Raw genomic sequence first — 144,179 nt, 5'->3', positions numbered from 1 at the left:
CTTGGGTTAGGACTTTGGGTCTCATTCTGTGTTAAGTAAAGCATGGAAAGAGCCGGTTCAGCTGGAAGAAATTCCATGAAAAAAAAATAATTTACATGAAGTTTTATGGATAGAAATTACTTAGAGACTGAGAAATTACTGAAAGACTACTTTAAGTTTCCTTTTTTCCAGATAGGAAGAGCCCAAGTATAAGGTCTAGTTAAGCCCTCACAGAAACCATTTATCATTTCTCAGTTGAGAATGTGAGATGATTTAATGATTTGGGGAGGATTTTTTTTTTTTTCCCAGCTTCATGAGAAATTATTTCTTCAAGGAAATGAGAAAGCTTGTGATTTGGAAGTCAGTGGCTTTCTCCAACATCTACTTAACTGCAGGGAATTTTAAAGAAAAAAGTAAAACAAAATATGCAAGCACTGCTGTGCTTTGGAAATGGCTTGTACAAAGCAGCTCAGATTTCTCACTCAAGATTCCCTCCTGGGTGCTGCCTTGAAATGTGCAAGTAGTGAAGCATTGTGAGAAGTCAAGTTAGATATTACATATAATATTTACTTACTAGATTAATTCAGTAGAGCCATAACTTTTTTATATTATGACAATAAACTGGAGAAAGAATAAGACAAGGTCAGAGTCAAATATATAAAAAAATACTGCTTAAGGAAAGGTGAAATAAAAGCAGCAAGCAGCAGAGTAAAAGATCAGTATTTAAAGATAGGACAAAATAGTGCATTTACAGGAGTGACATGGTAGAATCAGGCATAGATGTATCTGATGTACTTTTTTTTAAATCATAAAATATTGGTTAAAAATATTTTTTAGTACTGTGATCTATTGTTGCAATTACAAAGATCACTATGAAAAGTTTAAAAAGCTGAATTACAGCTGTCACCCCCTTTTCCAGGTGAAACCCAGAACTCTCTTTCTGTTGATTTTATTCTTTAAAAAAAACCCAAACTTTTTATTCCCAAAGGAAATCCTTAAAAACTACAAGAGGAAATCCCCTGTCTTGGTTTTGTATAAGTTTGATTAGGAAGTTATAGAATAATTTTAATATGGTATCACTTGTTTGTGATCAATATCTAGCCTACTAAGATAAGACACAATTTTATCTTGTTGGAAATAATGTGAAAAAAATAAGGTAAACCAAATATTTAATTTATACTTTAAAAAAATTAAAATTTTGAGCAACACTCCATATAACCTCTTCATGCTCTTTAATTTTCGTAAGATTTGTAAGTAAAGGCAGGAAGAATAGAGGGTAATAGTTGAAGAAGAAAATATTTTATTGAAGTGGAAGAACTCATGATGACATCAGTTGTAGCGGAGCTAAGGTATAAATCATTGTTTGATTTTTAGACAGCTGAAGAGAAAAAATTTCAGATCATACAAATAGATTATTCTTTTCGGCAAGCCAGAGAGTGACAAGTGCATTTTAATTCGTTTTTTTTTTTTTTTTAAATCAAACGTCAGTAAATGTCACTAATTCAGGTAAATACAGTAAATACATAAATTGAGAAATGTCACCAATTTTAGATTTCTTTATTTTACTTTTTATGGAAGATGGAGATTAAAAAAGAACCCAAGAATATCAGCATACAGTACATGAAAGTTTTATTTCTTCTTCCTTTTTCTTTGCTAACAGATATTTCAAGACTCTTCTTCCTACAACTCCATGTTCAAAACCTTTTTTTTTTTTTTTAAAGATCTTGTGCTTTTAGTTGTTTCTTTAATTTCTGAACAAAGAGCTGTTTGAATTTCGTGATGGCTTGGTGGTAAGATGTTCAAGGGTTTTATAATGCTGGTTTGTTTTCTTAGGACATAACAAGCCCTTTCAGGCTTGCAATCATGAACATCTTGAATGGCCAAAAGGCAATTAACTGCCTCAAGATAAGGTCTTTTTCACTAGCATTTGAGAATTTCGCAAATAGAGCTAATTAACTTTCATCTTACTGTCAGTTCACTTGAATCCAGGCACTAATTTAGGCTTTTAAAGTCGATTATTGTTCTTGTTGATTGCTTCTGACTAGACATACACCAGGAGTAAATTTGTCCTGGAAGTAATTACTGTTATGGTCACTAGATTTAGAGTCATTCACATGCATTTGGTAGGTACTTATGTTTGAGGTAGTGCTGTGGAAATTAGTTTCTACTAAAGGCTGGTATTGCTCAAAGTAAGCAAGTGTGATACAGTGCCTGTCAGGATGATCTGAAGGTGTGGAGCTCATGTGATTTTATGTAAGTTCCCTATGTGCATCTCACTTGCATTACTACCTGTAATGTAGTGGCACAGAGATTAGTAGAAAATACCTGTATGGGATATACTTTACAGCAGATCTAAAAATGAGAGAAAGAATATAAAGAACTGGCTTTTACAAAAGGGCATCTTTCATTTTAAGTATGGTTATGTTGTAGCAATCTTTATTCAATTGAATTAAAAGGTGAAATTAACATATTTTAACATGAACAAATTGGTGCCAAAATTATATAAATTGAGAAATGACAGTCTGAAAGCTAATAAATGTTTAGACTAAAAAAAATATGCATTATTAAACTGCTGATGTCAGCCAGGTGGTTCTTCACATCATTTACATGTGTTACACTTGCTGTGAAATGGCTAAAATAACAGCCATATTCTGCAAGCTGAACAAAACCCTCTGGTGAAGTATAGTGATTGCCATCTAGTGAGGGTCAGTGTGTGGGGAAAGAAAAGACCTAGTTTTCCTACTAAGGTTTGTCTTTGATCTGTTAAACATCATTGGGTGAAGTCCTTTAGTCCTTCAAACCATTATTTCTCTTTCCACAGTTTGCTAATATATTTGGTTTCTTCTTAGGTGTTTACACTGCTAAGGGCCATGGGGTGTATGAGGTATGGGAATTCATCACGGTTTACCTGGTTTATGTACAAATATGTGGAGTGCAGTAACAGCAGTAACAGTATTAGTGAATGTATTAAGCACTGTTCATTACATTTGGTGGTATATATAACAAAATGGACAATCCAGTCATCTGAATACTTCTATTCAGTCTAGCTGGAGTACTACATGTGCGAGTTTGCAGGATTATAGTTCAAGTCTGAAGAGCCAGTAAATCTGATTGCAAAATATAAAACAAACAGGCGGCCAGAATCCGCTATCCACATTACCTATGCACTATGTTACTAAAAGGTTATCAACAATTATTTGTGTTAGAAACAGCTTTTAAAATGTCTTGTTCCCCTTTTAGTGTTTAAGCCCTTCACTTATCCCTCGGACAAGTGCAGATAATTAATTAAAGCAAAGATCTCCCAGAGTCTTATGAAAGCACACTTGTCAGGCAGTCTTTAAAATTATTTTAATCTCCATTGTTTCACAGATTGTTTATGTTAATCTTCTCCTGCCCTTTTTACTGTTCCAGGCAATTTTGTGGCAGAATTGAAAGTGGAGGAGGCTGAGACAGACAGCATGAGGCATGACAGCCCTGCAAGCTCTCCTAGCCTGTGTATGGTTTTATGTGCTTCTAATTATCAATGTGTGGGAGTTTTGTCAAAGAAGCTGGGAGTGTGGTTCCTTTTGTTCTTCTGTGTCTGTTGTGGTTTATATTCTAAATGGGACACAAATGTGATTTATAATGCATGGCATGATGCAGTTAGGGAAAATTGGTCTTTTCCAGGCAACACAAACATGAGCAGGAGAAAAAGTGCACGTGAACAGCATGTTCCTCTCAGTGGAGAAGAAACACCCCTCTAAAACTCATAGAGGTGGAGGAGAGTAAACAACAAGTGAGAAGTCTTCAAAAAAGGGGGAATGCCAATGGCTTACTTCCACTGTCTCTAAAAATACATACCATGGAAAAGCAGAGCTGTGAGAGATCTAAGATAACAGTCTTTCAGCAGAATCACACTAAAGTGTGAAAAGCACCATGACAGCATGGAAAGTGCTGTAGATTCACCAGCAAACCATGCAACATAACACAATGTCTTTCTTACCTTTTGATGAGCCCAATGCTTAAAGCAATCCTGTAAAAAGATTCATATGTGGTCCTGTCCTGCTCCCCCAAAAATGTGGAAAAAATTGTTTCCAGGCTGGCAGTTACTTTTCATCCCATAAGACAGGAGGATACACTACTGTCGCAAGGATGAAAATGTCCCAGATAAATTGTGTGATGTGGGAAATGTGAAGCACAGGAGAAACATGCTTATTCCTGTGAAGAAAATCACTGCATAAACAGAGAGAGGTTCTCATGATTTATTTCTCCTTACGATAGGCTATTGATGAAGCACACTTCACATTTAATCTAAGTATGCAGAAATATATTTGAGGGCTTGTTTTTTTATACAGCTGCTGTTTCCTGATACATACTTTCTGAACAACTGAAAAAAAATCCAAGGAAAAGCTAATAGAACACACTTTTTTTTTTTCTTCTCTAATTAAATATAAGATTATTTTGCACTAAGGCACAGCATCTGTACTGAAAGCTTTCAGTGCAGAGGTGATCATCACAAACAAGTTTTTGGAATGGGCTAGCCTTCTACTTTTATGTATGATATAATGCATAGTGACTTTAAATTCCCTCAAAAAGACATAACTCAAGCTGCTTGTTTTACTACTGGTAATTAAAGTAATAGACAACGTATGAACCTGAAATGAAACACAGAGACAATTTGTGAAAAGAATAAATACATGGATATGTAATCCAAAAGACAAAGATAGGAAGTAAAGATTTAATTAAAAGCAGCTCTTACGAAGATCGCGCTTTGTAGCAAATGCCTGAACTCTGTAAAGCTCAGTCAGTGGGTGGCAGGTTGTTTACAGAAGCTTTTTTTTTTTTCTCTATTCAATGAAGTTGATCTTGAAATGGGTTAAAGAATATTCAGGGTGTCTGGATTCTCACTAGGTTAACTGTTTGGGAAGGACAAGACCGGACCTATGGATAACTCCTAGCCCTGGGAACACTAGAACCCCAGTTTCTAAATTCTTCTGCTTGGAGACAGGGAAAAAGAAAAAGAAGAAAAATGTGGTTCCAAATTAAAATGAATTTTTGTGTGTGGCAGTGCAAAGTAAATAAGCAATGCTAGAAGTATACATTGCCTGCAATCTGCATTATATTTGCATACAGAAAAATGCAGGGGAATAGTTTGGGGGTTAAAATAAGAGGAAATTACAAATCTATATGAGGGAAAGCAGAACTTTTCCTAGGCACTTTGGCATAGGGTTTGTGACCCTAAACAAAAACCTGCTCTTTAGTACCGGAAGTATCTGCAACTGTCTTCTAGAATTCTGCTCAGCTCCTTGTTTTGAGTTTTTCCTACCTCATTCCACAAACACACAACATAATGCTGTGCTATGACAAGAAAAATAAAAAAACCCCTTCTGCCTCAGGGTATGCATACTTTAATTGTATTGTATTGCTTCATTCCTGACATTTAGTCCACTTACTCAAATCGTTCACAAAGCATTTGATTTGTGTACATTAATGCCAAACACACTCTACTGGAAGTTTCCCCCATATTCTCCCCATTTAAGGTATTTACTGTTTATAGCTATGGAAATTCAGTATTTTGGCACATTTCAGTTCTGAGGTCTAATGATATTTAGATATTAAACTGACAGATTTAAAAGAACTGGCCTGTTACACGTAGGAATTTTTTGAGGAACTTTGTCTTGAAAACTTAGACTTGCCCTTGTCTGAGGTGGCAGCCAATGTACATGGAACATACAGCTTCTAAACTGAAAATTTAAAACCCTATAACGCCAGAAAGAATACTATATTAATTTGCCTTTCCTTTAAAAAATCCACTAACTCTACTAAAATTCTTTAATCTGAATGGAAACAGGAAGATCCTCTGTGAAATACACAATGGTTTATGCTATCTGTGGCCTTGTCTTGATCACCTATTCACCTGCAGAATTTGATTTTCAAATCAGCATGGAGTACCTGCAGTTGTATGTTTACTTCAGACTGTTTATGCTCAAGTCAATGACATAGTGGGATAACAAATTCCACCAACTCTGCAGATGCTCTATTTACTTTCTTGAACATTTGAACTGGGAATGGACATAATTTGCATTAGCAGAGATGTCACAAAACACAGTAAATTTACCTGTGGTTTCACTGGGAGTGAGTTTAGCCCACAGTTTTATGCTTTTTCTGAATGATGTAAGGAGAGTATTTTAGAGTGAATCTAAAGGTAGTATTCACAGCAATCTGGTTTTTTTTTGTGATACTGGTATCGCCTTGTCCCCAGATACTTCCCCTGTCCCACAGCCTGGCTCCAGAGCTCCTGCATGCTGTTGTGTTTTGCCTCCATTTCTGGCTTGTTCCATCTCCCAAGAAGCACCATCACCTTGCGTCCTTCTGAATTCCTGTGGAAACTGACTGTCCAGTCCTCCTGTCTTTGGCTAAGCCTCTATCCATCCTTGCACTGTTTGGTGACTCCAGAGAGGGAGGGCCTTACAGGGCCTGAGTCTGAGGCTGCTCATACAGACAGTGCTGTGCTTTGCTGCTCGAGGTCTCTGAATTCAGGTTTGCAGTGGCAGCCCCACAGCTCCTCAGGAAAGCTCCTTCAGGGAGCTCTGGGAAAGGGCCATCAATAGGATTATGTCTCTCCCTTCACCCTCACTGTGCCTCTGAGCTGCTATATATTCTTGGTTCCCCTGAACAATATGGCCTGTCCTGGAACGAACCCAGATCCATTGAAGACAAGAAGGAGCTGTGTCCAGTTGCTGTGAGGAGCACCTGTCCTGTTGTAAGCTGCTGTAGTACTCTAATCCTCAGAGTGGCTGGAGAAGGAAGGTTAATGTTGCACGAGCTTAGAGGGAAAAGAGACTTTCAGCCTTTATGGAAGCCAGTGCAGCCTGGAAACAGAGCCTTACTGCCTCTGTTGTTCTTGGATCTGCTCATTTTGACCTCCAAGGTACCATGCCAACAAGAAAGTAGAAGACTCTCTCTCTTGGAGCCTGCAAAGATAATTAAAGTTTGTTTGATTGAGTCACAATGACATTGCATTAAGCTTTTATCATTAACTCTGTATTATGGGGCTGAAATATCTTTCTCAAGCGCATGACACAGGTGGCTGATCCAGGTAATGGTCTAGAGGAAAGAGCTTAGTAGGGGCAAACCTGAGGGGTGGGTTGGGGCTTACAGGTTCTGGTATTTCAGGCTGGTAAAGAAGAGCCATCTGCCTGACCTGTTGCTCTTCACAAGACTTTCAGATTCACGTACTTATGCTTGTATGGTGCCCATAAAGATAAAGCAAAATTTGTGCTTTATTTGCTTCACTGATTAATAAACATGGCACAAAAGTATTAACTGAGGTCAGTGTGTGAAACTGCAGTCTACTATGTTGTTTTTGGAATATTTTTTTTTTGGCACACACTAGAAATGTTTGGTTTGTCCTCAGTCGGCCATCTGGTGCCTATACATTATCACCTTTTGGGAAAGTGCCTGATTTTCATCAGGACAGATTCTGTTTAGTTTGAGCTCTCTGAAGACTGAATTCCTGAAGCTTGAACTAGCTTAGGAGTTTTGTTTTTAGGGAAGAGAGGAGTCATTTTGAGACTGTACTGCAACATGTAAGGCAGTGTAATTACATTGAAATAAGAGAGGTTGTGCATTTAAATCCACCTTTAGACATTTATCCTTGTTGGAGTAGATGCGTGGTGTTTTTTAATGGATATTTACAATACAGATGAAAACTAATATGCAAGGTAAAGAAAATCAGAGACTCAACAAGCTCAGGGTGATTGCATAACAATTACGAAGCTAACATGCCCGTTTTTGGAAACACTCATCATGCTTTGATCCACCATTATGTTTATCTTGAAAACATATTGTTTATGTAGCAGATTATGTTGTTGGCTTCTGAGGTCACTGTCATATGGTAAAAAGTCCTGTTTGCTTTGAGCAGAAACATTAGGAAAAACTTGTAGGTCAGCCAGTATAAAGTGGAGAGTCAAACTATTACACACTTTCCTCGGAATAAATGACTAGTTACAGGTCAACACGTGCTTGAGGATTTCTGGCAGTTCGAGAAGGTCACCATCTGTTAAAGGAATTAAAAAAAACCAACATTGAAAATTAAATAAATGAGGTTAATCACCTTTTCTCAGAGGAGCTCAGTTTTCCCTCAGAGCCTTAGGGGTTAGATTTAAGACTGTAGAAGACCGTACAGTAGGGAGAACCTTGTACTTGCATGAAGTAAGCAGTAAGCATAAATCCTGAATTTAAGAACCCTAGCTGAAATAAAATTGGGCATGAAAAACATAAATATCTATTTGCCTTTTAAGCATTAGTAGGATTTAAGCAATTGAGGTGGGGATTGAGTGAGTGGCTGCGTGATTCTGAGTTACCAGCTAGGCTTAAAGCCATGGCGTATGACTGTAGAAGTTAATAACTAGACATCTAAACAGAGCTGCGATGTATCTGACCCCTAATAAAAGCCTAGATATGTATTTGTCTTCATATTATGCATCTAGAGACCCAAGAAGAAAAATGAATTATTTTTAATGAGTACTGTCCTTTGTGAGACTATAACATCATATTATAGGAACAAGGGTAATGATTTTAAACTAAAAGAGGGGAGATTCAGGCTGGGTGTTAGAATAACTTTTTACAAGAAGTGTGATACAATACTGGCACAGGTTGCCCAGAGAGATGGTGGCAGCACCATCCCTAGAGACATTCAAGGCCAGGCTGTACGTGCTTCTGGGCAACATGATCTAGTTTAAGATGTCTCTGCTCATTGCAGGGAGGTTGGACTAGATGACCTTTCAATGACTCTTCTAACCCAAACTATTCTATGATTCTACGATCTTTTGTGGAGCTGAATTTTCCTCTTCTAGACCTTTTTTGGTTTGCCCTGGCTTTCAGTTTCAGCTTCTGGTTTCAGATAAAATAACCCTCTTTAATTCCTTTCCCCAGAAATTAGAATCAGCATGTGCTTTACAGAGACTATTGTTATTTGTGATACGTATAATGAGAGTGCTGAGGGATGTAGACGGATTCATTGACCAGATAGATCATGGTTACAACACGATCGAAAGCTGTAGTGAGTACTAATGTGGGTATCCAGACTGAGCCTTCCTGCAGACATGCAGCTGTGCAGGTCTCTGGCTGCAGCGAATGCCTGAGCCTGGCACTTGTATTGGAGGGAGCCAGTGATACTGCTTGTGTTTGCTGTGGGCAAATAAATGACCTGCTCAGGCAGGTGGCTGAACTGAGGGAGGAGGTAGAAAGGTTGAGAGCCATTAGAGAGTGTGAAAGTGAAATAGATTGGTGGAACCACACCCTAAGGCAAGGGCAGAGGGAAGTGGTTCAACAAGATATGGATCCCCTTCCCTCCTACCATCAGACAGAAGGAGAGAGCTTAATGGACAAGGATAGATGGAGGGAGGTTCCTCCTCGGAGAGGTAAGCGAAAACCCTCACAATCCCTTCCTCCCTCCCAGTTGCCCTTGAATAATAGGTACGAGGTCTTGGAAATTCAGGGCCAGGTGAATGGAGATGGTGAGGCAAATCTATCTAGTGAGTCACCCAGGGCTAGTCACTCACCCACATGCCTCAGAACTTCCCCAACCAAGAAGAAAAGAAGAGTAATTGTGGTGGGTGACTCCCTTCTGAGGGGAACAGAAGGGCCCATTTGTCGACCGGATCCACCCCACAGGGAGGTCTGCTGCCTGCCTGGGGCTCGGATTAGAGATGTTAAAAAGAAGCTCTCTGAACTGGTGCAGCCGTCTGACTACTACCCACTGCTGGTTTTTCAGGTTGGCAGTGACGAAATTATTACGAGGAACGTAAGGGCGATGAAGAGAGACTACAGGGCCCTGGGACGGCTGGTTAAAGGGTCTGGAGCGCAAGTGGTATTTGCCTCCATACCTGTTGCAAGCGAGGGTGAAGGGATATATAAGAAGACTCTGCAGGTTAATGTATGGCTACGTGACTGGTGCCAAAAGCAGGGGTTTGGGTTTTTCAGTCACGGGCTGCTGTATGGGACACCTGGTTTGCTGGTGACAGGCGGGATACACCAGTCCCAGAGAAGAAAAAGGGTTTTGGGGCAGGAGTTAGCAGGGCTTATTGACAGGGCTTTAAACTAGTTATGAAGGGGGGAGGGGATTTAACAGGGCCTGTTGGGGACAAGCCCAAGAGGAACATGCTAGGGATTGAAGGATGGCGGGCTAAGGAGGACTATCAATCTCTTGTTTCACTTGTGGGAAAGGATAGCTCTTTAGACCCTGTCCCGCAGGGGAAAAAGAGTACTAGGACTGGCTCCCTGAAATGCCTGTACACCAATGCACGCAGCATGGGGAATAAACAGGAGGAGTTAGAAGTCTGTGTGCGGGCTAAAGGTTATGATCTAGTGGCGATTACAGAGACATGGTGGGACAGTTCACATGACTGGAATGTGGTCATGGATGGCTATGTCCTTTTTAGGAAAGATAGGTCAGCAAAGCGAGGTGGTGGAGTTGCTCTTTACGTGAGAGAGCAACTAGAATGTATTGAGTTCTGTCCGGGGTCGGATGAGGAGCAAGTGGAATGTCTGTGGGTACGAATCAAGGGGCTGACTGGCACAGGTGATGCAGTTGTGGGGGTCTATTACAGACCTCCTGATCAGGACGAAGGAGTTGATGAGGCTTTCTACAGGCAACTGGAAGTAGCCTCGCGACTACATGCCTTAGTCGTCGTGGGGGACTTTAACTACCCCGATATTTGCTGGAAGACTCACACAGCCAGTCATTCACAGTCTAGGAGGTTCCTCGAGTGCATTGATGATAATTTCTTAATGCAAATGGTGGACGTACCAACTAGGGGAGCAGCGCTGCTAGATTTAGTACTCGCCAACAAGGAGGGTTTGGTCGAAGTGGTGACGGTCAATGGCAGCCTTGGCTGCAGTGACCATGAGATGGTGGAGTTTAGGATCCTGTGTGGGAGGAATAGAATACCTAGCAAAGCCACAGTTCTGGATTTCCGAAGGGCCAACTTTGGCCTCTTCAGTCAACTGCTAAGGGAAGTCTCATGGGAAAGTGTACTAGGCGATAAAGGGGCTCAAGATAGTTGGTTAGCATTCAAGGACCGCTACTTCCAAGCTCAGGATCGGAGCGTCCCAATGAGTAGGAAGTCAAGTAAGGGATCTAGGAGACCGGCGTGGTTAAACAAGGAGCTGCTGGGCAAACTCAAGTGGAAAAGGAGAATCTATGGATTATGGAAGGAGGGGCTGGCCGCTTGGGAGGAATATAGGACAGTTGTTAGAGGATGTAGGGAGGCAATTAGGACAGCTAAGGCCTCCTTGGAACTCAATCTTGCTAGTCGGGTTAAAGACAATAGAAAGGGCTTCTTCAAATACATAGCAAATAAAACTAAAACAAGAGGCAATATAGGCCCACTGCTGAACGAAGTGGGTACCCTGGAGACAGAGGATATAAAGAAGGCAGAGGTGCTGAATGCCTTCTTTGCCTCTGTCTTTACTCCTGCAGACTCTCCCCGAGGGCCACGGATTTCTATAGCCCCAGAAGGAGTCAGGACAAAGGAGGAGTTTGCTTTGGTAGATGAGGATTGGGTTAGGGATCAGCTATGCAAACTGGACATCTGTAAATCGATGGGTCCGGATGGAATGCACCCACGGGTGCTGAGGGAGCTGGCGGAGGTCATTGCTAGGCCACTTTCCATCATCTTTGGTAAGTCGTGGGAAACGGGCGAGGTGCCTGAGGATTGGCGGATGGCAAAGGTCACACCAATCTATAAGAAGGGCAAGAAGGAGGACCCGGGTAATTATAGACCGGTCAGCCTTACCTCCATCCCTGGAAAGATGATGGAACAACTTATTCTTGACTCCATCACTAGGCATATCAAGGATGAGGGGGTCATTAAGAACAGCCAACATGGTTTTATGAGGGGGAAGTCATGTATGACCAACCTTATAGCCTTCTATGAGGAAGTGACTAGGTGGAGGGATGATGGTAGAGCGGTAGATGTAGTTTTTCTTGATTTCAGTAAGGCATTTGATACTGTCTCCCACAGCATCCTCATAGATAAGCTAAGGAAGTGTGGGCTTGACGATCAAGTCGTGAGGTGGATCAAGAACTGGTTGAAAGGAAGAAGGCAGAGAGTTGTGGTCAATGGCGCAGAATCTAGCTGGAGGTCTGTGACTAGTGGAGTTCCTCAGGGGTCGGTGCTGGGACCGGTGCTGTTTAATATTTTCATCAATGACCTGGATGAGGGAACTGAGTGCACCCTCAGCAAGTTTGCTGATGACACAAAACTGGGAGGAGTGGCTGACACACCAGAGGACTGTGCTGCCATTCAGCGAGACCTGGACAGGCTGGAGAGTTGGGCGGGGAGAAACTTGATGAAATTTAACAAGGGCAAGTGTAGAGTCTTGCATCTGGGGAAGAACAACCCCATGTACCAGTACAGGTTGGGGGTTGACCTGCTGGAAAGTAGTGAAGGGGAAAGGGACCTGGGGGTCCTGGTGGATAGGAGGATGACCATGAGCCAGCAATGTGCTCTTGTGGCCAAGAAGGCAAATGGCATCTTAGGGTGCATTAGAAAGGGAGTGGTTAGTAGGTCAAGAGAGGTTCTCCTCCCCCTCTACTCAGCCTTGGTGAGGCCGCATCTGGAATATTGTGTCCAGTTCTGGGCCCCTCTGTTCAAGAAGGACAGGGAATTGCTTGAAGGAGTCCAGCGCAGAGCCACAAAGATGATTAAGGGAATGGAACATCTCCCTTATGAGGAGAGGCTGAGGGAGCTGGGTCTCTTTAGCTTGGAGAAGAGGAGACTGAGGGGTGACCTCATCAATGTTTACAAATATGTAAAGGGTAGGTGTCAGGATGATGGAGCTAGGCTTTTTTCAGTGATATCCAGTGATAGGACAAGGGGCAATGGGTGTAAACTGGAACATAGGAAGTTCCACGTTAACATCAGGAAGAACTTCTTTACTGTAAGAGTGACAGAGCACTGGAACAGGTTGCCCAGGGGGGTTGTGGAGTCTCCTACACTGGAGATATTCAAGGCCCGCCTGGACAAGTTCCTGTGTGATGTACTGTAGGTTACCCTGCTCTTGCAGGGGGGTTGGACTAGATGATCTTTTCAGGTCCCTTCCAACCCTTGTGATTCTGTGATTCTGTGAGACCATAATCATAATATCTCTGAACATTACCTTCTTGCTTGCATCTGAGAAAGCAAAAATTATGAGCATGATAGTTTCTCTGAGTGGTTCAGCTGCAGATCTAAATAGTTGTTTCAGCTTTGTTAAGAGATTTATTGGCACATGGGTAAATTTCTTATAGAAATTGATTGAATGGAAGGTCCTTAAAGCTTTGGGAATACAGACAGTATTGACTGTCCAAACACAGTTATGTGATTTGAAGATTGCTTTTCTTATAAATACGGATCAGTTAAATAACCTTTGAAAAATTAAGTGAAATTGAAAGAAGTACCTGTTGAGGACTTCACAATGTATTTGTCTTAACACTAGTATAACAAAACCTCCATATCAGAACTTTATGGCTGCCTCTTGGGAAATAAATGCCTGTTATTATAGAAACTTCAGTATACAATTAATTAATTTCCTCAGAATTCTTATATGGATTTGTGAATTCTGTTCATAATTTCAGATTCTTACTTCAGTACCTTCCTGGACAAGCCATTTGTCCCAGTCGCTAATATGAATGTTTTATTCAGAAGTGATGGACAGCATCTTGGTGTGTGACTAGCTTCCAGAGAATTCTTCCTGCTCTGTCTGAAACATACTCTGTCCATTATCATATTGCTTGAGGAAGAGCAGAAAACAGTAAGAAGACCAAGAATCATCACAAAGCTATCATATGGCAGAAAAGAATGTGTTGCCGTTGAAAAAGCTGTTTATGAAAGTTCAGCGATTATTGACCAGCAAGTTGGCTGTCTATGGGAAATATCCATTTTCTCTGCAAATGAATGAAGTTGTGAGTGGAAAATGCTAGTGTTTCTGTTCAATTCTGTTCAATTCACTGCTCAATATTGGTAATGAGACGTTTACATTTACATTTACATTTACAAATGTTTACATTTACATTTACATGAGATGTTGGCAAAGGGATGTTTACATTTTGGTTTGAATCTCCCCTTGAACAAATTATATTCTTTCATTCTGCCCCCTTTTGGTGATTCATGATCACAAACTGTTTTCATTATTTGCTCTATATCCATTCATATAGTCTTCTTTAGGTGAATCCCTACCCATGCAACATCTGGCTGTGGATTCTTTGGACCTGTTCTTTTGGGTACTAAAGTGACATACCCCATTTGACTTCTTGGGTATCATGCTGTTGTCCATGAGCTTCTTTTGAATGCTTGCATTTTTCTACTAGTCGTATTTTTGCCTTTTTCCTTCTACCAGTACCTCCAGTGTTCCTAGCATTTGATTTTTTGTGACTAAAAGTTCTGGAACAATAGAAAAAAAGCCTATGGAAATTAGCATTTGTTCAGGTTCAGCCTTTCATTCCACAGTTCTCTTGCAGTGTAAAAACTGGAGCAAAAGTCATGTCCACTTTAATTTGCCTTGCTTACTGTATGATTTTCTCAGCTAGCCTGTTGGAATACAAGCAATAAAGACTTTAGTTATGGGTATGAAACAGCAATCATTTATAAACCTGCAAAATCCCTCAGAAGCCAATTGTAGTCTATTATCTCAAATTAGTTCTTTCCAACTAATAGGCTCTGTGAAAAGAAACCCTGAAGCTGTAGAAGTTCCAACAGCTGTTTTCCTGTCCTGGTTTTAATGATGACTATTATACATAACCCTGTGACTCACTGTCCAGACTTCCACAAACTCTGGTCCATGCAGACCTAATTTCTGTGTCCTGACATCTGTATCCTGATGCCCATAACCCCCTGATCCCATGAAATGAACTTACATCACTTCCAGTGCTGTCAGGGAGATTTCACAGTGTCAGAAGCAAGATTTGTTCCAGTAGAAGTATTCAATATTTCTTGAAACTCATTTTTCTTTTACCTGTGAACACCAACTAAGACCTATTTTGAGGCATTGTAACTAATGCTACTACTCAGAACATAATCAATAAAGTAATAGAAACAGCTTGAGAATGCAGCTGCTTTACGTTGTCTTTGGTAATTGAGTCACAAAGTCTGAATTGCTGCAGGGGAATAGATATGTGTTTTCAGCTGCATGTAGAGAGAAGCCTGAGAATCAATAGAAAATAATACATCCCCATATATAGTATCAATTACAAATTCTTGCTTATGACACACGTTGCAGGAACATTTTATTTAGAAGTCAGTTTATAATTTCAAGAAGCTGAACTGTGGAAATAACACCCCTGCCCCTGAATACCTTGTGCGTATTAGTGAAGTCCATTGTGTGGTGACTGTAAAACCCACGCAATGATTTTAAGGCACACCCTACTTTTCAGAAACTGACAGATCTTCTTCAAGCTTTGGCAGGATTTCAGGGAAGTTTGTGTCTGCCCATCACTTCCTGCACCACAAGACTGAAATGTGGTCAAATGTTTGTTTTTTTAATTTGCAACCTTCAGTTCTTTCTCACAGTATTGAAGTCTCTTTTATTAGAGTTAAGTTAGTCTCCACTCCAGAAAATGATAACTATTTTGCCCACAAGAAACTTTCAGATGACAGTTTATTTAAAACAGTTTTGTCTGTAGTCCAGAATACTTGATTCAACAACTGAACTTAGTAAATGGGAACACAATACCTCTCCACCCTCCCCCCTCTTTTGTGTCTGTTAATTCAAATTCTTGAAGTCTGTAGGAGATGATCTTTGTCACAAGTACTCAATGGGACAACTAGGAAAAATTGCCCTCCTAGACTTGCTATTTGTGGATAGAGGAGGACTCATAGGAGATGTGATGGTAGCTGGTCGCCTTGGCTACAGTGATGATGAAACGGTTGATTTTCAGTAATGTGAAGAAAGGGCAGCAGAGTTACTACCCTGGACTTCAGGACAGCAAAATTTAAGATATTCGGGGAGCTATCTAGCAGAGTACCCCTGGAATCTGCTTTCAAGTGCTTAGGAGTCCAGAGATGCTGGTTCAGTTTTTAAGAACCACTTTTTAGAAGAACAGGAGCCGTCAAGCCCATTGTATCCTAAGTTGAGCAAGTGGGGCAGAAGACCAGCTTGGCTGAACAGTGGAATCCTTGTGGAGATCAAGAGGAGAAGGAAATTGTGTGATCTCTGGAACACAGGTCAGGGCTTTGCAGGAAGGTTACGGGGCCGTGCTTCATATATTCGGGGAGAAGACATGAAAGGCCAGTGCTCAGTTAAAGTTGAGACTGGCCAGTGTTGTTTCAGTTAACATGGAGTGCTTTTTAATGTATGTTAACAGCAAGAGGAAGTCTAAAGAAAACACTGGACTGATACTTGTTGAAGGTGGTCATCTGACTAATAGGGATGAAGAAAAAGCAGAGGCATTCAATGCTTTTTTTTTGGTCCCAGTCTTTAATAATACTGATAAAGCTTAGGCTGCCTGGTCCTCTGAATCTGAGGATCGCAGGTGTGGGAACAGCCGCTTTCCGTTTGTGAACACTGAAGTTTTAAGGGATCAGCTGTGCCAGCTGGATGTGCAAAAGTCCATGGAGCCTGATGGGATTCATTCCAGAGTCCTGAGGGAGCTAGCAGATGTTATGGCAGGACCCGTATTGATCATGTACTTAATGTCTTGGGACTCTGAGGAGGTCCCTGCTGACTGAAAGCTAGCCAGTCTCATTCCAGTCTACAAAAAGGGCATGAGGGAAGACCTAGGGAGCTACAGACTGTTTAACCTCAGTTCCTGGAAAAACTGTGGACAGTACTACTAAAATGCATTTAAAGAACAATGCAACTGTCAGGCACAGTCAACACAGGTTTACAAAAGGAAAGTCATAGAATCACAGATTCACACACGGGTTTGGGTTGGAAGGGACCTTAAATATCATTTAGTTCCAACCCTCTTGCCATGGGCACAGACATCTACTAGACCAGCTTAAGTCCTGATTAACTAATTTGATATTCTTCTATGATAAAGTCACAGAGCTAGGTGAGGGGAAAGGTGGTGGATGTACTTTTTTTTTGGATTTTAGAGAAACTTTTGATACTGTCCCCCCTATCATCCTTCCGAGCAAATTGTCTAATAGGAGGGTTTGTGGTGCACAGGGCTCCATTCTAGGGCCAGTTCTGTTTAATATGTCTATTGATGCACAGGGCTCCATTCTAGGGCCAGTTCTGTTTAATATGTCTATTGATGATCTGGATATAGGAGTCAAATGCACCCTTAGAAAGTTTGCTGATGATACCAAATTGGGAGTTACAGTTGACTCTCTGAAGGACAGGAGGTCTTGCAGAGGGATCTAGATAGACTGCAGCATTGGGCAATCATTAACGGAATGAAATGTAACAAGTCCAGTCCTGGATTCTGCACGGAGAACAGAGTAATGCCAGGCACAAGATTGAAGTGGGAGAGGGGTGGCTGGAGAACAGACTTGCAGGTAGAGATCTGGGGGTGCTTGTTGGTAGCAGGCTCAATGTGAGCCAGCAGAGTGGCCTGGCAGCCAAGAGGGCAAACACACCCTGGGGTGCATCAGACACAGCATCACCAGCTGGTCAACAGAATTGATTCTGACACTCTATTCAGTGTTGGTACAGCCTCACCTGGGGCACTGCGGGCAGTGCTGGGTCCCACCGTTACAGGAGGATATGAAGGTCCTTGAATGTGTCCAGAGGAGGCAATAGAGCTGGTGACAGGGCTGGAAGAAACGTCCTGTGAAGAGCAGCTGAGGGCTCTGGGCTTGTCTAGTTTGGAGAGGAGGCTGAGGGGTGACCCCCTTGATCTCCTACAGCTTCCTGAGAAGGGGAACTGGAAAGGGAGGTGCTGAGCTCTGCTCCCTGGTACCCAGTGACAGTATGCGTGGGAATGGTTCAAAGCTATACCAGGGGAGGTTCAGACTGGGCATCAGGAAGCATTTCTTTACTGAGAGGGTGATCAAACTCCAGAACAGGCTTCCTGGAGAGGTGGTTGATGCCACAAGCCTGTCAGTTTAAGAGGCATATAGAAAATATCCTTAACAGCATGCTTTAACCTTTGGTCAGCCCTGAAGCAGTCAGATAGTTGGGCTAGATGATTGCTTTAGGTTCATTGTATCTGAAATAGTTTATGTTACCCTAGTCTATTCCAAATTACCCTGTAATTTTGCTCATAAAAATATGGAAGTTACATTATTTCAGACCATTTCCCTGCTGTCATTATGCTGGTTTTCATGAGGAAAGTGTGCTGAAGAGCAGTTCAGTTTGTGAGCCAGCAGTAATTCCACTGAAGCTATTAATTTTGTGTTGGTTCTGTTAATTTCTAAAGGAGAAATATCTCAGTCTTAAACACAGAGTAGAGAAGGCATTTCAACAAACATATACGACATTCTTACAAACAGATGTAAGCTAGAAACAGCATCTGCTGTAAACAAAAGACGTAAATGCGGAATCAAGGTGCAGTTTCTGTCTTACAACTACTGGTTCTGCAATTCAATAACCTTATCTTATTTTATATCCCTCTAGCAAGAAACAAATTATCCAGGAGAAGTCACTGGAAGCTTCAGAAAAGCTAACAAGAATTTGAGATGGACATGCTACTATCCCTTCCCAACATAAAGATTGTCCCTTGTCTTCAGTAATTCCTAAAAGAAATTGTCAGCTATTTAGATCATACCAAGCCTTTTTCCACAAAGGAATCTGTTATCTGTTGCCAGAGGCTGGTTTGTGGCAGCCTAATGGATTCACACATACAGATTTAGGGCAATGTTCAAGAATCACTTATTTATTTATAATGCCTGATTGTCTACTGGAAATTTTGCACATTAGTCAAGAATGTCTAGTTGTTAGCAAAGAAGTTAGAGCCTCAGATCAAGGTGATTTTATTCATTTGTCCACAGGTTGCGCCAATGTCATAAACTCAAGCTACAGGAAAAAAATCTAGCAGGTCCAGTCTCTAGTTCTGATTCAGCTCACATTTGCAGTCAGACATACATACACATGTGAGGAGAAAGTGCTCTGAAGAAATATCTAAGGTTTCTTGATCAAAAAGTGCCTTCTTAATGTTGTTGGGAATTAATACAAGCAGTAAATTTTTCTTGTATTCCTGACAGGCTATGTAAATATAAATAGGATTATACAGGCATCAGTTTGCTGATTTAAATAAAAGACATCTACTTGGTGCATCTCCAGATGAATTAAGGTAGGGTCTTCAGACCTTCTGGCATTTAATGTGGGATTCATCTTGCAGATTGAGACACCTGCCTTTAAGTGGTTACATATAGGTGTGTGCATATAAACTGTGTATTTACACTTGTATGACAACCAGTGGAGCTCTAGCTAACCTAAAACATACCCTAGCTGACTCTCAGCAATTCAAGATATCATACAGCTGATACTCTGGAAATACCTTCTTAATAGATTCCTCACTTCTTTTCCAATTTCAGTTCACATTCCAAACATTTTCCTAAGGCTCATCTCAGGCCATGAACCTAGACACAGTAAATATGCTATGGAAATGAAGGAACATATATGGAGGTTTTGATTTATTAAAGATTAGTGGTTCTTTCAGGCTTGCTTTCTTATTTCTTGTTCTTTCAAATTTTTATTTTTGACAGAATGCTAGTTTAAATCATGTAAACTTGAAACAACTAGATGGATATGTAAGTCCACAACTACTTTGGAGTAAGTCTTATTTTTCATGTATACTATCCATAATATTTTATCAGAGGTTGAATTTGCTCTTACACAGTGGAAAAGCTTTGCAGTACCAGTGAGAGTCGTTAGAAGCAGCAGATCTGTAAGCAGCTAAAGCTTTTACAGAAACTGCTATAGTATCCTTTCTTATTTGATTAAATGTAAAGTTAAATATGTTTGACTGGAGCATATATGCTTTGACTATAGTGCTTGAACCACATTGCAAAGGCAGAATTGAAACCATACGTTAATGGAATGCGGATATGGATGACAGGAAGGATGTTCTCATAAACAAAGCATTGGAAGCCATATCTCCCTCCTCCTCCTGCTTGTTTCCATCTGCTGATCAAGTACATACTATGAGTTAATCTGTGTGAGATACTGGAAATAAGTGTAAGAGTACAGTGGACCACAAGAAAGGTAACTGCTTAAGCACAGCAGCAGCGATGATGGTGAAATTATCAGCACAATTGTGAACTTGAACAAATGGGTCTCTTCTGTGTAAGTGTAACCCACTATTGTCAAGGTAAAAACTTTTTTGTGCCAATAGACATATTTTTCTGATGTTACATTTTGTTACTGGCAACAAGTACACAAGAAAGCATTCTGTGTCAAGCAGTTAATCTGTCTTCATATAGGTGGAAGAATAGCTGTATAACGTACATCTGATTGGTTCAAGACGAGCCTCATCTGGAACTAAGAAAATGCTTACTGTGAAATGAACTCTGAGAAAAAATGTTTTACTCCTGACAGTGCAAACAGATGCTTTTTCAAAATGTACTTACCTCCTATTATACACAAAGGCGTCTGGCATCTATTTTGCTGCAACTCTGTCATTACAGGCAATGGAATTATTTTGCATGAAAACTTTTATTCGTTTGAAAAGACTAAAGAGGCCTGGTACATACAAATACATTAAATATTATATAAGACTCTTCACCATTTTAGAAACTTTCCTTGAAAGATTTTTCATCTTTGTGGCCCATAACTGCTGATTGACTCTCTTATGAAATTGACAGTGCTTTAGACTCTTGTGGAGGAAGTCTTTTGAGGACCTTTAGCATAAAGTAATTGTATGAAATACCATTTTTCATGTTAAAGCAGAGGCAATCAATGAAATTTCCTCATGATATTTAGAGAAGCTTTATCTACCTTTTGCTGGTAGGTGAGTCCTAACCTTGAGAATAACTAATAGTTGGGCAGTGATCTGAGTTTGTGTGAACCTAACTGTAGTTGTAAGTCTGTTATCAGATGAAAATGGAAATGGTGGGACTGGAGGAACTGTAAGGATAAAGAACTGAGGCTTAGATTCAGTTGTTCCAGGTCAGAAGAATGTTTGACATTCTCAGGTGACCTCAGCTCTATATTAATCTCTTGGGAATGGGATGCTATAAAAAAATAAAGGTGGAATACAAACACTTCTTAAAAAAAAGATAATGATTAAGTAGTAGTTATTTCTAAAGAATTAGTTTAAATATTTGAAGGACATACTTATAAAAATGTTCTGACTAATGCATAAGCAGTGTGCCTCTCAAAATAACAAAATTTATGGAAGAGATAATTTTATTTGATTCTGCTTTTGGTTTTATGCAAGTGTATTCTGCTTTTCTCAAGGAAATTCTACTTTTTCTCCAGGCAGCTCTTAACAGAATTAATTTTTTTTTTTGATGTCAAAAACCAGATCGGTCCAGTGAGAATACTTGAGGGGAAAAACAAAATTAATAAATGAAGTCTTCTCTGTTTAACGAGCAAAGATCTTTGTGGAAAATTCTGACATCCTAGTCACACATATCAGGATGGGGGCATGTTTTAAGTAACTCTTTAGAAGGAAGAAGAAGAGTAATTTTGCCAAGAAATGCAGTACATCAAGAGAAATAACTTTGACAATGAGGTGGATTTGGCTAGAACTCTTCCAGATTCTTCCTTGATATCATGACCATTTCTCCTGCTTTCATATGCTGTCTGTTCTGCATTCAGTAAACTGAAAAAATTCCTAAAGGTAGAATTTTTATTCTCTTCTGTGAAAGTAAGCAAAACCAAGCAGTTATATTAATTCACAGCCTCAGCAGTTGCCCAGATAGAGGAAATATTTCCCAGAAATGTCTGTTGCATTAACACAAAAAAAAAAGTCATTATATGCACATCTTTCTGTGAACAAACATAACTGCTCAGTGCTACCATGTCAAGCAAAACTACATGAAATAACTCAAGCATTTTCTTCATTGAAAATAGCTGAGATTCCTGCCTGGGTACTTTGTGTAGAAGGAATCAGAGGTTGTGTCTTCTGTGTCTCCACCACCACTCCCCCCGCCCCCCCCAAAAAAAAAAAAAAAAGAAATAATAAAACACTAAAACCCCCATACAACTCAGGAGAAGTTGCATGGAACGGCTGGCACACAGCAAACTGGTGAAGTTTGCTTGCATGGGGAAACCAGAATCTGCTTAGTTTGTGGAGCAGAACAGTAGATACTCCTCTAGTGTCTTTAGTTCATCCTCAAAGCGCAAACAAGTTTTCAGCTGATTTGTAAACATGAATGCAGAAGACCCAGCTGTGGGAGGAAATGACTAATAAGCAATGCATGACAACTTGACTTACTGTTGACTTTTTGAGTGACCAGTTCAAATAGCCAGAGGATGTGTTAACTAAACCAACAATCCGATTCCAGTGGGTGGAGGTTATGACAACATTTGTCTTTCCAATCCCATGCCTGCTGACACAGACACAGGGCAGATTTTTGCTGTTCCTGAAGACTCTCTGACACATGGAGCAGCTCTGTATAGCTCATTTTATCTTTGAATTGTAAGAGGAAAAAGAGTAAGGGAGAGTAAGTGAGCTAAAAAAGTGAATAGTAAATAGCTCCAAAACTAGACAAATTTTACCTATTTCTTTTTAATTTAGAATAGATTGTACATTTTGGCACTCACCAAGCAGGTTAGAAGGAGAAGGCTTTATTTGTGCTAAGTCATTAAGTCAAGAAATTCCAGGCAATTTGATGCAAAGCATTAAAAGGAAGCATTACAATTTTTCTCTGATCTTTCCAACAAGACCAGCTCTTTCTTACTGGAGTATTGCAAAAGGACCTAATTTGCAGGCTCACAGAGGATTGTGGCTCTAAGAGACTTGGGCTGTGTTTTAACAGGATCAGACTGGTTGTGGATTTTTTAATGGCAGAAGGCATAGCAATCACTTCGGGGACTCCTGTCGTAGTCACTTGCCTCTTGTTTCAGAAGACTAATTAAAAAAAAAAAACAAACCTCTGTCATCATGACATGCCAGCATGCTATTGATACATAGCCACAGTTTTAAACCCTTGCAAAAAGTAGGCCATTGTATCCTTTCACTTTAATGGCAAAACAAAGTATATAGCCCTCAGTCTTGTGGTGTTACAGTGTTTCATGTGAATAAATTTTATCCTGAGAAAGCTTCTTAGGAATTTGGAGATGTTGCCTCATTTTTATTTTTATTTTTTTGTGAAATTTGAGGCAAGTGTTGTGGGAAAACAGCCTTTGGTTATGTGGAAAGTCTAAATTAGAAATTATGTTCAGGTCACTCAAGTGCCAGAATGCAAGGAAATTAGCCTTTCTATTGTGTTATTCTTTGTAATTTTTATTTTTTATTTTTTTTCATTTACTGAAATAACACATTCTGGGTGATCATGAAAATTAGGACCAAGAGCTTTTAATTTCCTTCTGAAGTAGGTTAATATCTTTCTGTCTTCGGTCACATAACCTTGAAACCTAGCATTCAACTTTCAAAATCATAAGGAAATTGTTTTTGGCAGGGATATAGATCTCAATTTCCTTGCATATTCTCATTATTGCTTTTCCTTTAAAAAAAAAACCCATTTGGAATACAGAACAGTTACATGGATGCATAGAGTCATATCATAGACTATAGATAATAGAATAGTAGAATGGTTTTGGTTGAAATAGAATAATAGAATGGTTTTGGTTGGAAGGGACCTTAAAGATCATCTTGCTCCAATGTACCTGCCGTGGGCAGGGCCACTTTCTATCAGACCAGGTTGCTCTAAATCGCATTCAGCCAGGCCTTGAACACTTCCAGGAATGAGGCATCTACCATCTCTGTGGGCAACCTCTTACAGTGTCTCATTATCCTCACACTAAAGAATGTCTTCTTAGCATCTCCCCTTTGACAGTTTAAAGCCATTCCCCCTTGTACTGACACCGCATGCCCTTGTAAAAAGTCCCTCTCCAGATTTCTTGTAGCCTCTTCAGGTTCCAGAAGCCGCTCTAATGTATCCTTGGAGCCTTCTCTTCCCCAGGCTGAACAAACCAAGCCTGTCTTCCTAGGAGAGGTGCTCCAGGCCTCTGATCATATTCAGGGCCTCCTCCGGACTCACTCCAACAGGTTCACACCACTCTCATGCTGTTGTCCCCAGAGCTGAAGGCAGTACTTCGAGTGGGAGAGAATCACCACCCTCAACTTGCTGGTCACACTTCTTTTGATGTAGCCCAGGATCCTTAACTCTGAAGATTAATTTCAAAATGGCACCTTCAGCTGCCTTAGCAGGAGTTTGAGTCACTTCAGAGGAGCAAAAATACAGCTGCTGTTTCACTTGGATTTCTGCTTCATTACCCCAGACACAATTAATTCAATAATCTGATATGAAATATCTTTCAAACACTGAAAACTCCATTTTATTTCCACCTTTTCCCCATACCTCTGTCAAAATCAAGTCTGTCTCACTAAAATATATGATTGTCTTGAAATTCATAAGATGTAATCAAAGGCCTTCTGGGATTTTACGTCTGCTGCTTGTGGTTTTCTGAATTCAGGTATTCAAGGTTTTTCTGCGAAGATATAAATGCTAAAATAAACCTGATTCTTAAAGAAAAAACAAAGTTATCTCCTACTCCCATGACGCCCTTACCTGGCTCCGTGCCTGAGGAAGTGACAACTAATACTGTAAACCAAATAACAAACTTGTGATTTGGATGTATTCTGGAGTTCCCTAGTAAAAATGCAATTTTTAATAGAACTTTAAAGCTGTATTTGCATATATAAATGAAAACTATACAAAACAGTTAATGATGACCAAATCCTTGTTTGTTGTTTATTATATAGTTGGCAATATAAAGTGCCAATGAATTTAAGCCAAAATATCAGCAGTTTTAAACCCAAAAATTATCTTAGTGTTTTCCAGCTCAAATCATTACAGCAGCATTTTCTGTTGCTATTATCCATTGGTGAAGTTGCAGGATTTGCTTTTGGTAGGTTTCATACAAACTTGCACATTGCTCATAAATTTTGTGTGGCTTTTCCTTAAAAATGGTTTATGTATCAGAGCTGCCCCTGTCTGCCAATTTATTTGTTAGTTGATTGGTGAGCTAATGATAGTTCATATAACTACAATCTATACCATGTACACTTAACTTTAATTTCTCCCTTTTTTATTTGATCACATTTCTGTCATATCTTGCTTCTGAACTAAAATAGATGAACGAATCACAAGAATGTATTTAACAGTTGTGTCTTTTTGTTACTTCATTGTGTAATTTAAAATTGACGTTTCTTAAAAGCTTTATAGAAAAAATGATGTGTGGTTCTCTTATCTTTGCTATGTGCCCAGCAGTGGATACACAGACTGCAGTGTTTTCAACTATCTCAGCAAAAAGGACCTTTTCTTACAAACTTGACAAAGCTGACAAACTTTAGGTTGCACAATGGGCAGGGCTGCACTTGGTGCTCCCTGGTGGAGGCCCTCCTGCAGCAGGTGGCTGAGCTGCGGAATGCTGTCAATAGGCTGCAAGATGTCAGGGAAGCTGAGAGGAAGCAGGGCTGCTTGCTCCAGGCCCAAATTGTGCGGGGGCCTCAAGCACCCACTGTAGCTCATGGAGGAAAGAAGGAGGCTGTTAACCCGGGAAGCTGGGAATTAGTAACAAATAAAGACCAATAAAAAAAGGAGGAAAAAGACAATTAACAGCAAGGGGCTTCCTCCGAAATCTGATGCCCCCACACAGAACCACTTTGCTGTCCTGCAGGGGGCTAATGAGGAAAAACTCTTGAACAACTGGTTGATGCACAGGCAAAGAAGATCACTACTGGTGCTGCCAGGAAAAAGCGGCGGGTCATAGTAGTAGGGGACTCTACTTTGAAAGGAACAGAGGCACCCATCTGTCGGCCTGACCCACTCTCAAGGGAGGTGTGCTGCCTACCAGGGGCACGGATCAGGTATGTTGCAGAGACACTCCATAGTCTAGTAAATTCCACTGACTACTACCCATGTCTAGTGATCCACATGGGTGCTAGGGATATAGACAGCAGTAGCCTGGAGAACATAGAGAAGGACTACAGAGCCCTGGGAGAGGTGGTTGGGGGCTCTGGAGCTCAGATTGTCTTTTCGTCAATTCTCCTAGATAAAGGGGAGGACCCTAAAAAGGCGAGGAGGATTGGACAGATTAATAAATGGTTAGAACAGTAGTGCCATAGTCTGGGATTTGGTAATTTGGAACATGAGACCCAATTTAGGAGTCCAGGTCTACTGAAAGCTGGTGGAGCTGGTCTGACAACAAAAGTGGAAGAGCGGTTTTGGTAGGAGGCTTGCCAGACTGGTCAAGAAAGCTTTAAACTAGATGTGCTGGGGGACGGGGGCATCATTCCATCCCAACACACCCAGTCAGTTGCCAGCACCTATAATAAATGCTCAGAGCAATGTAGAGATATTCCAACCGCTCCAGCCAATGAGCTGGCTTCATTTGGAGCTCAGCTCAGATGCCTCTATACAAACGCCCATAGCATGGGGAGCAAACAAGAGGAATTACGTATGTGCGCACATCTACGGGGATATGATATAATTGGCATCACAGAAACATGGTGGGAAGGCTCCTGTGACTGGAGTGTTGGAACGGAAGGTTACAGGCTCTTTAGAAAAGACAGGCCCGGCAAACGGGGAGGGGGAGTTTCTACTTATATTAGGGATAAGTTGGAGAGTATGGAAATCTGTCTGACTCTGACTCTGTGGATGAAGTATTCTATAAGCAGATAGGAACAGCCTCACGCTCGCAGGCTCTTGCCCTCATGGGAGACTTCAACTACCCTGATATCCATTGGAGGGATGGTACGGCCCAGCACAAGCAATCCAGGAGGTTCCTCGATTGTGTGGAAGACAACTTCCTTCTGCAAGTAATAGAGGAGCCGACAAGGAGAGGTGCCATGTCTGACCTTGTGCTCACCAACAGCAAAAGGCTGATTGGAAATGTGACATTCCAGGGCAGCCTTGGTTGTAGTGATCATGAGATGGTTGAGTTTGAGATCCTCAGGACAGTGAGAAGAGCATGCAGCAAGCTCACTGCCCTGGACTTCAAAAGAGCAGACTTTGGCCTCTTCAGGAGCCTGCATAGTAAGGTTCCATGGGATGTAGCCCTGGAGGGCAGGGGGTCCCAATACTGTTGGTTGATATTCAAGGATCACCTGCTACAACCTCAGGAGTGTTGTGTCCCAACTAGAAAGAAGTGCAGCAGGAGGGCCAGGAGACCTCCATGGATGGATAAGGAGCTGCTGAGGAAAATTTGAAGAAAGAAAGAAAGAGGCTTATAAAAGGTAGAAGCAAGGACAGACGGCCTGGGAAGAATAAAGGGATGTTGTTCGGGAACCTAGGGACCAGGTTAGGAAAGCTAAGGCCCAGTTAGAGTCAAACATGGCTATACATGTGAAAGACAACAGGAGGGGCCAGTCCCAGGCACTCCTACAGGCTGGGCAGAGAAGAGATTCAGAGCAGCCCTGCGGAGAAGGACACGGTGGTGTTGATCAATGAGAAAATGAACATGAGCCGGCAGTGTGCGCTCACAGCCCAGAAAGCCAACCATATCCTGGGCTGCATCAAAAGGAGCGTGACCATCAGGTCGAAGGAGGTGATCCTGCCCCTCTACTCTGCTCTTGTGAGACCTCACCTGGAGTATTGTGTGCAGTTCTGGTGTCCTCAACATAAAAAGGACACGGAACTGCTGGAACAAGTCCAGAGAAGGACCACCTCCCTTGTGAAGACAGGCTGAGAAAGTTGGGGCTGTTCAGCCTGGAGAAGAGAAGGCTGCGTGGAGACCTTATAGCAGCCTTCCAGTATCTGAAGGGGGCCTATAAGGATGCCTGGGAGGGGCTCTTCATTAGGGACTGTAGTGACAGGACAAGGGGTAACGGGTTAAAACTTAAACAGGGGAAGTTTAGATTGGATATAAGGAGGAAATTCTTTCCTGTTAGGGTGGTGAGACACTGGCATGGGCTGCCCAGGGAAGCTGTAAATGTTCCATCCTTGGCGATGCTCAAGGCCAGGTTGGACAAAGCCTTTGCTGGCATGGTTTAGTGTGAGGTGTCCCTGCCCATGGCAGGGGGCTTGGAACTAGATGATCTTGAGGTCCTTTCTAACCCTAACTATTCTATGATTCTGTGATTCTATGACTATCAGCACTTTCAAAAGTATAGTCTAATTTCCTTAATAAAATGTCAAAAATTGTCACGGTCATAGCCCATAATCATTTCAATGGTTCTGCTACTGGAAGTCCAGATAATGGATGTGCACTAATCTGTTCTGGGGCAGTCCATAGGGAATCAGCACCCTCTTCCACTGTCTATGCACAGCCACAGGGTAAAAAATGTAATACCCTGAAATTACAATTTATTGCCTCATTGCTGAAAGGGAAAAAGAAAAAAAATTGGGCCTGCCCATTAAATTGGCACTGTCTGTTAGAATTCCTTTCATCTTTTCTTTCTATTATATTGGCTTTTCTTAAGTAGATTAATAGTAGTTCCTATTTGGGCCTCAAAGGAAAACTCCCTTATCAACTTCTTAGCTAAGAAAGAAAATTATCCTTCAGTACAAAGAACACAGCAAAGAAGAATTAAAGCTAGAATCTGTCCTCCTACGTAAGTTACACAAGACATGAATCTTAGAAGATATAAGGAGTGGTTTGCAAATAGAACAAAACGTCTAACTATAGAACTCAGAGGTATTTATTTCCAGTAAAGGTTGGAACAGATGATCCTTGAGGCCCTTTTGAACTAAGTATTCTATGATTCTTAAGCATCCACACAAGACATTGTGGTTTTATTAATGACTGTAATTATGTTAGGAGAATAGAAAATACTTTCATGTTCACTGATAGAATATAGCACTAATGTAAACAAGGCTGGTTTGCATATACAGTGCCATTTACAAGCACTTAGAGTAGAATTTGGCCACTGTAAATCAGTGAAATTCTGACTTGGAGATTTGTTGATTTTTCCTAGTTGAGGACTATACTTGTTAAAATGTAAATCCCATACTTTTTTCCTGAATTGTTACTTTTTTAGTATCTGATAAGTAAGCTACAAGTGGCACATCAGTGGCTTTTGCCATGGCTGTGTAGCTTGTATACAGAGATATCACATATAACATACCTGTACATACTATCTGAGAGTAAGCTCTTAAAAGCAGGATTGTAGCACTTGGCTGGGAGTCAGGACATCTCAAGAGTGTTGGCCATACTTATGAATGGATGAGAACAAAAGCTAGAATATTGCAGGTAGTTATTGCAGCACTATGCTCACTTTCATTTTACCTTCTAATGAAGTCTATCCACAAAACTCAGCTTTTTAACTTGTACAGGACAAAAGACAGACAGTCTTGTGTTTAGAATACCAAGGGATATATTTAAAAGTATACCTGAAAGATATATTTAAAGCACCTGGGATACCATAGTGATTAACAGAGAATGAATACCTAAAATAACAAAAGGGCTTGTGTGTTCTGAAGTTTTTGCATTTTCTGATTAAATCTAAAGCCAAATTGGAAAAATATTAAAATCAGATATACTAATAGATCACAGGGAAGTAAGTTATTTTTGTCTGTCTGTCCAGAAATAAAGACATGCAAAACCTTTGGAGAATGCACGTCTTCATGTGATTTTTACAATGAGACCTAAGAAGGAAATGAATTTCAGAAATATACAACAATAAAAAACAGATTAGCAAGCCTGCCACCAAAACCTCTTAAGGTTTGAAAAAGTTCATATTTAAGGTGGCAGTTCGGATTTATTGTTGCTTTATCTGATCTGAGCTGCCGTTTCCAGAGGAGAGAGTACATTGTATATATTGGTTTATTTATAATTTTTATGTTTCTCTGATATTTAGAAGAGCTATGAACTGGAAAAGAACAAAGTTTTTTAGATGTGTAAACAGGGAAAGAACTATCCTCTGTTTTGTTTTTTTGTTTTTTTTTTTTTTTTTTTTTAATGGAAAACCGAAGTCACATATAACCCACAGCAATAACTTTGTATTTCTTTTCTTTTCATTTTATCTCTTCTCTCTTTTTTTTTTTCTTTTTTTCTTATTTTTTATTTGATGACTTTTGCTTTCTTTTGCCTTATGGCCATCAAATAAAAGTAAACAATCATCAATTCATATTTAATCCTGATAATATGCTTGTACACAACATGTATAAGTTGTCAGAAAGCCTGTAAAAATCAGTAATGAGATTATAATGTATGGAACCAGGCACAGTAAAAAATTACTGTGGAAACTGATCTGTTTTTGGTGTGGGTATGGCGAAACATACCAGGTCAAAACTGTGGTGTGATCTAAAAACCATCACAGAACTCTCTGGCTTGTAGTTTAAATGCAAGACACCTTGTTTTGTCCTTGACTTTTCAAGAGCAAACCAGAAGGTATATGCATGTGCAATATACATTAATACAAAAACAACTGCAAACCCAAAATGTCCACACTGCCTATAGTTCAGCTAGGAGACCTGAGATGTTCAAGTGTTGATTCTTAATGTGGGGCTAAAAGATGATCACATACAGAACTGAGGGGTTTGACCAGACAATCTTCTGGTATTTATCAGGAGTATAATAGCTTAGGTTATGCCTGTTTTCTGCTTGTGAGATATGGAGTAGCCTGCATGTCCTTTGAGACCATGGCAGCTCACAATTAAATAGAGTCCTTCCATCACTTTACAAAACACAAAGTACTGGACTTGCTGACATTGGTTACTGTATGTACCATCAAGAATTGCCGATGAGTACTGAAAGCTCCCTGTCTGCAGATGCAATAATGATTACAAACTTAACTTGTATGTATCTTAACCTTTTTCATTCCTGTGTGGACTCACCAAATCCTGTGGAAGTGTGAATCATCCAACATACATTTAGCTGAGTGGTGCTCTTTTTAGCTTCATGCACTATGGAAGAATGGCCACAAATGTATGGATTCTAATCTTTTTTCAATGAAGGAAAATGTTATGGTTTAACCCCAGCTGGGAACTAAATACCAGACAGCCTTGTTGTAAGGAGAGGCACTGCACAAGGTGTTTTGGCTTTAAATCCAGCTGCAGTGGTCCTGATGTAAAGAGATTTGGACAACAACAGAGATAAGCTGGGCTGGAGCAAGAAAGGCTCGTGGATAAAGTAAATGGCAGAATCTAATACGAATAGGTTTATTTGATATAACTTAAACAGGGGACGTTTAGATTGGATATAAGAAGTTCTTTTCTGTAAGGGTGGTGAGGCACTAGCATGGGTTGCCCAAGCAAGTTTTGAATGCTCCATCCCTGTCAGTGTTCAAGGCCAGGTAGGACAGAGCCTTGGGTGACATGGTTTAGTGTGAGGTGTCCCTGCCCATGGCAGGGGGTTGGAACTAGATGATCTTAAAGTCTTTTCCAACTGTAACTATTCTATGATTCTATGATTTTATGTCTCTTGTGGGTCAGCTGTCACTTTTGCAGGGTGATGATAGGAAGACCATAGGTAAATAGAAGGAAAAAGGATATTCAATTTTTAAAGCAAAGACTAGCCTGCTTAGGGCTTGTCTTTTGGTACATGCATGTTTTTGGTGGGAAACAACTGCTATAATCTGGTGTGATCTTGATCCACAAATGTTCAAAGTGTTCACCTCAACTGATAATATTACAGCTTCACTGGAATGGCTGTGAGACATTTGCAGCTTACAGCATAACTACGGCTTTGCAAGCAGCTCCATAAGGTAGAGTGTGGGGAAGTACGCAGTCTGAGTTTAATTTGGTTGCAGTAAGGACTAAAAGTAAGATCAAAGGGAGGAAATTAGGGTCTTCACATGTAAGAAAAGAAATGCTGAAAAATGAGAATAAGAATTTGATATAATGAAAACGCCTGAAGTGGGATGGCAGTAAGGGAGAAGAAGGATAAGGGCAGAAGTGAGAAATAGATGCAGAGACATTTTATAGGATTATTAATGACTGTCAACTGGTTCTGCTTAATTTCTAATAGAAAGAGAGCCTTTGAATAAGAATGGCCTAAATAGGTGGGGAAAAAAAAAAAAAAGCAGAAAACATTAGAAGAAAAATAGGAAATAGGAATACAACAACAACAAAAAATAATCAAATTTCCATTCTTCAGGTGCTGAAAAAAACTGCCTTAAAACATGACAGGAGTATAAAATAAAACAATCTCAAAGTCAAAAACGCTTTTCTATTCCTCTGTAGATTTCCATAATCTGTGATGAGATCCTAATATACTTGCTGTTTTACATACTCAAGCTGTGCTGGTGCCCTAGGCATGGGTGCAATAATGTAAAGCAGAATAGAACCATTTTAAAACCTCAGCTCATTTTCCACTCAGTAATAAGACATTTGACATCTTTCAAAGAATTAAAATGTGATCGTAAATATGTTTCCCCAGTGTGACACTTAAGTATTCAATCCAGCAGCATATTTGTTTTCATAACAGCATACTGGAGAAACCTGTTCTGTTCTTTTTCAAATTACAGTATTGCAGATGAATAAACACAAATAAAACAACAAAAAAAAGCAACTAACCCCCCCCCCAAAAAAAAAATACTGTCACCACCTGAAAAAAAGCCAACAGCAACAAAAACCCAAAAAACCGAAGAAGTTTCTGAATTTCAGATGTTCTTCTATACTTGTCTAACTCAAACTTTGCACTGTTTTTTGAGATGTAGTTTTGCAAGTCCTTCCAGTCCACCCTGTAGTGGTACTTTTGGCTACTAGGGGAAATAAACATTTTAAAATAACTAAATGCATCATTTTAGTTCCTGCACATGTTTAGCCACAACATACTCAACCGAAAATGTCATGCAGTTTTAAAACTGGAACATGTGGAATCTGCAATGTGACATGTAATAAGCCACAACAAGGGTGCACATTACAGATTGTTGGTATACTCCTTGGAAGTGTTGTGAGCCTGGAGACCAAAGGCTGAGAGATTTCAGTATCTTCAGAAGTGGGTTAATAGCATGCTGCTATACATCTTGACATACTTAATTTATCTTAAATACAGTTTGTTGCTACGATATTTCATTGAACTCTTTAGAGTTTAATATATTTATCTTTCAACTATGAACAATAAAGAACAGTAGAAAAATAAAAGTTTTTAATAATTTCTCATTTTTCATAATTTTTATTTTCACCCATCTTGGCTTATTTAGTTCCTTTTGAAGAATTCTTTTTGCCAGTGAAGCTGGCCTGCTGTTTTAATAGTAGTTCAAGATGCAACAGCTATTCTAAAAATTATCAACAGGCAATTTTGAATATTGAAGAGATCTGCTTCAGGTTTTACTTGTGCAAATTTAACTGTCTATTAATGCTAACTCTTATTATGGGCCTGATGTATTTTGGTGTAATTTTCGCGTGACAGAGAATTAAAACTGCCTTATTCTTAAGGCTCTGCAAATATTTCAGGTGGATTTAACTTGCTGAAACAAGTACAGAAAATTCAAACGCCATGTGCCTCTTCATAGAATCATAGAATCATAGAATAGTTAGGGCTGGAAAGGCCCTCAAGATCATTTAGTTCCAACCCCCCTGCCATGGACAGGGACACCTCACACTAAACCATCCAACACAAGGCTTCATCCAACCTGGCCTTGAACACCGCCAGGGATGGAGCACTCACAACCTCCCTGGGCAACCCATTCCAGTGCCTCACCACCCTAACAGGAAAGAACTTCCTCCTTATATCCAATCTAAATTTCCCCTGTCTAAGTTTTAACCCATTACCCCTTGTCCTGTCACTACAGTCCCTGATGAAGAGTCCCTCCCCAGCATCCCTATAGGCCCCCTTCAGATACTGGAAGGCTGCTATGAGGTCTCCACTCAGCCTTCTCCAGGCTGAACAGCCCCAACTTTCTCAGCCTGTCTTCATACGGGAGGTGCTCCAGTCCCTTGATCATCCTCGTGGCCCTCCTCTGGACTTGTTCCAGCAGTTCCATGTCCTTTTTATGTTGAGGACACCAGAACTGCACACAATACTCCAGGTGAGGTCTCACAAGAGCAGAGTAGAGGGGCAGGATCACCTCCTTCGACGTGCTGGTCACGCTCCTTTTGATGCAGCCCAGGATACGGTTGGCTTTCTGGGCTGCGAGCGCACACTGAAGCCGGCTCATGTTCATTTTCCCATCAACCAGCACCCCCAAGACCTTCTCTGCAGGGCCGCTCTGAATCTCTTCTTTGCCCAGTCTGTAGCCATGCCTGGGATTGCTCCGACCCAGGTGTAGGACCCTGCACTTGTCGTGGTTGAACTTCATAAGGTTGGCATCAGCTCACCTCACAAGCGTGTCAAGGTCCCTCTGGATGGCATCCCTTCCCTCCAGCGTATCAACCGGACCACACAGCTTGATGTCATTGGTGTTCATGAGAAGAACAGAACCACCCTTAGCTCTCCAGTTCTTAAGGACTGTACATAAGAAGCAGTAGGATGAAGATTTTAGATTTCAGAATAGATAAATGCTTAGAAGTGACTTCCACAGGGGTATACAAAGTGTAAACATATCAGAGGTATTTTGTACTCATTCTGCCTGTGTCCAAAGAATACATATCAATATATCTGAAAATACACATTTCATTTTGTTGGAAAACTAAGGGTGAGATTTTTCTCCTAGTCTGAGTAACTCCTTCTGGTGGCCAATGGAAGGAGGTTGCCACCTCTGGAGAGTGACTCATACCATCCTAAGATATAACTTTGTATACTGAATAAGGAGGGGTCCCGGTTGCCATTTAGATGGCTAAAGATAAATCAGATGACCCCATATCTAGAAATCTATTGATATCATCTGAAATAGCTGGTTGAAAAATATACTTTGAGAAAGAGTTTTCTACCTAGAATACCTTTTATTTAATTAAAAGGTAGGAAACCCCAAAATATACCATCTCTGAAAAGGAAGTAGAAACTGCAAATGTATCTGATAATGAGATAGAACCACGTTGAAAGATGAAAGTAAAGTTTAACTATTTATATCTTTGCAGCTTGACAGACTGTCCATTGTAATTAAGATAAAACTATAGCTTTACAGTATTATTCCTATAGAAGTGGATACCATTTTTCCAGATGTCATATGCAAATGATAGACAGACTAATATCAGTTTTTTGTGGTAAGGTACAATATTTGTATGCTGCTTTTCCAGTAGTGTGAAATTACACTAATGAGTGGCATTGCAATGGTTCTCCTACATGGCTGAAGAAATAGCTTAATCTTAAGGTCCTTTCCAACCCTAATTATTCTATGATTCTATGACTCTATAAAAAGTATGCATGTGCCCTCTAATTGTAATTCATTTTTAACAGAGTACAAACAAAATAAAGAATTTGTTTTAAGGTGTCATAATCTACTAAACTAATGTCTAGAAAACAAGGATTCATCTTGTGGGCTGCCAGCCTAACTTCAGATTCTTTGTGAGTTTTCCTTTAGCCATCTACCTCTGAAAGTGCAGCTATATATGGGTAGGTGTGAGCTTGTCACAAAAATTTTTCATTATGTTTTTGGAAAGAAGAATCAAAATCTTCTAAAAGTTGTTTGGTTTATGTAACTTTAAAGCTTTGCTGTCTTCATTTTTTGTGAACTGCATTTTGACCTTTTTGACCTTTGCACCTTCTTGCGTGCAAAAACAGAATCCATTTTTCTTTCAGCGAGGCTAGAAGACAAAGCGCATGGTTTCTCACATGGAGATGCCTTTTTTGATACACTCAGTTTGCGGCTTTCATTGTGTGGGAGAGCTCAACACAGATTCAGATTCTGTCTTGAAGTTAACAGAGACACACTGAAACAGATTATAAACAGGTATAAATCAACATAGATGCCACTAAAGCAAGTGGAACAGTATCTTGTGTCAGAGAACGGCCCAGTCAAAAGTTTCTTTCTGGGTTCTTTTAGAACTGAAATCTAGGTTCTTTTAGAACTGAAATCTAAGGAAGCTTACTAAAAAATATCCAAACACAAAACAAGTTCAAACAACTTTAATTCTGTTAGGACGGATTCAGCAGGAGTGGCTAACAGAACTGTAGACCCATGACCCATGAACATGGCCTTTTGCCAAGCACACATTTCCAGATGGAGGGAGAAGCTGTGGTTCTAAATTGCCAACAGCAACTTTGTGGCTATGTGCAGCCCTGGTACTAATAAGAAAATGAAAAAGAAAATGGTAGGAATGAGTGTTGGTGGCTTTTCCCCTGGTTTTTTTTTTTTTTTTTTTTTGTTTGTTTGTTTTTTTTGTGGTGTGGAGAGTGTTGAGTTTTTGGTTTGTTTTCAATGAGTCAAAAGTTAATATTTTGAAGTAACGCTGGCAAAACTAAAATGTTGCCAATAAAGTCAAACTGTGGACCCAGTAAGAAAAGATGTTGGCTTCTTCTTCTACTTGTGACCTAAAAGTTAGCAGCGTTGAATCTAATATTAACTCAGTAGCACACCTCTCCCAGAGTAGCAACAAAAATGATTGTTTATTAAACGCAGTGTTTGAGCTGTAATGCTGTCTGTAGCATTCAGTGAAATAAAAGATAGCATTTCTTAAGATACATTCATACTTTTGAAAGTAAAGCATCATCGAGTTTTGCAGAATCCATGTGGATTATTTTCCTGATTTACTTTCCTAATAAAAATCACTTATAAAATTCAGAAAATTATCAGCCTACAATCTACAAAAAAGAAAGTCAGTTCTCCTGGATGATATTTTGTAGGGAGTAAACATTTTTAATAAATGAAAATAAGGTATTTTACAGCTATCCCTTTTTACCATTTTCAACTTTAGCTGGATATGTCTGATTAAATGTTTTCCAGAATTTCCTTTAGGAACTCCGGGGACCTTTGAATCGTACCTTTCAGAGAGTGGGGGATTACACTGTACACTGGCTTGCTACAGTGTAGGTGGTAGTTACAATTTTGAGAAGGCATTTACTGTCCAAATGTTTTCCTTTATGTTGAAATATAAACTGTTCTTGCACAAGCTACAAAACCAACAGCTTACTGTCAGCTGGTAAACATTGGCTGTCATTTCATTTCATATGACTGTGCTGAGCTAGTTTCATTTCTTCTTGAAACACTTTATGTATGTGAAATAAATGGGATATGATTTCGGCACAGAAGTTTGGTCAGTATTAGATAGAGAGTATAAACAATTGGAATCTGAGTGTACCACTAAGTGGAAAATAGGAAGGTTTGTCCATCAGATCATTCGGTTATTTATTTTTCTGAAGAACTTTCAGCTCAGTATTTCCAGCAGTTTCTTATCAGGATGTGGTCTCAATGAGCAACAAACTTAAATGTCCTACTGCTGGCTTCTCTGTAACCTGTCTTGTTTTAAAAGGATTTTTCAATCACTGATCCTGTTTCTAGATATAGGTATCACGCAGCAGAACGGAAAATCCTCTACCTTTGGAGTTGTTCGTAATTTACAGACCCAGAGCCAACAAGGTAAAAAAATGAAATTTGTCTGGAGTTGTTTTTCAGATATCTCAGATGAAACCACTTTTGAAAAGATGGAACCACTGGAAATTATTTTAAAGTAAATAAAGAATGCAAACAAGAAAGTATAATTGCATTAGCGAAATTAGAGCATCTTGAAATAACATTCTAAGATGCAAAGCCCATACTTCTGAAAAGTAGTTCCTAAAAGTAACTACAGTAAATAAGTGCTTGTGCTTTTGTGTAATTTGTGATATATTGTAAGAATCCAGGGGTACCATAATTAACTGCTACTTGCCAATATTTTCCAGCACTGTGTAAAGTTAACTGCACATATAAAACATATTGTCTCCTGCTGCTGACTTTTTATTGTTCTGTGTCTGTATTAAATGCTAGACTGGTATGCTTAAGGATATAATTTTGTGCAGGAAACCACAATAAGGTCTGGGAATAATTGCAACACAAGATCAAGATTAAAAGATACAATTTTGCAAAAATAGTTCGACACTTTTATCAAAAGGGTTTCTCTGCAAACCAATGATCTGTCCATGTATAAAGATAAATGTTAGCGAGAGTAACTGACATTTAATGTTGCCACACACCAAAACAGTTACATAAGGCTCGATCAAGTCATGACGTTACCTTGTCATCTGGTTCAACACTGCTTGAAAAACATTTCATTGTAATATTTTATAATCCTTCTAGGCACAAACAGTTTGGTTTTAGAGAGTATGTTAGATATGGAGTTTGGCTCAGCCTTCCACTGATGCTGGTAAAGCTCTTCTCAAGGCCAATTGCCACTTCTGGAGAGCTATACAAGACATGGTTGAACATAGTCTGCCTTCCGTTATAACTTGTTCTAACGGAGATTTTCTTTCTGATACACTAGGTCAGAAGAAAAAAAAAAAATGTTTTATTCAGGCTGCTTCCTCTGTTTTATTCAGAAGGCCTTCTATCCTTGATGCGAAGTCACCCTAACTTCCCTGACCCTTGCCATTTTTCACAAAATTCCCCTTGAAATATTTTTCTTTTCTTTAAGAGGAAGAAAAGTTGATTTATGGTTCCAATGTTTCACAGACAATCCAAACCAAGTCTGCAGCAACAGAACAAGCAACACTGTAATCCATACAGCATGTGCCATCTGTAGAGGATGTAATTGCAACAGTGTTATAACTTCTCCTCTGTCGGCCAAACATATGGAACATTCTCAAGAGGCTATGCTCGGCTGAAAATGTTTAATGTCATTGTATTTTGAATTGGGATGAACATCCAGTAACAATATTCTATTCCTAAGCATTCAACAACTGTATCAAACACAGCATTTGAAGACGGGCTTGTAAAAGACAAGGGCTTATAAACCCTATACTGACCTCCTTGGGATAACAATGGAGATGCCTCACTTTAGAGCTGTAGTATGAGATTCATGAATTACATTTAACTGTGTTTTGGTAAACTAACCTCATCTTGATCAGAGGACTTAACTCATGCCAGTGGTTCCAGTTGGACTAAAGAATAAAGAAATTAGCAGTTACTTTCTTTTTGTAGTGGGCAAAGAATAGAAAACGTGCATCAGTGCTTTTTGCTATTAATGGATTGCTGAAAATAATGTGTAAACTTGAAGAAGTCATATTAAGAACACCTTAATTGTTATTTGTTGCCACAGAAGCTTCTATCAAGGTTATGGGCATTTTGTGGAAGGAAATGGCACATAATAAAGTCAGTACTTTTCCTGAGGAGATAAAAGTCTTAAGATGGTATAGTCCACCTTTAGCGGCAGGAAAGTTAGTATCTCGTCCAAGCGGGATTCCTAGGCTTCTCTTGTAGCTAATGTGGTGACAGCTGACTTCTTAGGACACACATTCCAGGCTCAGATAAATTTCTGCAGAGTTTAGTGTTAACCTGTATAGAGGTAACCTCCTCGGAGTTTATTCTTGGGAACCCTAAAAACATTGATTCCATACAAGATGTGTGGTGCGGTGTTTGGGGTTTTTTTGGTTTTTTTTTTTTTTTTAATTTCTTTTCTGTTTTGTTGTTGTTTTGTTTGTTGTTGTTGTTTTATTTGTTTGTTTGTTTTATGTGAAGGGCAATAAACCAGAACAAACTTGAACATGGATTTTCCTCTTCCTTGGCACATAATATAACCTGTAGTTTAGTTTAAGCAGCAAGTTAATCACCAAATGGGCCTACATGGTTCAAGGGCACTGTAGAATTTATGCACTAGCTAGAGGCAAGTAACTACTGTGAAGTGCCAGAAGCAGAAATTTACAACCAGCTGTTACTCTCAATTTAACCAATTAAATTAAAAATAGTTGCTTCCTTAGTAATTGCCATTGCAATATGATGGACGGGGAAAGTGAGTTTGTTCCACAAGAGTAAATGGATTCTTGAAGAGATCATACTTATCAACATTCTGACAACACTGCTCTAAGTGACAGATAGAAAAAAAAGCCCGGCCAGTGGCTGTGTTGTGGAAGACAGAACCCATAATTTTTTGTTGATTTAGTTTTGCTGACGTGAGATCGGCTGCCCAAATCCTCAGCTCCCATTAATAGCTCACAGAGAAGAAAATTGTGCTTAGGAGGGAGCTTGAAACTGATATGGTGGATCAGAATAAGAGATGAAACACATACAGTGCAAAGAATCTTGACCAAAAAGAGAAAAAAGACAACATTCAAGCAGCAACCAAGTAAAGGTTGTCAGATTAAAAATTTTGATGCAGGCAACTATCATCTGCCACAGACATACTTCTGAATCTTTATTTTAGCCACTTTTACTTATATCTGTCTCTACATGGCTTGCCGAGGTCATATATAGCCACTCTGGCAACTGAGATTTGAGGTCAGAATTCAAGTCCAGTGCCTTACCCACAAGATTAACTTTATGCTTAGACACTAGAGGCATCTTTGAAAAGTTTGGTCTGTGGTTAAGATTGCAAACAGATTTCCTGTCTTCTATAGTAAACATTTCAAAGAGGGATAGCTTTTGGTTTGAGGTGACATGAGGATCTAGCACTCAACAGTTGCCTTTCAGAAGTGGAGCATAAGGCTGTAATAATATTTTTAATATGGGTTTTCTCATGTTCTCTCCAGTTTAGGCTGGAAAGATAATTTCATTCTGTCAAAGCCAAATAAAATAGATTTTTCATACTATTTTACCTTTTTTCCTTATCTGAGTTTCCTTAGCGCTGCGGTGCTCATATGACTCTAAGAGCATGCTGAAAACAAATTGAAAAACATATTTTTTGAGGCAGTAGATTCAGTATTAAATAGTTGCAAACCTAACTAGTCATTTTGTAATTAAAGATATACATTTAAATCACATCAGGGCACCAGCCATGGCATATTAGTTTTAGCATCAAGCAGGTTTTAGTAAAGCACTGTTTATATTCAGAAACCTGCTCGTAGCATGCACCATAGCATCAGAGCCTCTCTAGATCTCTTGTCTCAAAGATAAGCTAATCTTCATACTGCTCATTTATCACCAAAACACAGTCCAATGTGTTTTAAAGATCTGTCTCACTCCCAATCCCTCCTGCCACCCTGTATCATGAGTATCTTAAGCTTTTGTTTTACTGGAACAGTGGCATAGAAAATATCCCAGGCTGTCTGTAGTGGAAATGTGAGCAGATATATTTAAAATGTTTTCTAAAATATGTCTTGCAAAATTGGAGTCTGCCTTCTTTTTATCTATAAATCTTCAAAAATTAAAAAGCTTGCAGCTGATGATTTACTGTTTTTATTCAACCGGTTAACTGAATCTCTCAAGTATATTTTTAGAGTAAAAAGGAATAGTGTATCACTAAACAACAGACAATGAAGACATCCCCCCCACCCCATTTTTGTCAAAAATAGTATTCCTTTTGTTTATTTCCAAGGCAAATGCATACACATACTGGCAAGCACAAAGAAAGTAAAAGAGGAAGAGAACAACATGGATATTGTAGAGGGAAAGCTGCGCCATTATGAACTTTAGAAGTCCATAGCTGTGACTATGAACCATACGAAACCTATGTCCTTCATATTTTAAAAGTCATAGCAGTCAGGTGAAGTTCCTGATGACTGGAAAAAGGGAAATATAACCATAATTTCAAGAAAGCAAAAACGGAAGCCCCAGGAAATTACAGACCAGTCAGTCTCACAGCTGTGCCTGTCAGGATCATAGAAAAGACTCTCCTGCAAAGCATGCTAAGGCACATAAAAAACAATGAGGCAGTTGGTGGCAGTCAACAGGGCTGCATTAAGGACAAATCATGTCTGTCCAGTCTGGTGGTCATCTATGATGGGGCTACAGAACTGATGAATAGGGACAAAGCAGTTGATGTCATCTACCTGGACTTGTGCAAAGCATTTGACACTGTTCCCAATAACATCTTTGTCTGTAAACTGTAAAGACATCAATTTGATGGATGGGCTACCCACTGGATAAGGAACTGGCTGGATGGCCACACAGAGAGTTGTGGTCAACGGCTTAATGTCTAACTGGAGACTGGTAACGAGTGGTGTCCCTCAGGGGTCAGTGTTGGGACAGACCCTGTTCAACAGCTTTGTCGCTGACATGGACACTGGGATTGAGTGTGCCCTCAGCAAGTTTGCCGATGACACCAAGCTGTGTGGTCCGGTTGATATGCTGGAGGGAAGGGATGGCATCCAGAGGGACCTTGACACGCTTGTGAGATGGGCTGATGCCAACCTTATGAAGTTTAACCATTACAAGTGCAAGGTCCTGCACCTGGTTTGGAGCAATTCCAGGCACAGCTACAGGTTGGGCAAAGAAGAGATTCAGAGCAGCCCTATGGAGAACAACTTGGGGGTGTTGGCTGATGAGAAATAACATGAGCTGGCTTCAGTGTGTGCTCACAGCCTAGCTTGGAAAACATAAGGCTGCATGGGGACCTCATAGCAGCCTTCCAGTACCTGAATGATGCCTACAAGGATGTTGGAGAGGGGCTCTTCATCAGGGATGGCAGTGATAGGACAAGGTGCAATGGGTTAAAACTTAAACAAGGGAAGTTACGGTTAGATATAAGGAAGAAGTTCTTTACTGTGAGGGTGGTGAGGCACTGGAATAGGTTGCCCAAGGAAGTTGTGAATGCTCCATCCCTTCAAGGCCAGGTTGGACAGAGGCTTGGGTCACATGGTTTAGTGCGTGGTGTCCCTGCCCATGGCAGTGGGGTTGGAAATAGATGATCTTAAGGTTCTTTCCAGCTCAAACCATTCTGTGATTCGATGATTCTATGTATAATGTGATATAACTGATGCACAGTACTCATGTGATATGATACACCTGTGTTTCCAAAAAAGGACTTTTTTTTTTTTTTTCTGACCATTTCAGCTATTTCTTTGCTATTAAGTTACTTTATTTCACCTTGAAATTTCTCATATTTTTCATGAGATCAATATGGAATTATTGCTACATTTTTTTTGTCCAGTGATTTGTGTTTTCTTATTAAACATAATAACAACCATGGGCACACTCACTAGCTGTATAAGGTACATTTCATGCGTATGCTGCATCCTGATCCTTCCTGTCCTAAGGCAGAGAAGCAAAACATAAAAGACATTCTAGTGCTGACCCCGATTAATTTGCTGCTCACAACCATAGCAGATGTTACGTTTTTTTCGGGAAGTAACATTCAGAAAATGGTCTGTTACAGCAGACAGGCTCGCTACCTATTCCCAGAAATTTAAAACATGATATCTGGGATTGTAGGATGCTTTAGATTATTATAGTTGCAGTTAGCTGTCTTACAGACACTCAGGCTTGGCAAGTGTTAGAATAAAGTAAACTTGTTACATGTGTTACATGTTAGAGTAGGCTAACTAAAGTAAACACTTGCCTAAATAAGGTTTATATGAATACCCAGCCAATTTAGCTTGACTCTTACTTTCTGGATCTCAAGAAGCAGACCTGTTAACTGAATTGTTAGAGCAGAAGCAGGTAGACAAGAGGTAGACAGGAGTCTGTAGAGTAAGGTTGGAGGGCAGGGAAAGGAGATTCTTAGTTTCTATGAATTTTGGCTCTTGATGGGAATTATCAGAGTGTGGGTTAATATTTACCTGCACTAGTTGGATGCTTTCTCTGCAGTCCTCTGTTCCATGATAAAGCAAGTTAGAAGCATATGGTCTCAGTGCAAGTGATATAAAGTGAGGTCACATAAAGTAGAAAACCATCTTACCTATTGTTCGCTGACTGCATGAATAGGATTGGCTGGTCAATTGAAAGAAACAAGTGTGGGACCCAGGTGCAAGTAAATGTTCACTTATAAAAGAGGTAAATGCCATTCCAGAAGGTTAGTAAATGCATGTCTCTTGTTAGGTTTAGAATGTCTTTATTTTGTGCTACCTGTTATTGTTGAGCACTTTTTGGGGAGGGGACACTTTTTCTGAAAGACACAGAACTGGAGATAACTTATCATAAGTAATATGGGTTATAAGCTGTTTAGAAAACGTGACCTCCACAACAAGTGTGAAATAATTTTATTTGTTTAGTCTGGAAAAGAAATGAATGAAGAAGGATATGATGACAGCTTTCAAATGCATAAAAGGTTATTGCAAACAAGATGGTGATCAAGTGTTTTTATCCCCGCAAAAGGTAGAACATGAATTAGTTAGATTAATTTGTAGCAAAGACCATTTATATTAGATACTAAGGATCTAAAGCAGGTTACTTCAAGAAGCAGCAGAATTTCCGTAACTAAATATGTGGAAACTGTCAGATGAACTTCTGTCTGGGGTGGTCTAGGTAAAGGATTATACATTAGAAAAAAGGTCTGGAACAGAAAACTATCAGTTTTCTATCTCCAGGTCACTGATAAAAGTAATAAGTACTAGGCAAAAAGAAAATTAACTGTAAATATTTAGAGAGATCCAGTAATTCATTGCTTGATTATTTTGCTGGATAAGCTGGCAAATTTCCTGTGTGACTCGTTATTAATGATTCATAAGCGATGAAACCAGCATTTTCTTCTTTCTTCTTTGTTATATTCCTACAGCAAGCCAATGAATGATTAGGTGAATAACCTTCAGCCTATTTGCAGATTCAATGGAAATAGAGATGTGAACCTCTGTTCAGCAAATTACGCAAATTTTGATGATATGTTTGGGTTTCATAATCCTTTGGATTGTTTGGGATCTATCTACACAGAGTACATTCAAAGCTATTGAATTAAATCAATTCATTACATATAGCATACATAATTATAATTAGCATCAGAAAAGCATGTAGGAAAACTCAGGGGTATAGAACCCAGACAGTATTATATAATTCCTGCTATGGAATTTGTGAACCAGAAAACGAAAGCATAGTAATAGCCACTGTCCATAATATTTGAAAAATCATGGCAGTCAGGTGAAGTTCCCAATGACTGGGAGAAGGGAAATCTAACCCCCATTTTCAAGAAGGGGAAAATGGATGACCTGGGGAATTACAGACCAGCCAGTCTCACCTCTGTGCCTGGTAAAATCTTGGAGCACATTCTCCTGGATGGCATGCTAAGGCACATGAAAAACAACAAGGTGCTTGGTGACAGCCAGCATGGCTTCACTAAGGGGAAATCCTGCCTGACCAATTTGGTGGCCTTCTATGATGGGGCTACAGAACTGATGAATAGGGACAAAGCAGTTGATGTCATCTACCTGGACTTGTGCAAAGCATTTGACACTGTCCTGCATGACACCCTTGTCTCTAAATTGGAGAGACATCAATTTGATAGGTGGACCACTCGGTGTGTAAGGAACTGGCTGGATGGCCGCACGCAAAGAGTTGTGGTCAATGGCTCAGCGTCCAGATGAAGACCAGTAACGAGTGGTGTCCCTCAGGGGTCAGTGTTGGGATCGGTCTTGTTCAACATCTTCATCACTGACATGGACAGTGGGATTGAGTGCACCCTCAGCAAGTTTGCTGATGACACCTAGCTGAGTGGTTTGGTTGATACGCTGGAGGGAAGGAATGCCATCCAGAGGGACCTTGACACGCTTGTGAGGTGGGCTGATGCCAACCTTATGAAGTTCAACCATGCCAAGTGCAAGGTCCTACTCCTGGGTCAGAGCAATCCCAGGCACAGCTACAGGTTGGGCAAAGAAGAGATTCAGAGCAGCCCTGTGGAGAGCGACTTGGGGGTGCTGGTCAATGAGAAAATGAACATGAGCCGGCAGTGCGTGCTCGCAGCCCAGAAAGCCAACTGTATCCTGGGCTGCATCAAAAGGAGTGTGACCAGCAGGTCGAAGGAGGTGATCCTGCCCTTCTACTCTGCTCTCATCAGACCTAACCTGGAGTATTGCATGCAGTTGTGGTGTCCTCAACATAAAGAGGACATGGAACTGTTGGAACAAGTCCAGAGGAGGGCCACGAGGATGATCAAGGGACTGGAGCACCTCCCGTATGAAGATAGGCTGAGAAAGTTGGGGCTGTTCAGCCTGGAGAAGAGAAGGCTGTGTGGAGACACAGATACTTCCAGTATCTGAAGGGGGCTCTCGGGATGCTGGGGACGGACCTTTCATTAGGGACTGTAGTGACAGGACAAGGGGTAATGGGTTAAAATTTAAACAGAGGAAGTTTAAATTGGATATAAGGAAGAAGTTCTTCACTGTTAGGGTGGTGAGGCACTAGAATGGGTTGCCCAGGGAAGTTGTGAGTGCTCCATCCCTGACGGTGTTCAAGGCCAGGTTGGACAAAGCCTTTGGTGGTATGGCTTAGTGTGAGGTGTCCCTGCCCGTGGCGGGGCGGGACTGGACCTAGGTGATCTTAAAGTCCTTTCCAACCCGAAGTACTCTATGATTCTATGATTCTAATAGGCCTGGGTGGAAATTTAGACCTTATGAAGTAAACTAGATTTTCTTTACTAAGATAACAAGTTTGATAAATAAAAGTGTGCATATATACTAAGTTTTATAAACTTTCCATGAAGAAGTATCATATTACAGTTACAAAAATCCACATTACAAAATAGCAATAAATACATGTTAAATGATATACAAAGTGGCAAAAGGTAGCAATCAGAGAAAAAAACAACCAAATAAAGAGTTTAGACAGAAGTTCCAGAAGTGAGCATATTAGGCCTGATGCTATTTAGGATTTTAATCAATGACCTGGCCATAAACACAGATTTCCTGCATATTGGTACAAACCAAGTTCATAAGAAAGCATTCTGTGGCAAAAGTTGAACTAATGGGGCAATAAAAATAGAATTTTGTACTTTGCTTCTGCATAATAGGATACTGTAGACGCTATTTGTGCTGCTACAACACAAAGAGTCTTAGACATCAGAGGAAGAGCAACGTGCTCTATGATGAGCAACTGAGAGTTCTGTCTATGTAGAAATGTTGAGAGTGAATTGATTGTCATCCTTCACAGAGAGTGAAACACTGGATATCGCTGTTTTTTAGCTCCAATGCAAAAAGATAGAATTGAAAATGAAATTCATGTTAAAGCCAGACAAACACAAATTTTAATTAAAGTACATCACTGAGATAGAGCTGGATTCATCACTTTTCAGATACTCCTGTCAAGATAAGGTCACCCATTAAGAAGATATGCCGTAGTCAAATACAAATTGGGCTGTAATTAGTGACAAAATGATTGAGCTGAATATAAACACAATGTGAAGATGAAATGATATTCCCTTCTAGCTTCATGTTTTCTGGGTACATGAGAGAAAGATGTTTTGTTTGCAACGATAATTGTTTTGTTTGCAAAAGCAATTACTGAAAAGTTCTATATCTGAATATATGTGTAAAAATATTGGTCAAATGTTGTGCCTAATTAACAAAGGCAGAACAGTCATGGGAATATGGAAGCAGTCATTCATTAAATAGTGTAAAGTGTTGCAGCGAAGAATTAGGTAATTTATTATACTGGCAGTGTTCTCTTGGTCACTGCAGACAGTATGTATAGCTAATTGCGCCAACCCAGGTCTGCCAGCCCACTGTGCAGCTAGTTTCCTGCATTTTTTACTTCAGTCTTTTTCCTCTTGTGTCTTGACTTCATTATTTTTTTCTGATCTTTTTTCTTTCTTATATTGTTGTTTGTAGGAAAAAATGGTTATAGTGGAGTTGTTACCTGAACATGTCATATAAAACATTGACTCCATCAACTGTACTTGCCCTGATTCCACCGTGTAAACTACTTTCCTTCTTCATGTTGCTATTCTTTCAAAGAGGGAAGTGTGATGTTCTGTGGCAACTAAAACCAGCTGATAATGTGAAGAACTTCTTCCCTAATGGATTTTCTAAAATCAGTGTTAGAGATCTGTTTTACCATGAGTGCCAAACTGCCTCAGTATCTCCTGTAGAAGGTCCTGGGTTGGTATGGGCTGCATATCAGAAGTGTGGATTAACACAGACTGCTGCTTAGTCCCAAAGTCAATGCTGTGGCTTTGTGCAGTACCAGCTACATACATCTGAAGGGAAGAATAAGAGTGAGAGTATGTCTTGTTCATTTCTACCTAGGTGGCAAGAAGTCTGTTGTGGATTTCATGCTCAATAAAAAAAGACAGGAAACGGCACAAGATTTCTATGTATTGCAATAGTGTTGCCAGCTGTCTTCTGTTTAATTAGGGCCGTACTTGTTACATGGTGCTTGTTTTAAATGTGATCTGGCTCAAGTTAAGAAAATTCTCTGTGTTTACATAAAGCACAATAATGTTACCAGTAAAATGTTTACAACACGGACAATCTGAGTGGGACTGAAACAAACAAAAATCACGTTTAATTTAATAATTAGAACCAAATAGCAACTTTCTTCTAGGACTGGATTTGAAGAAAATTTGAACTTTTCCCTAAAGCTCAGGCACTGCCCAAAACTTGAATATTTTCTGTGGGGTTCTACAAAGCTAATTTAAGTCATTCTTCCCAATACTCCTTATTACCACTGCTGTGCTTTTTGGTGTAGCCACACTTAAATTCTTCTGTTGTTTTTGTGATATGAGGCCTGTCCTTGCCCAGCAGTTTTTGCAGTGATCCTTTATACATAAACCTCCTCATATTACCTTGCAGCACTTAGGGCATACCTGCTAAGATTAAGGATGTAATTTTGCTTTATAGTGCTGATATGATGCCTTTTATTCTCATGTAACATAGCTTTGAGCTGTCTGTTTAAAGAAGAAGTAATTAGAGGTAAAACATTTTCGATAAAAACTTCATGTGTGGCTCTAGCTCTACCCCTTCCTGCAGCTTTTGATTGACAGAGTTGTTCCTGTCACTTCTGAACAACATTGCGCATTCGTGTTGGTCATTACAGTGCATTATCAAGATTCATGTTATGCTCCTCTGAGATACATTCATATTAATAAGAAAATAGTATTTTTGTATAAAGAACAGCTACATTTGTGTGGTTACTATGTTTTCCTCAAGAACTTCATTTTCAAAATTAAAATAATGAAGTGCTATTTAGAGACTATATTTCAAATGGCTAAAAGTCAATTTGCTTATAACTCTTTCCTGAACCTATTGAATGAGAAAAATGTACATTGTTCTGAGATGACCATCATGATCACATACTTTAAAGATTATGTCCTATTGCTGTTTGGCTTGGATGACAGCAGTGCATCCCGTCATGATGAGGCTCAAGGACACAGCTGCTAAAATCATTCTTCTATGACAAGGCTTGGCACCCTTTCATTGTCTTTCTATCTCTGACCTCACTTAAAGAAGAGGGATCTATTGAGACTTTCTCTGGTATTATATGACTTATGATAGTAGCTCTGATTGCTGCTTCTACCTTCAGTATGTCTGAAGGAGTTTTGCTCATATTCCTTCCTTTGGACTGACAACAGAGTGTGAGAACAAAAAGCTGTGGCTGGCTGAGCTGTCTCTAGTGTGAATAATGGGTTTTATATGATGCAGGGTCAGAATGTCCTTTGATAAAACCACACTCACTTTAAAACAATCAATAAAAGAAAACAAATATTCAATAATCACTACAAATTATTAACCTGACATCAGACAAAAAAACTTGTATTAAATAGAACAAACTGATTTGCTGGTTAATTTATGGCATTGTTAGTGAAAGCTGAAATAAGTAGAGGGACAGTATCTCTAAGTCAGCCAATACTAGGGCATAATACATCTCGAGGAGGAGTGGGTAGATAAAGAAGTTTGTTCACTGGGGCATTACTCTTGCAAGAACCACTGAAAAAATATAGCAATTATCCATGAGAATTATCTGTTGCTTTAGTCACTAAATGTCAAAAGGAGGTAGACATTGACCTTTGCATATTGTAACAGCCTGGGTCAGTCCTGTTTTCTGCAACCAGTGTGCAATGAAAGTTTGAATCAGACCCAAATATTCTATTTCCAACAGTGAGCATAAAAGTGTGGTAAGAAGGTGGAGCAGAAGAACAGAGCAATTTTATAATGTTTCCATAAAGTACATTTCCAAAGTCCAACATTAAGAAGCTGAAGAAGTTCCTGAGGCAAAACCTGGTGTGTTAATAGCCCTTAGTGGACAAGCTGAGTCAACTGTCCAAAGCTCACTGAAGTCCTTTACAGAAAAACAAATTACAAGTTTGGGGAAAATCTGATAGATGTAAGGATTAACCCCAAGCACAACACCTGCACATAAGAGCTGAGGAGTAGTCTGCTCTTATATCTCATCCTGTTTGTCACAGACAGCTCTCAGCAATGTGCGCAAGGTGCCACCTACAAGTTTTCACTTGAGATTTTTCACTACTGAATTTTCATCCTTAGTACTTGGTACAGATAAGATGTGGTGCTAGAAACCTCATACAGTATTTAATTTCAAATGCAATAAAGAAAAACTGTGTTTGTGTTAGGACTCAGACAAGAAGCCCAGGGAAAATGTTAAAGAGTGTAGGGAATGAATCACGGTTGCTGCAGGTGACTTAAACTGTTGCTGGTCACTTTCTGACAGTGAGTACAATTTTCATCACATTCTCCATCTGTACGTGTAATCCAGTCAAGTTTGTTGTGGCTTAAATCTGGAGAATGGTTAAGACACTAGAGCAGCCAGGGGATCAGAGGGCCTACCACTGCTGCTGGAGAACTGACTTTTTCAACTCTGGAGGTCTAGGCATTCATTTACAACCCATGGTGGCTTTTGGTACAGGTGAACCTTGATGCAGGATTTCGCAATGAAGTACTTTAGCTGTCCTGACACTGTACTTTCCCACTCCACCTCCCAATTGACACAGAAATGTAACAATTGTGGCTATTCACAAGACTTTCACACTATATCGTTCACCTCAGTGCATTTAAGAAGCAATCAGTTAAATAGATGAATGGATTAAATCTTATCCGTCTTTGCCAGGCAAAGGATACAGTGCTCATTTAATAGGATAAGCGGAACCATATCTCTTCTTCCAAAGCTGGAATCTTTTAGCTTAATCTATATTTAAGTGAACATAAACTGTGTGCTATATCAGTAGCACTCAGTAAGTCAAATTGGCTGGCCATAAGGAACAGAAAGAGGCTGACCCTTCTTTTACAAGATTGCTGATATCTCTGTCCTATTTCACCACTGAAATAAGATCCAGTCAAAGACCAGCACAGGTCATGTATTGGCTACCAATGAAGAAAAACAATGAAGATTTTACATACCAATAACATATTCTTTCCTTCTAGTTCCATCTTTTGACTGAACCATAGAAAGGTAAAGAAGAAAAAATAAAAAAATTGCAATGTATCTTGTGCCCAGTGATTGTTACAATATTCAAGCAAGCTAGTCTCACAATACATATTCAACTTCTGAACCTAATTTGCATGTTTGCTAGTAAGTGTATGGGTAGTTTGAGGGCAGTCAAGGATTAACAAAACACAACAATATCACTGGATCTCTGTGTCATGTTCTACATGGAACCAGAAATTAGTCTTATGTTTGTAGACTTATTGACAGTTTGCTGCAGGTATCAGTCGTGCAAGCTCCTGAAGTGAAACATTTATGAATCTGGCTGTTTGGAGGAATGATTACATGTAAGAGAAGGAAGAAATCATAGGAGATTACCATAACTGGATAAGAAATATATGGGTTTAGCATGTAAAAGAAAAATATATGCACGGGTTTTACAGTAAAAGAGTACACTTAAAACGATATTTTTCAAAAAGATAAAATGAGAACTGTTTTGAGCTCACATTTTTAGTGCAAATTTAAAAATGTAAGATACCTCATGTGAAAAAAATCACAGAATCTTTCGAGTTGGAAAGATCCTTAAAGATGTTCTAGATACAGACTTCTGCCATGGACAGCAACATCTTCCACCAGACTAGGTTGCTCAAAGCCCTGGTCTTGAACACATCCAGGGATAGGGCATCCACAAGGCCTTGGGGCAACCTCTTCCAGCAGTTGCTTCCATCAGCTTCACGGTAAAGAACTTCCTGACATCTAATCTAACTCTGCCCTTTCTGAGTTTAAAGCCATTTGTCTTTGTCCTATCCCTACATGCTCTTGTAAAAAGTCCCTCTCCAACTTTCTTTTAGGCCTCTTTAGGTACTGGAAGGCTGCTATAAGGTATCCCTAGACACTTTTATTCATAACTTACGTTGTGATTTGCTTTACACCCAATATAATATTTTTTTCTTTGATTTGTTAGAACCATTGCCTGAAAGGTCTCTGTTATCTAGAAGATGCTGAGGTTTTTTGCCAAGATTTTGCTGTTCCTGGACTAGTGCTTCTACAATTTAGTATAAATAAAATAGTTTTTTTTCCAGTAGTTATTTGTATATGAAGTATGCTACTGATCAGTATCCAGCTGATATAAATACCAGAGGACCAGGCTCAAAACATTTTGATTGTCCTGAATGGATTGTTTCAGTACAGCTTGGAAAGAATGTTGAACTGGATGCAAAGGGTCCTGATAAGGCAGTTCCTTTTCTGAGTGCTGTCTCAACTTGTTAAAAAACCAAACAGAAGAAAAACAACCTAAGCAAAAAAAAAAAAAAAAAACCAAAAAAAATAGAAACCTAAGGTGCTCATACTCTTTCGTTATGTACATGTTTCAAACATAAGGAAGTGCGACTTCAGGAGTATTTCTAGTGCAAGAAGGTATATAAATTAGCTGGACATCATGAAAATAATGGAGTAGAGAGATTCCTTTTTTATCCCACTCAGACATACTTCACTGAATAAGGCAAGTTCCTCCATGTACAACGTTGAATGTAATCTGGCTTTTTTCAGCTATTTATAGCTAGGAAGAAAAGTGCAGATTCAGATGTGGGCCAGTGTTTGGCCTTTTTCCATACTTCTGTGAAGATGTTAGCAAATCAAAGGTTTAAAAGTTCTTTAAGCAATTAGTAATACAGTTTCATAATCAGAAAATCAGATAACATAATTTAAACCAGGCCACAGAATAGCTTGGATGGTGAGGTAGTTTATCTGGAGCTGCAATGAATGGCTACACCAAAGGTATGCACACTTTACATTTCAGTAACATTAAAGACCCTGTAATGCTTTGATTCTTCTTTTGCTACATTATTGCAAGATAAATATAGAGTCTGAGCTTTGATGTGAACATAGACACTGGTTTTTTTCACTGTGGTACATTACCTATATACCATCAATGCCCTAAATATTTTTTTGAGAACTATACAGTGGAGTACTTTTTGCCATATTTTTTCAAGATACTGTGATTCTCATAGCTTCATATTTGGACAATGGCCTGATAGGACATGTATGTCTGATGTCACCATCAGCATATCGATTTATTCCATTTCATGAATTAGTATTTTGAAATAGTGTACAGTGACATCAATAAATTTCCTCATCAGAAAAATTGCATTAATTCCTGGCTCAGTGACTGGTGTCACTTAAGAGTGTTTTTTTTTACCATGGGTCAGTCTACACAGTACCAGGCCTGCTGGTGGCAAGTGGGTTACGCCTGTCCCAAAAGCAGGAAATGGATTATAGCCCAGAAGCTAGCAGGACTTATGGAGGTAGCTTTAAACTACGTTCAAAGGGGAAGTGGATAACACCCAGCTCACTAGACATGAGCCATGGGGTAATGGGCTGCTGCTGGAGTCCAGATCCACAGGACAATTTAAATGCATTTATACCAATACCTGCAGGATGAACAGCGAACAGGAGGAGCTGGAAGTCATTGTGCAGCATGGGAATTGTGACATAATTGCCATCACAGAAATGTGGTGGAATGATTCACATGATGGGAGTGCTGCAATGGATGGCTACAGCCTCTTCAGAAGAGATAGTCAAGATAAAAAATGTGGGGTTGCACTGTATGTCAGGGAGCGCATCGACTGCCTTGAATTCAATTTTGTGAGTGAGAAGGCTGGTCTGTGGGTGAAGATCAAGGGGAAGGCCAACCAAGCTGATGTCCTGGTAGGAGTCTGTTATAGACCACCCCGGCATGATGAAGTAACAGATGAAGTGTTCTTCAAACAACTGGGACAAGTTTCACGATTGCTTGCCCTTGTCCTTGTGGGGGACTTCAACCTACCAGATGTCTGGTAGTACAACACAGCAGAAAAGAAACAACCCAGGAGGTTCTTGGAGGGTGTGGAAGGTAACTTCCTGACCCAGCTGGTGAGTGAGCCAGCTAGGAGAGATGCATGCCTTGATTTGCTGTTCCAAACAGAGAGGACTGGCAGGTGATGTGATGGCTGGAGGTCATCTTGGGCAAAGCAATCATGAAATGACTGAATTTTCAGTCCTTAAAGAAGTCAGCAAGAAAGACATCAAAACGTCTACCTTAGACTTCCAAAGGGCTGACTTTAGTCTGTTGAGGATGCTGGTTGGCAGAATTCCTTGGGAAATATTACTGAAGGACAAAGGGGTCCAGGAAGGCTGGACACTCTTCAAGAATGAAATCCTTAAGGCACAGGAGCAGGCGGACCCTGTGTGCTAAATACCAAACTGACAGGTTAGAAATCAGCCTTGCTGATCAGGGAGATAGTGCTGGAACTCAGGTAAAAAAGAGAATCTATCACCTGGGGAAGAAGGGACTGTCACCCCATGAAAAGTACAAGGATGTTGTTAGGTTATGTAGAGAGAAAGTTAGAAAGGCGAAGGCACAGCTGGAACTAATCTGGCCACTGCCATAAAGATACTAAAAAGTACTTTCACAAATATATTAGCAGCAAAAGGAGGGCCAAAGAGAACCACCATCCTTTACGGAATACTGGGGGAGAGCTAGTAACCAAGGATGAGGAAAAGGCTGAGGTACTTATGCTTACCTTTGCCTCAGTCTTCAGTAGTCACACCAGCCATCCTGAGGGTACTCAGTTCCATGAGTTGGATGGCAGAGACTGGAGCTGATTGAAGTCCCCATAATTCAGGAAGAAGTGGTTACCAACCTCCTGCTCCAGTTAGACGTACAAAAGTCTATTGGGCCAGATGGGTTAAACCCAAGAGTGCTGAAGGAGCTGGCACAGGAGCTTGCCAAGCCATTCTCCACCATCTATCAGCAGCCCTGGTCTAATGGGCAGGTCCTGGGGGATTTGATGTTGGCCAGTGTGACACCTCTTTACAAAAAGGGCAGGAAAAGAAGTCCCCAGAAGCTACAGGCCTGTCAGCCTGAGCTCAGCGCTGGGGAAGGTCATGGAGCAGACGATCCTAAGCGAGATCACAAACCGTGCATGGGAAAATGGAGGGATCAGGCCCAGTCAGCACAGGTTCATGAAGGGCAGATCCTGCTTGACCAACCTGATCTCCTTCTACAATAAGGTGACCTGTCTGGTTGATGAAGGAAAGGCTATGGATATTGTGGTTTTGGATTTAAGTAAGTAAAGCATTTGACACTGTCTCTCACAGCGCTTTCCTGAAGAAATTGGCTGCTCGTGGCCTGGATAGGAGGATTCTGCATCAGGCTGGAAACTGCCTGGATGGCCAAGCGCAAACAGTGGTGGTAAAGTGCATCACATCTTGTTGGCGACCTGCCACTAGTGGTGCCCCTCAGGGCTCAGTGTTAGGGCCAGTATTCTTTGTATCTTTATTGATGATCTGGATGAGGGCATCCAATGCACCCTCAGTAAATTGTGGATGACACCAAGTTGGGGGGGAGTGTTGATCTGCTGGAGGATAGGAAGGCTCTGCAGAGAGATCTGGACAGGCTGCATTGATGGGCTGCGGCTGATGGAATGAGGTTCAACAAGGATCAGTGCCGGGTCCTGCACTTGGGTCACAACAGCCCCATGCAATGCTACAGACCTGGGGCAGAGTGGCTGGAAAGCTGCTAATAGAAAAAGACCTGGGGGTGCTGATTTGACAGAGCTGAACACGATCCAGCCTGTGCCCCAGCAGCCAAGAGGGCCAACAGCATCCTGGGCTGTATCAGCAATGGTGTGGCCAGCAGGGCCAGGGCACTGATCATCGCCCTGCCCTGGTACTGGTGCTGCTGCACCTCCAATCCTGTGTTCATTTCTGAGCCTCTCACTGCAAGAGAGACATCGAGGTGCTGGAGCAGGTCCAGAGAACGGCAACGGAGCTGGTGAAGGGTCTGGAGCACAAGTATGATGGGGAATGGCTGAGGGACCTGGGAGCATTTAGTCTAGAGAAGAGAAGGCTCAGGGGGGACTTTATTGCCCTCTATGGCTGCCTGAAAGGAGACTGTAGTAAGGTGGGAGTGAGTCTCTTCTCCCCAGTAATAAGCAATAGGACGAGAGGTAACGGCCTCAAGCTGCACCAGGGGAAGTTTATATTGGATATTAGGAAAAAATTCTTTACTGAGAAGGTGCTCAGGCATTGGAACAGGCTGCCCAGGGCAGTGTGGAATTACCATCCCTCAAAGTGTTCAAAAACCATGTGGATGAGACCCTGAGTGACATGATTTAGTGATGGACTTGGCAGTCCTGGGGTAATGGTTGGACCTGATGCTCTTAAAGGTCTTTTCCAACCTAGATGATTCTATGATTTCTGCTGAGGAATTTCAGGAGTGCAAATTATCCTTATTTATACTGCAGTAGCTTAGAGATCAATGATCCCATATCAGTTACTTGAGGCTTAGTCATGGTTCCTTTATTTTGCCTTTTGCCAGGGTGCATTTTCTTTACATTGTTGGGCTGGGCAAAGGACATACATCTTTTCTGGGACTAGTGAGTGAAAAGACATTAATCAGATATCTGAGATTCACCATGCTTTATTAGAAAATCCCCAAAGTTACTCCAAGAAAGTTTCCATATAGTTAAACATGAAATTCAAATATCTGAGGTGAAGCATAACCATAAATCATAATCTGATAGGTCCAAATCTAATTAATTTTCCATATTTGATTTCTTGCTTACAATATGATGGGAAACAACTTTTTATTTTTTTTAGCATGTGTTTGTTACTTGCAGTTGCACCAGCATTGTTTCAATCAATGAGCTTTTTCTGAAAAATACCATCAGTAATCAGACGTTTACTATCTGCAGCAGAATATGTGTTGTGTTGCACTTCCCTTTCTCTAATTTAATAGAAAATTAGGAGGATGAATTCTGTCCCACAATCTAACTTAGTAAATAATGATACTTGATACTACAAAAGAGGGGCTGTCTTCATGCATTGGTTACAAGATCAGTCCTTGAAGCAGTTATGACTGATAGTGTGAATAGAGACAATCAGTTTCAACAGGGACAGAAATTACAAAGTTGTGCTGATACACTGGTATTCTTTTATTACTAAAACTTACTAGCCCTTAGTGAACTTTATAACATGAAATGTCTTGAATAAAGTCTTATATAAAATGTAACTATTTTTCCATGTCTAAAGTTTACTTTAAAAATGTGAGTACATGTTCTTCTTCCTAAAGCCCTTCATTCTTTCATCAAATGTACTTGCTTTAAATTCATTGCTTTTTCCACTTTATAAACTAAGTGGATTTGAATACTTACAGGAAGAATCTAAAGCATTTGGTTGTTATTAGTGTGGAGATAGCTGACTCACACATGCAAAAAATTAAAGAAACTCAGAAATGTTCAAGTGATATTTGTTTTGTTTTGGGGCTATACAGCACCAAACCACATCCTGTAGTACAATGGGTATTTTCCCTTTTTATTTTTATTGTGCAGTATCTTTTCAGGTTAATAAAACAAACAAGGAAATTATTTTTATTCTCTATCCCCACATTTTTTTTTAATATAACATACTATGCATTGTTGCTCAGTGATTTTTGTTTATCTTTTTAAAATCCCTACCCTTGTTTTTCTTTTGCTCAGGAGTCTGTTATGCTAAGGGTGACATAAAACAGAGCTTATGGTTGAGGACCTGTGATACTCTAGATAGAGTGTCTGCAGTTTCCTCTCACTACAGTATATCAAACACACAGGAATCAATGATTCCTTCAAGGTTTTCTTATTTTGGTTAATTTTCAGAAACCACTATTCATGCCACAAATGGTTCTTGATTCACTTTGGAAAAGTGGTATTTCCTGATTTTGGCCTCTGAGCAGCACAGTGTTTTGAGTACTGTGATAATATTTATGCATAATCCTTTCCCTGACCAAGTCATTTAGGTAATTCTGTCAAAAGAGAAATTCATTTGTACCCTAAATGTTCTTTAAGTGGTCATCCAATACTGCATTCATCCAAGCTCACATTGAATGTTCTCTGTGGGTGGTCCTTTAGGTCTTGTCAGTTTTAATTAGTGATTACAAATTTAAACAACAGAAACTTGTCTTTATCATGGTAGTTAAGTTTTGCTATGACCTGCAATTACATTTAAGGTCTGAAATTTTTATTTCTCTTTCTACAAAAATCTCATTTGTGAAGAAGAAAGTTGGAGATAAAGTACCATGAAATACAATGCCAGCTATCAGCTAAAATGTCTCTCAAAGAATTCTTGGTTTGAAACAGTTGACTTTATATAAGGACAGGAAATACAATCTGACTATTTTGTATTTTATGGAAAAGCTGTTATTTTCTTTTTGCCTTTTTTTGAAAAAAAAAAAAAAGATGAACAGCTAATATTTAAATAACAGATTAAGATTGAAGTGCTGGTTAAACATTGACTTAAATAAGTTACAGAAGATTCCAACTACACCAGCCTTTATAGAGGTTAAACATTCTCAAAAAGACACATTAAGCAAGGCTCTCCCTTGTACCAAAATACAGTTTCCAAACAATAAAAATAGAACCAACTTTTTCACAAGAAATATTGAAGATAAAACCGCAGCATCCATATAATCTCATACTTATCAATTAAAGTATTTAGAACAAAATAATATTATACTACTTTTGTTTCTTACTAAAGACACTGAAAAAGGCTTATTGATTTATTTAGTGGAATACAATGTGAAGACAGTGGTAAAAATTGTTTGATGTACTGTTTTCTATTTACCTGCTCTAACAAAATGAATCTCAATATGGTTACATTGGTGAGCTATCCAGAGCTCTCTAAAATTACAGAGTAAAGCAAAACATAAAACATACCTTATGTACCTTTAATTGAACAGACTTCATATTATGCTTAACTTTATTATACTGCAGTTGCTCAAGTTAAGCCATGGGACTAGTAACACTTCATAAAAATGTGCTGGATACTATGTATTTTAAGCCTTCAGTTACTATGATGGATATGAAAGGCAGGCTAAAGCTGGATGACCAGCACAGCTTTTTGGTTGTGTCTCATATATAATATACATGTGAATAATAATCTCTGATAAATGCATGAGTATGACTTTGGATCTCCTGTCCCTCAGTCCTTACTTAGGTATCTTTCCCACTATATGCATGTGATTCTACAAGCTGATAACAAGAACAGATGTGCTGAATGGGTGTTTTAGTTGAATAAGGAGTGCAGGACTGTGTGTCCTTTTTACTTATGTTTCAGATGCCAAATTTTACACTTGGGAGTTATACACTCTTTAACATTTGCAATCTCAGTGACTTTAGCACATCTGTCAACATCTATGTTCCAGCCCAATGCTTGCTGCAGAGTATTTCATTGATTGCAATCCGTCAGATCTTCACACTCTTTAACATTCGTAATCTCAGTGACTTTAACACGGCTGTCAACATCTATGTTCCAGCCCAGTGCTTGCTGCAGAATATTTCACTGATTGCAATGCATCGGATCTTAGTTCTAAATTGAAATCAGTCAGATGAATACACACACAGATGCACTGACACCCCAGTACATACGTGGGCCCTTCTATTTCAAAATAACAGAAAGACCCTTTGAACAAGCTATTTTTTGAAGTTTGCTCTTGAGTGTTGATAACTAAAAGAAGTTCTCCTCTCCAACATAAAGACACCCAATACCACAAATGCAAGCACTGCTTGTTTGGTCTTTTTGCTTAAGTGCAAGACAGTTTAGGAAAAAAATGGATTATACACATTAAATTCTGCCTTTAAAGCCTTGTCTACTACCTGTTCTCAGAGTACTTCTGAGGCTTTGACATTTTAATCTATCAACCTCTGTGTGAAGTACTGAGAAAAAGGGAAAATAACAGAGAAGTAAATGAGGAAAATATTTCAAATCAGAAAGATATTTAACATCCTATTAAATAAATAACTTAAGAGAGAAATAAAAAGAAATGAAGTTAGAACATACAAGCAAACCATACTATTCATTTTGTTAGAACAGTTTTATACTACTTTGCTTATATTCCTTAATTCTATCCATTCTTCCACAAGGCTCCTCCAGAAATGTCATAATTTGTGCATATGACCCAAGTGCTTCCAGTAAATGCTTGTGTGTCTAACTGTTCATTGGATCATTAGGCTTGAACGAGCAACTAAGGTCTTTGATATGAGTTAGTATTCCATAAATAACTTTCCCCATGAAGATCATTCAACAGATTGTCTCATGTTCATTAAGTTCTGTTGCAGAGATAAAATAAAAAAAAAAAAAAAATTGTTCACACTGGCAGTAACTTACATCCCCATTGGTCCAGCTTATATCTTGATTATAAGATATGACACTGAACTGATTAAAAGTATTTCATATGCCAGTAATGAGTACAAAACCTTCAAATGCTTCCCCTGCTCTCTTTTCAAACAAGCAGATGTCTGCACTATTTCTTTGCATTTACTCTTCAATAAGATTACTGAATATTCTTGACATAAGAGCCTTTGGTTCAACTGTATCAACAGAATAGTTCCTTCATCTATGACATCACTACCATTGGAAGAAAGTGAGCTGAAGTGTTTTTCCTTCTTGTTTTCTGTCCTCTCTTTGTGGCTCCCCTTCCATTCAGGGCCACAAACATTTGCCTTCCGTTGTGCTTCCAATTTAATGACGCATATGTGTTATATCCATTTTCTTCTATTCTTTCCTTCAATTTGCAATCACTGTTAAACTCCTTCTGTTAAAAGAAGAAAACAAATACACAAATTCAGAATAAACAAAGTCTGTCCGAGTTGCAGTATAATGAAGGTAAATAGTTTCTAAAAGTGTTTTGGACCATTTGAGCGGTGTGTATGTAACACACTTTTAGGATTCTACGGTGTATTTAAAGAAAAGTTTCATTGTGTACATAGCATTTATAGCAACATTAGTTAGACTGTAAAAGGTGAAATCAACGTAAGATCGATTTTTGGTGCATAATTACAGCAGTGAAATTATATAATCCGCTCATAGCTGAAATTAAACTTCTCTGTGTTGGAATATAGCAACAATGTTAAATCATATTCTCAGTCATAAACTGAAAGTATGAGGTAGCAATCTTGGAACCATTAATCATAACAAATATAACTCTTAAATATCTTGAATGAGATTATTGATACCACATGTTAAACAAACATTCATGGCATAGGCCTACTTCTTATTTAAGTAAGTAAGATCCTTTATACCACACTGGCGTTTTTGGATGTGTGCAAGTCACTGTTACACTGCTGTTAAGATGCATGTGAGGCTTGTTTACTTTGCAGACCTGGAAAAGGGCTTAGCCTACAGAAGAATCATATATAGTCCTGTATCTTATTGACTAAATAAACCTGAAAGCGATTTTTGTATATGGTGCTAGGGATTAGGTTTTTTGTTTTTAAAGAAGAACCAGTTGACAGTTTGCTAAAAAAAAAATAAAAAATACAAGCACGTGGCAGCATGTAGAAGAAAGACCATTTTTGTCTATAATGTCAATGAAGATAAGAATGCTTTGTTTCAACAAAAAAGTATTTTCTACTTGTTTGTAGGGGGTATAAAAGCCCCTACTTTTATCAAGTTACTTGTATTCCATTTAGAAGGCTTTTGAAAGTGGATCAATTACAACATACTTTAATTACAACCAAAAATTAGCATTCAGAAAATGAGATGCCATTTCACAGCTCAGGCAGAAGCATGTTACAATCTTAGAGTGCGATATATTAACTACATGTGGTATTTTTACTCTGTCTATGTACAAGACAATAAATAGTTCTCAATAATAAAATAATTTTCATGGTACAGATAAGAATTTTAGGGACATTTTATCTTTTATTATGATCAAAATCCTCAGATATTCAGCTAGTAACGATATAGAAAGTATCCAAATTAATAAAAAAGGATATATTTTAAAAATATATTTTTCATTCCTATTAACTTAAATCAGAATTTTTAAACTGCCAATAATCAGTACTTTGATCCAGTAAGAATGTTTGGGTCTGTAATTAATATTTCACTTATTTGCTGCTAAGGCCACAGAATGCTTATATTTTCTTAGCAGAATTTTGTATATTCAGACTTAATTTGGTTCCCAAAATGTTCTTTGACTTTGGAATTAGTAGTTGAACAATGTCTGGCACGATCAAGAGAAGACTCTATATGACCCTTGATACTGCCTGTATTCATAAAGATACATATAGCTAATTAAATATTTATTTACTGCAACATGCCACCTATGGTGCCAAGATATTAAGGAGGCAGGTGACCAGCAAGCAGTTCTAAACTGCAGTAACTTCTGTCATCTGCTTATTTTGTTAAAGAAACCACATAGTGTGTCTTCTTTTCCTCTCTCATTCTAACCAAAGTAAGTCAAATGGAAAAGTATTTGATAAACATAGAAAGTCTTACTTAACTTGTTTTCCTAGATGCAGAACTGTACTCAAATTCAAACTTAACTGTACTCAAATTCAAACTTTTATCTGTATTCTTAGGTAATAAAGAGAGAACAGATGATGATGTGATGTGGTTAAGAAGTCTTATTGGCAGGGGTCTGAGTGTCAGCCCAGTACTGCTTTGCTCATTTCAAACAAATTTCAGCATAACCCTACACCAGTTTCGATTGTGCACATGCTTAAGAGTGTTTTTAAAATTGTTATTGGTTCTGGTTTTCATATTCATCTGCAAGCTGCCACACTGTAGTAATATGAGTCTAACTGCAAGTCTTGGGAGGATGGGAAAAATAATAACAGAAGGATTCTTGAAATCTCTGAAGTATTATGGAATAGGTTTTGATAAGCCATTATGTTGTGACTTTATGATGTGAATATTGAAAAATTATCTCGGCTGGAATTAAAAAAAAGGCTTTCCACTTTCGTATCCTCCTGTCAACACTATTTCTAATACATTATGAATTACTGAATCTTATGGCAGCAGTTTCTACCTAGGTACCTGAAAGCTGCTTTGACTTCTTTTGTGTGCATATAGAGTTGGGATGGATTCTCACCATATACTAGCTGTATACACATGTGGTAGAAAATCTTTTCTCAAGCTTTGGAAAGGACCATCACTAATGACGAAATCAAACACTGTAAATTGAGATGTGTCAATTGAAGATGGTGATTTATGCTATCATCTTCACATTAAGTACAGATGTATATCCATGATCAATTAGTGTAACTTAAGTTACAAAAGGTCACTTTGTCAGCAACTCAGTACATCTTATACCTCTCAGTGGTGCAGGACTGAGCACTGATCATCCTGTATTTCTGACTAGTGTAATACTAGAAATTAAAATACACATTTACAGGAGTTTAAGAAAATTTTATTTGTTCTGGTCTCTCCTGAATGTGATTTTTCGACACTGTCCAGGAGTTTAGAAAGGAGTGACTAGCTACAGCGCAGATCAAGGAGGACAGTTTATATATTTTGTATAAACTACACCCAATCCATAGAAATGCTTCCTTAAAACAGAGGACCAAATGACTTTAAGCCCCTGGAGTCACAGTTGAGACTGGCATTCATTCTTTTCAGCAGAGGTAAGAGGCTTAACTATAGTGCCCGAGGATAAAGTCAGCCCCAGTACCCATCTGTGACCTGCTCTTTTTAAAGCATAGGGGTATTTGAATAGTGAGCAATCTAAAGATTGGCTCATAACCTTTGCATATGTCTTGAATAAGTTTACATTTATGTGGGCTCACAGTCACTGGAACTGGCAAAACTGGCCTAACTACAGGCAAAATTACAACCCAAACCAAATGTAATAGCAAAACAATCTGGTATTTGTGTAATCACACGGATGTATGAGGGTACACTTGAGTTTAGTAGTCAGATTTATAGATTATTATATTGGTCAATTTTCAAATTATACCCAAATTCTGCTCAGTCAAACCTTATCTGCTCATATATAATTTCATGTCTGTCTGTACTGCCCATAATCTTGTGTGCTAATTAATACACTCAATTTGAAGCTGACTACTCTAGAAATCTTCAAAGTTGCAATTTCATATTGGATGTGTATGCTTCAACAGCTGAAGTTTCCAAGATTTCAGGTACACTTTATCCACACATCGCAAATTACTGGTAAATGCGACTGCACTGCAGAAAACCAGAGAAAAACAGCTTTAAAGATTACGTTTTGTAGGATCCTCTCCATTGGCCACTACTTAATAAGAAAACTGACTGAAGCAATAAGCACAATAATTCCTAGCAGCTGCTTTGGTGTGATACAAGCTTAACAAACAAAAGGGAGATTGTGGAGAGTGAGGCTGCTGGTTTACCAGAGGATGAAACAGCTTATTTCAGCTCTCATTAGTCATAATACACACACAAGTAGGGTTTTGAATAAGTAAAAAAGAGAACTATGTGGATAACTGAAATACATTTGGAAGGTTAAAAAATACTTACAGAACCGTAGACTTTTCCTTTCTTGTTCATGGCTAAATAATAGTTGCTCTTAATAGATTTAACTGCCACAACTCCAATTTCTACAGATGTTATCTCCAATATGCCTAAAAAATAAAAATTGAGCTATTTAATCACTTCATTAGAGGATTTTCTTACTATAGAATAGTCAACAAACCTGAAGAATATTAAAATTCTAATATTTGGAACCAACTGACCAACAAACTTTTGCAAAATTCTTCTCTAAACCATTGCAAGAATATACACAAACATTGTTTCAATTAACGTTTCCCTTGCTAACCCTGCATTTTAAACCCCACAAATACTGAAACAGCTTCATTCTTCTTAGCATAGATCTTAATAAAATTTATCATAAGAGACATCTGAACCACAGCATCAAATTAAATCTACAGCACATGTCAATAGAAATGTTAGATTTCCCCCAGTCTTCAAAACCAGTGGTAAACTATTTATTTCTTGTAGGACATTTAGATAAACTAAATCTCTTGGCTGAACTGAGCTGATAAATTCACTTTTGGCAAGTGTGTTGACATTCTGGGATATAGTAAGACTAACCCTAACGGCCACACTATCTTTGTCTTTCAGATATCAGAAACATTTTGCTCTGTTTGTAATAAATATGATTAATTTTTTCTTTCTTTAAAACAAACTCTTTCTGGTATACTGGATGGCTCAAGGGGCCAGTAATGGGAGACAGGATGGTTTATCTCTATGTTTTCTGCCCAAGAGCATACTGATTTGGGAGTAGTAGAAGTTACTACAACTTGCATATTGACTATAAGAGATCCCTTTTCAAATATTGCTAGAGTAACAGGATGGCTATGCTGTTTTATCATTGAATCTTAATACAGGATAAGTATGTCTCCAACCACAGCTAAATGGTTTATTCAGGCAGTATGCCTGGCTCCAACAATTCTGATATTAAAACAGTAGTAGTCAGAACAATAATCCATCTAAATCAGTCGTCACTAAGGGTCTACCAATGGGGAAATTACAGGAAGGGCAAAAGTGTTTAGAAACTGTAAAGAACATCCTAGACCAAGTAGACCAAGCCAACAAATAATGCGACAAATAGATTAAGTGGAAAAATATTGATGAATTGCTACCTGCTTAAAAACAGAAAAAAAAAAAAAAAAAAAGAATCTGCAACATTTTTTTCCTCAATATATTCTATGTTTTCTGTCTGAGCAGGGTAGTACTGGAAAATCCATATGTTTTTTCATTTACTTGAAAATTCCTTTTGGTAACGACAGATCCACTGAACCCAACAGTGTAACTTGGAATTCAGGGCTTTTTCTGGAAATGCTGATTTTCTGCCCCTGAAAACTGAATGCAGTCTGTTCAGAATGTGGAACCATGTGGGCTTTAGTGTGGAGAAGACATGAGGAAGAAGTTCTTTCACTGTAAAATTTTTTTAAATGGCTGCTTTATATACAATGCAAAAGCCATTCTGTATGGGCATTGAACTCAGGAGTGAGGGTTTTACTTCTTCTCTGACTGGAAGTAGAGGCTTTCATGTTAGCTGGGCAGCAGCTGTGAGTCAAGCATGAGAAGGCAATAGCTGATTTTTATTGGGAAGTAAACTGATTACACAGTTTATGTGTATGAAGAAGAGAGAGAACATCAAACTAGCCAATTTAACATGAAAGACCTCCTTTTATTGTCAAGAAGGAGCGGTGGCTTTTCCTGGATGCATCTTTAAATATATATAAAATTCTATATTTATATAAGCTGCATAAGTTTTGATATTAAGATATATAAATTCTAATGCAGTTACCAGAAGCTTTTTTTTTACTTAGTGAGAACATTAAGCTGGCAACATCTACAAGGTCTCTACTCCTTACATATAAGAAAGACTTCAGTGAGAACTGCAAGATAAATAGTAGGTCTATGACCTATTAAAGCCCTCCAGAAAATGGAACATATTAAACAAGAAATAACAGGAAAAAAAAAATCTTGCTCAACTCTGTAACGAGATGAAAGTGGAGGATTCTTTTGTTTAAATATTGGTATAAAAATGTAAATATAAATGTTGACAGATACATCAATCATGTGCTATTAAAAAAACCCCAATTGATAAAGTCTGCTGCTGCAAGATTTTTATGATATGATTCTTATTTGCAGCAAAAAAAAAAAAAATCAGCATTGCTAAGGATAGAGTTGCATATATAAACTAAGAAAACTTTACTGTGAAATATCTGAATATCCACTGAGCTTCTTATTAGCTGCGTGAGAGCAATTCTGCACTAATGGCCTCTCAGTCTTGAAACTCAGATTTGAACAAGCAAAGTGAATGCACAGTTACATACAGAGCTGCAACTCTGCTACTTGTGAGGGAGTAAAAACAGCTCCCAAAACCAGCATATTCCATCCTCTTTGGTAGCTTGAGGTGCTTAACTACTGCCAAACAGAAAAGAGATGGCTGGTTGTCTAAATGAAAACTCTAAACACAACTTCCATTAGTTATATTGTAATGTTAGCTTGAGAATTAACACAAGATGCTTAGGTGAAAATAAGAGGAGCTACAATTTAGGGGAACTCTGTAATATAAGAAGACTCAGAAAATGTGAAGGAAGAGTCAGTTAAGACTCATGACCTACTTTGAAGGCTAAATGGTCTGCTTTTGCAAAGGAGCCATATATAATTATCCATACATAAGCTGAAAAGAATAATGCTCTCTCATTTCAATAGCAGTTGTGAAGGCTCCTTAAATAGGTGTTGATAGTCAGCTCATATATACCAATGTCATGCCATTGATACAAGCAGATCAGAGAGTTCATACTAGCTAAGGCCTATCATGTTTATATTACCCTTAAATTCACATTTTCACGTTTTCTCATTTTCACAGTAAAAAAACCCCCAAACTTGCTTTCCTGATTTTCTGTGAGAATATTAATAGAGAACTGTGGAATTTAGTATTTCTCCCATGTGAGGCATGACCTAAAGTATTTGTGCTCAAAACGAAAAAAAATTAAGTGGAGTGCCTAAGGTTAAGTGGATAACAAGCTATTGGATAGTAAGAATGCGGTGCAACCACTACCACAGTGTTTTGCTGTGTTTTTTTTCTTATATATATATATATTTCATCCAAAAAGTGATGAGAAGAATTTAGTTAATTCTTTCTACAGAAATTTATTGCTGTATCCTGAACTGTGGCACCAGTAAAACTAGGCAGGGTCCATCCACTTCTAACAAGGGCAGCAACCACAAAAAAAAAACCCCTACGAAACCTCAAAGATACTGACATAAAATGTGCCATTGTTAATCTTTATGTTGAAATGGATGTCATATTTTGAAATGCAGTTATATTTTGTCATATTATCCATGAAAATAATACCACGTTAGACCATTTCAATTCACTGTTACACCTGAAGCTGAACAGTTCTTAAATAAGAAACTTGTAGTGAATAAACCCATTTTAAGTGTCTTGCACTTGAATGATGGAAACAATATGTCCTCTTCAGTACAATACCTAAACTAACACAACAGAAGTACTCATATAATAAAAGTAATTTTTTGTGGTGAAATTCATTTGCAATCTTATGTTCCACTATATCCTTAGTGGAGAAGCTGAAAGGAGGTAATCAGGAGTAATGCTACTACATTTACATTTTGTCTTCAGTAACTAGCTTAATTATACCTAGTTATGCTATTTAACTGGAGCCAAATGTGGCTGAATTCTTCAGAATTATTATCAGTTTAATCTCATCACCAGTGTTCCTGGATTTATTCTGAGTGTGTTTTGTGTATTTGGAAGTTGAAAAGTGTATAACTTTCAGTGACAATTTTGCATATTCTAACCTCTGTAGTATTTGGCGGGGAGAAGGGAAAATTTTATTGTGTATTTTTCTTTTAACTTAGTTTAATACTCTTGATCTATTACCATTTAGCAACAGGGACCTAATAATGCTAAAATGGTACTTTTCTACCCTGCTACTCCCTGTATGTCCCAGATACACCACTGGAATTACGTGATAGTTACAAGAACAAAAGTAGCTTTTGTCTAGATTGCAAATTATTCAGTATTATCTACAGATTTTCTCAGGAGACTCTCTTATGAGTTTGATACAAAACTACTGAAGACAAAAGGAATCACTTCCTAGGTGCCAGTGATGCAGACAAAAATTTCAAAGGTCAGCATGAGAACACCAACTCATCTGACATGGATCTACAAGAAGTCATAAAAACTTTTCAGAACTTTGAAATAGACTGGATTGAAATCAAATGCCTTTGATGTAAGGGTGAAAATATGTATTTGATTATACTTGAGTCATTATTAAGTTCAGCAGAAATGTATAAAAAAAGAAATTGAGACATAACAGTATGAAGTTTAAAACTAGTGTTTTCACCATCTAATGAAACCGACTTGAGGGCACAACAAATTTTGCATTTTCCTCAAGATTTATGCAGTAGAGTCATTGGCTGTGATTAGACTTCGATACTACTGCAATAAAAAATATGATTTCCATGGGCTGTCAAGATTAACTCTCTAAAATTTCATATTCTTCAAGTGCTGCAGGCTTGGCGGTAAGAGCCTATATGTTGTCATAGACAGTATGTCTGAAAGGATGACAGACCACTGTGGGTACTCCCCCAGCCTTAGTTAGGAGAACAATGCTCGACAGATGATTGCTCTCAGACACCTTCAAAAAATTCAGTTCTGTAACCTGCCAGGTAAGCTCTTCACTGTCTACATTAGAAAGTGTTTTAGAATCCAATCTGCAGGTCAAAGGAGGTGATTCTATTTTCTCGTGAGACCCCACTTGGAGTACTGTGTACAGTTCTGGTGTCCTCAGCGTAAGAAGGACATGCAGCTGTTGCAGCAAGTCCAGAGGAGGGCCGCGAGGATGATGAGGGGGCTGGAGCACCTCCCATATGAAAACAGGTTGGGAAAGTTGAGGCTGTTCAGCCTGGAGAAGAGAAGGGTGCATGCAGACCTCATAGCAGCCTTACAGTATCTGAAGGGGGCCTACAAGGATGCCAGAGAGGGACATTTCATCAGGGACTGTAATGATAGGACAAGGGGCAATGTGTTTAAACTGAAACAGGGGAAGTTCAGGTTACATATAAGGAAGAAGTTTACTGTGCAGGCGGTAAGGCACTGGAACGGGTTGCCCAGAGAAGTGGTAAATGCTCCATCCCTGGCAGCGCTCAAGGCCAGGCTGGACAGAGCCTAGGGCAACACAGTCTAGTGTGAGGTGTCACTGCCCATGGCAGTGGGATTGGAACTAAATTATCTTAAGGTCCTTTCCAACGCTAACCATTCTATATTTCTATGATTTGAAATAGCCTTCTTGTAATTTGTGCCTATTAATTCTTGTTTAAACTCTAAACTAATTTGAAAAAGAGAGATTTTTTTTCTTTGCAGAAACCATTTACATATTCAGTATTTATTATCACACCTACCTAACTAGCTACCAACTTCTGCTCTCTAAACAAGCACAGTTTTTCAACGCTTTCCTTAAAGCCTTCAGGTTTTCTAGACCTTTGGACACTCTAGTGCTTGTGTCCACAGCATGGTCATAGTCCTCTTACTGAAATCTTACCAGTGTTAATACATGAAGGAGCATTTCATATTTCCTGCAAAGAATGTATGCATACTTGTATGTTTATGCATGCTTACTTTTTCTTTTACATTAATATGATAATACTGATTCATGTTTAATTTGTGATCCACCACATGGAATAAATGTAAGCAATTATTCCTCATTCTGTAGTTGTAAGTTTGATTACTTCTGATTAAATGATGTGCTTTGAACAGGTCCCAGTTAAATGCCCATTTTTTTATTTCATAGTTTATCTAATTTGTCAATATTGTTTTGAGTTCTTATTCAGTCCGCCAAAATGCTTGCAACTATTGTAGGTTTCATACTGCCTGCAACTTCAATAACCACATTTTTCTTCCTTCCTTCAAGACATTAATGAATTTTTGATTAGGAGATACCTTGAAGAGAGTCTTGGAACTTGGTGCCTCTGTTCAGGATTGCAGTGAAAACCTGATAATTCCCTAGTATGGCTGTAAGATTCTGCTTGCTGATCTTAGTTATGAGGATATCATTAGAGAGATTAGAGTCAAAAATCTTTCAGAAGTTTATAGTGTCTACTACTTCTTTCCTATAAATGCAGATTTTTATCTAATCACAGTTGAAAATTAGGTTGCTATGGTATTACTTCTCTTTGATTAATTCTTTTTGGCCAGTAATCTCTTTTGTGCTTATAACCATGTATTTAAAAATTATTTTCCTTTTATTTTTCTCAGGATATGCTGACTTGTCTCTAGGTCTTCGTTTTTCCCTTTTTAAAGAAAGGTATTATATTTACTGCTTCCTCGGTTATCTGAGGAGTGTTTTTTTTCCTCAAGTTTTCAGAATGAATCTCTAGACTTCTGGCCAGCCTACTCAGTAGAGTGAGTAACTTTTATCAAGTTAAAAACAGATAAATCATCTAACTAACTTTCATCTTGTTCTTTTTCTATTCCAACTAATATAAACTTTTCTTTGGAGCTCCTATTACTTTGCTGTGAAAACTGAAAAAAAAAAGTGACACTTCAACATACTGTGATGTTTGTTACTTGTATCTTCTTTTATAACATTGCTTGGGCTCAGGCATTTCCATGACTTAAAACTTTTAACTCCAAGAAAAAGTAAAAAATTTCCATGGTATAAGGTGACTTGTAATTAGGTGTGATAATAAAAGCTATCAAAAATCAATATTCTTGGAGGAAAATTCTTGTTATTAGTTACTTATTTCTGGTTCCATGCTTTTTAGGAACTTGGAAAGAAAAATAAAATAATTAAAAAAGAAATGCTGTGGCCTCCATTATGGTTTTAAAACAGATAGCACGCTATTATTCTACAGCCATAATTCTGTAAACTTCAACAATTACAACTAATCCCCTTTGACCACATCCACTCTAAAAGCATAGCTTTCAATACCCAAACCATTTCCAACTCATTATAATTAGAAACATTTCAAACATCAACTTGAGATGCGCCCTGTAGCTATGCATGTGCTGTCTTTACAGGTCCCAGAGGCTAGAAACATATTCCCAATAGAAACCAAATATATTTAACTTAAATAAACTGTATTTTTATAGTTTATAAAAATGATAATTATATAAATAACAAGGCAACAGAAAGCTGTCTGGCTGTCTTGCTCTGCACAGAGGGACTGTAAAAAATACTAGTGAAAAATTCTCTTACATAATTCTGTACTCTAATTCAAAATGCCCGCTTTTTTATAAAAACTATAGTAATTTGAAACAAAAAAATTCCTAGAAATATGCTAGAATATGAAAAAAAAAAAAAAAATCCCAGAGCTTGAGTGAAACTATTTCAAGTAGTTTGATAGAAAAGATATTTGACAAAGAACCAGATGCATTATGAAGGCAGTACTGCAATGGATCCAAACATAGCCTGCAATGAGAACCACTTGATCCTGCGACCAAGTACAACTTGTCTGCAGTATGAGGCAGTGACCATTTTTCTATAGCTGAATCATTTGTGTAATAAGTCCTTAAAAAGCACTTTAAATGTCTGTAACTCTAGTTGAAGTCCTTTAATATACAGAAACAGGACCACTTTGCATCTTCCTTTCCTTTTCAGAGATTAAGCCATATATGAGGCAATCCACAGGCAGTCCCTCCCTCCCTTGCCTGTGGAAATACCGCAGATGAAGAGTGAATTCAGCTGGATGGAATGTGATGATGACTGAGAGCTTCCAAAATTTTCCAGTTTCCCAAATGGCGACACAAAGCTGCTGCTCTTGGTGGGCAACTGGAGAGAATGGAACTTGGTAACATTCCTTTGAACTGATTTTTCAGAACTTTGGTTTGTGCACCTTTGAAGAGGTAGCTTTGACTGGCATTGGTTTGCATCAAACAAAGTTGCTGAAAAGGCAAAATGTTAAAGATTTAGTAGTTCAAAAAGCTCTCTTAGTAGATGGCTTGAAAAAGAGCGGTTTGAAAACAATAAGAAAACAGGTTGGATGTGGTTCATGAAAGAGTGAAGTGCTAAGAAATGAGAGGTCACTGACACTGTTTCCACTGTTTCATCATTTACACCTGTGCAAAGCAAGCTGAAAACATCCCCAGGTGACAAGTTATACTGTTCTTCCTATCTTTCATTTGTTTTGTATAAGAATTACTGACAACAGAAAACCAAAGATGATGGAGTAGAAGACAGGAAACAGAAGATGGGCTAAGAAAGACTTGCCTTTGGAAGTTTTTTCAGCAAGAAAAAGCAGCTCCATTAAAATATAATCTTATAGATTTTATGGTAGTCTTTGGCAGGCAGCTTAAGATACAAACTTATGTTGCCACATAAATGATGCCACACTTATAGGCATAAATACCAAATAATAACCAACATAAACTTTAACTTGATCCTTTACGTAAAACTAAAACTTCATTTGCAGATAAAATCAGTTCAGTGTTTTTAATTATTATTTAATATTTTCTAAGACCTCCACCCTTCCTGCTCTAAATCAGAAGTGAAAGTACTGAAAGATTGCAAAGCAAGTTGCTAATGTGCCATCTTTAGATCAACTATAGCCAAAATTCTAGTGTCCCATGAGGTTTCCAGTCCAATTCCCACATCTGATGCATTTGGATAAGACTGAGATATGCATCCTAACTTCTGGAAGGCTGTGGGAACAGGACCTCTGAGCCTTCCTGCATTAGCACAATATCAGCATAAGATGTGAAATCTCCATGGTGCATACACACCATGTAAAAGGTTAAGTATTAGAGCCTTTTCTCAGACCTACAAGGGGATTATAGGAAACTAAAGTGCTTCTTTAATATAAAAATAGCTTTAATATCACAGCATAACCAGGACCACTTAGCAGTGTTCTGTAGACCAAGTAAATGGAAGGGTGTCAGAAGCAAGAGTACATGGGAAGAGAGAACTTCATTAGCAATGCAATGGTGAGAGCTGTTGATTAGCAAAGGAGGAGTTTAAGTTTAGCTACAAGAATGATAGGAATCATTTTAGCTAGTATACATCCTGACACGTAACAAAACAACCCAGGAACAGTTATCCTACATTTTTCCCTCTCGTCAGTGAAGAGAGGCCTCTCCAAAGAACAGGTCTAAACACCATCAATCTCTGTATAATGTCCAAAGTCACATGAAATAATCTTAAGTAAAGGAAGTTCTGGAAGCCACTCTGGGGAAATATCTATGCTGTCAGTTGAGTTCAGATCTGCACTCTATGATACCTTGGCCATCACCTTCATCACTAACATGTAAGCATGTCATCAGATTTAGCCAAAGTTCTAGAACTATCTTGCAGGAGGGAAGATAAACAGTTTGCTTCCTTCACATGGATTTAATTCATGCAGCGGAGATGGGATGGCTACAGGTAGAGCCAACTGTATTGAGCTCATTAATCAGAGCTCAGATTTCTTAAACTCTATGCTTTGATGGAGATTAGACATAGACAGTGTCAGAATTCATTAGCTGATATGTTTCTGGGATGGAGGTTTTATAACTTATGACTCATACTGACCGAAGAATGGTAGCAGTTCATACAACAAGAGAAAAACAAAGAACACCCACCCCAGTATATATGGTTGGATGGAGGGTTGCAGATATCTGATTTGTTAGATTTCTTGACAAAGATGGCTTAAGGAGTTCCAGCCCTCCCTTCCCCCAGATACGTTTTCCTGCCTCTGCTGAAGTTCACCAACCCTTCAAATATAACTGTTTGTGGAGCAGCACTATAAACAAAATCATTGGAATGATCTGTCTTGGAAATAACTCTCAATAGAAAACAAATCAATCTAAACCCCTAAGGACTAAACAACCCAAGTTTTTTGTAGTCATTCCTAGTAGTATATGTTTCCTAGACCTCCTATTGCTCTCCTTCTGGTATCTTTCCAACTGGCCAATTTTTTAGAAATGAGGTGCCCAAGACTGGACTGATGTTCTAACTAGGGCCTGATGGGTACTGAATTGAACAGAAAGATTACTTCATGTGTTTATAAGGAAACTTGGATCCCAATCCAAATCCTAATCGAAACTTGGCAGCCCATATATGTTTCCATTTAGTAGACAGGACCAGGCACTCAGGATTTTTGCCAAATCTTAAATTTTTAGGTCTCCACAGAACTACACAGGAGAATGAAAAGCGTATAAGAGACTAGTAAGAGACTAGAGCTCAGTGAATTTTCTCAGCTGCCTATTTCAGCCTGGGTGGAATCCTGAATTACCTTTCACACTCGTGATCATTACATTTACCTCTTGCATTTTACCATTTATTTAAGTTTCAATGTGAATATTTTCCAACTGGAATAAACAGGATGAAGTTAAGCCCATTCGTTGCCCATCCTAACACACAAGGAAGGGATAATACATAAGTAGTGGCATTGCAGAAGAAACAGTCAAAATGCACGGTGACTGCCAGGAGAAGTAGCTGTCCATCACCTGCAGTCTCAGGGAAGGGAGGTCTTCTCTGCTCAGGCAGTCAGCTGCTCCTCAGTCAGGAGCTTCTAGCAGATACAGTAAATATATTCACAGTTGGGGTACAAATTATAATTAAATGGAGCCAGTTGCTATTTACCACTTGCAGGTATTAGTAGGCGGAAGTGAGACAGGGTGTTAAACTGGTCAGAGTATGTATAAACATGAAAAAAAGTATCCCTGTGAGACATGTGGAGGCTGTGAGGCTTAAGAAACTAAGTGTGCTGCTGATGGCCTCTGTTACTTGTCTGTCAACAATCTTTAATCCCGTTACAGGTTTGTTGCCTCCTACTGAGACTGTCTGACACATACAGTAACTGTTCTAGCTAAGGCTGCTCAGCTGCACATCAAAATGAGACAAGTTTCTTTCAACAGTTATGTTTAATTTTGGGTCTTATTTGTTCTTATGATGAATCTCAGCTTGATTCCCCATTATGCAGAAAAACAGGACTGGAAAAATACAGTCTTGTCATTTGCTAGTCTCAAATACTTATCTTCTTGTGAAAGGTAGGAGAGAGAAGGAAACTCAATGCATAACTGTATAACAAAGCTTGCAATGTGGGTCGCACTGTCTGTGGTAGGTAGGATCCTCTCCTAAATTTGTATGGGCTTAATTACCTAATAATAGGGTAAAACAGAAAAATCGCAAAAGTTCAACAGGCTCCTCTTTAAGAGACTATGACTAGGTACAGTTCCTAGCAGTATCCTGCTGCTGCTATGTTTCTCTGAAGGGAAGTAAAAAAAGGATGTTTTAGTGTTTTTCCTGCAAATCAGAAAGTTTCCAAACACACTAATCCACCACATCAATTCGTTGTTGGTTCTAATGGTTTATGTCTGTCTTTGCCTTATACAGGAAAAAGGAATTCATGGTATTTTTAAATATGGTATCCACATGTTTATAATGCAAGACTACCCCTGGACAGCTATAATGATCACTCTTTTTCACATAATTATCTTTGATGGCAGTTACTCATCAACACTTTAAGCAGTTTTCTTCTACAATGCCACAAATATTCCTAATATTGCTTGGTGACAGTAATCACTTTTTTTAAAACAAACTTTATAGTGACTCTGACAACAGAATTAACATCTGAGAAATGTAGATTAGGGTTGTTGCATGGTCTGGGAGATGAGTATTAAGAAAATGACTGCAAACAATAGTTCAGTGTATCTTAAAGTTCTTAACTGTTGCTTGTCCATTGTAGGGTTTTTTTTCCTCCACAAATTCTTTTCTTAATGGACATGGAGGTGATCAAATTAAAGGCAGGTCTCTGATCCTAATACTCATATTTACATAGTTTGGGTCAATGTTGTATATGATTTTAAGATGCCCAGTCACAGACTGTAAGCATCTCATAACCCTGTGGATACTTTGCAAACAAGCTACTGTCAAAACTGTTTCAGATAAAATATTTCCTGAAAGACACAATTATTATAACAATTGTTATTGGACAATCTTGGAGTAAATAAACAGAAATTAATTGCAAGTTGTTACTATATGAGAAGATGTTAAGGCCCACAGTTTAGCAGCTGAAAAGAATTCAGTGACTTCTGATTACCACTTCATTGCTTTGTCCATTCTTTTTTTTTTTTTTTTGCTGACACGAATATAATACTTAATTCATCCTAAATTACAACCAATCAGAAGACACCATTTAATAGCTGCATTATTCTTGTTCTAATGGTATCAGCTTCTCATATTTTAATGCTAGGTTTGTACTTTGTCTTACATATGTTGTATTATTCTTTCACCATCAAAGGTATGCTGAAACACCAAAGCAAGTAACAAGGTCTGTTCTCTTGCACACAGATGTAAACTATTGCCTGCTATAGTGCGAGCACCTGATGTATGTCTTTCACAGTGTTTTCATCTTCAGTACTTGACGGTCTCCTAACCTGGCTGGACCTGGTATCTTCAGTCCTCTAGTACAAACAGTTTTTTAAAAACTTTGATGAGCAATGATAAGTGCTGCCTTCTTAAACATTCATTCAACACCTCATCAAAAAGCAGGATGACAAAATCGTCAATCTTGCGCAGAAACTTAAAAAGGCTGATTTGAAAGAGCACAATCACTTCACACCCTTCTGCTTTCATTATTGTCAAGTCTCCTTCTATATTGCTTCCTATCTTCCCTCCTGACATCCTCAGCAGCTAACAAGCGTATTTTGCACACGAGATTGTATGATCTAATTGCACATGGTTGTGCCACGTCTTATTCTTTTACTCAAAATCTGATTCTCTAGCCTGGGTTGCTGAAATCTTTTTGGTTTTCCCCTTCCTTGAACTATGAGTATCTCTTGCACAAACACAACACGCTATGCTTGGGACAGTTAATGCACAATACAATTCAGAAGGTTTGGTACATTCTTTCCAGCTTTTTTATTCAACCTTCTGTATTTAAATTGGGGTTTCTACTCACAGGAGTTAACAGCACAAAATGCCACTCAGCCAACCAACCCCAATCAACCATTCAACTTACAGTGAGTGCAGTTTCTGCTGTGATCCCAGTGGAATCCTTGTCAGGGGATGTGTAGAGGGCAGGCAAAGACCCTCCTATCTTTTTGATATACTTTTATATCAGGCTCAGAGATACTTCTGCTTACACTACTGTCTAACATTGCAAAGAGCACCTGGTCCCTAAACCATATGGTGAAAGCTGGCTGACAATCATATTTGCACCTTCTAGGGTGGTCTGGTGCACCCCTGAGAGTGCTTGGTTAGTTTTCCCTCAAACCTCTAGAGACTTTACCTATAGCCCTCAGACATGTCTGTGCTTATTCCATTCTGAGTCCCTGACATATTGTGAAGACTGTGTAGTAGCCCACCAGTTTGCTGTTTGTATAGTCTGGTGCCAATGTCAAAGCCAAGGTCATACAGACATCCTCTTGCAGGGCCTGGCATGAGAGTGTATAAAATGAAAGAAACCAAGCCTGGCTTGGTCTTGTCCATGTTTCTGCTTAGTTTACTTCCCTGCAGTTAACAATCCTGAGAATTCCCTGCAGAGAACTATCCTGAAATTCTGAAGTTCATTCCAGAAGGAGATAGCTCATGCCAAAAAAAAAACCGAAAGTGTGAGCCAGCACAGGCAATGTGAAAGGTCAGAAGCACTGAATCCAAAAACCACCTGGGGAGCTAAGTTATTTAACAGTGTAGACCTAGTCTTAGACTGCTGTGGAGATGAGCAGCTGAAGAACAGAGCTGCCGTGTTTCTGTCTAGGATTTTGCATGTGGAGACAGATATTTCTGGGCAATGTCAGGGCAATAGTGTGTGTGTTGCTTCTATAGCCTGGCTACGGACAATAAATATAAAACTATGTACAATGTCTTATTGCTTGTGTATGAACCAGCTATGCAATTACATTCCAAGAAGCATCAACTTTTCTAAATGCTTGTTGTATAACTGATGCATGTTAACAATAAATAAATAATAGGTTAAAAATGGGGGACAAAATTCACCATTTTTCTCAGGAAGATAATAAGCAAACTACTGTGTTTTCTGTGCTCAACATATTCACTAAGGAACAACAGTAATGTCATGACAAACCCTGCTGATTATACTAAACTATTCAGGGTAGTAAATCTGAAGGAACTGGGAGTTAACTGACTCAGGATCCAAGCTGACAAGGCAATAAAATACCAGATAAAATTCAGTGTAGGTGAATGTTGTAAAAAGTGTTGCACAGAGGGAAAGTAATGTTAGGTTTCTAGACATGGAATGTGTTACAGAATGGCTTATGGCCCTGATATCACTGCTTGGTCTTAGGTAGTAGAACAAAAATTAGGAAGGTCGAGGACTGGGCTAGTGAATGTTTAGGAAATGGAAAGTATAGCAACAAAGTTTAAATCCATCTGTGCTTTTACTATGAACACTCACTCTATCCTAGTCATCCCATAAAAGATGGAACAGAACTGGAAAAGCTACAGGAAAGGACAAGATGCATGATCAGAAATAAGGATTAGCTATTGTTTGAAGAATAACTAAAACCTAGGACACCAGGTAGAACAGAAATGGTTTGAGGAGGGGGAATCTATAAAATTGTAGACCCACCTCGAGAAAATGAAGAAGCAACTATGCACTGAATCTTAAATAAAATAACTGGTCAGACATTTAAAACAACAGAAAGTATTTTTTCACACTTGTTAGATAACAGCAGTCACTGGTGGCATTTACACGAACTGAACAAAAAATCAGAGCAATTACTTAAAAAAATTTGTTCCTACGACAAGTAAATAGATAATGTAATTAGTCTGTAAATTACATACCGATGGATGCTAAGAAACTATAATAGGCAGTTACCCCTGTATGCTTGTTCTTCCTCCTCTTCAGTCTTCTACTGATACTGTCAGAGACAGGACACCAGACTGACCTGAAGCAGTAGACTTGACCTTTAATTCTCATGTATACATTCCCTCATATAGAGAAATGGAAGAAATCGGGGAAAAAAGCCAACAAAGGTTTGCCAAAACCAAATTCTGTTAAAACATTTCATTTTATGAGAATGTAATAGGTCATATAATGAAAAGAGCTATGCAGTTAGGCTTTTGACACTATCACATTACATTATCATAAACACACTAGTTTCATATAAAACTGTATCTTAAGTGGGATAAAAATCAGGCTAGAAAACATTATTTACAGAACCATTCTCAATGATTTACTGCCAAAACAGAACGTATTACTCACAAGTGTAATATGAAGATGAAGAATGAGATAATAATTTTACAGAAGAGTGTCTGGGTGGCTAGTGCTCCCCAATATGAGCCTGAGTAAACGACATGGAAAGCAAACATATTCCTACCATGTCTAAATATAAATATAAGTGTATGAAATGCGTAAGAAAATCTTTCCACATACTCCAGCATTTGGAAAGCTTCTTCTGGGCTTTGGGCTCATTTCAAGATATGTCTAAGGAGGGTAACCAGCACGGTCATAATCCTAGAAAATATTATTTACAATGGAAAATTAAATAAATTCATCCTGTTTATCTTAAGAAGATGAGAGTTGGGAAGAGAAAGCGTATCAGTAATTTTCAAATACTTAAAAGAATATCTGGAAAGAGGAATGGAATACTCCATGCAAGAGGCAACAGAAATAATGAGCTCAACAGCACAGAAGAGAGGATATTAAGAAGAATAAGATTTTAATAAGGGTGGTACAAAAATCTCTGTATTCACTAAACTCTTCTGGACTGTGGGCAGACTTTAACAGCAGGTGATAAAGGGGGTTGGAACTAGATGATTTTAAGGTCCTTTTCAACCCTAACTATTCTATGATTCTAAAGGTGTCAGCAGAGTTCATGAGGTCTGGTTGATACGCTGGAGGGAAGGGATGCCATCCAGAGGGACCTTGACACGCTTGTGAGGTGGGCTGATGCCAACATTATGAAGTTCAACCATGACAAGTGCAAGGTCCCACACCTGGGTTGGAGCAATCCCAGGCACGGCTACAGATCGGGCAAAGAAGAGATTCAGAGCGGCCCTGTGGAAAAGGACTTGGGGGTGCTGGTCGATGAGAAAATGAACATGAGCCGGCAGTGTGCGCTCGCAGCCCAGAAAGCCAACCGTATCCTGGGCTGCATCAAAAGGAGTGTGACCAGCAGGTCGAAGGAGGTGATCCTGCCCCTCTACTCTGCTCTTGTGAGACCTCACCTGGAGTATTGTGTGCAGTTCTGGTGTCCTCAACATAAAGAGGACATGGAACTGCTGGAACAAGTCCAGAGGAGGGCCACGAGGATGATCAGGGGACTGGAGCACCTCCTGTGTGAAGACAGGCTGAGAAAGTTGGGGCTGTTCAGCCTGGAGAAGAGAAGGCTGCGTGGAGACCTCATAGCAGCCTTCCAGTACCTGAAGGGGGCCTATAGGGATGCTGGGGAGGGTCTGTTCATCAGGGACTGTAGTGACAGGACAAGGGGTAACGGGTTAAAACTGAAACAGGGGAAGTTTAGATTGGAGATAAGGAGGAAATTCTTTCCTGTTAGGGTGGTGAGGCACTGGAATCGGTTGCCCAGGGCGGTTGTGAGTGCTCCATCCCTGGCAGTGTTCAAGGCCAGGTTGGATGAAGCCTTGGGTGGGATGGTTTAGTGTGAGGTGTCCCTGCTCATGTCAGGGGGGTTGGAACTAGATCATCTTGAGGTCCTTTCCAACCCTAACTATTCTATGATTCTAGGATTCTATGATTCTATATGTACAATGTGAGACATACATGGATGATAAGGATGCACCAAAAGATCTTTTGAGATTTCTTCCAAACCTATAAAGCTATGGTTCCATACACAACAGGTCAATCAAGCATTTCTGAAAACGTTGGACTTACTACACTACAGAGCAATAATCTGTACAGTGTTGTCATAGGAAGTCAAACATTTCTGGAAATGGATGGACTTGCAGTGCACATGGTATGCATCAGATATCCTGAAATGTTCAGGATTTTTTCTACACAGAAACCAGTAAGAACTACTCCATGATATTTCTGATGAATGAGCTGGAATTAAGAAGAAATGCAAAGAATCATTAAAAGGCCCAGGCAGCAGAAGCGGTCAGTCCAGGTATGTGTTAGATTAGGGGCTAGTAGAAGTGTGATCATTTAGATTTCTCTCACAAAAACTTCAAGACTGTAAATTTTTTTATATAGCATCGTCTTTATAGATTCTGTATAAACCTTGGAGATCTTGCCCCTGAACTGTGAACTTTATGTCCCTCATACTCATGTTCTTCATTTCCAGGTTTGTACTTACTGATCCTAATTGATATCTGGTCAAATGCAACACTAATCGTAATTCCTTTTTGTTTTATTAGAAACCATTCAAACACTGTAGTCAGTGGCGATTAGAAATCAGATACCTATTTATTTCTGTCATGGAAAGCATAATTATGACAATACTAGGCCTTTTCCACTGAAATCTGAAGGGAATTCTACTTACAAAATAACAAGCTTCCATAGTGATGTATCCTAAAGAGCCTGGGATTCAGAATCAGCAAGCTGGACTCCTAACTGCAGTCCCTACAAGACTTAGAAATTTGTGGGAAACTTTTTCACAAATTAGGCTCATAGACAGCAAATATTCTACAAAGCAAAGCATGAAGATAACAGAACCACTTCTGAAGATGTGATTCTTATGTCCATTTTACTCAGCCCACTTCCAATTAATTATTTTCTTTATATTCCTAATTTTCCTGTGGCCTCTTTTTCCCCTCAATCCCACACTAATCTCTTCCTCTCACCTTGTGGTAGACACTAACAAAAGAACTTGACAGAAAAACAGTAAGCTGAAACATACAACTAAGAATCACAGTGGCTTCCTTTAAACTGTCAGTGTATTTATTTTCTTTATTTGCTTTACTGGTTTGAAATCTGTGTGTGCCAAGACCACACTTTGGGAGCTCCTTGCTGTGTATAAACTAACACAATAATCAACAGTTACAAGTCACAGCTAAATCTATTGTAATGCATCTGCACAATCATAATTCACTTCCATGCAACTACAAAGCAATTGGACTGCCTGACCCCACTCAGTCCCACCAGCTGCACTGTCAGCTGCCTATGAAAAAATGAAAGCCCTCAGAGGAAAGCAGAAGATAATAAACCAGTCTCTGGTAGGAAAGATGGAAGAAATTTTTAAATCAGGATAAAATTATACTGAAAATATTTTCTTCATTATGGCTATAGAGTAAAATCAATGTATTACTGACACTACGTACAGGTGATTTTTGATTTCCATGTCTCATGTTTCATGTACATACTGAACAACAGCTAGAGCTCTCTAAAATCTTTAAAAGGCCAGTTGGTAAACTACCTTCTCAGTTGTCTAGTGCCAAAGTGTAACAGTTCTGGTACAAGGATTTCTAGCATGCTGCCTGAAGGTACTCAAAGCTGTCAGTGCCACTGCTGCAAAAAATGGGTCTTGTCAGCTGACAAGAACCATTGCCCACACACCTCAGAAATCCTTTCTCTTTGATCTTCACTTTTTGAATACAATCTCTTATTTCCAATGTAACAATTCCAGTGCTGTGGGACACATAAAAAGGACATCTATGGCCACATTCCCAAATTGAGGCAGACTCCCCACAGTAAGGAAGACTGGAAGTCTCCAAAGGCTGACTTAAATTTATGCCAGATCTACCCTTCCTCCTTAAATCCCATTTCAACAGGAGATGTCAGACAAGTCAGTAACTGACCAGTCTGGCACAGTTCTTAGGTGGTTCACCATTATTTGCTCAAAACCAAGATTTAAGTCCAGTGCTCAGAAATAGATTTTAACAAGCAATATGCTCTAATTTGCGAAGCCTTATCTCGTCTTAGTTAATGAGTCATAAAGTTAAAGAGACATAAAGTCAGTGATCAGTACTCTTAGGAAATACACTGTAATCATCTGCTAATACTTCAGCAACTCCTGATGTCTCAGCTGCTTCTGACAAATCATACATAGCTCTGAAAACTATCAAAAAACATTTCTGCAGATCTGTGGCCTGAGGTTGATTAAATCTATCATTTTTCTTAGCCTAAAACTAATAATTTGTCACTTCCCTGATTGCTTGCTTAGCATCTCATAACAGCTATATCTTCGTTTACATGAAAACTCTTGAGCTACGAGCTACTCATTAATAAACCTAAATGAGAATTCCCAGCAAATGCAGAAGTTATTAGGAGACAACAACTACCATAACTACAAGAAACCTGGCTTACCTTTTAGTAACAAGTGGGCTGAAGCACTGATGGATTTGTTATAGGACCACTCTGTAATGTCTTCCCACTCAGCCCTCATAAAATATTTTTTATCATGTACATTGAAAACAGCCTATTACTTGTTTACTGTTAACAGACACACTCCTGAATGCTATTTCCCCTTTATATTTGTATACATGTTACAATACCCAGAGTGAGTATGACCATCATTCCAGGACTGTTAGAGCCAGTAAGATCAGTTTGAGAAGTAAGTAAACATTGTTGATGCAGGAGACTGATAGCTTTACAGTAGTGAGCTAGCAGAATAATAGCTAAGCCTGAAAGAGGACTCAGCTATCTAAATCCTATGTCAGTGTTTTATCTACTGAGGTTACAGTATTTAATGAGAGCAAGCTTTCCTAATTACCTTAAAAGATTTGAATATCAACCACTGATTTCCAGTTTAACATTTCCAGTGTTGTGGGACATAGAAAAGATTTGTAGATGCCTTTTCAATTCAGGAATAATTTATGCTGGAAAAGGCTTTTTTGGAGGGCATCTGGTCCAAACCCCAGGGACAAATTCAAAGTTTTGTTAAGTTGTTCTATTTCTCCTTTTTGGTATCTTTGTTAACTCTGATGTGTCTGTCCTGGTAAAGAGTTGACTGACTTCATGTTTGAGAATCATTAGAATTCATCTCCATCAACGATCTCTTTCAAAACTTAATCTTTCATGTGCAAACTGAAACCTAAGTGGAAGTCACTCTAGTAGAACTGGCATCAGATTCAGAATCTGGTCTTGATTCCACTGTAAATGAATTAGAAGCACTAAGCTAGGAGAAGATCACTGACTTTTGCAAGAAGGTGGCTAATAAGGCACTAGAAAACATGCAAGAAGACAGTGACAGCTGATTCTGATTTCTCTTCCAACATGTGGATTATGTTACATCCACCCAAGCGCTAAGCTTTCATCTCAAGCAGTTGTGAAGGTGAAGGCTTCTGGGGTTTCATTCTCTAATTATGCCTGACTTAGAAATCACTTAACTTAGACTAACATGGATAGGAAGTCAAGTTCTGTTAGCTGTTCCACCTTTCACCTTACCACACATCTGGGAAATATTCAGATCAAGATCATAACCTAGCATTTTGGCATTAGCTACCTAAAAAAACATTAAGATATCACCAACAATTTGCCTTTGACTGGGAAAATTAGAAGCATATTTGAGATGTAAACACTATTGTGGCACTAATTTTACTGGTAATGATTAAAAGCTGCTACTTTAACTATAATAGAATAAAGCAAAACTGACAGTTGTAGTCCATGCCCATTTTCAGTTTAAACAAGATAAGGAAATCCCAGCGGTGTATCATATTCTGAATGAAAGGGAAAGCTGGGAATATTTAGAGATGAGTATTTTCGACGAGGTCTACAAATGGAAAGCAGTATGTGTAAAACACTGTAACAAATTTGTGGTTACAAAGCAGAAGTGGGGATAGGACCCAGCTCTTTCTGCTCTAACAGGCCTCTCTAACACTTGATCTTAGGAGTTGTCTTTAAATGTAAACAGGGTAGATCTATGCATACCCTAGAGCCAATGCAGTAAAGGACAGCATTCATTAGACATTTTATATTAATTAGCCAATTTATTAGATATCATTACCATCATTATTGTTTTACTTCAAGAAAAAATACCAGAAATTAGAAGCTGGTAATACAGGAGTTTAAGGGAAAAAGCAGCTGGGGCTATCCAAATGCAGGAATCAGGAGATCCAAATTCCCTTTACCCTACTGTTTCCAAATATAAAGTCAGAACTGAAGTCTAAAGTTGGGCCTGTGTTATAAAGGATTTGCTTTTACTATCGTATTTGTAAGCCTTACTCACTTTTAGGATTATATCTGTGTGGAGGTTTCTGCTCAGAGGTGCAGAAGAGATCAAACTGTAAAAGCTAAAGCCAGGAAAATTCATTAAGGATGAAAGCACTTTAATGAAAAAATTTAATCAGGCTAAAGTACCAGCTACCAAAGAAAAAATGAAGATTGTCTACACCAAGACTAATGCCTGTCTGGGATACAGGATTAGCCAAATATTAGTAATGCTCAAACTGGAAGTCACTATTCTCTCTGCAGCATTCACTGTAGGAAATGAATAGGCTGCAATATATGTTACAAGAGATGCTATTGCTCTTTCCATAGAGTTAAGATTTCTAAGATTTGCTGTATATTAGCAATTTACTATCTATTTTGTATTTTTCTTCTATTTATTTTTATTTTCTTTCTTGGTTTTAGGTTAGAATTGTAAAAAAAAATTTCCCCTCAGAAACAAGTGTTTCCTACTGTATCATATTTTCACATCAATAAGCAGCAAAATAGTAATTCTGTCAAATCATGAAGCTGCATATGCTGCTAAAGATGGTGAAATGAGATACAGCTCAGGTTAAGAAAAGCATCTGTCTCACATGTTTGGTTTTTTAAGCCTTTGATGTTTTTCAAATATCAGTAGAGCCTTTTCCTCATCTTCCCCACTGCAGTCTAAGTTCAAAGAAAATACATCATAAAAGAACTGAATTGTAACAAAAGTTTCCTAGGAGCTTTGGATTGCCACATACAGTTATAGCATTTACAAGAAATGCTATAATATCTGACCTGAGATTACTAAACTTTTTTTGTTTGTTTGTGACCACTTATCTACCACAAGAAAAATACACAAGGGTGGTGGAAATAAACTGTATGCGCTTGGCGACATTAGAAGTATACATACAGGCCATTTACTGGCTATAGGATTTGGTGTGAAAAATTCAGTTCCATATGCTGTACATGCTTTAATTTAATATCAAAATGTAGTGTTTGCTCCTTTGAGGTAAGTGTGCCTGATTCTGCCGTCTTAACACTTTAAGATTTTCCTCCACTCTCCTTCTGTTGCTTTGCCTGAAACCACAGGATGAATCAGCATTGTAAACAAAGCAGCACATCTACAATTACTTCTCGGTACACAAGGCTAAAACAGTGACTACTGACTTACACTTAAACTAAACTACTTTGGCATTTATTTCCTTCAAACAAGCATTGGTTTCAAATACAGTTTTTTGAACATCTGTGACAATAAAATTCTGTCATACATACGTACGATGTGCAGAAACAACATGTATAATCACATGTGTAGGTGCTGAAGGTAGAAGTTTTCCTGCTAGAGAGAACTGGAAATACCACAGTATAAACTGAAAACAGCTCCTCTGAAATCCTTGGAATTCATTAGAGTTTGTGACTAGAGAAACTTGTGTAACATCACTTACCAGAACAACTAAAACAAAACTACAGAGTTTTTGCAACTGTTGAGGCAGTACAGAATTTTTTTCAAAAAAGAAACATTATTCTTCTGTTTGTAAGACAACTCAGCATCTGAAAGAGAAGCCCTGCCTCTGTCACAGGCTCCCTCACAGGCTAGGAGCCTGCGCTGATTTATTTAAATCATTTGATTTGAATGGAATGCCTTTAGAGACGTTATACTGTATCTGAGAAAAAATAAAGCCCAAGCAAATAACATGTTTAATGACATCACTTTTTTCAGAGGAACTGTCATTTATTTTGTACTTGCACTGTGTTCAGCATGACGGTATTGGCACCATGGAGTTTAGGCGCTTCGCAACCAATGTGTTGGCTCCACAGTGACTCAGATTAGTAGCTTGATTGCTGCTAGCTAGTTTAAAGCTAGCTTTAACAGCTCTGCAATACTATACTGAAGAAATAATTTGTCTCTTCCCCAGGATAAACCTCACCCTTTGTGTTTGACGCATTCTGTTTCTCGGTGCTTAGCTACTGTCTGGCATTTGATGTTATCTTTTTATGGACCATTTGTCCAGTTGATCAGTATTGTTTCCACTTTTTTCCAATCTCTTGTGCCTTCAGATAGTACTTATAAACTGGCATCTGGTTGTAAAGACTGAGTTGCTGTGAACAATTCAACATGCTCCTTTACTTAAAAGACATTAGAAAAAAACAAATTACCTTTAAGTTCAGGTACAAAACTGAACTGATAGAGGTCGCATCTTTATCTACACACCTGCCAGTATCCACATTCATCTTGTTCCTACCGCAAGTAGGAAAAGGTTTATTTCACATGTATTTTTTCTGCACACGTATTAAACATATATATCACTGTATACACATGTAAACCTCAATCCGTCTTAGATGCAAAAATACAGATCCAACCGTATGAATGTTAGCTACTGAAATACTATTTATGAAGACTTCTTACATAGAGAGAACATTTCATATATAATTTAGAAATGTACTTCCAAACTCTCAACTACCTGTAACTGGATGTGAAACCCCTGGTATATTTCCTATCAGAAGCCAAATAGCTGCATAGATATCAAATTGTTCATACACTCAAACTATACTGAACATGTATAAAGCACACTAGTTATTAATATTTCTGATGCAGAAAATGCTGTAGAAAAAGAGAAGTTACAGGATTCTACATGTAGGCAAAATTATGGTGACCTCTTGTAAATACTTCATGTAATCCAAGGGCACAGGGTGAATTTGCTTCTCTTAAAATTTGATGTATTTCCGCACAGGCATGAGACACCATTCATCTTCCCTTCTCATATTTCTACCCACAAGACAGATGTCAATGTTGTCTAATGGATAGATCTTGTCTAAGCTATTTCCCATCTGGAGGCAGGCCAAACAAAAGAAATAACAGCTAAAACCAGAGAAGGATTCTTTCAGAAAGTATTCCGAGACTTTCGCTAATTATGGGTATCTTTTCAGCTCAGCTGTGTTTAGCCAACTTTTAGCAAACATCTGTCAAAAATATGATTTGGTTTTGGTGACACCAGATGATATATATATTTAGATTGATATATCCCTAAAGATAATAAATAATATATACTAGTAATAATCTAGTTGATTAACATTAAGCTCATTAATGCAGGTGTTTGCAACTCACTCCACACCACAGAAATTTCTGTCAGTTGTCCAAATGAATGATTTTTTAGTATAAGTATATTAAACAGAAACACCATCAAGTTCTTGTAAAAGAAAATAAATACTGAAAACTGAAATTGATGGACTGTATTGCAATGTGCAGTTCTGCACAAGGCTGAAGTGTATTCACACAGCATGATCACAGACTAACCGCAAATACAACACAAGTGCATCATCAAAAAATTTGTCTGTACAGGGACACTTCATTAATAAAGAAGAGATCGCAATGAAACATTTGGCTGGCTTTGCTGAAAAGAATTGTGAAATGCAATTATGAAATGCAGTGTCCGAAAATAGGTGCACAAAATGGCTGAAGTTTAGTTTTTCTCCCTGTGAGCCATGACCAGAGCTGGCAAATGCAGTGGTGACAGCAGTTTTAGTAGAGATGTGTCAGCTATAGCTAAATCTCAAGTTTGCTCTCTGACTTCTCCACATAAAATACTTTCACTTCACATCCTGGAAGTCTTGCCAACACTGGAAACAACCTACTGCTTGAAAAAAAGCTCAGGTCCCTGAAAACATCATGAATAATAAAAATCAGAGTTTAGTGAATACTGCAGAATCAGTAGATATTGTAGTACACAAGAACATTTACAGTTCATCATACAACAACCAAGGCAACATTATTTTCCTTGTTTATTGCAGTAATATTTTATTTGTGCCAGTAGAGTGGGAAATAAGATAAATGCACAGTGACATTTAAGACTGGCCTAAATCTAAACAGTTCATTCTTGTGCTAAATCTGCTTCTACTAAAATCAATGTTGAATTTCTTTCAACCCTACATGCCACTATCCCTTTATAATATTATGCCTCCTCAGTATCTACTGATGGAGCTTTTGGCTCTTAGATATATAAACAGATATTACTTTGATTGTAGTAGGATGTAGAAAAGTCTAAATAAAACACGGGATTTTGAACTGGTTTTGACTGGAGTAGAGTTAAATTTCTTCATAGTAGCTAGTGTGGGGCTGTGTTTTGGATTTGTGCTGGAAACAGTGTTGATAATACAGGGACATTTTAACTATTGCTGAGCAGCGCTTACACAAAGCAAAGGCTTTTTCTGCTCCTCACACCACAGGACCAGTGAGCAGGCTAGGGTTGCCCAAGGAGTTGAGAGTGGACAGCTGGGGCAGCTGACCCCAGATGACCCAAGAGTTATCCCACACAATACGGTGTCATGCTCAAGAACAAAACTGGGTTGGAGAGTGTGTTTGGCTAGGTCTGCCATTGCCTGGGGACCGGCTGGGCACTGGTTGATTGGTTAGTGGTGAGCAATTGTGGGGTTTTTTTTGGTTTTTGGTTTGGGTTTTTTTTGTGGTTTGTGGGGTTTTATTTGTTGGTTTTTTTTTGTTTTGTTTTGTTTTGATTTGGTTTGGTTATTTTTAATCTAGCACTTGTTTTTCTTGGGTTTATTTCTTTTCCTCTTTATTGTTTTCTTTCTTTCTTCCTTTTTATTAACTTTTAAAAATTTTAAATTATTAAACTGTTTTTCTCTCAACCCATGAATTTTGTCACTTTTACCCTTCCAATTCTCTCCCTGTCCCATTGGGTGTGGGAGTGAGCACTATATGGAGCTTAGCTGCCTAATGTTAAGCCATGACAGTTTTGAATCATGGAAGCTGATCAAGTAATTATTCAAGGCAATACTACCATTATTAAACTGTCCACCCAGTCTCTCTTTAGTATATAAATGGCAAAAAATACAAATCTGTAACTTTAGATACATTTTAATTTAAAAGTAATCAATTATTAAGACTGACACTATAATCATGATGTTAAATCATGGAATCATAGAAAGGTTATGGTTGGAAGGTACCTTAAGATCATCAAGTTCCAATGCCCCTGCCATGGGTAGGGATGCCTCACACTGGACCATGTTGCCCAAGGCTCTGTCCAACCTGGCCTTGAACACCACCAGGGATGGAGCATTCACAACGTCCCTGGGCAACCCATTCCAGCGCATCATCACTCTCACAGTAAAGAATTTTTTCCTTATATCCAATCTAAATCTCTCTTGTTTAAGTTTTAACCCATTATCCCTCATCCCTACAGTCCCTGATGAAATGTCACTCTCCGGCATCTTTGTAGGCCCCTTCAGATGCTGGAATGCTGCTATGAGGTCTCTTCTCTTCTCTTCTCCAGGCTCAACAGCCCCAACTTCCTCATCCTGTCTTCCTACAGGAGGTGCTCCAGTCCCCTGATCATCCTCGTGGCCCTCCTCTGGACTTGCTGCAGCAGCTCCATGTCCTCTTTATGTTGAGGACATCAGAACTGTACGCAATACTCCAAGAAGAATCTCATAAGATTCTCATAAGTGTAGAGAGGCAGGATCACCTCTTTCGACCTGCTGGATGCACTTTTGATGAAGTAGTACACTTGCTGAAGTTAGGTATCAAACACTTGAATTATAAAGCACATGGATGAAACATTCTGCACCAGAGATTTAGCAGACAAAATTATGACATTCATTATTATTATTTTTTTCATTATGATTTATTCAACTGATGTCAATAAGTCATCCATTCAAAGTTGAGGTATTAGAAATTTGAAAGATAACAAAATTTGTAACATGAAAAAAATCAATGATTACTAATAAGATGTCTGAAGATGAGTTCTACTACTTTTAAAAAGCTGTACAGTAACCAGAAACAACCAGTTTAGCACACTAACTGCATAAAGTTCTTTTGCTTAATAACTTAGTTCATACTAAATGCAAAGCATGTTTTGACAAATTGCTCTATGTTTCCAACATAATGTCACTTGGTGTAATTTAACTAACAAAACAATGTTAAACAGTTGGGCTTGAATTTTTTAGGTCGTGCTAATTTATTTCCAAATGTGGCTTGACAAAAGCCATATGTAAATTATTATCTTGTAAATAACTAACTTATCATCCACCATTTTCTAGCAATACCAAAAAGGAAAAATTACAAATCTGAATAACTCTTCATTAAGCCACATAACACATATACAAATCTGCAGATACTTTGTGGTTAGCAAAGAGGAGTGTTAAATGGTACTGAGCAGTGAGAAACAATAAAATGACTAAAACCAACAAATGCAAAATGATTGTTTTCAAATTTAATATTCCTGTTGGATGCTTTATATCATGGTAGTACTCAGTGGGTTAGTAAAGCTGAGTTACTTGTCATGTGAAGCAACTGCATCATATACCCATTTCATAAACTTATAAACCCTAATGACTGCTTATTTTTTGTTGAAATTGCAAGTCAAAAATTTCCTGTATGGTAGTGTTAAAAAATACAAATTCCAGCAACATTTTATAAGGGTCAGTTTTTACCTTTTTCTTCTGTATGAGTATTTTCTTCTAGTTTAAACAGGCATCTTGTCTCTTTTCTCACAGTCTTTTTTTTTTTTTTTTTTTTTTTGCTTGGTTAAGCAGTTTTTGTATTTTTTTATTTTTCAGACTCGCTGATAAACCTGTTTCTCTCCACTGCAGAGCTTACCACAGTTTGTATCTACCTCAGCTACATATCTCATTTTTTCTTGACTAGAATAATGCATTTTATTTCAAATGAGCTCTTAACAGTGCCAGAATGGAACTACAATTGCTCCACCTTTGCAGGAACTCTAAAACAGAACACTAGAGGCGTGTGTTTGTATTTTTCATGGCTGCATCACGTTAGAAGTTCTTATTCATTCTGTGAGGAAGCTATATGCCAAAAATCCTGCTTTCAGATTAACTGACAGTTGCCTGTAATATATATTCTCGTTACTAGCCTGTAACATGTCTTGCTTTCAAAACTATCAAATTTCCTCCCAATCTTATCAAATACTTTCTATATACTGCTACTGCTATGTATTTTTGAGATTTCTCAAAGTCACACCACCAAATTTAATTTAGTTGTTGCCCAGCTTACTACTGAAAGCACTGAAAATATATCAATTCTCCTGAGGTTTAGCCAGATAGATGAGATGTCATTTATTTTCCTTCTCGAGAAAAAACACTCATCAAAGAAGGATATTGGATTACTCTGACATGCCCTTTAGGAAAATCAATGTTAAAATTTATCCCGTTTTGTACTTATTTCCCTGGATTTAAAATGAATATTAAAGAAGAGAATAATTATATCCTATGATTTTAAAATTATCTGGATTCAGTTGCGTGGATGAGTCAAAAAGGAAAAAAAGAATGGAATGAGCAGAAGGATCTCAAAGCAGTCAGAATCACTAAGAGCAGTCTTCCTTCTTCCAAATCAGCAGTAGACCCCTACACGGCTGAATTTTTTTGCCTGATAACAGCCAGTGGCAAAGCATTCAATTTCTTCAATCGATGCCTTGCAGTGAAGAATATGTAATGGACAGATGTGGCCAACTATGTGGGACAGAAATCTCAGGGTACCAGTTTTTTTGCTAAAACCTGCCTTTAAGGCCTTACGTCCCTTGAAAAACAACTCAGAGTGGTGTTTTTCTGAAAAAAAAAAAAAAAAAAAAGGAACGGATCTTAAAGATCATTGAGTTCAAGCCTCCCTGGCATAGGTAGAGACACCTTCCACTACACCAGGTTGCTCAAGGCTCTGTCCAACCTGGTCTTGAACATTTCCAGGGACAGGCATCCACAACTTCTCTGGTCAACATGTTCCATTGCTTCACTGCTGTCCCACAGTAAAGAATTTCTTCCTTACATCTAGTCTAAATGTACCTTCTTTCAATTTAAAGTTATTCCCCTTGTCCTGTCCCTACATGCCCTTGTAAAAAGTCCCTCTCCAGATTTCTTGTAGGCCCCTTTAGGGTAGTGGAAGGCTTCTATAAGCTCTCCTTGAAGCCTTCTTTCTGCAAGCTGAACAAGCACAACTCTCTCAGCCTGTCTTCACAGGAGAGGTGCTCCAGCCCGATGACAATCTCTGTAGTCTCCTCTGGGCTTGCTCCAACAGCTCCAACATCCTTCTTATGTTGGGGACACACAGCTGGATGCAGAACTGAAGGTGGGATCTCATAAAAGCGGAGTAGAGGGGGAGAATCACCTCCCTCTACCTGATGGTCACACTTCTTTTGGTGTAGCCCAGCATATGGTTGGTTTTCTGGGTTGCAAGCACATATTGTCAGGTCACACTGAGCTTCTCATCAATCAATACCCCCAAGCCCTTTTCCTCAGAGCTGCTTTTAATCCATTCTCTGCCACCCCATACATCATTCTATAATATTGTTAAGAACTACTGTTTTAAAAATAGACTTGTCCTGTGGGTAGGAGATCTCCAATGAGCTCCATGAAATGAAGGAAAGCTCTTAACACACTGATGCCTACAGACTTCTTAAGCCGCGTGAGTTTGATGTGAGTGGAATAGTGGTACTCCATGAACCTTATAAAAGAAAGAGAGGTAGTTGCCTGCTGTCTCCAGCCACAAGGTTTGCCTTTGGACAAGGCTGCAATGGAAGCCCAGTGTGCATTAAATGCCTCTTGCACCGTAGGTCTCGAGTGAGGGCAGGATATATGAACCATGCCTTACTATTTCCCTTTCCCCCAACAATATAATAATATTTCCTCAAAGGAAGAGAATAAGCTACATTTGCCAAAAAGGCATCTTCTAATTGAGCTCAGATCTTTATCTACTGGACTGGAACCAATAGTCTTCTCAGCCCCTTGGAGCATATCAATAACAAAAGACAAGTACACATGTGAAATTCCTGGATTCAGCTCACAAGCTAACAGGGCAAGATATGTGACGCTCAGTCTGGTTCTGGACAATCTTTACACAATGGAAGATGCTTTCAAACTGGTATTTATCAATTTCAGGATGACCCTGTTGCCCTCTTACTTTTGTGCCACGAATTTCAAAGGAGTGCTGACCTCAGAGCACACAAAGATGCCAAAAGTTGACTGCTGTCTGCCCCCTGCTATGTACACAGAGCACTGCAGTGCTCTCATCTACAGAAGTCAGCCAGAGGACTCTGCTTTTGTTGGTTCTTTGCTTTCTGCATGGCTGAGCTTTTCAACCCTTGGAGAGTCACCGATTTGCCTTCAGGCCAGAGTTTGTAATGAAAGTCTGGGTGCCAGGATTTTTGTACTTCTATTCTGCCTCTAGTCAGGATGAGGAAACTTTCAAAATAATTATCCAATTTTAAAGACAAAAGTAACAAATGGGTATCCAAGGAGTTGTAAGGTTCAACATAGGCTATTTCCTCATACAGTTAATATCGGCCTACAAACACCAGGCCTAAGTTTAACAGTGATTAAGATTGTAAACGGCAGAGCAAAAGAGAAATAAATCTGTATTGAGGAAATCTGTTGTGGTGGGAAAGCTGCCCTTTACACATTACCACCCACAAAGTCATATGGGGATTCCATGGATAAATATGTGACTGCTACCGAGAGCTGGGTGGGAAACCATTTCTCTAGCCCAGGAAACATTTTAAGATTTCAAAAGTGTTCCCATTCTGCACCAAAGAGGCTGACCAGTCCACTGCTACCAGAGAAGTAGGTATCTGAGTCCAAAATGAAATATGCTACAGAGCAAAAAAGATAGCGGCAAGATAGTTTTCAAAATCTACAGAATTGGGGGAAAAAAAATATAGCAGACTTTCTCAGCAGTGGAGTTTGAGAGTGAAACTAGAACAGGCAAAACTAATCAAGTTCCTGAGTTGTCAGATTCCTGACAAATATAATGTACAGGAGAATGGACAAAGTCTACAAGAGATACAGCACACTTCCCTCTTCCCTTTTCAAATGTAAATTCTTTAGTGTGAAGCATCTGGTCATTGGATAGCTTACAACTGGGGTGAGAAAAACCTGAATATCACAGGGCAAATCCAGAGCACCATAATCTACCTGGTGGCTGGTGCTCTTCTGCCTTCTTTCTTGATGGCCCTGTGACAGCAGTCACAGCAAAATGCGACTGTTCCCGATGAATACTATTGATCAAATCATAAACACGATTCCATTCTCAGGTCAAAGAGATGGTGATGTGAGGTTCTTCAATGCTTTTCTACTTTTTACTAGCAACTTTTCACTAACTCTAACCAAATGTTTTCATCATGGATTGACATCTGCATTAGCAGACTATTCATGAAGTATTTGACACCACATCCTACAATTGCTCTCAGTAAACAAATTCCATTTCACATTACTTATAAACAATTAGAATGTTTCCCTAACATGAAGACAACCTTCAGAATGACATGAAAAATTAAAACTTTCCATGAGAGCTTCACAGAGCTAGTAGGTGTGAAAGGCAAATTCCCTTTACACCTGTCATATTCCTATGATTTTTCATTAATATCATTGATATAGCTCAAGGAAGTCTGGAAGCAGAATAGGCCATAAACTGCGAATGGTGCAAACAGCAGTTACGCTACCAAGTGAGTTTTCTGTATTTTAAACAGATATTGTTGGCAAAAGCCTGAAATATGGAACACTTCATAGGGAAAAGTTATGGCTTCAGTTACCACACTATTACTCCAGCTAATATTCAAGACTATTTCTCATGCAGACATGTAAGCTGATTATGTTATCCCACTACATCACATTCAAAGCACTACAAGACTTTTATTGCTTCCTGTGCTTCCAGAAAATTAGTTTATGTTGCTATAGTTTTGAAAATCTGAAGTACAAATTATAAATATTATTCTGTTCAATAGGTTGATTAGCATTACATTTAATTTCACAGCTTTAATATTTTAAATAAAAAACATGTAAAATTCAGGATGAAGAGGTTCTTTGGCTGGAGAATTGTGCTTGCTGTGTATTTCTTCGACACACCTTGTACAGAAAACAATATTTTCTTCAAAGTCTCCTGATCTATAAAAATGAAGAACAGACTGAAGAACAGCCTCCTCTAAGTATAAATGACACCTTGGAATGCTGTGTTTGAAGGCAGTGCTGCAGTGTCATCTCAGCTAAATGTTCCTCCTGTATATATAGGAAAGAAACCATCAAAGCACATGGATGAACTTGAGTGTCTGATGTATACAATGAAAATATTTTAGTAGCAGTGAAACATTGTCCAGCTGTCTCTTCTAAGCTTTCAATCCAGTTTAGCAGGAAGCCAAATGGTCCTAGGCTGTTACATAAATTTGGTGACATCTGAAAGAAGTGGTGTGCTCAGCTGGACAGACAGGTTTTGCATGGGAATATGTCGTATTAGGAAAGTTATAAAGCAGCTGGAGATTTAATACAGAATCTGTGATGGATAAAATCCAGGGCTACTGACTGTGCTACCGCCTGCCCTTAGTCACACCATCTCTACTCAACCAACACATGAGACATATTAACAGTGCAATAATTAGTACACATTCCTGCCTGCTACTTAAAACTTCACTCCCAGATGCTGCTTTGGTCTGATCTCAATTTTACTACCTTTGATGATTTCGAGTACTTTGTAATGCCAGGCTCCATTGCTATTCATTAGTCTCAACAATGGTTAGGCAGACACTAGCTGAAGCAAGGTTTCTAACAAGAATGCTCTTGCTTTTATTTCATGTGGCCAACTTTTGCAAATTACTGTAAATCCTTCCTCCAAATTCCTTGCAATATATGTTCATGTATGTTTGTACCTAGACAAAACAACTGCAGCCATGAGAACAAAACCAGGCAGCTAGATAACAAGCCAACTGATTAACTAATAAAAAAAACCTAAACCAAGAAGAAAACCAACAAAAAGGCTATTCTGCAGTAAACCACCTTGTGTGTGATAACATCTGTTATTTAACCTGTTCTTTTTACACATACACACACCTACTCGTTCCAATTCTTATGGTTCCTCTACACGCATAGCACTACAAAGCACATAATACTCTGCTACCGCTGGGCAGTCAGACCTAGTCATCTTATATAATATTTTTGCTAGGCAAATGCTCACAATATGTGTTAATGATGACATTTTTTGTTTGTAATTTTTAATAACTAGATCTCTCATTTTCTTATCTCATTATCCCAGGCCTTGTCTCACTTTTCTTATCTACTGACATATCTTTCTGGACAGCAGGTATAAATGCTGAATGTGCAAGAAATACGCACATTTGGACACTAGGAGTGGATACCCAAAGGCTTAGCTTCCAGTATCAAATATTTTAAAGTTTTTTAATTTAAAATAAATATGGAGGGAAAGATTTCATACAAATACAAGCTATCAAGGTTTAGCTTGACTCGAACCACAGAAAGTAATACTTAAAATACCTTTATCTGCCTCCTTGCTTATTGCTACAGCAAAATATCCCGAGTAAAAGGGAACAAAAGCCCCAGTTGCCTAGTTTGCAACAACTGGAAATATTCACTGGAAAGGCAGAAATTGTGAAGCTTAGCACACATTGACTTTAATGAACGGTTTGAGATTGAGATGTTGCAAGTGTTAATACAAATCATTCAAAAAGGAACAAGGCCGGTATTTTTGTCTATGTGGAAAACTTTCTAGAACTTCAATTTTCTTTCAACATTTTTATTCACTGAAGCCCAAACTAAAAAGCTAATGCTTGGAAGAAAGAACAGTATACATCTAGACTGACAGCACAGGCCCTTTATGGCTGCCGTTGTTAATTTTCAGTTTTATTTCAAACTGGCTTAAATATGTTCTATTCTCTATTTTCAGCTTACTTTTTTCCTGGAATAGCATTTAATTTCATCTTCAAAGTTCAGAGATATCCCTAGGTAAAATTTCAGTCCTCCCTCTCTTTTGCTGATTTAATTTAGAACAGTGTCATCTCTCATTGCACAACCAACATGAATTTAAGAATGGTTCAATGGTTTAACTTCTGTAAGTAATAAGGAATTTTTCAGCATGGCTATTCCACATCTTGTTCTGTTTCAGGACGCATCTTACACTGCTCTACTTACTAATGGGATGGAATAAACAAACAAAATGAACAAGCTACTCAAATTCCTCTGATTGGACAATGACTAATTAAGTGTTAGCATCCAGGAAGGGTGTCAAACCAAACAAGGGACGAATGGAGCTTGTTTGCCACACTCTTGATCAAAAAAACTACTTATGAAACATATAACTGGTCATCTTGATAATGGAAAAATAAACAAGAAACATAACTCATTATAGCTGGGGTGTGCAGAATTTTTCCAACTGAAAATGCCTGGGCAACTTGCAAGGAAACCAAAGCTGATCCTTCAAACTCCTCCATCCAAGTGAGATTTAACCTCAAGAAAATTACCCAAGTAGTTACAATAGGTTTTTGATATAAAGAATGAGATCCTTTAAACGGTATGTGCACTCTAATTTACAAAAGAAAGGAAAAGGCTGCACTCATTCTGAGAACCAAGGTCTTATTTGAGAGAAGATAGTAAGATGTGCTAATTCTCATGGGCCTCTTCTTACCACTCATTATTTAACTCTATTTTTTTTACTTTTGCTATGAGTTAAAAGAGCTTTTTCCCAGTGCATTGTTCTCTGGGGATCGGCACCATCTCACCTGTCCAAAAGTGAAGTTAGCTACATAGACTCTCATTTACATGGAATAAAAGTTCCACTTTAGACTATTCTGTTTTAAAGCAAGCTCTTTTCAAGCTGTCTTCTTAGAAAAACGGCTATTAAACAGCAGTTAATTCTTATTTACAGGCATTATATTATCAACAGCTTAGTCTGTTTCAATTAATATGAAGTAGAATTCAACTCTCCTTCCATCCACTCTCCCAAATCTGCTATTAAATATAAACTCAATTTAACACTGCTTTGCCAAAATTTAATAATTTAATTAACTGGACTACCTAACACTTTTATTACACAATATACTAAATTATATAAACATAATTTTTGGCACTTGTATTTTAATTCAAAATCCGAGTTGGACAGCACAATGCAACAATTGGCAAATCACAGTCTTATCTTGGCTTTTGTAGTAATAATGTCTAAACAAAAGTAGACATTTACTGGCAACAGCAAATAGCCAAACTTGAGTCTTTTCCTTTTCACAATTCACAGTATCATGTTGGCAGTTGTTATACATTTCTAAGCACATTTTGACAGCTAAAAATGTCCCACATCATATCTCAATGTAATGGCTGTTTTACATTATATTTTTGCATCTAATCCACTTAAAAAAATGATGATCCAATTATTTTTGGTACAAAAGAATTCCTTAGAAATTTTGGTAATTAAATCTAGCAACCTGGAAAATTCCTTGAGTGTCCTATGATTTTTCTTTTTTCTGTGATCTCATATGGGCAAATTCAAGACAGCTCCTATGCAAGCAGTGTCCAAGTTGCTTCAAGCATACAAGCCTTATCAAACAGATTTAAAAGATTATTGTGCTGCTGCTCTGAAGAAGCAGGAATGAGGTGAGACAGAAGTGAATTGCCACACTTCGAGCTCACTGGCTGACCTTCCAACCTTTCCTCAACTTGTTTCTGCACACTCCAAAGCATAAAGCTGCTTTTCTCTTTAAAAAGAGTAAAGAAAATAGTGTTGGAATGTAAGAAAACATCATAACAAGACAGAGAGGAAAGCAGGTACTCGCACTTCAATCTTTGTTTTGCATAGGAGTTAACAAATTTCACTAGAGTTTGGTCTGAAACAAAGTAATCTTAACCTCTGTTTTGCATAGGAGATAACCCATTTCACTGGAGTTTGGTTTGAAACAAAATAATCTTAAGCGAGACATGATTGCCCTGAGACAGCTTTTGTTTGAAAACCTTATGTTTTCTGTTTTTAGCGTAACACATACAAGGATTCTGTTAAAGAGAGAGCAATGATTTAACAGTAATTTTTTTTAGTACACTGCAATCTTGACAACATTTCTGTTTCATTAGGTTTATGATTTTCTTAATGAAAGCTTCTGGCTTAATATGGAATTTTCATGGGAAAGCACAGAGAAAAGTATTTCTTATACTAGCAAAACATAATCACAGAACCTTGGAAGTTCTTGACAAGTACAAGACATGCAGGTGTTCTACCAAGATACTTCAAGCTTTTATTAAAAAAAGAAAGATTAGGTACTCTAAATAAAAAGAAAACTTTTAGAAAGGTCTATTCAGGTGTTAGATTTCTGTAGGATAGGTAAGAATCTCTTTCCTTGTACATCCGAAAGAAATAACACACAGCACGTGCAGCTGACCAACGAACTTATTTGAATGCATAAACGCCTCATGCAAAATGCACAACCACCTGTGAAGATTTTGAAATGTGAGAAGATAGTGCAAGGACTGGACAAGTGTGGCACTCAAGCTTTGCTAATGATATCTTCTCCCAGACTGCTTATGAAGTGTGCTGAGAGTGTCAACCGATGTGGATAGTATTGGAAACTTTCAGGTGGAATTAACCTCTGTAGCCTCTTAATGCAGTTTCACCTAAAATCCTGAGGTCCATACCAGAGAAGAGCAATGAGTTTTTCAATTGCAACATTTCACAAAGAAGTCACTGATTAGAGCCAGGCATACAAATGGTAAAAGAAAAGGAAAATATGAATAAAAAAAATGTCATTTTCTCATGCCCATTATCTCCTTGTCCATGTATCAGCTGCAACAGTCCACACTTCTTCTGTGACATCTTGATGCCTCAGGGGAGCACTAAAAATAGCTTTGGTTGATATATCTTCCTTAGAATGGCAGAAACAAGTGAAATTATACATAAAAGTCTCAGGAAATATGACATTGAAAGGATCTGTCACAATATGAAAAAATCAAAAACAATTGTCAACACATTCTTTTCACTCCTCCTCAACACAGAAGCAAGAGACCTGTATGGATTATAACAAATGCAAATACACAGCCTCATAAAACAGTTTTCTAAAGTCCTTTCTAAATATAAATGTGTGTTTAGCACATAGAAGAATCAGCTTCATGAAAAAAGTTGCGACTGCTCAGCTTGCATTGTATTCAGAGCAAATGGCAGTTGTAACACTACTCTAAAAATGTCAGGAGAACCAATGCTTTGCTTGGGGAGCACATTTCCTTATGTTAACCCTAAACCCATTGACAACACTGGGGAACGAAGCAAGGAAGAAAAGGTAGAGCCCTTTTCCTTGTATATGTGGGACAAAGACATAATGACCCATGGGTAGGTTTCTATATGAAAACAGACAGTCCTCTGCACAATGTTAAGCCATTATGGGTATATGCCTTAATTCTCAAGTATTTCTAATTCAATAATTCAGTAACTCCTAGTGACTGAAGCTACTAAGGACTAGCTGGAACTGTTTATTCTTTCAGTCATACAGACATCAGTGCCTTGAGCCTCAAGTATTAACTTAGACATTTTACAGATGGTCAAACTGCTTGTCTGGACCAAGAACTTGGACACACGCCTGTGTGAAACACAACACAGTTATTCTCTGTGTTTAGCATCATGTCACTGAAGGCCTAATTATTTTGGAAAAGAATACTACAACTCTTCTGAGCATTTATTTGCTCACTCTCCAATTCTCTTCTTATTTTGAAATTAGTAAGCTATAGATAGAATTTTTATGACCAAGTACAATTCCATTTGAAAAGATCACAAATTTTATTTTCCTACAGAAATAAGAGGCTTCAATTAAATTTTAAGTTTAACTTTCTAAAAATTATAAGAAAAATATTTTTACATTTTTTAAAGGAAAAAGAGAAATCTTAAGCTTAGTATAGCAAAAAAGAAAAAAAAAGAATTTTCATTATATATTTCTAACAAAATCCCACAAAATGTCATACTTCATCTAAACTGACATTATTTTGGCCTTTGATTTTGTAGGGAAGTTAGAAAGATGCAATATTCACTCTAATTGGAAAGTGCTTTGGCATTTCAACATCTTTAAGAAAGCAGGGAAAACAAGTTCATTCCTCAAAACTTTCATAAACCAATATTCTTCTTCTAAATTTCAAGAAAAGTCTTGAATTAATGCAAATTAATGAGAGTAAAACGCCACAAGATAAATTGTTTCAATTCACCTTTTCTACATCATCTGTATTCTGACCATCACTCTTAGCAGAGTACTTCAACCTTTCTACGCTCTGCCCAAGTAACATGCACATTGTAAACCAGGCCCATTTCTACAGTCACATTTCTTTTGATATGTGGGGAAAGGCATCCTTTGCTAAGTGGCATAGGGGAGGTCTTTTTGTGTGTTTGCTAGTTTCATCAATCTTGGAATTATTTTAGGCCTGGGACATGTTGTACAGTTCTGGTTTAAGACCAGGCATCTAGAAGCTGCTCTGAAAAGGCAAGATAATGAAAGTATCTTATAGAAAAAGAGCACGTCCACGTACAGCCAAAAAGAAGACCCACAGGAACTACTTCAAATTAAATTGTCACAGTAAAGCTATTAATATTGGGTATGGAAAGCAAGACAGCTATGTTTTCAGGGTGCTACACAGGACCTGATATTCTCCATCAAGGCCTGTGAGGATGTAGTTAGTTGCTTCACATCCGAAACCAACAGGAAGACTGTGGGCTATGTCTCAGCTCACTGTTCTCAGTTTAGCAATGAACTTGGCAATCTAAGTTTAGCAGAGAGGAAAAAAAGAAAGCTTACTAGCTTTTTTTATATTTAACTGCTTCCTGCAGGTACTTGTGGCAGTGGATTCTAAAGAAGAAAAGCTGTGGAACAGCAAAGGATACTACTGGGCCAAAAGAGCAGGAAGAGTAGTGCTGATGATGAATGTATTTTAACAAGTCCATGGGAACTGATGGAATCCATCCGCGGGTCCTGAAGGAGCTGGCGAATGAAGTTGCTAAGCCACTGGCCATCATATTTGAAAAATCATGGCAGTCAGGTGAAGTTCCCAACGACTGGAAAAAGGGAAATATAACCCCCATTTTCAAGAAGGGGAAAATGGAAGACCCGGGGAATTACAGACCAGTCAGTCTCACCTCTGTGCCTGGTAAAATCTTGGAGCACATTCTCCTGGAAGGCATGCTAAGGCACATGAAAAACAACAAGGGGCTTGGTGACAGCCAGCATGGCTTCACTAAGGGGAAATCCTGCCTGACCAATTTGGTAGCCTTCTATGATGGGGCTACAGAATTGATGGACAGGGGTAGAGCAGTTGATGTCATCTACCTGGACTTGTGCAAAGCGTTTGACACTGTCCCACACAACATCCTTCTCTCTAAATTGGAGAGATATCAATTTGATGGATGGACCGCTCGGTGGATAAAGAACTGGCTGGACGGCCGCACACAAAGAGCTGTGGTCAATGGCTCAATGTCCGGCTGGAGACCGGTAACGAGTGGTGTCCCTCAGGGATCGGTGTTGGGACTGGTCTTGTTTAACATCTTCATCGCTGACATGGACAGCGGGATTGAGTGTGCCCTCAGAAAGTTTGCCGATGTGTGGTCTGGTTGATATGCTGGAGGGAAGGGATGCCATCCAGAGGGACCTCGACATGCTTGTGAGGTGGGCTGATGCCAACCTGATGAAGTTCAACCATGCCAAGTGCAAGGTCCTACACCTGGGTTGGAGCAATCCCAGGCACAGCTACAGACTGGGCAAAGAAGAGATTCAGAGCGGCCCTGCAGAGAAGGACTTGGGGGTGCTGGTCAATGAGAAAATGAACATGAGCCAGCTTCAGTGTGCGCTCGCAGCCCAGAAAGCCAACCGTATCCTGGGCTGCACCAAAAGGAGCGTGACCAGCAGGTCGAAGGAGGTGATCCTGCCCCTCTACTCTGCTCTTGTGAGACCTCCCCTGGAGTATTGTGTGCAGTTCTGGTGTCCTCAACATAAAAAGGACATGGAACTGCTGGAACAAGTCCAGAGGAGGGCCACGAAGATGATCAGGGGACTGGAGCACCTCCTGTATGAAGACAGGATGAGGAAGTTGGGGCTGTTCAGCCTGGAGAAGAGAAGGCTGTGTGGGGACCTCATAGCAGCCTTCCAGTACCTGAAGGGGGCCTATAGGGATGCTGGGGAGGGACTCTTCGTCAGGGACTGTAGTGACAGGACAAGGGGTAATGGGTTAAAACTGAAACAGGGGAAGTTTAGATTGGATATAAGGAGGAAATTCTTTTCTGTTAGGGTGGTGAGACACTGGAATGGGTTGCCCAGGGAGGCTGTGAGTGCTCCATCCCTGGCAGAGTTCAAGGCCAGGTTGGATGAAGCTTTGTGTGGGATCGTTTAGTGTGAGGTGTCGCTGCCCATGACAGGGGGGTTGGAACTAGATGATCTTGAGGTCCTTTCCAACCCTAACTATTCTATGATTCTATAAACAGTATGGTAAGCAAACCTACCTGGTACTAACTGAAATTGATAAACTTCTGGACAAATTTATATGACCAGTGCTGCTGATAACAGGGGCTATATTATGGTTCCCAGGATGTTTCCTTGGCCCTGCTTCTCTGACTTGTCACATTTTTAATTAACAGACACACACCAGCCATGTATAACATATGCCCATGGTGAGGCTGTGCATGCAGCAGAGCTCCCCTGCAGTTCTGGCTGCTTCCTGATCCTGAGACACAAGGCCTGCTAACCACTTCGAAGTGGACCACCAAAAGCTGATGTTAAAAGAAGCCACTGAAGAATGAACAGAGAGGTTTTTGGTACTATAAATTCACTGATTACATGGCTTTGCAAAACTTCCCTGTTCTAGGGCAAAAGACACAAACCACTTCCCAACTATCTACAGATCTCAGTGTCATACACTGAATGTTAGTAGGTGGGAGAGGTCATCTGGAAGTGCCTATGTTGTGGATGAGAGAGCGTTCTGGAAGTGTAGTGAAGATGTGCTTGATACTGTGCATAGAATCTAGTTCCACAGAAACCATCAGCTAAAGCTATCCAGTACGAATGGTTCCAATATTATTGTTTTACTTTTGAAATTTATGCGGATAAGGAGAAGACAAGATTTCTAAGATAGCTGCAAAGCATGAAACACAAGGAGCTTATAGTGAAAATTCAGAGTGTTCCTGCCTCCTCACTGCAGCTTGTGGCATGAAGATTTCCTTTTCCCCTTTATCCCATAACTGACCTTTTCCTTTGGCTAGTCCAGCCTCCTGTAAAGCTGACATCTGCAATTTTTCCATAATTGGCATAACTTATAAAATCAGCTAGTATTTTCTCCTCAACTAGGTTCTAAAGTGGTATTATTACTTTTGTAAGGTGCTGAAATGATACTCTTGATAGCAACTGAAATCACAGTGTGAATAAATAGGTTACTTTACATTGACAGTTTCAGAGAAATACGAGGAACACATTAACTGAGATCCTGGACAGCCGCACTTAGATACATGGTGAAAACTTCATCCTCTCTGCTCAAAGTCTAAATGATTTTGGTGATCTTAGATCAAATGCCACTTCTTCTAATACTCCCTTTATTTCTTGGTTTTTTTTTTTTCTTTTCTTCTAGAACATCCCTGTTACTAAGGAGGAAATAAAGATAAATAAATCTATACCAGCCAGTTTTTATGTGATTTTCCCAAATAGAGCTTAGCTGCTCTCCAAACACTTCAGTGTACACTTGTGTTAGGTAATATCAACCAGGATAGCTGAAATCTTGTATTTAAGGCAGTAAAGCAAAGGTGTGTGATTTGGGATGGAGCAAGTTATGGGATGCTAACATGAGCTCATAAAATTTAGCAGCCTTCAGCAGAGGAGTTAGAACAAGTTGCTGGAGGGTTTCTCCTCTACCCAATCACTTCTTGCAGTGATTCCCTGCTTGCAATAGTCTTTTCTTTTTTTTCCAATGCGAAACATGTTTCTCCTGCCTTTCTGTAGGCAACTTTCTTCTGTTCCTGAGTGAATAACTTTTCTTCAGTTAAATCTCTCCTAAACCCTTATTCATATATAAAAGCTTAACAATATGAGAAGGAAGCAACTAAAATTAGAAATTTAGAATCCATATGCAAAATCAGCTGGTTTTCAGACTGTACTTCCAAAAGGACACACTCTCTCCAGCTGTTATCTATAGTGAATACATTAACGGCACTTACAACATTTATCTTTCTTGACAAAACAAACTCAGTTCTCAAACTCTTCCAAAAGATAGCTTATGGGTTCCCAGCAGCTCTTAGCTTTGCTCTTGAAGAACAACTTGTTTTCAAAAATTGACAATTTTTTTGACTCCACTGATGAACATTTTTACCAAGAGAAGACATTTACCAATACATCTGTCTTCAGACAGAATTGTCTGCTGTTTCTTTTCAATCACTTCTGTAGACTTTTCTTATACTTTCTGTATCTTCATCTAGTCTTAAAGTTGTCACTTAATCTGTCATACATCTATATCTATGTTGGAGACATATGCTGCTATACAAATTAAATAGTATTACATCTTACCCTGCAATTTCCATTTCTATAAGAACATGAATATAATCCTTTGTATTGTGAATGTAAAATAAGGAACGGAGTAGAATAATCTGTTAAGGGATTTATAGTGGAATAAGCACGAATCAAGATGAAAGACAGAAAATCCTGGTCTTTAAACTTCCTGCTAAAATTCCCTCTCTTGAGAAAGGGGAAAATAACACAGACATATTTCAAGATTTGGTTAGCTAATTTCTGTGGAGAAGAAAAAGTCTAATACTGAAAAGCAAACCTCGGATCTGTAGCACGGTATTTCTAGATTTTTCTTTAACACTTGAGAATTTTAACTACTCCTTGCTTTCACTTTTGCTGCAACTCAACAAAAATTACTGCCACTACTTATCAAAAGCATACATTGATTTACTGTTCCAAGTATCAATGTACCACTACATTAAAAGAGTCTGTTGGCCTAACACAGGGCTCTGTAATACTGTCTTTTTCTAGAGTCCTTATCCAGTTGAAAAGTTCACCTTACCATATCAGTTATTTTTGTTTGGAGATATTTTAACTTTTTGTTCCTAATGGAAGCCAGTTAGAAAAATGAGGGCGAGGGGTTAAACATACATCTGGTCTCCCTATTTAACATAGAGGTTTATCTTCTGCATGTTGCTGATGATAATTTAGAAGGGGGGGGGGGGGGGAGAGACAAAAGGAAAAGAAAAACTTCCCTGCCATAGCACTTGTATATTTTTGTTATGAAAACGGCAGCCTCCATTTCTCATTTGACATATGAAATAGCTCTGCCATAAACCCCTGTATTTTTTAGCTTTCTGTTTAATTGTTGGAGCCAAGAAAAGGAGGTGAAGAAATAAGACAGATCTTTCTTTGGCTGATATTGTTTAAAAAGTAGGCAAGCATGGCTCTCATTATATTTAAGTGAATTAGTCTGTTTCCTTTAAAAAAGAAGGGAGGGGGAGGGTGGGAGTAGGAGAGATTAACAAGCCACCAAGGGCCTGCTGTAAGATTTTGACACTTTTAGTGGCTTGTGACATATGACTTGTGAGTATCAGCTCTCCTTCAAAATCAGAAAACAAATCTACAATTTGGATAAGGAATGAAAAAAAGAAACAGCAAAAAACTCTGCTACAAGGTCATGTTAACCAGGATTCATTAGCAAGGTATGTACTGGAACAAGGGAATGAGATAAGTTCTTTGACTAAACTCTGAAATTATTATTAAATATCTGGAAGTCTAACATTTATCATCCTTTGCTAGCTAAAGCACATGGAATGGACCTCCTGAAGACATTAATCTAATGTGTCCATATACTGCAATAATGACACAAATTTCTACCTGTTTTCAAGATGTTTCACATCATGAGCTTTTACATCATAAACTTGATAAAAAAAGGTCTCAGAGGTGCTTACAGCAATAGCTGCACAAGTATTACACCTGAAAATGCAAGTGCAGTTTTTGATTAGGGCCCTTTCAGGTTCTTTGGAGAATTCATTTTAAGCAGTACATTACTTGCATCATCATACAATCTACTCTTCTATTATGTCTGTAAGTTTGTAACAGGAGTTCTGCATGTAGAACTTCTATAGCTTGGCACACAAAACACACGTATAAATGAAGAGCTTACATAGGTATTTATGACAGGTTACTGTGAAAAGCAGAAAGGTTATGAAACTACCATGAAAAAATATTTAGTTGAAAAAACAACAATATGAATATTAGAAAATGCCGGACTGAAGTTTACTCAAACACCAAACTTATATTCCCATCACCATTAAGGTCTTAACGAGAAGCACCTGGTAACCTCAGCTGTAACTGAGGTAACAGTAAGTAGTTAGATCTTTTACGTATTGGTTTTCCTGCTCATCATCACAGATACAACTTGAGTCTGCACTGGTGCATGAGCAGAGGTATCCTGATATCTGTGGTTCCTTTTCTAGGGGTTTTAAACTGATTATGGTTTGGAGGTACCTAGACTGGAGTGCTGACTAATACTTTCTCCATCCACACAGTGGCTAGGTGGGGTTTTTTTAGCATTATTGAATTTGATACTTCAGACAGCACTAAAGATATTCCTAAACATAAGCACTGTGGTTTGCCTTTTTTTTTTTTTTTAATTTCATTTTTGACACAGGAGTTACTACAATTCAGTCTGTACTAAAAGCTACATCAGTCTTGTTATGTCCTGAGTACAGCTGGAAACAAAAGGTTACATCTTGTTGACCTTTATGGTCTACTGTTTACATTTATAAAACCAGCAAAAAAAAAGGAACAGTTCCACAGAAAAATTATTACAGATATTTTACAATAGCGTTTGTCTCCAAATCCTCGTCTTTACAAAATGTTTCCTGTTTCATAAGCAGAATCATCTGCAAGCAAGAGTCCACAAATGCATGTGTGGTAGAACTGAAGGAATAAAGCAAGCATGGTGATTTTTGAGCAAATCTGGATAATGCTTTGAGGAATTATTTGGTGTGTGGTCTGAGGCAAGAAGCCACAGAGAGGCGGAAGTTAATCTTATGTTCTCCCCAGCTGCAGATATGTTCTTTTCAGAGCAGACTGCAGCAGGAGACACAGAAGAAATGACCAAGAGAGCAGATTAATTCCACATGAGCCAAGTGTTAGCCTCATTATATGTGTTTTCACTAAAGTTGAAAAGACTTTAACTTGGATGGCTGTCATTTCAAAGAGGAGTTGTGACATGTAAAAGTAACTGTAATAAATTAAGCTGAAAGAATGTCTGTGACACTAAAGGGCAAGTATCAATAATAATAATAGTAATTAATTATAATAATAGTAATAACATGGCAGTAAAAGAAATACAAAAAAATAATATTCCAGTAGTTCAACAGCAACAGATAGGCAGCATTTCACAGAAATTAAGGCAGTCTTAAAAATATGTAATAGGGCCAAGTACAATAAATATGAGTTGGACCTCATATGCTCAAATTGCTTTGACTGATAGGCCTACAGTAAAGAGAGTGAAATAACAATTATATTTTAAGTGTTTAATCATGGAGATAATATAGGTCCTTGAGCTGAAACCTCTTAATATTCATACCCTTAAAGCAAAACAAATTTTGACATCGCGCGTGACTATAATGTTCATACAGCACAATCAGTTCTAGAACTCAGCTTGACAGAAGGACAGATCCAATTTGTGCCTAGACCCATGCTGTTTGGTTAGAAGCTATTTTGTCATTGACTTTTGTATTATGCTATGGAACAAATTTGTTGAGTAATCTTGACAGAGTGCTTGCAAGAGAGGCCATAGAAAACTTTTTTTCCCCCCTTGGGAATCTTAAGTTTTTTCTGGTCAAAGGACAAACATTTAAGTCTCCTAGAGTTAAGAATTAAGCCTACCTTTTCCTGTCCTACAGGACAACAAAACTGCCCTTGCTATTCCTTACATCCAAACTTTTCTGTAAAAAGAGAATGATTACCCTCTGGGCAGGCTTTTTTTCCCTGGCACTCATCACAGTGTTACTGGTATGTTTCACAAATAATTTGCTTTCATAACACCCTTGCTCTTGTAGGAAGTATTACCATCCTCATTTTGTAAGCAGCAAAAAGCCAGAGAGATTAGAGTCAAATACATTGGAAGATTTTGAGGTATAATGGATAACATATATAGGACCTGATATGTCATAATATTAGTACTTTATGGCACTCCCTATGTCCAAAGTTTAGGTCCCTCAAACTATCCTTGTGCCAAATTTTCAGTCTTCTTCCCTCTCCCCTACAGAAGATTCCTCCTCAGTGTTGCTTAATCATTGTGAGGAGCACAAGGAACTCAGAAGAGTCCCCCAGCTGCCTTTTTATGCCGAGGGTATCTTCACAGCACATGGTGAAGGACATGAGCATTTAGTTTCCCACATCCTACATCATTATTCCAGCCCTTAAGCGTTTCTGTCTTGTTACGATAAAAAAAAAAAAAAAAAAATCACTGTGGTCATCTTTTTAGATCTTTCAGAATTTTTCAAAAATTTAAAACTCCCCAAACTGTTCTACAAACTTGTGTTGGACTTTTTCTTTCCCAACCAATTCAGTTGCAACCTTAACACAGTAGCTGTTCTATGAGGTATGTGCAGCAGAAATGCATTTCCTCATTAAAAGCAATGTATTTTATACACTGTATTTACTAATAGTAATCTTTCTGTTTCCCATACAGTGACCTAAAAATGTTTTAGCAATGTCAGTAAGTTCAATCTTATAGCTCTTAATACACAGTTATCATCAGCTTTGACACAATTGGCAGTCACTGTTCTTGGCTGGTTTATGCCATATAAGAAAAAGAAGTACCAAGGAATAACTAATGGGATGTACAGACTGGGCTCCAGTTACTACTCCTCAGGTTATTGAGGAATGTGAAGCTGTGAAGAAATGTCTATTATCTTTACATAGTACTTTGAAAAAAGGTTTTTGTTAGTATTGCCCCTCTCCCCTTGTCCTGCAGTATCTCCCACTGTATATTGTCAGTATGAAACATCACCATTGCCAGGATAAATAGAATTGCCAGTCCGGATAGAACTGCCAGACTGCATGATCTCAGTATTTCCCTCCATGCTCCTTAGCCTAGGACTACCCACAAAGCAAAGCCTAAGGGAAGGAGCAAAACTGCTTGAATCAAATCTACTTCGGACCTCAGAAAGGTCATAGTTTGCACCTTCCAGTGCTAACCTTAGTAAATTTTACCTGTTTAAGTTGTGTAAACTATGCATTGCCCTAAAAAGTGAGTCACTGCTTGTGTGCACTCATGGGTTCTTGGAAGCAGAGGTGATGCTGGTCTGTGAATAAAAGCAAACAGGCATAACTTTACTGTTGGCAATAATCAGCGTACTTACATATGTGCCTTCACCCAGCATCTTCACCTGCAAGAACTGAAACAGTTATAACTTCCTTCCATTTCTTACATGCTAGTCACTTTCTAAACTATTTTTGTCAGAACCAGGTGAAGTGATAATTTAAAGAGTTTGGCTGTCTGGTCAGAACACCCAGTGAAATTTAGCCTTTACTAATGTCCCTCTTCAGTTTACACAAAATTGAGCCTTAGCATAGCCCTCTGGCCAAATTGCTGCTGACCCAGCCACCTGGTAAGGGTACCACCAAAACCACACAAGTGCCTTCTACAGGAGGGGGTTATCTTTTCAGCATCTAACAAGCAGACTAACAAAAATTGGCCACAACTCGGCTCATATGGTTAGCTCTAGACTACTTCTGCTGCATCTTTTCATACATCATTAGTTTTGCAGTTACAGATCCTCAGTGAGCACACAGTTTCTGTATCGCAGTTATTAGCACTGGTGTTTTGAAAGGAAAAGTGTCCTGTCATCAGAATGTGGGCCACATGCACCACTCTGCTTCCCCCAAGACAGAGAACGACACAGTGAAGTCAGCTAAGGTTATAGTTCAGGGGGAGGTTTTCATTAGCCTCCTTGCCTCCACAAGTACTAAGCAGAGACTAAGCAGGTACTTAATTTGGCTGCGAGAGGTACTTCCAGATGAATATGGTTTACATTTCCAATGTTTACATCCAAGAAAACCACAAAGGCAAAATGTGTAACTGGGAAATCAACAAAGTTTGTTCTCAGTGTAAGTCAAAAGACTGTTTCATTGATCATCAGGCATTTTAGCATCTCCTGAAATATAAAAATGAAAAAAAGGCATCAAAACTGCAGTACTATAAAATACACTTCATATTATAGTCATCCCACATTCTATTATATTCTGTATATTCCCTTTCTCACTGTAGTAAAAATCTTGTAACTATGCAACTACATTAAACCTTAATGATAAGCTTACAAAATATGACTCACTTGATATCAGTCACAAAAATACCTTAGTCCACTTGTAACCGTATTCCATCCTCAGAAGATTAAAACACCTAGAAGTTTAGAATATCTTTCTGTCATTCATATATTTTTCTCATAACAAATATTTTTGATAGTACTGGCATAGTAAAATTTGAAAAAAATCTGAAGAAAATTTGAAGAAAACCCAGACAAAATACCAACTTTGTCTTCAGTAACAGTGGTTTACTTGTGGCTCTTTCAAATAACTTATTACATGCAAGGGCAAATTTGCCCATCTTTCTGCCTGCAAGTAGTCTGTACTGACTTTGATATTAAGAATGAAGTAGATTACTAATCCTCTTGAAGAGGACAGTGTGAAGAAGAGAATCCCAGAGCGTGTACCTCACAGTATCTAGTATCTATAGTACTATAGACAGCATTATAGATATCTATAGTATCTATCAGAGAAGACAATGAAATTGTGAGTGGAAAGAGTTTATATTCCAATTCCAAGGACACACTTTTAGACAAATTCAACAGGCACCTTAATGGCTTCATAGGTTCAGTCTGTGAGCAAACCAATGATGCAGTGAGATGACATAGGACAATTCCACATCACCGATAGTTCACTGCTGCTAAAATGGGTAAGTCACCCTCCCCCTCTCCCCACTTCTCTCCTACTCACGACACATGCTACCCCTATTTCTTTCTTGTCATTCTTTCTAGTGTTGCTCTGGGACTTGTCACACTTCCCATCCCCTTCCTCTAATGTGGACACAATATAATTTATTTATACCCAGCCTCCACTTAGCACCGTAACTTAAATCCCAACTAAACAACATCCTGAATGGTTCGTCATTCCCTTCCCAACTCCCACACAGACTGCCTACAGCTGCACAGATGTGCATCAGGAGCCTGAAAGAAAACTTGTATTTTCTTTATTTCTATGAAATATTTGAACCTCTAATGTCAGTGGCAGAGGAAGGAAGAGCAGCTGGACTCCTCAGATCCCCCATTTTCACTTCTGCTCCCCATGTAAGAAGAGGAGTCAGGAACTGAGAAAACCAACTAAGTTTATCATCCTACGCATATGTTTTCCACCATGAAAGGAGTAGGCATCATATTGCTTTCCTAAATAAAGGTTTATGAAAGACCTGATCACTGGTTTTATATAAAATTCATGAACATTCATGTTTCTAGTGTCTGTAGACTTTTCCTCTTTTGCACAACACCAAAATTATGGAAGGGGGAAGGGAGAAAGTGAGTGAAATTTTTTTGTGAAGTTTCAACAATTACTTTTTCTTGAAAGTCAGCTTTGGTGCGCGTGAAAATTCCTCTTTAACTGACGAAGATATACACTACTGAAAGACTATTTAGAGGTAAATGTGAAAGGGGACAGGCTAATAATTCTTTAGGCTAACTATAAAATAGAATGCTTTACCGCTGACATTGTGAGTATATCAATCCAGTAATTGGATGCACGTGTTAGGAGCAGTAAAAAGGCACTGTCCAGTTGTCCACCTTACATGGGAATCTACTTTGAGTGTATTCTTTGATTTACTGTTGCAATTAGAATGGAATGTTCAAAGTCAGAACACAAGCGACCTAATTTAAAAACAAAGAGTGCCTTTAAAGCCATTATTTAAAGTGTGACCTGGCTCACTTGTAACCATTTCTTTCCCCTCCAGTTTCCATTTGCTGCACTGTACTCATGAAGCAGCATAATCAGTTTTAATAATCCACTCATCTAACGAATTCAGTTTTAACATCCATTCAGTGATTAAAGGTTAAGCCACTTCCTCCTCACTCCTGCCCTTGAAGATTTTAATTTTCTCCATGAACAGAGTTCTCCCACACTGACTTTTCAAAACTTCATGCAACAAACACTGTTTCCTATCTCCTTTTTACTGTGTTGCAACTAATAGAGCTGTTTTACAACAAACTGGCACTACAAACACAAACAATACATCTAGGAAAGGATATTTCTAGTTAACAGAACTAGTGTTTACAAGTCCCATTGACTACTTTACCTTGTTCAAAGCATCTGAGCAAGGAAAGGATGAAATATGTTAAAATATTGTATCAAAATAAGTTGTTGAAACACAAGAAGGAGTTGTTTGGTAGGTACACACAGACTAGCAATACCAACATACTTATCAACCAAAAAAAACATATATGTGCTGACATTAACTAAGTGAATTCTTTATTTCTGAACTAGTAATTTCACTTTTATAGGCCAAAGCAAGCAAAGGTTACTTTTCCATGCAATCTTATCTAGCTGATGGCAGTTATTAATGCTGATAAACATTCAAACCATCTGCGCTATTCAAAATGGCAAAGAAGTCATTAGATGATAAACCCAGAATAATAGGCTAAGGTAGCTCAGTATCTTATGGCAACTGCGAGCAATGGTAGCAAGTGTTCAAATTTTACAAACTGAAATTTCAGCTCAGTGATATTTTACAGAAGGTGGCACTGGTTCAGAAAGCTCTTCAGGAAACTGGGAATACAAATAAAATGGGACATGAAGGGAGCATTATAACAAATCCCAAGTCAACCAAATAATTTCTTTGCTTTGCTGACACTATTTCAATAGCCCCAAATTTTAAGCTTAAGAATAGAAGTACAATATTGTTTACAAAGAGGGTTTTTTTCCCTATTTAGAACCTTCCTTGTACAACTGTATTACTTGCTCAGACTAAAATTCAAGAACCCACCATGACAGGAGATGTTGCTCTTTGTTCATACAGGTACCTGCTATTTTTAACTTAAGACACACAGGTTAACAAGATTTGCTCACAGAATGGTTTTTCTTCTTCCAAAATGAAAGACTCTGCAGAATAAAGGAAAACTCCCCTATTGCAGGATCTGATCTGACTCCTATTTGAAGTGAAAAGGCCCCTATTCACATACACAGCTCAAAGACATCTGAAAGTCATCTTAGAATGCCTTATTTCAAAATAGAGGATCTTATCCTATGAGTGAATGCATCCAAGATGTTTCAGAAGTGTAAGCACATTCTATAGTGCTCACTCAGCTAATGCCATCGTCAAGGGAAGTTTCACCAAGCCACCTGAGAACCCTCCCATTAAAACAGCAATACGGCATCTGTAAGCCTGCATGCCCCTTGATTTCTTTCTTCTGAGGTTTTAAGATCAAACTTCCAATTACCCCCATTATTTTTTTTTTCTAAAAGTGGCTATAAGTTAGATTTATGAAGACAAAAAGACCTCTTACAACTGTGTATTTTGAACAGATTTATGACAGGACTACAGTATCAGCATGGAGGGTCCACAAGGCAGGAATGCAGTAAGGGTAACATGAATGTGTCATGTAGATGTTAAATAGCACAATTCTTTCCACATTCATAAATCCTAGGTGTCTAAGGTTGTATATTGCTGGTTATAAATTATGTAACTGAGTTCTGCAGAAGAAAAAAAGAAAAAGCCTTAAAGTGAGAAATCATCTCGAGGAGAACTTACACATTTTGTATTACAGAATTTCCAATTACTTCACTAAAATGGTATTACTTCCTATTTAAAGTCTTTTGATTGCTTAAAAAGTAAGCCAGATATCTATGGAAAATAAAACAACAAAACACATATGCCTACTAATCAGTCTTCAGAAACACAGGAAAAAATTCTCACATTAATTTACAAACATGAGTTCATAAGGAGTTTATAAGCTCAAAAAGGTAGTTTTAAAAATGTTTAGTAGGAAAATAGCACATTTTACCAAGTATTCCAGTCTGGTTTCAGCTTTACAGCTGAGGTTAAGGTACCTAATAAGCTTTATGATTTCATTACACCTGAGGTATAGTAAAAAAAATTAGTATCAAACTGAGTATACTTAATCAAAACACATTTAATGCTATTTTTTATGTATATAACCACAAATACAACACAAACCTGTATTTATATGTCATGCATATAAACACACACTTAAACTCTTGATAATAATGTTAAGCCTTTCTAGAAGACTGGTTGTTTACAATCTTTTGGGCTACACAATGGGGCTTAACATTTTCTTGCTATTAGTCACTGAGTTGCTAATCTGATCCCACACTAACTAAAGTAAAACCAAAGACTATTAGAGACTTCAGCAGATCCTAAAGCTATGTATAAAAGAAAATTGCATACTCAAGGGAAAAACCTGGAATAGGTCAGCTGGTGAGAAGCAGCTAATTATTTCATGCTAGCTCCCCCAGTAAATACTCTCACTCTGCAACTGCAGTGCCTTTGCACTGTTTGGATTAATCCACTTTGGATGCTTAGAAGGCCAATTAACAGAATCTTGGTTGGTGTAAGATCTTTTGGCTTTCCTTGGTGTAAATAAGCTCACACAGTTGAGGCTCCAGCCCCTTCTTGTCCACCTTCCTTGAGCGAGGAGAGGTGACACTAGTCAGTGGCTGTACCGCCATCTACTGTAGGTTTTTAATAGCACTACTTAGTCCATGCCCGCAGGAATCGCTGCACCAGTTCTTCCCACTAATATCCAAGCTCAGTGACACAGACTCCATTCCTTAAACACGTACTTAAATAATGGCCTGATCCTGCAGTCCTTGCTCAGGCAGGACTCCCCCTACAGACCTCTGGTTGGCTGCTACTAATCAAACGTTGCATATTGTGTTACTGTTCTTCAGCTAAGATCTGTTCTATAAATTAGAAATCTGCGCTTCATAGCAATATAAACAGTTGTCTTAAAAGTCAACTGAAAATAGTATAACGCTTGAAAATACATTCAGATTTTCCTGAACCAGCTTATCATGTGTTCCGTAGCCTGATGAATGCTATTCATTAAACCCAGATTTTCACTGTCTTCAAGAAAGGTTTCTGCGAAATGCTTCAAGTGAAGTCAGAATCTGCACACATGCAATTCTTTCTCAGTTGAATATATGGCTTAAGCTTCTCTTGGTCATCCCAGGCCCCAAGTTATACTGAAAACTTTTGTAATTGCTCTTTGGAGTGGTTTTGGTTTTGTTTTCTGTCATCGTCCCATCCCACCCCAACTACCTAAGTCACAAGAAAGCAGTACAGATCTCCTTATTCATGTATACAAATAACTGTCAAGAAGAGGGGCAAGAAACTTCACAGCTGTTGTGTTGAGGGATGAGGTAGTCCTAAGCTGCATTTTGAGGACACGACTCGGTATGTAAGGAACTATAAACCAAAACCTAGAAAGTGTCCTATCTAGGGACAGACACCCTCTAGCTATGCTAAACGCTGTAAGCTCCCCCAGCCTTCTGACAAAGTACTCAGAAGCCACCTTTGTTCCCATTACCCTATAGGTAGAGAAAAGCTGATGGAATAGGTCCAAGCAATCAAGTTGGAAAACATCTGCCAAAGTAAACTTTAATTTAGCACACTCTACACAATATTTATAAAGAAAATCTATGAATGCTGCTTCAGCCATTTAGAAGCTGGAGACTAAATTCTGTTTTCTGAATGTTTATTCTGACTCTCCAACTGTTCTTTTTACTTGACAGTGCTTAATTGGCAGACAGCCATGAAAGCTGTTGTCTAATTACACAACATACAGTGATCTTACAGCCCTACAGATAAGGCTTTACTGCAGCATAAATGGATTTTAAACACTAGCATATGAGAAAAAGAAAATTAGCTTCCAAATGAGGACATTTCAAAGTCTTGTGTGTCAATAGCCACTATTACTTGTTTAAGAAAGCATAATTTTGAAAGAGGAACTTAGAGATTAATGATTTTTAATGTTAAATGGGCTACAACTTAGTTGGCTGGGTGCCTAACTTTGTGCATGGTGGAGTTCTAGCCGTATCTAATTATGTATTTTAGACAATCTTAAAAATACTATATATTGGCATGGATTCAGTCCAGCTGGGGGTTATGGCAGTGTTATGATGGCACAGCTACACGCGAGGTTATGAAAAGCATAGCTTTTGTGAATCACCTGCAACATTTTGTTATAGAGACACCCTTGAAATAGAGGCACATTAAACATATTCTTAAATTGTCTCAGACTAGATACTTTCGCAGAATACACAATTTCACATTGCAGATTATAATGACTACTAAGGAGCGTAAGTCAAACAGGTTTATCTTCTGCTAACAAGATCCTAATTGTTTTGTATTAAAAGATGTTGTACTCTACATCTGACTCTGTGATTTAAGTGTGGTTAGCCAGTTACAAGTTTTAAGATGATGGGAGCTCTTTCTTCACTGCACATAAACTTGAGGGACAGGATACAACTATGTATAATGAAGGCATTGTTTTGCTTTTATATGAAACAAATTACATTCTCCTCTCTTTCAGCAGATACTCTGCAGATGTGACAACAATGATGATACCACCAAGAATGACAGCTCTCTTTCTGATGTGCTGACTGGAGAACTAGGAAAAGAGAATCACACCACACAGCTGCAGGGGGTTGTTCTTGCATGCAGATTTAACAAATAGAAGTATATGTGAATTTCAGAGTAGTCTACCTTTTCTTGGTAAGATCTGGTAGAAGCTCTTGCATGTGTGCAACTGAACAGCTCTGCTGCTTAAGTGGGACTGCTCAGAGCATCAGTTACTTCTCTGAGTACACTGTTGTCAGATTGGGCCCCTTACACAGAATGGCTTGATGGTCAGAGAAGTTTTCAGAATCCCACTTTAGGGGAATTATGACATCGTCCTCCACAAACAAAAGTAATCTAAGAAATATAGTGCTAGGACCTCAATCCAAACAAAGTGAAGCCTTTGTCAAACCTCTGATTTTTAAGAACTTGGCTTCCTATGAAATACAGACAGGGAGGTGGTAAGATTCAGCTGCTTTGGCACCTAAAGCTTGTACGAACATTAAGCGCGTGATAAAGTATGAAGCTGCAAGGTGGAGCAAGTGAACTAGTGACATATGATACTGAAGCCTTCTCCTCCCTATTTCTAAGCCTATACTACATGTATTTAATAGAAATACAACTGAATTAACAGAAATGCCCATCATGCGGCATAGCAACCTGCTGAAGAACTCCATACCTTACACATTAGCTAACAAGGGATCTACTTATGTTCCCAGGCTTATCTGGATTTATATAAACCAACCCAAGAACCAAAACGTGGCTCTCCACCAGTGAAATGAGTCAAGAGAGTTTCCTCCAACACTGGCATAACAGTATGCTCCTATAGCGGGATGCAGTCACATGAGAGTTTACAATACAATATATTTTGGTTTACTACAGTTACTTCAGTTTGAGATTGCACAGAAAGGAAACCTGAATAAAGGTTACATTTCAAGCTCTGACAGTGAAAAATACATTACCAGAAGCCAGCTAGTACTAAAAACCTAGTTAGTGCTACAGAAAACATCAGCCATGGAAACAGCCATATGACTTTTGCTTTGAAATAATTTCTAAAAAAAAAAACCACCAACACACCCCCAAAACCACCCCCCCAAACAAAACAAAAAAACAAACAACAACAACAACAAAAAAACAAAACAAAAAATTCCCAACCAGAAACCCATCCGACAATGAAACGCGTGTGAGGTCTATGGGAACGCTGCCTCACATGTTTACAATGGGGCAGCAGCGGTGCGGCGGCGCTGCCGCCCGGGAGCTGCGGGGCGCACGCCAGGGACGCGGCAGGCACCGGCATCGTCGCACCGCGGGCGGCTGCGCTGCAGAGCACCGGCTGCCGAGCCCGCCGGGCACCCCCACGGCGGAGAGCACACTCGGGGCAAAGACCCAGCCCTCGGAGCAGCCCCTGGCTCCTGGCTGGAGAGGGGTCAGCGGGGGAGACAGATCTTGTGCTGCTCGGGGAGAAGAGCGTCTGTGTGTGTGTGCGTGGGGGAAACCGATGCATTGTTTCAATACAGCGTTCTCGTCAAGACACTCGAATGACAGGGGATAATGATTTTCAGATTCGGGAGACAATTCCCCCCCCCCCCCCCACACACACACACTCCGCGCCACATCCTTACAAATCCTTCTAATTTGCATTTCTGCCAGGCAAAGAAACAAACTGTGCTCAGTGAAGCCATTTGCAGAACAAATGTAACCGGAGAGATCTGCAGATACGGCCAGGCGAGGAGCGTTGTCCCTGAGGAGCCCACCCTCCGTTACCCCGCTGTGCCGTCACCTTCCCCTTCCCTTCCCTCCCCGGCTCGGGGGCTCGGGAGTGCGGGGCCGGGGCTGCCGCCGCCGGGCGCTCGGCTCGAGGGGCAGCGCACCGGCAGAGTCGTACTTACTGAAGGGGCAGTTCTCCTTCTTGGTGCCGCTGACCTTGCCGTTCTTCTCGATCTTGAGAAAGTACTTGTTGTAAGAGTAGAGCTTCCTCTTGCGCACGTCTCCTTGGAGGTGATTGTAGCTCCGCACGTGTCTCCCCGCACTGGAAGGAGAGGCGAAGGACGAGGGGAAGGAGGAGGATGATGAAGAAGAAGAGTTGGTGGCCTCCGGGGACAGCATGTCCTGGCTGAGGTCATGGCAGGTGACAGGCACAGAAGACACCAAGAAGAGCAGCAGCAAGCAGCAACAGGGCAGGTGGGAAGAGGCTGAGGCACCATTTATCAGTATCCATTTGCACATTGTACTGAAACTCTGGGCGCTGGAAAATGTCTTATCAAATGAAACATACTGGAAGGGTAAAACCTGGTAAAAAGCAAGTTGCGAGCCGGTGGTTGCTGCTTCTGGTTAGATTCCTCTGAGCTCTGATCTGGCCTGAAGTAAGTGCACCAACATCCATAACTCAGGGGACAAATCGCCTCAGAAGTTGCTGCCTTTTAATCCTTCGAGTCCTCCCTCAGAAAAAAGAGCTGTTGGATTTTTTTTTTTTCGGGGGGGGGGGGGGGGGGGTTTGCTGTGGTTAATCCTCTTTCCTTTTTCTCTTCCCTCTCCACCCCCCCACAAGCACACACACTCCCCAACCTGGTTGGAGACTTCCCAGTAGTTATTTTGTTCTCTTCCTCACTCCTTTCTTCACCATCTTAGATGCAGAAAGGTCTGAAAAATAGATGACACCAAAGTGAACAACAATAACAACAACAACAACAAAAACAATGAGAGGAGAGGGGTGCCAGGAGGGATTTTTCACACATACCCCCTTACAAACGCACTCACACTTTGTGGCTTTGCACCTTCTTCTGATCCCCACCCTCTCGCCTTTTGCAAGTCCCAAACCAGTTGCACGACACGTCCTTTCTCACTGACAGCCCCAAAGGAGGGAGTTTCTTTGTTTTGCTTTGAATTCTCCAGAACAGTATTAAAAAAAAAAAAAAAAATCTAGAGAGAGAAAGGGAGAGAGAGGGAAAAAATCCCAACTTGTTCCCCCCTCTTCCCGTTCTTTCTCCCCCCGCCCCCTTGGGTTGTAAACAGGTTGGAAGCTGTAGCCTAAATGTCAGCGATTACAAGTCAGAGGTGGGATGTGCCTCTGGTGGTCAACCCTTATTTGCAGGGGGTCAAGCAGCAGTGGGACATCTGAAACCCGTTTGCAGCTGGAGCGAGCTGTGCCTGCTGCGGAGGCAGCCCCGGGAGCTGCCCTCGTTTCCTCTCGCGCTGCAGCGGCAGCCGCCGCCGCTGCCTTCGGCTCGCTGCTAATTGCTCCTAAAGCGTCCTTCTCCTCGGAGCGCCGGCCACCAGCATGGTTTAGAGACTCATGCTTTACTAATTTCCCTGTCCTCCAGGCTGAACCAATCCCCTCCAGAGAGACTTCCCTCCCCCTCCACCCCTTCTCTCCCCCCTCGCCCCCCCCCCCCCCCCCCCCGAAAATAGAAACTTGTTTCTTAGCGGAGGATTTTATTTTATTTTTTTGGCAGTGAAGTGATTGAGAAAGCCACCTGGAGCTTGTTGCCTGCTAGATCTCCCCCTCCCCCCGCTGGAGGAGGGGTTGGGTGGAGAGGTTGGAAAGAAGTATATACTACAGGCAGACCCTGGAAAAGCAGATTATATGCTGGTCAGAGAGAGTAAAAAGGGAATAGGCATAATTAGCTCCTTTTCCCTCTTTGCCAGCTTCCATGGAGGTCTTTCTCCCTCCTATAATGAATCACTGATTTCTCGCTTCCGTTGCTGAAATAAAAAGTTCACACTTTAGCCTGCTCTTCCTTTTAAGCCTCTCAAGATTTATTGTGTCTCTTTCCCCACCCTCACCCTCCTTGTCTCAAAAGAAATCAAGGCCCTAAGTGACCATTTTCTAATTGCTAACATGAGTCATTTACTGAATCATGCATCTGACTTCAAAGCAAATGGGGCTTTATTGAGATTGCAAAGGTTTCCCCATAAAATCTGTCTGAATATTTTGCTGTCTTTTTTATTTTTTTAAAACTAATGCAGTTTCCTTTGCCAGAAAGAAACAAATTTTCCATTTTCAAGGCTATTTTAAAGCGATTTTTCAAGCTATTATTTTGCTGGAGGGGCATATGTTGCTGTTTTTCCCTTTGATTCCATCTTTCCTAATGGATTTGTCATTTCACATACTGAGTGTTATGACAGATTCGTATTTCTAGCCTGTCACTGAACTGTCAACTTTGCCAGTAAGTAACAGGCATCTTCCATATGATCTTTTCACACCAGAATAAGGGATCAGGGACTGACAGGATATGGGCAGCATGCAAACCAGTAGATTTTAGTTCAGTATTTAGTGTTGTAAAGTAACTGTTTTGGAATGCAAGTAGGTGGAACTTTCACTAACAGAATGGAGTAGCAAAGGAATGAAGTAGTACAGAAACACAGTGAGTAGCTCAGTACATAAAACCTTTTTTTTTTTTTTTTAAATAGAGGCAGTTTAATAATGCAGCTCAGTGGAATGCAATGGAAAATGGCCTATGCAGTTACATTTGGCATTTGGAATAAATTTTAATTTAAACAACAGAAAATTAAGAAAAGAACAAATAGTTCTAAAATTAGATTGATTCATTAGATTAGGATGTTAAATATATTGATAACTTCACAACAAAAATTAGAAATGATTTTCTCCAGTTATGGTGTTTATTCTGGAGAGAGTCAGTTCCAAAATTTATGTGTTCGGCTGCTGGAGGCGACATTTAAACAGCCTTAAAAATGAAACAATTTAATGCTAGAATCAATATGTTTTATGGTGTTGTTTATAGTACTTCAGAGTATTCTGCATGTATTTTCACTGAGAAGCATTTCAGATATTATTTTTTTTTTTCTGAATCTGATTTTAGGCTTTCCTTTTTTGGCAACTAATAATAAATAAATAAAAAAAAAAATCCAAAACAAAATGAAAAGCAAAAGCCTACTTTTTGGTGAATACCAGGCAGCTAACATGTGAATACAAAGCCAATGTCAATGTTTGCTTGCTGCCTAGGTCATGAAGGGTACAATACATTGTTTCTAAAACTGAAGTTCCTTTGATTCCAGCCGCTTACATCATAAATAATTGGTATAATGTCTTAAAAGTATACATCTGAGGAAACCTTTAATTTTTCTTTTCCTGTCAAATGCTGGAAAATACAATGAATTGGTATTTAAGGATCTCTGGTGGCAGGAAAAAATGGTAGTTTGGGGGTCAAACAGATATATTTAACACCTACCCATTTAAAAAATTAGGTACTGTCATGAATTTACTCAAGAAGAGTTCTGCTTAGACCGATTTCTTGTACAGCTTGTGATTGGCTGTATGTTGATCTTGTGGTCAAGAACAAAACGCACGTATCTGGAGTTTCATATTAAATCTGCTTCTGGCAGGTGCAGTATTCAGTGCAGTTCTTAAAACAACTACAACTCATAGAGTCCTTTTTTACCCTGTGTGATGACAGTGAGGGCATTTACAAAACAGAGTCCAAATGAAAAGCTGACATAGCTTTTTAGATTGTATCTCATTCTTTTTTCTACTTTCTGTATAGCCTTTCTTTTATAGCACAGTTGAATCCCTAAATACCCCACTACTTTGTATTGTCAGGTCACCTTTTAGGTTAGCCTGAGAAAGCCTGAGAAAAGTTCCACAGGAAAGATGCACTATTTAACGGAATTCAATCTGTCCCAATAGATTTGAATCACTAACATAAATGTATGAATGTAGATTATATCTCTGTAATGAGGCCTGAATCATTCTCAGTCACTTCAAAGGACTGAAATTCAACCTTCCTTTTTAGCAGCAACAATCAGACCTTAATGGGTTCCTTTATTAATTGTTCCATTGCTAAGCTTGAAAAGCAACTACCTTCAGTACAGGTCCTAGACTAAGAATGGTACCTGCTGCTTTTAAAACAACGTTTCTGCTTTGCTTTTTACCACTCTAAGATTATGTGAAATGGTGCTGGCACTGCAGTTTTATAAATGCTGAATTACATTGACCAATGCAGAATGAAATAATAAAACCCCTTTTCTAAAAAATTGTGCAAAAAATAGAAAATATATTTTAAGAATTTTCTTTCCGAAGAGTATTCAGGGTAATTACATGCACAGATAAATTTTAATGAAAAATAAACAATTTTTTTTTTATACTTGTAGTAAATGTTTTTTGTTTTCTTGATAGGCAAAGAGGAATTTATTTTGTTTCTTTTGTGTCAAGTAGGTAACTTGAATCAGAGAAGCAATATTTTAAGGCCGTTGGAACAGATTTTGCCCACTGGAATAGATTTTGCCTTGTATGATTTCTTTTAGGCAAGGTGCTATCTTTTCTGGTGTTGGAAATAAGTTCTGTCTACGCCTTTGAGTGTTAATATGATCAACTTACTCTCAGATGTTAGCACCCCTTAGTTTGAATTTCTAGATAGCAATCATGACCATTTGCTCCTTGCAGTATGGTGAGAGATGCACATGCATCTTGTGGTCATGGGACCCAATTCTGTTCTTATTCAAGGTGTTGGGAAATTTGCCAGTGATTTCATTGAAAGAGAGGAGAGATTTGGGCCAGAAATATCACTGCAAGAGAGGCAACCCTGCCAGGAATGAGGCGAGGAATGCCAAGTGCCAGTGATGGCCTGTATGCCTCCATTTGTATGTCAGTTCTGAACTGCAGAACATGGTAGTGTTATAAAACCCTAATCTTGGTTGTACGAAAAGGCAGTGTCACATAGTACACACAATCATCAGCCAGCAATGAGACAAGCTCTTTGATTTGAGATGTGTCACTCCTTACTGAAATCTTTACAGTGTGGTGTTAATGCCCACCAATAGGAAGGACTGGAGGCCACTGCATTTTGTCAGAATAAAGTATGTCTTGAAGCTTGAGGCAAAAAATCATTATAGTTGTTTTCTTCTGAGAAATCTGAAAAATCACTATGATTTTATTTATCCCTATTATTCGCTATGTCATGTACCTCCATGTCATTTAGAAAGTGTCAAAATATTAATATTATTCTCATTTTATGTAGAGAATTAGGTATAAAATAAGCCCTTAAGTGGTCAAAGATCAAGACTGAAGGCATTGTAACTCATCTGTGAGTTGAAGCTGGAATAAGGCTTACAAAATCAGAATACTATTTCAGGTGCCTGTAGTGGAATTTGGTGGTGTGTGGAGCACAGTGCTTGGCTCCTCTGTGCACAGTCCTTTTCCAGGTCAGTATCTGCAACTGGAAAAGAACTCTAGCAGAGTTTAGCAGAGCATTTCTAGGTCAGACGTAACAACAGACATGCGCAAAATGAGTCTGAGATGACCAAAATGTAGTTCAGCCAGAGCTGCTTCCTTGCAGCTTCCATAGTTACTAGTGAGAATGTCCAAGAGCCCCACCCAGGACGAGGCTAGTCCTGAGAAGGAGTAAGATGGTACCCACTCTTTGAGACCTGGTGGAAAAATGAAGAGTTGGCTGGGCTAGTGGTGCCACTGGTGATAAGTAGTGATTAGCTGGAATATGCCCTATTTTGTGTTTTAAGAAACAGAATCAAAATATGGCAGCTCTTAGGACTGCACAGGTCATCTTGTGAACACACATTTGAATTGTGGAAGCAGGCAGGATTTGCCCCATTACTTAGTAGTATGTGTTTCTCATGGATATATTGGCAAAATTGTCTGAATGCTGTGCTTGAAGTATACAAGGGAATTGTTTATTCTTCTTAAAATGCTAATTATGCCTATTCTCTTAGAATATGTTTATAGTTATGCTATGTCTGAAAATAAATTACAGAAAGATGTATGACATTTGAAATATCTGTATGATAAATAGAGCTATTAAAAAAAGAAGAAATAAGTAAAAGAATGCATTCTATGGAGGTCAGCTAGAGGAGACTACAGACCCCCAGACATGGAGCTGCAGTGCCGTAAATAGCTATGTGCACAGTTTGGACACTGACTGTGTTTACTAATGGTCTGCTGGCAGCCAATTTTGCATACTCTGTGGCACAAACATAATTAAAAAGGCAATATTTTCAAGGAGTTACTTTAATCTTAGAGCATTTGTTTTTCTTTCTCGTTTCGTACAGGACTGCCATGAATGCAGGCCACTTAAATACTCCTATTAATATGAGTGATTGAGAACAAAACTGTCAGAAACTGCCAGGAAGAGGCAAGTGTTAGTTTGGCCTTTGTAGATTCTTTCTTTTTTCCCCCCACTTAATCTCATCTAAGATTACATTTTCTATGGGGATAGTAACCTGGACGCCAAATGCACTTTGTGCATTCTGATGTACACCCCCCTCCACATAAAACTATGCACCTGTGAGTTTTACTTGTAATGAAAAATGCTGATAGTAATGTTTGTTGTTTTGTTTTGTTTGTTTGTTTTCCCGTATACTGTTCTTTCTGTTTATACAGCTTCTTCTGAAGATACACTATAAACATTTTCACTAACCATTCCCAGGTTTCAAACCTTCAGCTGGAACAAAGTGTTGGCTCATTCGTGACGTTGAAGCTCCCATTCCCTGGAGAAAACTTTCCACAAATATTGATAATGTGGTACTTCAACATCATAATTGTATCTATTAATTTTCTGGAAAAGATCTTTGTGTGGGATGTAGCAAACAAAATCCCCAAAAAGGTTATACAAGCTTTTTTATGAGCAGGGGTGTGTACCGTGAAAGATACTTTCTGGTACTATTCCTGCATCCAACCCAAATCCCTTTTAGAAAGGCAAGAAAGCCAAACCAAAACTCTATGTGCTGCTAGGCTCTATCCTTCTTGAGTGCTTCTGGAAGAGGGTGAGGGAGTCACTTGTAGGCATTGCTTGTGGAGCTATTTGAAGCTATTTGAAACAGAGCTGACAGCTAGGAACATCAGCCCAGCAGCTGAACATGCTTGCCTCACCACAGGCAATCAGGGTAGCCAGCTGGGCTCCCTCTGAGCTAGTTAATAGCTCACACATTGCAGGGGGAGCTCACACATTGCCTCTTCTTTGTCAGTTAATTTGTAGCAGTGACTGGAATTACTTCTGTGAGTAAGCACCTCTCAGCGTGAGGAAGGGTGATGGAAGTGAGTGTTTCACAAGTAGAAAATCATGGGGTAGGGCTGGGAAGCAAGGAACATCTCGCCATGGCTTCCACTGAGCCGGCAGTGTCAGCTACTGCAGGCCTGGCTGGGCATTCATCAGCCCTCCTAAGTGTGACGTTATCCCGGAGATGTGTAACACACCATCTCTTATCAGGCACCTTCTACCTGTGTTTCCAGAGAACTGCTGTGCAGAGTTGGACAGTACCTTTCCTAGACCACACCTTTCCACATGTATGTGACAAACATGTCTCACTGAAGATACTGAGCAGACAAATGCAAATGATGAGTCAGCTCATATATATGGGACTTTTTCCAAAGCACTTCATAGCTTAGGGCATACTAATACCCCTAATGTTATTAGAAAGAGCACCATGACTCAGATATAATTGCCTAGCTAGATACACCCTTCTTATTATTTAGTTCCGGATTTCAGAAAGAAAAGCCAGGCTCCACTGCTGTTGTAGGCTCTGTTTCAGAGAATGAGTCCCTCAAAGTCAGCTTATTTCTGAGTTGTGATCTTTTAAAAGATGATTTTCTTCTGTTATAGGGTACTCTCCAGCTGCTGATTATGGCTTTGGAAATGCAACTTAATTTGTTCTATATTTATTAGCAGATTGTTTAGCTTTTTATTAAGATCAGAACACAGAGACAAAGTATAACAATATGGTATCTTCTTTCTAGCATTATTTAAAATGTTTACAGCATGTTAAAGGTTTAAGCAACGCTCTGAAGAGCAGTCATCTATTCTGTGAAGCTTAAAAGAGATTATTTTTCTTCACAGCATATGGGCAACAACTGGCCACACAGATACAAATTACTGCAGATTTTAACCATGTTGCCAGTTACTGATTATAATGGTTAGCTCCTAAATGCCAGAATCAGTAAACTTAACATCACATTTCATGTATCCTACATGTATAGTTAAAGGCAAGAAACTTTGAAAATTACATACGTGTTTTTTTGCATGCCAGTAATTGGTAAAATACCTTCCTTTGTATTTCTAAATGCTAAAAAAGCATGCTGAAGTTTTTTTTTCAGTTCAGCTCAGGCATATGTACTCCCTAAACCAGGCTGGAATTTGCTAAACCAAGAGACATTACAGACAATAACAAGCAGTAGAAGCTAATATATGTCTGGTATAAGTTCATCCTGAGCAGTTTTCTAAAGCATACAAAAGCTTCTTGCACCCAAAGAATGGAGGGAGGAAGCCAAAGAAAGCGGGACACCTCCATTTCTTTCTCTTCTATTCTGGTTGTGACTCTACCTTGCCTCTGGTACTCCTTCCAGCCCTGAATCACCAAGTTACCATGCTGATGTAATGACTGGGAAAAGGATATCCGAATTATAGAAATACAAACAACAAAGAGCAAGTTACTTACTTGTGGCAAATATTGACTGTTGCCTGTGGAAAAGCACTACTTAATGAAAAATGCTGCCTAAGAGCATATGAAAGGGCTGACTAGACAGGCGAACCTACAATATCCATAAATGATACAGGGGTAAAAATACTTGGTTAATTTCTGAAACATTCAATGTTAGCGCTTTCATGTCTTTCGGATTTCTGTTAGTCTGTTGTACAAGCAATTTAAACAAACAATGGTAACCCTTACTTCAGTCTGCCCCAAGGCAGCTTTGCTTGCTGGTGCTTGTGTCAGGCATGCACCAAAAAGCAGAAAACGTTTCAACTAATTAACAATTTTATTTTTTATTTATTTAGCCAGTTACCTAGTTAGTTAGTTATTTAGTTATTTAGTTAGTAAGTAAAGTGGTAGGTGAGCGCTCCCTACAAAAGATTTCTATAGGCCTGAGAGACAGCTAGTTAGATTCATGGTCACTTAATGTCAATTAGTCAGAAAAAAATTTATAAAGCATTTATAAATAATACATTAACCGAGACCATTCAATTTAATCACCAGTCTTCCTGGTGACATTGTGGACATGCATTCAAATTTGTCAAGACATCACATAATCAGATACGCCACCACAAGTCTGCTCTCTGAGGAGATGGGGGTGAGGGAAATAAAGCTCTTTTTCCCTCTCCGCTTTGCTGTAAAAGGTTCTTTTCCAGAAGACTAAGTCTGGGAGCTTATGCACATCTCCATTGGACAAGTTTCTCCCTGATGACCTTCAGAAGAAATGTCCTTTCATTCTCTTGCAGTTGGTTATTATCCTCAAACGGGAGATACGGAGAAGCCATGTATTCTTCAAAATGGGAACTTAGCATTGAAGATCTGTTTAGAAATGCACAGTACTGTGGACCCTGAAAACAGCCTATCCTATTCCCAACATGGAACATCTGCAGAGAAGTGAAGGCTGGGATGTTGTCTACCAAGCTTTTTGATTGATGGCTGATGTGTAGATCTTGTTTCTGAACATGGTGTAGAACTGGGAGTAGAGAGCAGCCTGGCACTAAGAATGACTATGTGCATCCTGGGTTTCTGACAAAAGCAACTCAATCAGTATCAGCTAATGTGTAGAAAGTATTGTCCTCTACAACAGGAGCAAATGTGCAAGTCTTTGAAGAGAGATTGAGGGAACTAAACATAAGTCAGCTCACCAAATCATGACATAGAAATCACTATCCATAAATAAGACCCTCTAATTATTCTACTAGCAATCTTCAAGCAAAACTGTGCTTGGCCCTAGAAAACTTCCAGCCTTTTGCCAGGTATTCAGACAATTTCTTACACCTTTGATTAAGCACCCGGATCTTCCAATAAATTTCAGTATGACAGCACATATGTTCAAACCTGCATGTGTGTTTAAGTACTGTTAGGGCAGATTTATTCAATTTTTCCTGCACAGACTTCCAGCTGGCCTATAAAACGTTCCTCAGGTGTGGAATTCTTCTTACAGAAATCTGGGTGTCAGGAGTGAGATTAACAAGATTCTTAAGGGATTTAAAACTGCCCAAAATATGAGAATAAATCCCTATTTTTGCATGGCACTTTTGCAAGTCTGAAAGATACTAACATTTTCGTAACTAGAAAGAATGGTACCAAAGCAGCTGTTATGTATCCTCTCAAGAGAAGGCCATTATTATGGACAGAATGTTCAGTGCTTTTAATGAGCATTACAAGCAACCAGTAGGTGTATGAACTTTTTAATGAAAAGTTTCAAAAGTAAATTAGGAAGAAATTTGTTGACTTGTTGCACCTGGACATGATCTGATGCAGGGATCAGTGGTGGGTTCTTTTCCTATAGCTTTTGTGATTTTGAAGGAAACAAATAGATCTTGATTGAAAGCTCAACAAAATGTTTGTATTTCTACATGACATCTCCTGTGAAAATACAGCATAAGCAAGAACTGAGCATGCTCTCTCATCCTTTCACAATAATTTATTTTCCATTTCTTTTTATGAGGATCCTCTCTAAAACTCTATTTCTGCAAAACTTAGAGAATAAACAGGACTCAAATTTCAGTTGATTCTGGGCAGCTGACTCCAACAGATTCTATGTGGTTTTCCTGTGCTGACCAAACTGCAGAAAATACATCAGGGTGTGGCAATTCTAGAAATTCCCTGGAAATTCCCGGTGTAGACTAAGGAGGTAATTATTCTTCCTATATTTTTTCCAGCATAGTATATTTGTGTTATGTGCACACATCTACTAGAGTTTCATTTAACAGTTTGTTTTACACGATTCACTGAATACCTGTCATAAAGTGTGATTATTTGGTCCCATCTGAAGGCAAGAAATCAAAAGCATAGCATCAAAAAGCTTTTACTTTTATTTATAATCCTTGGGGGTTTTTAGCTGTGCTATGCACTCATATAGAGGGTTTGCTGTCTTGTAAGAGAAAAAAAAGAAAAAGAAAAGAATGCTAACAATCCATTAAAAATCCTGAGATATAAATTTTCCCTAGATTGAAAATGACTTTTGCTTTACATACTGTTGGGTATTTTTTAAATAATTGTTGGGTGATTTTAATTTAGAAAGACAAGTGAACAAAATTTAAAGTCTTCAAGACTTACTAGTGCATTACTGTAACATATGAATAACTTTGTTAAGTGAACAGTTGTAACCAATTATTCTGAAGAATGCATCCTTACAGCTGAGAAAAAAAACAGACCTCTTCAGATACCCTGGTTCCACTATCTTGGATATTGGTCTGCTAAGGTAGTGGTAAGTAGGGGCTACGTGTGCATGGCTTGGGGCACTAAGGTATTTACCTGGGAATGATGGTAGCAGAGAATAGTCAGAGTTCATTTTACTTCTCTGGTGCTGAGTTAGAGGAAGGAACCTTAACAACCTGCACAGAAAGGAGGGTGAAAAGTCAGGAGAAGCTGTCTGACTCAGAAGGACTTCTTCTGTCATGACACTGGTTTTTCATCACTCTTACTCAAGGCTATGTTAACAACCCAGATTCTGTCAATGGTCCTGGACCAATTCTTCAGCCTGCTTACTCATACAGCTCCTGCTGGTTTTAAATTGTCTCAAAAATTTATCTGTGTAAATACTCCATCAGTTTGAAGTAGTCTTGCCTTTGTGTTTTATGGAGTCAGATTTTGTGGTATTTTCCGTATAGATAAAAGATAAGAGAAACAGGGGATCATAACAAGAATAATATGCTCAAATAGTCATCATTCAATCAAATAATTCAATAATAAAAATTCAGGAAGTTGTAATTTATGCAGCCAAAAATCCTGACTGAATGTGCATACACACACCTTCACTCCCCACCCCTTCCATCAACAGCTTTTTCCTACATTCTTGAAATTAGCTGTAATAAATATGAAAGTGGGTTAAAATACTGAGGACCTGAACAAGACATGGGCACTGTTTGACTCATGTCAGATTAGCTGCTGATTACTCCTGATGACTGTCAGAATGTAATTTCTTACTGGTAACTGTAAGGTACCTAAATCATTCTTCCTATGCATTTTAATGAGAAAATGTATGAATTAAAAAGTTGAAATCTGAACTGAAAGACTGTAAGAACTGCCAAAAATTGCTGTGTGTCTGGACACATCATGATGTCTACAAATGAGCTCTTGTTTCTGTGCAATACAACTACCATGAGAATATGCTAATAATAAAGGGTTTCAGTACTATGATGTTCATAATCACAATACCCAAGTATGCTTGGCTCCTCTAGAGGAAGCTACAGCCTGATGCACTTACACTGTTGTTTGTGTACCTAAGAGAAAACATTCTGACCTGGTTACTACACTGTGGACCTGTTTCTGTACTAGAGAAAGATGCCTTCTTCTCCTTTGAATTTACAGACACTGCTCAAATGAAGTAGTAATCAGTATCTTGAAACAGAGGTGAAAGCACAAGTAGTGTTTGCTTTTCAACCACAGATTATTACTAATGTGATGGGACTTTTTGTTTCAAATCTTTCTGCCTGAAGAGGATTTAGGTCCACATCTCTAGTCCAAGAAGGTGCTTGAGGCATGTTTGGTGAAATAATCTCTCTTCTTCCTACTCAATTCTAATGTTGTTTTTCCACTTTGCATGCACTTGTGTCCAGAAAAACACCAAGTGTGGCCCAGGGTTAAAACTTTCCTCTTGAAAATACATATGGTCTACTCATTGTTCCATGTTTATTCATTTTATGACTGCCTAATGCAAACTAAATGAACAGCAGTGCAACCAGGCACTGAGATAAAAGTCTCTTTTCACACAGTCATGATTCTTAACACCCACTGGATTGAACCCCTCATGGAAATAAGGAGATTTATTTTCAGGATTCCAGCTGGACATGTGCTTATACCATGATACAAAGTACGCCCTAGTGTGCAGATTTGCCTAATCCTGTCTAGTTTTAGTTGCTTAGGTGCTTTTTTACACACTAGAAGTTGATCTTTAAGTGCCAGTGTACCTTTGTTGAAACCTGAGGACCCTGTGAACTTTAAACAATCTCTGAGAAAAGGTTTTAAAAAGTTCAGTTGATTAGATTCATAAGTCTGCCCTAAATCCCAGTTTGAATATTGCAGATAGCCCTGGGTTAACATTATTTGTCCAAGGATACTACTGTGGGATAAATGATATCCCACATGGCCAAACTATATTTTGCCTTCAAAAAGGATATAATCACAGTCAAGTATGAAAACAAGACAATTTAACAAAGAGATCTCAAAATGCTTTTCAGAGGAAATCCACATTACATACTGTGAAATTGAGGTACAACCTGTGGAAATGGCTTGCTGAAAACAACCCAGAAGGGTCAGTAGCAGACATGAGAGCCATATCTCCAGAATACTCCATCTATGCAGCAAATTCTTTCTACCCATATCATGTCCAGTTACTTTGGATTGTAAAATAGCTGACAAAATAAGATTTTATTCTTATTTGTTCATTTGCTTTTTTTCTCATCTGATGTAGTTTAAAAATTTAAGAAATAAACCATTAAATGTGTTTTTCTATTTCTCAATTGCATCTTGCCTTTCTTTTTTAAATTACTACCAGCTTTGTAGCTCTGTAGCTTTGTATGTGGTAGGCTTTCCTTAAAATATGGAATAAAATTTACATCCGTTACTGATAAAGATTTTACTTTTTTTCATAAACACTAGAACCAAGAATAACTATTATGACTATCAGATCCATCTTGCATTCTAACTTATGCTACTGAAAGTTCCTGTTTCCTGTATCTATCTTCCATGTAATTCCTGTGGCTAGTACAATAACTTGTGATTGAAAGTAACTTTCCAGAAGCCTCCAACAGTGGAATCAAGTCAACACTGTGAGGAGGAGCAAGCTCTGGGAATGACAACCGCTAACTTATGGACTAGAAGTTCATGAATCTGTACAATAGTCTTACTCCCAAAAAGTCAAAATGGAAACAAAGAAAATATGTTCCAGTTATATAAAAGTGAAGCAATTGGTGCCTAAGTTGAGGACATTTATTTTTGGATGAAATGTTGAAACCTCCATATTTTATTTTCTGCTTTTACTGTATTTTTGAGATTTTAAACTTTTCCGTCAGTTAAAAAGAACAAAAACTCAGCTTAATTTGTTTTCATAACCAGCAGATGCATTCAGAAACAGATTTTTCTCTCTCTTTACAGTTTGTGCTATAACAATTAGCTTTTAGCTTTCGTGAAAGAAAAAATTAGTTTTGTGAACCTTATAGAATGCTGTTGTTTTTTTATCGAAGCTAAAGATAGAAGAACTGATTCTGTTGTAACTTTTGTCTCAGAGTGTCAAAGCTGTGGAAAATATGCCATATAAAATGAAGGCTGACATTTCTACATAACTGGTCTTTGTGTTAGAATGGAATTGAAGAAGATGATGTTGCAGTGAATCAGAATTTACAGTGCCAAATTTTTCATATGCCATTTCCTTTAGAAAAACATACTTGATTCATTTTTGTGAAGAAAAAAAGAAAAAAATAGATGGATATGCGTAGGCTTATGGGTTGTTCTGGGAGGCTGAGATATTAGGGTTGGTTTTTATTTTCTTGCCATTGAAACTGTAGGGACAAAACCTCTAAATACCGGAAACAAAGCTGAACAGCCAATTTTGTATTTAAAGTTTCTTGTTGATGTAAGGTTAAATGTCAGCAAACATTAGGAAAAAACTTCACTTCAGGGGGAGGGCAAGAAGCGGGCGGAGTGAGTGAACGAGGTTTGTGGTTGGGTTTAAACCATGACATTAAGAAAAATAGTACTCTGTATTAATTACTTTCTAATATTTCTGTCTGTCATATCCCAGTGTGTCCCGGGTAGGTGCTGCTGTCACAACCTTTATGATGTAAGTTAAGTTCTCACATTGAAAGAAAACCTACTCACACGTATAAGGCTGTTTACAATTCCTGAGCCAAAGGTTTGTCACATCAACAGGGAGAAAGCCTCCATTAATATCAGCGTTTTCTGTCTCAGGCTAACAGAATGTTAATCTGAGGTTGAATACAAGCCTTTGCAAGTGTAGCAACCCGATTGCAGTATCCTAGCCTGTTGTTAGTCATTGCAGCAGTGTAACTCTGTTGGCGAGTTTTGACATCTTACTGTGCCAATCTCAAGATTTCGGTTTCCACTGTATGGCTGTCCATGCTGTTGGCCAAGGTCCCCCTGGAGCTGCAAGAACAGTAGCCACAGAAAAGGCATTGACAGAGAATCTGAAAGATTTAGAAGGGAATTTGTTGTGAAGAATGGCTATTTTTACCCTCCTTCTCTCTTGTGGGTACTTGATGACAGATCAACTACCAAGCACTTTAGTAAAGTGGAAGAATCTCTTTCTTGCTTGACAATTATCCAAGACATAATATGTTAAATGTTGCATATCCACATAATAAATGATAGGCCTTGTCCCACAGAGGAACCTACATTTCCTTGGTGGATGACACAAGCAATCATTGTTTATGTACTGTATTTCACCACCATTAAAAACAAACAAGCCAGCAAACAAACAAAAAACTTCAGCTGTTACAGTCAGATTTATCCTTGAATCAGTACCATGGCCAAAGGGTATACTGTGCACATCTTCAGTGCAGGTCTGTTTTAAAGAAACCTGAGACCACATTAATAGGCAACACTTTTAGGACTGCACCTATAAATCTTTGAAGACATTCAAGATACCAAAGGTTGGGAACACCACAGCATATTCTGTGATTCTCACTATTGGTTCTGTGCTGACAGCCTGAGAAACATCTTTTTTTACTGCTTGTTTGAATTACTGCCCAACTTTCTTTGCCATGCTGGCACAGTTTGGGTCAGAAGAGCTGTGACAGCTTGATTATTTCATCTGGGGAAAATTGCAGAGGTAATTGTGTAACATTTGCTGTAACATTGGTGTCACTGTTGCTCAGAAGAGTAGCCTAAAGAGCCTGTTGTAAGCGATAACCAAATGTTTTCTTCTATAAGCATTTATAGATGACAAAGAGAATTGTTCAAGCCTCTGAAGCCTGGTACTAGTTTAAAATATACTAGATCATTCTCTTTAATAAGTTTGTTTATAACAAAATCTTAAATCACGAAGTATTAATAAAAATAGATTTGTCTAGAAATGATTGGCTGTATTAATTTTAAGAATACACCTTTAACTGAATGGTTGCTGTTCATTGTACAGGCACAGGTTTCCTTTCAAGTTTCTTTTCCTTTAAAATCCAGCTTTAACATGAAGGGGCAATTTGCATTGTTGTAGCCCAAGTGGGATTTCCTACTTAAAGTGACTATTTTTTTCTTTCCAAGCAAACAAATAACTAGACAGTACCAACACAAAAGCCAGTTGAAAAACATCAGGTGCATGGAGCTTACTGAGTGACTATAAGTCTTTTTTGATCTTTCAGCATAGACCTCTGAACCCAACAAAATAAACATCCCAGATTATGTCCTAATTGCTCCTAGTGAGCAGAGCTGCAATACCTGGGTGTGTGGTTTCCCTTTATAAATTAAAAGGTCAAGCTAGCCCCTCCTCTCTTTAGGAAAACATCCTGTGCATAGGCTCTCAGTGGCCTTAGGCGGCTAATCAGTTTTGAGCTGGTGGGTTAGCTGTCTGTGTGGGGTGTATTTCTACCCCCCGTATTTCATTCTATGGTGCTAGTTTCCTTTGGAAACATTCTTACTATTTAGGCATTAAAGGTATGAGCTTAACAAATGGGAATACCTTTTCATCAAGCCCTGAGCTCTGCAGGGATATGATGAGTCTTCTGAATTAACTGATGTGATCTGCATAAATAGCTCTATCAGTGTATTCAAGGTATCTTGCCTCTCCTAGGTCTCTGTAAGCAAAGACTCACCCAGTGGGGGTGAATTCCCAATCACACCAGCCCACCATAACAAATAAAATATGGTAGGTAAAATAAAATGTTCTAAATTACAATACAGCAACAAGGTAAGATACTAATACGCATTTAAACAGAAAATTGAAAAAAGTGTGAAAACATTCTCTGGGTTGCTACCTCATAGCATTTCCTTTCTAGAAAGCTTGAAATAAGCAACTAAGGGCAGAAAGGGAGCTCTGCAAAGCATCTGCCATGTCTCCATTCCCACATTTCCTATCAACTGTCTTTCAAACTGCAATTTTCTTTCTGTTGGTAGGTCTAAAGTTAGGATGATTGCACTGGAAAACACACAGCATGCTGCCACCATTTGTATATTTTTTTACAAAGGTAAAAACATCTCATCAGACTATAGCGTTGACAGTTTGCTTTTGCACTTTTCAATGTAAAACCTGCTGGTCTTTTTGAAAATACTGCAGGTATGTTTAAAAAAATAGCTATTCTTACAGAATACAATTTCGCTCAGGAAAAAAAAAAAAAGTGTTTTTGAAAAATAAATAATCAAACAGTCCAAGTCCTGACATGAAAAAAGAGAGTATCATGGGTATGTATTTAATGTTTGTGTCTAACTCAGCTGAATACTGTGTCATAGTTGAAGCTCAAAAAACTTTACATAATACCACTTGTAATAAGTAGATAACAAAGTGTGTCTTTTTACTGATGGAATGTACTTGTTCACTGAAAGAAAATCATCTAACTATACAGCACTTTTATATTAGGGCTTCTTAACAGAGCAGTGATTTTGAGATAGTTACAGTAACTTTATAGTGGCTGCCAAACCGTTATATTGACATAACTTCGTTTATTTTTAACATTTTAGCTAGATGCAGAATATTCTTGATTGGTTTGTTTTGCATGTGTTTCTGTGGAAACAAAGTTTGCTGGTGGTGTGTCAGTACCTGTGTATCAGACATTAGCTTTCTGAGCTGGGTGACCAGGCATCTAGACCTGGTGGGGTTAGTTTTGCTTCAGAGGTATTTGTTTTCCTCTTTGCACTCTATTTTTTTTTAATCCCAAGAAAACTTAGCTGGGGCGGGGGAAGACTTGTGATTTGTGAACACCATAATATAGGGTCTTGCAAGCTGTATCTAAAACTTACAGTTCTAGATCAATGAAAATTTTCTCAGGGAACATCCACACAAAGTACACAGAAACAGGGGAAAACAGTGGCAGATGAAATCTGTTTCAAAGTCACCAAGGCAGTAATAATTTTTCACAATAGATTAGGTCTTCAGGGGCTTTCAACTGAAAGATTCATAATCTAATTATAATGCCTGTGATATAGCTAATTCCTCTGTTTTACACAATATAGAAATTATTTTTATTTTAGCTATAGGGCAAAGTTGTGTTGCCCATATCTGTATCTATAGACTCTTGTGCCAAAATGCTGCTGTGGCTGAGCTTCTAAAGATAATTCATCTCACTTCTCTTTCTCTGAGCTCCTTATGCTACAGTGTCTTCCTGTCCTCGGTTGGACTCAAGTTCTTTCTAAAGGCTTGCTTTTAACAATGATGATAATTAATGACTGTGTTTCAAGGCTTTCCAGTACATCCTGTCATCTCAGAGCCTGTCTTCTATACTGTAGGGTCTGAGAGGTAGTATTTGTTTTCATGTTTAGTCTTATGCAGTGCCAAACAATTCATTCTGTTCAACAAACAATAAAAGTGGGTGAAATTTCACTCACTGTTACATTTTTGCAAATCTTAAGCCTTTTTAACTCCATATTTAGAGGAGCAAATGAATGTATTTCATATGCATTGTTACGTGTCAATATATACCTGTGCAAAGCAGAAGTCTAATATGTTTCAGTGGGGGGAATTTATTGATTAAGCCATGCAAAGCACATGTTTCTCTTTACTGGCATAAGCAAACATTTTCTTTGATAATCTAAAGCATTCTAGTATTTTATATTGCTTTAGCAATTGTAGAACCATAGAATTGTTCAGGTTGGAAAACCCAAGGATGGCCTTTAAGATCATCAAGTCTAAATGTTAACATAACACTGCCAAGTCCAACACTAAACCGTGTTGCTATATGCCCCACATCTACAGGTCTTTTGAGTATCTCCAGGGATGGTGACCCAATCGCTTCCCTGTGCAGCCTGTTCCAATGCTTGACAACCTTCTCTGTGAAGAAATATTTCCTAATATCCAATTTTAACTTCCTCTGGTGCAACTTGAGACCATTTACTTTTTCTCTCGTACTTTGTTACTTGGGAGAAGATACTCACCCCCATCTCACTGCAGCCTCCTTCAGGCAGTTGCAGAGAGTAATAGGGTTCCCCCTGAGCCTTTTCTTCTCCAGACTAAACCCCCCCAGGTCCCTCAGCTGGTTCCTCATCACACTTGTGCTCCAGACCCTTCACCAGCAATGTTGCCCTTCTCTGGACCTGCTCCAGCACCTCAGCGTCTCTCCTGTAGTGAGGAGCCCAGAACTGAACACAGGATTTGAGGTGCAGCCTCATCAGTGCCCAGTACAGGGGGATTATCAGTGCCCTGGCCCTGCTGGCCACACTATAGCTGATACAGGCCAGGATGCTATTGGCTTTCTTGGCTACCTGGGCATAAGCTGCTCATGTTCAGCTGGCTGTCAATCAGCACCCCCAGGTCTTTTTCCATTAGCAGCTTTCCAGCCACTCTTCCCCGAGCCTGGAGCGTTGCATGGGGTTGTTGTGGTTCAAGTGCAGAGCCTGGCAATTTGCCTTGTTGAACCTCATACCATTGGCCACAGCCCATTGATCCAGCCTGACCAAATCCCTCTGCAGAGCCTTCCCACCCTCAAGCAGATCAACACTTCTGCCCAACTTGGTGTTGCCTGCAGACTTACAGAGGGTGCACTTGATCCTCTGGTCCAGATCACTGGCCCCAGTGTGAGCCCTGGCAACCACCACTTGTGACTGGACATCAACTGGATTTAACTGCGTTCACCAGAACTCCTTGGGCCCGGTCATCCAGCCAGGTTTTATAAAGTGAAGCATACACCTTACCAAGCCATGAGCAGGAAATTTTTCCAGGAAAATGCTGTGGGAAATCATGTCAAAGGCTTTGCTAAACTCTAGGCAGACAATATCCACAACCTTTCCCTCATCCTCTAAGCAAGTCATCTCATAGGAGCAGATGAGGCTAGTCAAGCAGGACCTGACTTTCATAAACTCAGGTTGACTGGGCCTGATCATGTGGTTGTCCTGTATGTGCCATGTGGTTGCACTCAAAATGATCTACTCCATAAACTTCCTGGCAGCAAGGTCAGACTGAGAAGCCTAAAGTTGCCCAGATCCTCTTTCCAGCCAATCTTGTAGATCAGTACCACATTTGCTAATCTTCAGCCCACTGGCACGCCTCGTTTAGCCAGGACTGCTGATAAACAGTTGAAAGTGACTTCGTGAACTCTTCTGCCAGCTCCCTTGGCACCCTTGGTTGGATCCCATCTGGCCCCTTAGGACAGTGTGTGCCTACATGATGTAGCAGATTGTTGATGATCTCCCCTTGAATTACGGGGATATCATCCTGTTCCCTGTCCCTGTCTTCCAGGTCAGGGGCCTGGGTACAAGTGGTCTTACTATCAAAGCCTGAGGCAAAGAAGGTATTAAGTACCTCAACATTTTCCTCATCCTTTGTCACTATGTTTCCCTCTGCATCTGATAAATGATAGTCTCCTTAGCCATCCATTTGTTGTTAATGTATTTATAGAAACATTTGTTATTGTCTTCTTCTACAGTAGTCAAATCTAAGTTTTACTTTCTCCCTGAAAAACCTCACATCCTTGTAGTTCTCCCGAGTTTATTGCCCCTTCTTCCAAAGATCATAAACTCTCTTTTTCCCCCTTGAATTCTAGCCAAAGTTGTCTGTTCAACCATCACTGTCTTCTTTCTTGCTGACCCATCTTTTGGCACGTCAAGATGGCCTGCTCCCATGTCTTTAAGATTTCCTTCTTGAAGAATGTCCAGCCTTCCTGGACTCCTTTGAACTTCAGCACTGCCTCCCAAGGGACTGTGTCAATTAGTCTGCTACAAAGGCCGAAGTATGGCCTCCACAAGACCAAGGTAGCAGTTGCTGACTGCTACAGCAGGTCACTGCAGTTGACCTCCTTTGTTTCTCTGAGAGTTGAAAACTTCTCCCATCTTCTTATAGAATATTTCCCCTTCATCCTGGTTGGGTGGACTATAGCAGACTGCCACCATATCTGCCTTGCTGGCCTTTCCCCTCATTCTTACCCACAAACAATCCGTTCACCATCATTGTCAAACTCTAGACAGTCAAAACATGGCCTGATATACAGGGCTCTCCCACCACCTCTCCTTCCTTGCCTGTCCCTTCTGAGGAATTTACAGCCATCCATTGAGAGCACTCTAGTTGTGTGAGTCACCCCACTACAGTTCTCTGATTGCCACTATATCACAGTTTTCCTGCTGTACAATATATTCCATCTCCTCCTTTTTGTTGCCCATGCATGTTGCACATGCATTAGTGTAGATATATTTCAGTTGGGCTATTGACCCTGCCACCTTTTTGTGGGGAGAAGCCCTAGTTCCTATGTGACTATTTTTGGGTGCTTCTGTGGTTTTTAGCACATCAATATCCCACATGTGTGTCATGTGGATCTCTACCTTGCCTCCACTGAGATGGCAGACCAAAGGACCTTGCTAGCATACTGTCCCTCTAACAGTGGCATGGCTGCCCCTAAGCTTATCTCTAGTGAGCTTGGTTTCATCCTTTCCCCCTTCAAATCTGGTTTAAAGCTCTTGCAATGAGCCCTAATAGCTCCTGTGCAAAGATTCTCTTACTAGCCATCTGTCATCAGCAGGCCTGGCGTCATGTAGACAGACCCATGATCAAAACCCCCAAGGTTCTGCTGGTGACACCAGTCTTGGAGCCAGCTGTTGATCTGCTGATCTCTCTGTTTCTTCCCTCATCACGCCCTGAAACTGTAAGGATGAGAATATCATCCTATTGTCCCAGGGCTCTGAAGTCTCTCTTGGTTGCCCTGGAACTTCTTGTTGCAAATTCATTGCTGTCTACCTGAAAAATCAATACTGGGTAATAACCTGAAAGCTTACAGGGTAGGAAGCTTTCTCTTCTCATCTTCAACCCAGGTCCCAGGGAGGCAGCAGGCTTTCCTAAGATCCTAAGAAGTGGGTCTGGTCTGCATATTGGCCCATCTGCTCCCAAAAGACAACCTCTTGCTGTTCCTTCTTCCCATCTTTAGCAAAGATTCACACTATCCATGTATTACAACTCAACACTGCATGAGTAAATGCAGCCCTATTCTTTCCAGTCTTGGTTCAGCCCTTTCAAAGGAGAGTTTTATCTGACACTTTTATTGTCCAGATGGCTTGTGATGTGTACAGATGTTATATTTGGTAATACACTGATTATCAAAACACTAATTATCAGAACATGTCCTATTGCTCTCTTAAGGGTTACAACTTGATGCATAGATTTGTTAACAAAGGTTGGTAAGTTTTGATAAATGCTAACCTACTAATTCTGTAAGTGCACAGAGACTTTGTTGTTCTTTTTTTTCTTTTTTTTTAAAGATGCTAGATGGCAGTGCTAGCCCAGGCTTTATTTTGAACAGCTGGGTTTCATAAAGCTAATTCTGCAAGTTACTAAAAGGGCATGTAAGGTATTACTTTAACTTGACAGCTAATGCATTCTGAGAAATATACACCATGATGCATACAATAATGTTTCCACTATAAGAGTATTCAGGTTTAGGACTATAAACTAGTCAACTGCACTCACAATTGTAAAAATGTCATTTTGTTGCATTTTTTCCTCTGTGTTTCTTCTTCACATGCCACCTCATTTCATAGTTGTTGGGTTGTGATAGCATGGAACTTGTTATGTATTTTATTTTTCTATTCAAATGTTGATTATGGTACTTTAAATACTTTATTAAAATCTAAGAATTGAAGATCAAATAATGGGAAAAAATATACTTTTTAAAAAACTGGAATAATTTATTTCATAAACATTATGCCACCCATGTTGAAAGTCATAAAATAATTGTTTTGCAGTTCTGCAGAATATTTAGATATCTCTGTAGTGACAGTGCTTTCAATTTTCTTTGCTCACTTTAACTTCTCTTTAGTCTATGGTTTACCTTTCTTTTATATGTCAGGGATTTGATGCTGTTATCTGTCAACAAGTGAGGGTTCATTTTAGAAAAATACATTTTACACCTAAAAAATGGGGGGAGGCAACAAAAAAGCAGTCTTTGCAGTAAAAGACTCCCGTAGCATGCAAAGTCACTCCTGCTGCATAAAGATTTGTGACTTGAAAAAGTTTATACAATGTTATTGACTATTCATTCTCTGTTTAGTTAGTATCAAATTCCCTTCTTTTGTTTATTGTGCAGTAAGCTTACAAAGAAACTGCAAATTCTCAGCCTTTTGGGCAGACAGTTGGATATCGTGTCTAAGCGTTCAGAGCAACCAAACGGAACCTGCACCGTTCTGACCACTGGCTGGGTCACCGGCTGGGGTTTAAAGACTCACCTGAGTAACTCGAGAAATCCCTTCAATCTCCCCTTTTGATTTGCCTTTCACAGGCCAGTACTTTTTATTTCTTCTCATCTGTCTGCTATCATGTTAACAAGCAAAGGAGAATCTCAGGAGTTCATTAACAGTATAATAAAATGGGATTTAGATTTCAGTATTTGAAGAATGGCTTGCTCTTAGGGTTTTAAGCTTTCGTCTCATACTCGCATTGCCCCAGTGATCAAAAAAGCGCCAAATCTCACAATGTACGTCATTGGCCCATAGGTGAACGAATTGTTCATCTAAGCTGTCCAGTTATAACTGGCAGAACATACAGTGCATAATGAACGTAATGCAAAATTTTGCCTATTTCTCTGTAATACTGTAATAT

The 144,179-nt window shown here is 38.9% G+C and overlaps 1 protein-coding gene across 3 annotated transcripts; it reads right to left on the bottom strand.

The window, feature by feature from the left end:
- Positions 1-56,356: 56,356 nt before the first annotated feature.
- On the bottom strand, positions 56,357-121,865 carry FGF10 (fibroblast growth factor 10). Of its 3 annotated transcripts, XM_065662977.1 has the most exons (5): positions 121,319-121,865; positions 121,127-121,201; positions 120,451-121,014; positions 64,199-64,302; positions 56,357-60,518 (listed from the first exon to the last, which is right to left on the bottom strand). In XM_065662977.1, exons 3-5 carry the CDS (start codon positions 120,785-120,787, stop codon positions 60,321-60,323), a joined length of 639 nt encoding a protein of 212 aa, XP_065519049.1. In that variant the 5' UTR covers positions 120,788-121,014; positions 121,127-121,201; positions 121,319-121,865; the 3' UTR covers positions 56,357-60,320. The 3 variants fall into 3 exon arrangements, with proteins under 3 accessions (XP_065519049.1, XP_065519048.1, XP_065519047.1); XM_065662976.1 differs by having other exon boundaries at positions 120,451-121,201; positions 121,299-121,865; XM_065662975.1 differs by having other exon boundaries at positions 120,451-121,201.
- Positions 121,866-144,179: the final 22,314 nt, after the last annotated feature.

The sequence above is a fragment of the Lathamus discolor genome, chromosome Z (genome assembly GCF_037157495.1).
Source record: "Lathamus discolor isolate bLatDis1 chromosome Z, bLatDis1.hap1, whole genome shotgun sequence".
Classification (NCBI taxonomy): domain Eukaryota; kingdom Metazoa; phylum Chordata; class Aves; order Psittaciformes; family Psittacidae; genus Lathamus; species Lathamus discolor.
Note: the sequence above shows the minus strand (reverse complement) of the source record. Positions and strands in the feature narration are given on the sequence as shown.

What these genes read in the sequence shown, in the direction of transcription:
- FGF10 (XM_065662976.1), bottom strand. Translation starts at nt 120,787, where the DNA reads ATGTGCAAATGGATACTGATAAATGGTGCCTCAGCCTCTTCCCACCTG. An exon ending in GAAGGAGAACTGCCCCTTCA is followed by an intron (nt 64,303 to 120,450) that starts GTAAGTACGACT and finishes TTTATTTTTTAG; the next exon opens with GCATATTGGAGATAACATCT. An exon ending in AAGGAAAAGTCTACGGTTCT is followed by an intron (nt 60,519 to 64,198) that starts GTAAGTATTTTT and finishes TTCTTTTAACAG; the next exon opens with AAGGAGTTTAACAGTGATTG.